This window comes from Petromyzon marinus, chromosome 83 (assembly GCF_048934315.1).
Source record: "Petromyzon marinus isolate PM22_M1 ecotype Great Lakes invasive population chromosome 83, UKy_Petmar_22M1.pri1.0, whole genome shotgun sequence".
In the NCBI taxonomy this organism is placed as follows: Eukaryota; Metazoa; Chordata; class Hyperoartia; order Petromyzontiformes; family Petromyzontidae; genus Petromyzon; species Petromyzon marinus.
In genome coordinates this window covers 5,222,540-5,350,501 of record NC_133748.1, presented here as the reverse complement: position 1 = coordinate 5,350,501, position 127,962 = coordinate 5,222,540, and the positions used below count along the sequence as shown (strand labels likewise).

Below are 127,962 nucleotides of genomic sequence, written 5' to 3'. Positions count from 1 at the left end.
GGTCAATAAACAAGCAATGTCGAACTCATCCAGAGAACTGTTACTTTGTGTTTGTGTAGGGATTAAAATGTGTGTATACAGAACAGTATTTAAGACAATAGTAAATGAATAACTTGTAAGACAAGACAGTACATACAAAGGGTAAATTGGACATTAAAAGAGAGAGCCAATTTAGATTGGCCATTCCCCTCATGGCGTTTGTAACCACGACAGCGGCCAAATAGGGGCTCTGGACGGGTGCGAAGGGCTGGTACCCCTCCACCTTCAATTAATTACCACTAAACCACGATTTAAAACTTAAATTAAGCTTGTGCCGGAGGCCACGGGGGGACAGGCGTCTATGACATCTCCTGGCCAAATGCCATTTGGCAAAGCCAGACGACTGAATCCTTACTCTCTGGGCTCGTCCAGAATCAACAAAAAACCACTACTGGTGAGTCAGATGCCTTCTATAACCTCCTGTCACAGGTGCTAGCTAAAGTTGCCCCTCGGGATAAAGTCATCTTGTTGGGTGACTTCAATGCCCAAAAGTCGGTCATGATGCTGGCACCTGGTATGGAGTGATTGGAAGTAATGGGCCAGATCAGCTCAATAACAATGGCAGGAGACTGCTAGATTTTTGTGCAGTCCATGAGCTTGTAATTACCAACACGCTGTTCCGGCATCAGCCCATCCACACAACATCATGGATGCATGCCAAGTCCAAGCAAGAACATCTGCTGGACTACATAGTGACGGAACAGCAGATGCAGGCCCATGTCCTTGACACCAGGACCTACCGTGGAGCTAATCTGCCCACTGACCATCGACTTGTCATCTGTAAGATGTGTCTGCCATTCTTCTACTCCGGTGGTAGGTGTACACCCAGGAGCCCATTCAAACCCATAGTGGCATAATCTCAGCTAGCTGATGAAAGTTGCAAGCGAGAATTTCATCATCACTTGCGGCTGGGGTTGGCATCATCCCCCACTCCTCCTGATGTCGAGGGGAAATGGACGAGGTTAAGGACCGTGGCTCATGCAGCTGCAATGGCTGCTTGTGGTACACGGTCCAGACCTCCACAGAGACCCTGGCTGACAGAGGAGGTGTTCAGGCTGGCTGCAAAAAAAGCGACAGGCCCACACTCATCGTCTACAGCATCCCACGTCAGGGAATGAGGAGGCTTTCCACAGCCTTCGCTTGGAGGTTTGGAGAGCTACGAGGCACTGCAAGGATGGGTGGTGGTCGCAGGTTGCTGAGAATATGGAGTCTGCCTCAATGGCCCGCGATCACAAATCACTCTTTAACTCCATCAAAAAAGTAACTTGCAGCACCACACCTATTACCATCATTAGAGGGAAGGACGGTGATCCAATCTCCGACCCCCAGGAACAGATTTTCAGATTTCCTGAACTTTTCTGTGAGGTCCTGGGGGAGGGGAAATCCCTCATCCTGTAAAACATCGTGGGACAAATTGGGGATGACCTTGCTGAGGCTGGGGTGCCTCAAATATTGGAAGTCACCGCATGTGAGTGGCTGGCTGAGGTGCCATCTGTTGAGGAAGTACTGAAGGTGATCCAGAGTCTGAGACCAGGAAAGGCACTGGGCAGAGATGATCTCCCAAGTGAAATGCTAAGGGAGGGTGGCGTTTGTGCACAGGCGGTCCTATATGGCATCGTTACACAAGTCTGGACCACTGGACGGATTCCGCAGGATGGCAAGGATTGCCCCGGTGGTCTCCATCTTTAAGAAGGGGGACCGCACAGAATGTACCAACTACAGGGGCATATCACTCCTCAGTGTGCCATCAAAGGTCCTGGCAATGATTATTCAACATCGCCTTGCCAGGCACACTGAGGAGAAGGTTGCGGAGCCCAAATGCAGTTTCAGATGCCATATTTTATGTCCGTCTGCTACAGCAGAGGTGTAGGGAATTTCAAGAAGACTTATATCTCTGCTTTATTGACCTGGCCAAGGCCTATGATACCATCAATAGGTCTGAGATCTGGGTTGTCCTTCGTGCTTTTGGAGTTCCTGACCCTCTGTTCACGATCATTAAGGACCTTCATGATGGTGAGCGGGCCCGTGTAAAACTACGTAACCACGAATTGGAGCCATTCCCTTTTCACCTTTGGGTGCGACAGTGATGTCCTCCGGCTCCCACGTTATTTAACATCTATTTCGACCACGCAGTTCATGAAGCCTTCAATAGCTGTACCGGAGGAATTTCCATCTGGTACAGATACAATGGGAGGCTGATTGATGCCCGGGTGTGGTCAAGGGATGGCTCGCTATTGCTCAACCACGTCAGGTATGCCGGTGATCTGGTAATTGCTGCTCACTCAAAGGAATTGGAGGCGATGCTGCTGAACCTGGAGCTTGCCACAAAGAGGTGGGGCCTTACGGTCAGCACCACCAAAACTAAGCACCTTCCTGGGTATTTTGTACCATCGGACACTCCACCCCCACAACTTCCAATTGGTGATGGGCTGTTGTGGAGAGAGTGGAGAGTTTCCCATACCTGGGCAGTGTGCTTATGACCGGCTCTGGTTTGGCAGCAGAGATCTCACTCCGAATCAGTCGAGTGGCATTATATTTTAATCGGTTGCATAATGCTGTGTGAAAGCTACCTGGTCTGTCGCTCCACACGAAGCTTCAGGCCTTCTCGGTCACAGTCATTCCCTTCCTTCTCTACGCTTGCGAAACGTGAACCCCCCCTAACGGAACATCTTCGCCGGTTAGAAACATTTAGGCTGGCCTGCCTACGATCTGTCCTGGATTTAATCAGGCTGGATTGTGTGAGGAGCTCACAAATCCTTGAAAGATCTGGACAAAGTCTCATCGGTGAGCTACTCTGGCAGGCAAGGCTGCGTTGGCTAGGTAATGTAGCCCGCATGCCCAGCCACCGCATGCCTAAACAGCTTTTGTTTGACCAGATCGAGGGGGCTAAACGGGTGCGGCATGGGATAGAGAAGAGATTAAGTGATGTGGTACAGGAGGATGTGGAGCTGAGTGGACTTGCCGATGACTGGTACCAGCGGTGTCAAGATCTGCCTCTGTGGAGGAGGCTCGTGAAGGAGGCTACTGGGCAGTTGGAGGCAGTCGCCCTGCAACAACAATGTAGGGCGGAGGAGCGACGCTCACAACAACGAGCGGAGCGCCGGGTGGCTAAAGCACAGCAAGTTGGCACAGAAGGGGGCACAAGTTGTGCATGATCCAGTCGTCTCATTCAGTCGACCCGTGGCACCTGGGTCTGCCCCATGTCCTCGTGCCAGCGGGCGTTCAACACTTCACGTGGCCTCAATGTGCACATCGCCTGGCACAAGCATCATGGTGACGTCACCGCCACTTAGTGGCGAATGGCGGTTGTTGTTGAAGGTGTAGATGTTCGCGGTGACCCGGTTTTTGGTGCATGTAATGGGTGGTCTTGCGGGTGGAGTACTACGTCCATGGTAGGCCTCGACCGTTCCAGCTTTACACGGGTGGGATGTAGATATCAGTGCCGGCATCCCAATTGGACCCACACACATTGGGGCCTTTACAGGGCTTGCCATGGACGGTGCAGTTTGGGCGAGGTCCCCAAGGGGACCTGTGGGCAGTGCTGCCTGCGACAGATGGGCCACGTACATTCGGGGCAGGCAGTGCCCCCACGTCCAGCCCTGGGAAAGCAGATGGTGCTCGGGCCATGAGTGAGCTTCTGTAGGCCTAAAGCTGATTCTCCTTCCTCCCGCCAACGGTTCTGGAATCATCTTTTAGCACTGGATAGTGGGTCAAAAATCACTCCATCTCTCGGTAAGCTGCTTGCAGGGTGTTGTTTTTTCTCCGCCGGTATGGAGGAGTATATTATAATTAAAGCATCGTCATTAAGGGCCATGGGAAGAGCCTTCGGTGCCTCGTGCTCCATCCATTCTAAAAACAAGCACTAATATAGACTGTAGCCTGGTTCTTTATCGTAGTGAGTGTACTGTCAGTCTATGATGTAGACTTTAGCAATGGTTATTAAGCTGGCCTCAAATCGGCGAACAAATGCTCTCCAGTCCCCTCGTTTAGCCACAAACTTCTGACCATTGCCTAACTTGCGTGGTCGATTGGCGCCCTCCCCTCGTCACTGTTCTGATCCCCCGGGTTGAATAAATTCCGCGCCTGGGCTACGGATGCCTTGCACCTCTGACCATTGTACCAGCACCTTCCCACATGGCTCCAATGCTCCACCCCTAAAGCTTGTAGCGGTCATTACCGCTGGGCCAAGGGGGTGTTTTGTCGCCGCTCCTCCAATGGCAGCTAGCGGTGTCAGCCCCACTAAGATTGACTTTAAATCCTCCTGAGGTAACTCTTCAACATCTCTCAGTGGTTCCGACGCTGCCAATTTAAATCGTGGAGCCTCCGATGGACCTGCTGGCCCCGTGAGAATGGAGCCCATTGGTCGTGGTGCCATGCTCTCACCCATCCCCAGTATTGTCGTCTCCAGCGGTCTGTCTTGGGCGGTGACCAACCCCACCGTCGCTGTTGCCCACGGCGTCCCCACAGTAGGTTTTCCCGGTCGGACCCCATGGGTGGCGTCGGCGCCGCCGGGCTAGCAGTCACCTTGTCCTCCCTCAACTGTTACAGGAGTAGCATGACTGCCTCTGTGAGCTGATCAACCCAGTCCACCCAGGGCTCCCTTCCGTCATGGGGTCGAGGGCTCTCGGATATGTCGTTCCTCGCTCACCACCATCTTCTCACGGTTCGGGGGGCCATTCCGACCACACCTACAGATTGTGCTGTCTTTGGTTCACGGCCGTCCGGGGCGCTTGGAGTAGAGACAAGTTCCTCCCCTTCTTCACTGGGGTCTCTGTTGGGGTCCTTCCTGTTACCGCGTCGAGGCATCATATGATCCCACCGCTGCCAACAGTTTTAGTGAGTCCACCAATCGAAGTCAGAGGGGCCACACTATATTTTATTTCTCACGAGCTCACAGCATACGTGTCCACCCTGCTCCGATTCCCACCAAGAAGTGCCCCGTTGACCCCGCCTTTTCCGGTGACATCTCCTTCTCTCTCTGGGTGTTCTCTCTCCCTCTCTTGCCCCTCCATCTCTCTCTTTTCCCTAGTGACGTCATCCTCCCACCCTAACCTTGGATCATGTAAGTATTTATATTCTCGGATCACGTAAGTATATGCGAATCCGGGGACGGATATGTGAACTAGGGGCTTAGGGATTAGGACTGTATTATAATTATTAGAATCACATTGTGGTTGTATTAGAATCACACTGTGCTGGTATATGAATGGTATAAGTATATGCGTTTGTCACTCTTTGGTTCCAGCTTAGATGCATTATCATTCTTTAGCAATATATTTCGGGTGTCAATATCCTATCTCTGCCAATCTGTTTTAATGTCCAAATCTCGCAGGCATACAAAGGTGTACTGAATACACAAATTCTTAAGATGTTCAGTTTGGTTTTGTAGCTGATTTGCTTGCTGATTGTTATTGAATTCTCCCATTAGTCATTTTATTCCATCTTCACAGACACCAGAGAACACACACGGGTGATAAGCCGTTCAATCGTTCTGTGCGTTCGAAGGCATTAGCACCGTCATTGCATCTTCACATGTATCATACGGTACAGAATGATAGGGATGTTAAATCAAAATAGTAAATTCAAAGTGCTGTAATGACTGCTGAAGAAATTCCACTTTTGATCCCATGCATTTGGATCCCAAGAGATGGCTGGATGTAATGCAGTGGCTGAAAAGTCAAATATAAAGTATGGGGGAACTGGAACAAATAATGTTGCGTGTGGTTATACCTATTAAGCCATATTGAGTGGATATGTTAACAGTTGAATTTATAGAATGTGTATGTTCGTGTCTGTTAGATCAAGTAATATGTAACAATTATGTCCAAGCAAGAGTGATTTTTTGACTGCTGTACACCGTGTTGACATCGTCATTTTTCTTTTGACTTCTGCGGGGGCTGTCTTTAGGGAAAACTAAGAGTTACCTCTGCTTAGTGCGTTAGTTGGTTAATTGGGGCTGTATATTGTGTGGTGTGTATGATGGAAAGTACTAAGTTTTGTCTTCATCGCACAACTACCAAAGTGGGTGTCCTGCCTTGTTTTAAGATGTTTATTCTTGTCATTAGTTTTATTGTGGTGGTTTGTATCAAGATCTGACACTTCAATGTTGTAGTTTTTGTGGAGACATCGCCACATAAACGTGATCATCTTATCGGACTAATTGTTGAAGTGGTATGATGCGCAGTGGTTGAGGGTTCAATTCCTGATTTTACCATAGTGGTTTATTGGTCCTTTGAGCTAAAGTTGGAAAGCATCTGTGATCAGAATATTTGACATTTTCTGTTATGTTTAAGTTTACTTCAGATGATCAATTTCAGGATGTACATGGATGTCACATTTGTGGGGGCTACCGTCCCCCGCCATCACTGAATTGTCGGGGCCGTTGCCCACCGACTCCCCATTCCATTCATACCGCTAACCCCCGAATAAGCAGGTGCGGCGTGCCGCCGTGGGATTCCCTACCACCCACGCTCCACGCGCTTAAGCAAAAACAAACACGCCGCGATTACTTTGCTTTACACAGCTGCGTATCCGCGCACGCCAGGCGCTTAATTCGCTACCTCGCTATTAGACAATCGCGCGGGTGCGCGACCGCCACCCCGTCACACAGGCACGCGAGCGCTAAACACCACCGAAACCAGTCGCTTAGGCACGCGCACGCTGAACAGCCCACCTCGTGTTAACCAACCGCGCACGCACGTGAACACCAAGCACGCTCGTAAACAGCCGCGTAGGCTAAGCGCTCCACCTCGATGTAAACAACCGTGCGTGCGCGTGATCACCAAACGCTACACTCCCGTATTCGCAGCAAACAGCCGCGTATGCGCGCGAGCACAAAAACACTCCGCCTCCCTCGTACTCACAGCGACCACGACACAGTTTCATCCTCTATTAGCGGTTTTATTCCCCGCGAGTATCCCGCTAACTACGTGTGTCTGTGCGAGTCGGCCGGCCCTCCTAGCCTATCCCATGAGGATCCCAGATTCAGCTTATCCTGCCTATCGCTCCGCTTTCTACCCTCGATTAAATAGCCCAAACTTACCTCTCCTCTACTTACGATTACTTCCACTCTGCTGCGCTGAACGCTGTAGAAAGGCGATCCTGTGAGTCGTCTCCGTAGCAGATCGTGCCTGGCTGCGCTCAAACTCGTCACACAGACGATCCGAACGGCCGGCTCCAAGGCTCCGTGGGCCGCGATGATGTTGAAGAAGAACTATCTCTTGCTACACTAAGCCTCCGTATTTTATACACCCTAAAGGCATTCCGTTGCTCTGGCGCCTGCCCACCCGTGCTCCTTCATATTCAGATCTGTAATATTACTTATGACAAAGGCGTACCGTGGTTCCCACACTCCGTACTGCCCTGTCCATTCAGAGGCTGAGTTATTTTCGTCCTTTTTCACATGCTGATCCGTGACCTTTTCTAGAACAAAAGTCATTCAGATGCTTCCGCCCCGCGCCGCCCTGTCTATACAGAGGCCTGAATGCTCCTATCCTGTTGTTATTTGGACCCGGGAGCTCACCAATAATCAAGGGCATTTAGTTCCTAATTCCATCTATGACAACAGGCATTCAGTTCTTAATCCCATCTATAACCATAGGCATATCGCGGTTCACACGCCCCGTGCCGTGTGTGTGCGGTTTCGCTCGCGGTGGCGCAACGGCCTCCGCCGTGACCACGCAACTTTAATGTCAGGTCACGGTGCCGTGGTGCGTGTCAGTCTCTGGGGTAGATCGCCCAATTTCCCGGCCGCGGGAAACCATGAAGCTTGATCCCATTCGGGGCTTCTGGATAAAAACCCGTCGGCCAGGTGACCTTCCCTCCTGGCCCTACGTGGGGTGTGTGTGTGTATAGATGTGGGGGGGGGGGGGGGCGAGGGGCACTCCGCATCGGCGTCGTCACTCCCCGGTGGCGGTGTCACAGTGGTGAATAGGCCTCCGATGGAGCTGCTCCGCCGCGGTGGTACCACACATTCGTTGGTTACAAACTGAGTTGTACCTGCGGTGGCAGTTACATTGAGGAAATGAAACGACATGTCTCCGACCGTGTTCACGAACACAAAACAGATCTGAAACACGGCAGAACCAATACCTCTGCCGTGGCTGACCATTGTTATAATGCTGTGGGCTCGCATGATATTGTTGTTTCTGAGACCAAGGTACTCTGCAAACCTACGGGCTACTATAAAAGGTTTGTTCATGAAGCCATACAGATATATAAACATAGACAAAACTTCAACCGAGAAGATGGATACAAATTGAGCAATCATTGGAAGGGTGTTAGTAACCAGGTAAAACCTTAACTGTTTATGGTTGTTCCATCATATCTGCTGGGTACTAGTCTGTTTTTCCGAGTTAATTCCCCCCCCCCCCCCCAGCATCCCCAGCGTTTGGCATTGCTGCCGCATTAGCATTGTTGCTGCATTGGCATTGTTGCTGCATTGGCATTGTTGCTGCATTGGCACTTGTGCACCGCCCGTGCATCTGCTGTTGTTGTTGGTGCACTTGGGCTACGCCCATCCCCAAACCCTTATAAACAGTTTGCCTTTAGAGGCTGACTCCTTTGTCTGATGACGACCGCTTGTGTTGTGATCGAAAAATAGTTTTTTGTTTTATTTTCTTTTATTTCTAACTAAGTGACTTTACCAAAAGAACCAAAGAGCATGGATTACTGCAGTTACGAAAGCTTTAAATCAAGGGTGAATTGGTTCTACATTGGAAAATTGTCAAGGAGGGGGGGGAGTCAAAATAAGTCTTAGTCCAATGAAGCATGAAACGCTTCAGTGCATGACAACTGTATAATTAAAAACTCAAATTCAGGATACCATATCAAGGTTTATTCATCTATTGATATAAGATATTGTTGATAAACTCCAATGCATATTAGTGTTGCCCACGTTATATCTTATTTAGTCATATCGAATGCTTTCTGTAAATCTCTGAAACAGATGTAAACGAACCTATTTTTCTCTTTGCTTTCTCTGCTATAAGCCTTAAACCAATAATTGCTGGACAGTAAAGGGTATAAGGATAAGGCACTGCTATATATAAACCTTTAAAAGCTATAATAAGGCGGTGATATATGTAAATATATAAACGATCTGAGAATAAGGCACTGCTATATATCAATCTATATAAGATATGCGAATAAGGCTCTGCTGTATATAAATCTATATAAAATATAACAATAAGGCACTGACATATATAGAGGATATAAGAAAAAGGTGCTGCTATATAAGTTACTGGAATACCACAATTTATGTATAGCAGCCCCTTATTCTTATAGTTTATATTAATGACTACATAGCAGCGCCTTAATCTAAGGTGTTTTACAGCAGTTATTAAATTGTACATGAGATGATAGTGGTTGAGATAATAAATACGGGGGATTAAAAGTGGTGGTTGTGTAGTTATGGTGACAGGAGAACAGGCGGGAGTGGTTAAGGAGCAGTTGGGGTAGTGATAGGGGTTGGGGTAGTGTTAGTAGGGGTAGTTATAGGGGTTGGGGTAGTGTTAGTAGGGGTAGTGATAGGGGTTGGGGTAGTGTTAGTAGGGGTAGTAATAGGGGTTTGGGTAGTGTTGGTAGGGGTAGTTAATAGGGGTTGGGGTAGTGTTAGTAGGGGTAGTGATAGGGGTTTGGGTAGTGTTAGTAGGGGTAGTGATAGGGGTTGGGGTAGTGTTAGTAGGGGTTCTGATAGGGGTTTGGGTAGTGTCAGTAGGGGTAGTGATAGGGGTTTGGGTAGTGATAGGGGTAGTGATAGGGGTTGGGGTAGTGATCGGGGTTGAGGTAGTGATAGTGGTTGGCGTAGTTATAGGGTGTGTGATAAGAGTAGGGGTAATCATAGAGAGTGTGGTAGGGGTAGTGATAGGGGTTGGAGTAGGCCTGTTCATAGATGGGAGCCGGGGGCAGAGAGTGGCAGTAGCAGCAGGAGGACGATGATGATGATGGACTAGGGGAGAAAAGAAAGGTATTCAAGGGAGGACCGGATTCGACACCGGTATAAACCGGCTGGGTCGTGCCAGAGTGGGGATCCAGGATAAGCATCTGCAGGAAAGGTGGCGTTCCAGTAGCTCCCAAAAACTTCCAGTGCCCCGTGGCATGCAGTCGACAGCCGGCTTGATACAAACGCGTGCCAGGCAACTTTTTAGCTCCTCATGTGGTGCAGCAAGGAGACTTCAACCAATGTAGCCATTACGACTGCGCAGGTTTCAGTGGCTGTGCTGTGCAGCTCTCCAGTATGAGTTTGTGAATTGCACGATGTCCAACGTTTTGACTGATATGCCTTCCATCACGTGTGAATGAACATTGAGTGGGAGCGGAGTCGCCTCTTCTGAGCTAATTGAAGAAAGCCTTCATGGTTTCCTGCGGCCGGGCAATTGGGCGATCTACCCCCGAGGCTGACATGCACCGCAGTGCCGTGACCTGATATTAAAGTTACGTGGTCACGGCAGAGGCCGTTGAGCCACCGTGAGTGAAAGCACACACACACAAGCACGAGTCAGGAGGCCAAGGGGGGTACAGATCAGAATGCCTTTGATAGGATTTGGGATCTAGACAACAAAGGGACAAGAATAGCCAGGCCTCTGAATGGACAGGCGGCATGGGTGCAGAAGCATCTGAATGCCTTTTGTTATAGGTGAGATTACGGATCCAAATAACAACGGGACAGGAGCATTCCGACATCTGAATGGACAGGGCGGCACGGGGTGTGGGAACAGCGGAACGCCTTTGTTATAGGCAGAATTGGGGATCTAGATAACAAAGGGACAAGAATAGCCAAGCCTCTGAATGGACAGGTGGCACGGGTGCAGAAGCATCTGAATGCCTTTTGTTATAGGTGAGATTACGGATCCAAATACCAACGGGACAGGAGCATTCCGACATCTGAATGGACAGGGCGGCACGGGTTCTGGGAACAGCGGAACGCCTTTGTTATAGGCAGAATTAGAGATCTAGATAACAAAGGGACAAGAATAGCCAAGCCTCTGAATGGACAATGTGGCACGGGTGCGGAAGCATCTGAATTCCTTTTGTTATAGGTGAGATTTTGGATCCAAATAACAACGGGACAGGACCATTCCGACATCTGAATGGATAGGGCGGCACGGGGTGTGGGAACAGCGGAACGCCTTTGTTATAGGCAGAATTAGGGATCTAGATAACAAAGGGACAAGAATAGCCAAGCCTCTAAATGGACAGGGTGGGAAGGGTGCAGAAGCATCTGAATGCCTTTTGTCATAGGTGGGATTATAGACCCGAATATGAAAGGGCACGGGTGGGCGAGTACGAGCACCACGGAATGCCTTCGTGATAGGGTGGATAAAATGCGGAGGCTTAGGGTAGCGAGGCAGAGTTTTTCAAATCATCACGGGCCTTGGAGCAGGAGAGTCAGCCGTTCGAGACGTCCGTGTGACGAGCTTCAGCGCAGCCAGGCTCAACCCCCTACGGAGATGACCCACAGCCTCGCCCGTCTACAGCTTTCAGCGCAGCAGAGTGGAAGTAAGCATAAGTAAGAGAGAGGTGAGTGTGAATGATTTAATCGAGGGTAAAGAGCGGAGCGATAGGCAAGATAAATTGAGCCTAGGATTCCCGAAGGATAGGCTAGGAGGGCCTGCTGACTCACACAATCACGCATAGTTTAACGGGTTACTCGCGGTAAATAAAATAACTAGTAGGGGGATAAACTGTGTCGTGTGGTCTTTGGGAGTGTGAAGAGGAGGGTAGAGCGTGCTTGGTGTTCGCGTGCATGTGCGGTTGTTTACCACGAGGCGGAGTGTTCAGCGTGCGCATGCCTACGCGAATGTTTTCGGTAGTATTTAGTGCTCGCATACCTGTGTGATTGTTTACAGTAGTGCTTAGCGCTCGCCTCCCTACGCAACTGTTTTCGGTGGTATTTATCGCTGGCGTACCTGTCGGGTTTTTAACAGTAGCACTTAGCGCTCGCGTGCCTGTGTGACTGTGTTGCGGTCGCGAGCCTGCGCAATTGTCTATAGCGAGGTAGCGAGCTAAGCGCCTGGCGTGTGCGTATTCGCGCGGCTGTTGAAACGGCCCTTTAAATCGGAGCAAAGTGACCCCCTCCAATCAGCAGCACGCGCACGGCAGACACCCGTGGCCTCCCACCCACGACTCCCCACTCCCTCGCGTGTGATTGGTGCACGGGACTCGGCAGGTAGCAGCGTCGTGTTTGTTATTGCCTGAGCGCGTAGAGCGTGTGTGTGAGGGAATCAAGCGTCGGCGAGCCATACTTGTTTGTTCACATGCGGGACGGGGTTTTACTTTGCGAGCGCGCTCACCACGGCACGCCGCCACTGAACAGCGTAGCGCGTTGTAAGCGTAGAGCAGGCGGTCTCACCGATTGAAACATGCCGACGCGGTCAGCAACCAAGTTGGGGGTACAGGGGGGCGAGGAAGTGGAGGCCAGTAGCCCGGACCTCACAGAACAGCCGGGGGGTAGTGGGACGAATGTAGCGGGGGAGTCGGGAGACAACGGCCCCGACAATTCGATGATGGCGGGGGACGGTAGCCCCCACAAATCTCGCGGTCAACCGTCAATGGTCGAGCCGCCACAGGGGGTGCAATTGGCCGACCTCTGTACCTCGATAAACTTGGCACGAAACCGCGAGAGTATTCAGCACTAAATTCACAATGGGAACAAATAACTCCAGCCATTTTAAATAAATCAATTGATCGTGTATTATAGCAAAGAAACACAACCTCTTCAATCAAACTGTATCACTCATCCCTCAATGATAATCCTCAAAACAATTATTAAATTAACCCTATTAATAACCAATTAACACTAAACTAAAGTCATACTGGCATTAAAACGTCAGCTTTATAACACACAATACACTTCAATATAATCACAAACCACTAACCTAACCTGCCAATCACAACCAATCAGCCAGCAATCAACTCTGATTATTGTTCATTATTTCAGTAAGTTTTTGAGCCAGATGGCCAGGATTGGGCAACACTTTTCACCAAGGAAACTGGAGAGCAGAACAGACTAACTCCGTGTTACTAACCTAACATCAAAACTTAGAAAACATGTTTAAGAATGACAGTTCAGAGAGAATAAACAGCAAATACGGTTGAACATCAAAAATAAAATAGCTTTTTGTTAAATCTCATTAATGGTCCTCAAAATCTATCCGGGCCACTGTTGTTGCAGTGCCTAAGTTGGCTATTATTGTTAGTTAATTTTAAAAGCACCGCGAGGCACCAACTGAATACCATAAAGAAAATGGTTGCACTTTAAAAGCAGTAACCTTGAACGCCATTGATGATGGGAAAGACAAATGGAAGGTAAATTTTCCCTCCAGATGACAACAAAATATTGATCATATTCAATATTGTGTAGAGAGGATAGAGTTCCTTTTTCTCCGATCTGCTGAAGGAAATTTTATTTTAGTGAGCTCATCACGGTGCTTCGTGGAATGAGGTAGCCTGGCATCTGAGATAAAACGGAGGATAATAATAATTAAAGTTACATCATGATTATTCAAGGCCCTGACTTGTGACGCATTGATAAAAATAGATCAGAATGTACCACATGGCTGTCATTGTGACATCATGGCACATACTGACTGACGTGGATCTGGAAGCTGTTTCACGCGAAAAAGAGCTGCTGTGTTTGTCTCATTATACCGTGTGTAATCTCCAACGAAACGTGGGGAATAAAAAAAAAACATCCCAGTTGGGGCGCCGCGGTGGCAAGGTAGATGATATCTCCCTCGCCTGGTATGCAGGAGGTCGTGGGCTCAATCCCGTCCCTGAAGCCTGTTGTATATGTCGAGTTTGCGAGTGTGTCTCTCTCTGTCCCTGTTGTGGTTGGGTGAATTTTTCTCCGGTTTTTCCCTCCACATTTAGAATCAAAATTACACGTTCAGAGTATTTGGCTGCTATAAACTTCCACGTGATGATAAGCCACTTGGTTGAGCTATCATTTGTGGTCAGGTAGCTTCTAAAAACGACCTACATAGCTCAGTGTCCCTTAGCTGGGAAAATAGTTTTTTGTTACTGGCAAAGGAGGTCTCATAATGTACATGCTCACCCCGAGCCCTCAATACTCTGATAGTGTGCTGTTTTTTTTTAGTTGTACGCCTTTTGGCGTCTTCTGGTCCAACACCAATGGAGACTAGGCTCTAAGAAAAGCTGTCTCGGGTGTGGACCAATCAAATTCAAGGACAATGCATATTATTATCAGAGTTGTCTTTTTTGTTTGCATTTTGACTGCTTGTCTTGTGGTTATTGCAAACATGATGCCTTGAATAAAGGTGTCAGTTTTTGTGCCAGTTAAAAGGGTAAAACCTATTACTAAAATAGTTTTAGTTTAGTTTATAGTTGGCCAACAACTTCCTTGATTTGATCACCTCTACTGCCGGGTGGCGATGGAGGGTTATAGTTTAACTTATTTTTGTACTTTATATCTACACAAGAAGATCTCATCCACAATAAACTGGTTAAGCTGGAATCACAATACAGCACTGGTCGTGAGAGTATAATCTTGGAATTAAAACCAAAATTGAACATCGTGCTTAAAAAATGAGTGAAAAACAAAACAAAAACTCTTCGGAGAGCTTGAATGCAGCGGTTGTATCACAGGTAGTTAGTCCATTACAAAGACAAATAGACCCCATGTAGCCTTCAACAGACTGTTGGGATAAGTGGTGTTGGTGAGTAGCACGTATGAGGACCAGCATGAGGACCAGCACGGCACATGAAGGGGTGGGTGAGCACCACATCAGCCGCCTTTGTCTCCCTGGTGGAAGTATTTATACACCACACCAGGTACTCAACTGAGACTGCGTCAACCTAGGGGAGGCCGAGAACCAGTTCAAATAATCATCACTGATGGTGGCCTTGAGCGGGAATCGAACCTTGGTCGCCGGGGTCGTAATTTAGGTCGTTAACCGCTACAATACCGCTCCCCACAGTTTGTTATACTATTACCAATACCCGCCATTCGCCACAAACTGATGGTGATGTCACCATGGCGCCTGTTCCAGGCCAGGTGCACTGTAAGGCCACGTGAAGTGTTGAAGGCTCGCAGGTGCCATGGGTTGAATGACTGAGATAATTGGAAGATGTATACTGTGCCAACTTGCTGCATTTAAGCCACCCGGCGCTCTGCTTGTTGTTGTGAGCATTGCTCCTCTGTCCTCCGTTGTTGTTTGAGGGCAACTGCCTCCAACTGCCCAATAGCATCCTTCACTAGCCTCTTCTATCGAGGCCGATCTTAACACTGCTGGCACCAGTCTTTGGCAAGTCCAATCAGTGCAACATCATCCCGAACCGCATTAGTGCATCTCTTCTCCAGGCCGTGAAATGCTCGTTGAACCTCCTCTATCTGGTCAAACAGAAGTTGCTTGGCCATGCGGTGGCTGGGCATTTGGACTACGTAAGTCAACACAACCTTACCTGCCAGAGGAGCTCACTGATGAGAATGTGTCCAGATCTTTCGAGGATTTGTGAGCCCCTCACACAATCCAGCCTGGTTAAACCCAGGATGGATCGTTGGCAGGAAAGTTGAATGTTTCTAACCAGCACATATATTCCAATAAAGGGGTCCACTTTCAAAAGCGTAGAGAAGAGAGGGCATGACTGTGGCCGAGAAGACTCGAAGCTTTGTGTGGAGCGACAGAACAAGTAGCTTCCCCACAGCATTATGCAGCTGATGAAAAGATAGTGCCGCCCGGCTAATTCAGAGTGAGACCTCAGCTGTCAAACCGAAGCTGGTCATAAGCACACTGCCCAAGTAGAGAAAACTCTGCACTCTCTCCACAACTGCCCCATCAACAATGGGAAGCTGAGGAAGTGGAATGTTTGATGGCACAAAATACCCAGAACCAAAGAGTATAGGTGCCTAGTGTTTTCTGGGGCTGATAGTAAGGCTCCACCTTTTAGCAGCACACTTAGTAGCACACTCCAGGTCAAGCATCAGGGCCTCCAATTCCTCCTCTGAATGATCAGCAATTACCAAATCATCGGCATACATAACATGGTTGACCAATAGGGAGCCATCCCTCGACCACACCTGAGCATCAATCAGCCTCCCATTGTATCTGTACCAGATTGAAATTTCTTTGGTACAGCCATATAAAGCTTCTCAAACCGGGCATCGATCAGCCTCCCATTATATCTGTACCAAATGGAAATTCCCCCGGTACAGCTATTGAAGGCTTTACGAACTACGTGGTCAAAATAGATGTTAAATAATGTGGGAGCCAGAGGACATCCCTGTCGCACCCCAAGGTGTACTGGGAACAGCTCTGACTCCCGGCCATGCAGCTTTACCTGGGCCTGCACACCATCATGAAGTCTCTTAATGATTGTGAGCAGAGAGTCAGGGACTCCGAAAGCACGAACAGCCCAGAGTCCAGGCCTCTTAATGGTGTCATAGGCCTTGACCAGGGCAATAAAGCAGAGATGTAGGTCTTGTGGGAATTCCCTACACCTCTGCTGCAGCAGACGGACAGAAAATATGGCATCTGTGCAGGACCACCCTTTTCTGAAACCACATTGGGCTCTGCAAGCATCTCCTCAGCGTGCATGGGAAGATGTTGATTAATAATCCTTCCCAGAGGGGGGCAACTAGAGCATCCTGTGGTCCAGACATTTGTGATGATGTCATGTAGGGCAGTTGCACACAGATGACACCCTCCCTCAGCGTTTCACTTGGGAGATCGTCTCTGCCCGGCGCTTTTCCTGTTCTCAGACTCCGGATCACTCCTCGTACTTCCTCCACAGATGACACTTCAGCTAACCACTCAGAAGGGGTGGCTAATTTGGCCAATATTTTAGGCACCGCAACTCTATCAGGGTCATCTCCACCTCGTCCCATGATGTTGTCTGGGCTGAGGGACTTACTCTCTCCCAAGACCACACAGGAATGCTCTCCAAACCTACAGACCTGTTCAAAGGGGTCAGAGATTGGATCGCCGTTCTTTCTCGTAAGGATAGTAATAGGTGAGGTGCTGCAAATTAATTTATTGATGGATTTAGTTATTCGTGATTCGGACTACTGAGGCAGATTCCATCTTGTCAGCAACCCGCAGCCACCACTCATCCTTACAGCACTGCATGTCTCTTCAAATCTCCGAGCTAAGGCTGCGGTAAACCTCCTCATTCTCTGATATTGGATGTTGTAGACAACGGGAGTCAGCCTGTCGTTTTCTCTCAACCAGCTGGAACACTTCCTTCTTAAGCTGGGGTCTCTGGGGAGGTGTTGACTGCATACCCAATGCAGCTATTGCAGCTGCATGAGCCACAGTCATGAACCTCACCCATTTCCCCTCCGCATTAGGATGGGAGATGCTGCCAACCCCAGCTGCAAGCGATGTTGAAATTGCCACTTGCAACTATCCTCAGCTAGCTGATACCAGGCCACTGTGTGACTGGCAGGCACATCTTACAGATGAGAAACCAATGGTCAGTGGGCAGATCAGCTCCACGGTAGCCCCTATATAGTCCAGCAGATGTTCTTGCTTGGACCCGGCGTGCATCCATAATGTTGTGTGGATGCGCCGATTCCAGAACAGGGTGTTGGTAATTACAAGCCCATCAGCTGCGCAGATGTCTAGCAGCCTCTTAGTGTTAATATTGAGCTGATCTGGCCCATGCCTTCCGATCACTCCAATCTAGGTGTCTGCATCATGACCCACTCGGGCATGAAAGTCACCCAACAGGAAGACTCCATCCTGAGGGGGAAATTTAGCTAGCACCTGGGACAGGAGGTTTTAGAAGGCATCTGACTCATCAGCCTTGTCTGCATCTCTCTACTGATGCTCATTTTTGGTGGGGGCATAAGTAACCATTACCATTTCTCACCTCGTGTTGACAGGGAGGCGAGTCCACAGTAGCCTGTTGTTGTATATGCGGATCTTAAAAATTTGAAAATAATCCAAAAATAAAAATGAAGTTGGGGAAATGCGTAATTATCTGAATTTATACTAATTTATGTAATTATGTGCATAAATAATGCTAATCAAGAATGTATCATCGTATTACGTTTGCGATTATGCTAATGCACACCGTTATGATCATTATGCCCTTCCTCGTTGCCGAGGGTAGTATTATCAATCGGGATCATACAATTAATTGTATGCAGTTTTTCAGGTGTGCTGTAAGTATGCGAGATTATGCTTGGCTTCGTTGTCTAGGTTCGTATTATCAATCTGTATAATACAATTATTCTCGCTTAACATTTACTGATTATGTCTTAGTGTTTTTATGTCAGGTCTCCAAATTCAAATCTCACCGCAGGATACAGTTCTTATAATTAAGATTATTATGCATGAACTTAGGAAGGCACCACGCAGACACTTCTGTGTTAAGCAATTTTAATTTCTAAACAAAACCTTAACACTCTAATATGTGAACTCTTATGCTTGGAATTGTCAACACAGTACTCCTGGAGATGTTCTCTTAATTTGATCCATACATTTAACCCTCAATGATCACGTTTGTTAACTGGGTAACAGCACAATCGATTATTCCTCGATTGTACTGTTAGCGAGCATACACGGTGAGAGGAAAAAGTCCTTTAAAAAAATCATGCAACGATATTCATACGAAGGCAATAAAGAAACATGTCCCAAAGGCAAAACATATACGGCAATGAATTCATGGGGAAGATTACATAATTAACGAAATATTTGGAACAATGGTGTGCGGCAGTATGCCTGCTCCAGCAAATACTTATCAATTGGCTAAGGCTTCAATAAATTCGCGGGCAGATTCTGTGCTCAAAAGAAAGATTTCAACACAATATTCTCCCTGTGAGTGTGTAGATTCGTAACCTAGGTTTCTAAACGTTTAGTTTTCATCGATGAATTCATTGATAATATTTATGCAAATCAAAAGAAAAATAACTACTAAAATACTTCTAAGTGACCGTTTCCCCGTAACCCAATGGCAGCCGTGTTCTTCGTTATCAGTTGATACTTGACGCACTTATCATGAGTCTTCTTACTATTAGTCCGGGTATGTGTTATGTGCGGTTGGTTTGTCTTCTTGATCAATTCTTTGCGTTGTAATGTGTGGGTGTGTGTGTATCATACGGGCAGCTTGGCTCTCCCTCTTCCTCAGGTCTACAGTAGTTCTGTCCACAGCTGGGTAGAAGAGTTGGCACGACGCTCGCCATCGGTGCGCGATGATCCTGTCGTCAGGTAGCACCCGCAGCTCGTCCGCTGGCAGCTGACACCCTTGCTTGGTGGCGCTGGTGACGCTGCGGCGTGCTCTCTCCTGCTCCGTCTCTCTGGCGGTGTCGATTGCGCGTGCAGCTGGTTCTCTGCGATGCTGGCTTGGTCGATGCCTGGCGCTTTCCGCCCTTTCTCGACGTTGATTGCTTGACGTTTCCCGCCGTCACAGAACTCTTCGGTGACTGATCGCCCTCGGTGGCTGGCTGTTATCTTCTGTGGTTGGTCATCTTCTGTAGTTGATCGCCGTCTTCTGCCACTGGTAGCTGTGATAGCGATGTATGGCTCGTGTCTGTTTTTTATGCCAAAATTTCTTCCTCTGGCTCGCCTTCTCACAAAGGACCGGAACTTCCTTTGATTTCACTCTATGCTGCGGGGGGGGGGGGGGGTAGGATTGTACGTGTGTCCATGTGTGTGTGTTCTCATTTATTAAGCCATCTGTTAAGTCTCACCCTGGCTTGATTCTCGTCCCCCTCCTCAGCTATCCCACCATCAAAGGGAAACAGATGCTCCAGATTGCTCCCGAGTGCGTCCTTCTTCTCCACCCTCTGCAATAATTAATCTGGAAGGAGGGGGGGTTCCCCTGTCTGGTGGAGTTCCCTCCCCCCTTTTCTCTTCCCTCCAGGTGTGACATTCATTTGCCTCTCACAAAGGGGTGTGTTGAGGCTTTTGAAGTTAAACATTTTATTTGACCTCCTATAGCTTGATACCGTACCACTTTATAGTTATGATCTGTACGTGACTCAAGGTATGTTTGTGGCAGTGTTTACAGTGCTTCCATCGTGGCATTTGATTTTTATTTATAAGAGATGCCCTCTGCCTGCGTATGCAATTCTATCATGTGCTGCTCGAAGACAAAGGTGGTTGGGAGACTCTTCCTCTATGGAATACATTTATCTTGGTCACGTAATCGACTCCCCTCGCCCCATCTCTCCTGGATGACCCCCGGCTTAACTCTTCATAATTATTTGGTTTGTTTTCCACAATTCGTGTTTTAAGATTGTATTACCACGTACGTTCCTAGGGTTTTATTAATTTCCGTTCCCCCGTCTGTATCCAGGGATCCGTGCTGTTATACTAGAGTTATATTTTGATGTCCTGAGGTTAAGAGGTATAACTAAGTTTTAGTTAAGCTTCTTGACTGCTGGAATTGATATTCCTTGTTTTTTGTAAAGTCATGTAGACGGCAATATGTAAGAGAATTTAAGGTGAATAACATTAGTATTTTGATTTAAAGCTTTCGTGAATGCAGGGATTCATATTCTTGGTTCTTTCGGTAAAGTCACGTAGAAGGGAAACAATAAAATAATAAAAATATAAAACAATAAAATCTCACGACGTTTCGATTGCAACACAAGCAATCATCATGAGGTGTGAAAACCACAGCAAGAAAATTTGAAAAAAGTGGAGTTTTTTAACGTTAGCAGCACGGAGAGCGATTTGACAGTTTGTTCAGATGGACAAGTCCATCTATGTTCGGAAAAGAGGGGGGAGACGAAAATAATGGATGCGGTCTGAAAGCCACCATAAGCATGAACAATCAATTAAGACCCGAAATGGTTTATCAAATTCTTCCAATGATTGCTAAGCCATAATCCATCTTCTCGGTTGAAATTGTCTCTGTGTTTGTATATGTGGATAGCCTCATGAACGAATCTCTCATGGTAGCCAGATGGCTTGCAAAGAACCTCTGTCTTGGAGAAGTCAATGTCATGTGAGCCTACTGAATTATAACAGTGATCTGCCACGGCCGAGGTGTTGGTCCTACTGTGTTTTAGGTCTGCTTTGTGTTCACGAATGCGGTCTGAGACATGTCGTTTGGTTTCTCCAATGTAACTACTACCACAGAGGCAACTTAGTTTGTAGACGCCAGGGATTCCGGACATACAGTTTTATTATGTTATTGTTTCCCTTCTACGTGAAAGAAAGAACCAAGTATAACATTAGTATTAATATGTTTTAGAATAACCCACTGTGTAGATTTTAGTCTGGTTTTTAATCGGAGTGAGTGTTTTGGCAGTCTATAATGTTTGCATATTCTTGTTGCTGAGTTTTTGTCATCCCTCGTCTGGGTATTTATGTGTTTGTTCTACTTATTGGGGTGATAAGTTGTTTCCTCAAGGCCTGGCTCCTTCCTTCGCGGTCGGGTGTCACCTTTGTCTATCTCAATGGGGGTCGTGGTCTCTCCCTTTGTGGTTTTATTGCTGCCCCATGCTGCTAGGAGACAAGGCGGCCGGGAGGCTTCATCTATGGAATCCTTTTCTCTTGGTCACGTGATCGACCCACCTCGCCCCATCTCCCCTGGATGACCCCTGGCTTAACTCTTTATAATCATTATTTGGTTTATGTTTTCCACGTTCGTGATTTAACATTGTCATTTCACGTGTGTTCATAGGGTTTATTAACGTTTGTTCCCCCGTGTGTATCCAGGGATCTGTGCTGTTAAACTCGAGTTATATTTTGATGTCCTGAGGTTAGAGGTATAGCTAAGTTTCAGTTAAGCTTCTTGACTGCTGGAATAAATATCCCTTGGTTTTTGTAAAGTCATGTAGACGGCAAAAGGTAATAGAATTAAAGGTGAATAACATTAGTATTAAATTGATATGTATGAGAAGTAATAATCCACTATGTAGACTGTAGTCTTGTTTTTAATCGGAGTGATTGTGTTGTCAGTCTATGTCGACTCATTTTGTCGCTAAGTTCTGAACATTAACCGTTGTATTAAGAGAAACGAAAAGGCAAATTATTGTAGAATTTGCCTGTTCCTTCGTGGCACCTGGTTGTCTGTGCTCTTAAAACGGGGGCCTTTGAGGCTACGTATATTTCCCCCGTGTCTCATTAGTAATTCCCCCCCTTCTCTTTTCTTTTGGGTTTTATTATATTTTATGGCTTATCTCCGGCTGCCTGGTTCCAGTGTGAGAGGCAGCTGCTGTGAGGGGAGGGGGGGTTTATCTCACCCCCTTTCGCCCCCAAGCGACACCATCAATGATTAATAAAATATATATTGGCAAAATCATTCTTAATATCAATTTTGCAAAAAGGCCTATATATACAACACTGTAACTTACAGCTTCTTAGACATCACCGCCACGCTCCCACACCCCCTTCATTATTTTGTTCAAAAGAAGTGGCAATCCCTGTTGTTTGGCAGTTTCCTACGCCGAGTGGAGAGCTGTCGACCCCTCATAATTATTGAAGCCAGAACCGGTTCACCGGTCCGCCTGTATTTCAGAGGTCCAGGCAGTACTGGTCCATCTCATGACAGAGGAGAGGGAGCCTCTCATCCACAACGAAACATTCCATTAGGTCCACAAACACACGTAATATAATTGTCCCTGGGAACCGAGATTCCAACCATATAAGCACAACTTCCCACGTAGGTATATGAGGCTCTGTATGACGCCATGAGTTTATATTGTTTTCTATGTGAGTATATGGGTATCTATGCGAGTCTATGGGTATCTATATGAATATATCGGTATCTATGTATGTCCATTGATTTCTACATGAACCTGTGGTTATTTATGTGAGAATATGGGTCTATATTTGAGTCTATTAATTTATATGTGATTTTGTGGGTATCTATGTGAGTATATGGGTTCATCTAAATATCTGGTTATCTATATTAGACTGTAGATTTGTACGTGAATCTGTGGGTACGTATACAAGTCTATAAGTATATATGTGAGTCTATGCGTATCTATTTGCATCTGTGGGTATCAATAGGTCGATATTTGAGTCTATTTGTGTTGAACTAAGTCTGTGGATAGTTATGCGAGTCTATAGAAATCTATCTCAACGGTGACGTGAACAGTGCACATCTATGACAGTAATCAACCAGGGGAGCAACAGTGCCAGAACGGCTAACCTAAACAGCAATGCTCACAGAGTGCTCTGATGCTGGGTCCACGTCACCTCTCCTGAGAAGCCTAGCAGAGGCCAGCGCAGGAGCGTGGACACGTGGCTATTTTGATGCTGCCGTCTAGCACTTTGAACGCAGGGAAGAGTGGACCATCATATTGCACAAAGTAGTAGGTGTGCAAGTGGACCCGTGCCTGTGAAACATCATAGAATGACAGTCGGTCCATGTCACAGTCCAGCAGAATGCCCACCCTGTCGATGTGGCAGCCACTACGGCCACCATCGCAGCTGATTTCAATGTCGGTTTGCTCTGCATCGTGAAAGGCACTCAGATTTCCATCGTCGTCGTCGTCATCATCGTCTCTGTATTTGATGCACCACGACTCGGCATTTTCACCCAGCTCCGCATCGCTGGTATTGCCGCTCCGCTCCATCGACCCGTAGCAGACGCCCACACACCACTCGTCGCACTCGCTGACGTCCACCTCCCAGTAGTGCAACCCGGAGGTGTAGCCCTCCTCGCACAGCGCTTGCCTCCAGTAGGAGAACGCCTCACAGCCCTCCGTCACGTCCCGCCGCCTCCTGAGGGGCCGAGACAGGCTCAGGGCCTTGCCACAGTCGTCGGCGTCCAGTTGGTAGTGCAGCGTATCTTCATCAAGGGTTGGGCTCCTGAAATCTTCTCGGTCATAGAACGCACACGGAAAGGACAGCGGTTAGTCATCGGCTCCCTTAGCTGGTGGACTGCTTCTGCTGTTGTTGATACAATGACAAACAACGGTGCTGGAGAATCCCAAACAGCTACGCTGCCACCTTTCAGATCTTGGGTTTAAGTAGAGGTTTCACCTGCCCGTGGTTACACCGGGTACTCGGGGGGTGTACGAAGAGTGCGATCGCCAAAAAACAAAACCGTTGGGTTGTCTCTTAACTATATACACAAGGACAGCGTGTACATCATCAAAGCGTGTTTGTTTGCATGTTTTACCACCAACAGGATGTGTGAGTCATGCAGACTTGATGATTCCTTGCAAAAGGTGTGTCTATTTGGTGTTTGAACATCTTAACACCTCCTGTAGTATTATTATTTTTTTACAGAAAGGGTAATAATGCATATAATTTTTTTCATCACACAAACTGATAACTTATCACTCTATCTCCATGGGAGAGTGTCCTTTTAGGTGCATTTCCACCTTGGGCTGCCATTCTGTCTCTTAGTCTGCAACATCACCCATCGGTCCTGCTAGTCGACGTAAACTGCCCAAAGCCCAAACCCCCTAAAAGTTTCCCTGCCAAGTCAAGGTGATGCCACTAACCTTTGCACTTTTTCTCTGTAATGCTTACGGCACCCTTTCTGTCTCTCAGTGCAATTCTATGCATGCGACCTCTCCACGCTCATTTGCGCCCCATTCGAGTGTCCATTCGGGTTGTCTACCAGCGTCCCCCACCACCCCCGCTTGTGATTCGGTGTGTTCCACAGCAGGTCGTTTGCGTGCTGACGGAACACCCCTCTCCCTCCTGTAGCTCGCCTGGACCGCTGCCGCCCGTTCTCTTGCGCCTCTTCACGTCGTCGCAGTCATTCGTTCACAAACTCTGAATTCATAGGCGGCAGAAGCTTTCCTTTGTTTTTGGATGGCGTGGTCACATAGACGTAGTCACATTAATGTGAGATTCGTGTTTGACGCATCTGGTAACTCCCTTCATTTATATATTTCCATTTGCGAAATAGCTGCTTGCACCTGTCGTGTTCAGTCAGCACGCGATCTGGGCATCCCACTTCCCCCACATGGCAGTGAGCCTCCGGATAGCAGGAGGGTGGTTAGAGCCTCAACACCTCTTCTCCATTACCCATTCTCGTCCTCTTCCCTCCTCCTCACCCCTCCACTCCTTCCCTCCCCTGTAGTCCCTTTCGTGATCCCCTGAGTAGAACCACCTGGCAGCCCGCTACTACACGATTCCATTCTGTGTCACCGTGTTGTAAGCCATGTTCATCAAGTGCCTGGAGTGAAGGGCTATATAAATATACGTGTTTAATTAGATTCGATCATCAGATGTACCACTTATTAGCGTTTTCATCGTTATCAAAATAGATAACAGGAACGGTGGGTGAGTGATTCGGTGAGTGGGTGAGTGAGTAATTTAGTGGGTGAGTGAATGAGTGGGTGAGTGAGTGGGTGGGTAGGTGAACGAGTGGGTGGGTAAGTGAGTGTGTGGGTGGGTGAGTGAGTAAATGAGTGGGTGAGTGAGTGAGGTGTGGTGAGCGAGTGGGTGGGTGAGTGGGTGGGTGGGTGAGTGAGTGAGGTGGGTGAGTGAATGGGTAAATTGGCCTTTACCATCTGCCTAGTTATGGCCTTTTGCCCTCTGCAGGTTCTGTTTATTTCCTGGCTTTCCATACACAGGGGCGCATTGGTGGATCTACGGATTAAATGCAGAACTTTACAAATGTAAATTATTATTCATTATATTATTATTAAGTGTGTTCTCTATTCCACAACTTTGATGCCAAATAAAAAATATCCCCTGTATAGCCTGTAGCAGTCTGCAGGGGCAAGTGTTGTTATCGAGCAGCGCTGAGGGGGTGGTTGGCTATCACCAGACCTGGGCACATTTGTCTCCCCAGTGGCGATGTATACTACACACCACACCAGGTACTCATTTGAGGATGAGTTGAGCTGGGGTGGGGGCTGGGGGCCCAGGACCGGTTCATATAATCATCACTGGTGTTGGTGGCCATGAGCGGGAATTGAACTTGGGTCGCCTGGTTCGCAACGCAGCCACTCGTTAACCACTGTGCCACCGCACGCACGCACACAAACTTACTTCTGAGCATCGCGTTTTCTGTCTTCCAATTGGAGATTCTGGGGGAGAGACTCTGCAGCAGGCCATGCAAGGATGAAAATAGGTCTCTAGTCACGATGTTGTCATTTGGCGGGTTCTTCATCATCACGGCCATTATCCTGAACGTGGAAGAAACAAATAAGGAATAAGAATATCGTGGATCTATGGGAAAACCTTTGTTGGCCAGTATCAAGATGATTACAAAGAATAGGCTTGCAATACCCTTCCCGGTAAGAATAAGAATCATAATACAGGAGTTGTGTTAAGATGTTCAAACACTAAATAGACACACCCCTTATTGCAAGGCATCATCACGTCTGGGTGAACCACACATCATGCGTGTTGTAAAACATGAAAACAAACGTTCACTGATAATAATAATAATGTATGCATTGTCTTCAAAATTGATTGGCCTGCACCAGAGCAACAGCCTCCTGGAGGAATCCGATGAGGTATAAAGCTCTTTTTCACAGATGTCCAGTAGGCACGGGTAACAACGTTAAAACAAACAATACAAAAAAACATGATCGCAGTGAAAAGTACAAGAAAGGTAAAAAAACAAATGACCCAAACACATACAAATAAAACAAAACCAACCCGATTTTACCAGGCAAAGCCCACTGAGGTAATAACTTTTTTTTAAAGCTACCTGGACACACATGATAACTCAACAAAGAGGCTTAGAAATTTGACGGTTACAGCAGCAAAAAAAAAAATCTAAATAGTCTAGATGCATGTTTCTAAATGTGGAGGGAAAACCCGGAGAAAAAATCCACGCAACCACCAGGACAGAGAGAGACATGCAGACTCCTAATATGCAGCAGCAGGCGTCAGGGTCGGTACTATCATGATGATGATAAAATAAAAGTATGGCAATAATACAGCTTCCTTCATGACAAGGCCATAAAGGAGACTGTAGCTCTGGTGTAGGCCAATCATTTCCAAGGACAATGCATAGATTATTATGATGGAAGTGTGTTTGCACATTTCACTACAAGCATGATGTGCGGGTGAACACAACTTGATGATGGCCTTGTGATCGTAGGTGTCTCGACATATTAATACAACTCCGGTGTTATCATTGCGGGGAAGGGTAAAGTGAGCATATTATTTATTCACCATCGTGGTACCAGTAAAACATGGATCTTGAATGTTCAATTAAACTGGGATTGGGGAGTTGAGTGGCGGTGGAGTGACGTGAAGGTGTGCGACCTACCTTCTCTCCAAATCACCGCTCACCTGCGACAGAGGGACAGGGGTGCACGCGTGAGACATCCATTGGTAAGCTGGTCACCATCTCAGGGTAACCTCATCTCATGTTGATATACGGAGTGTACAAAAATGAATACTACACCAAAAAAAAGTTGAATATCTGTATTGTCTTGATTTAAAGCTTTCGTGACTGCAGGGATTCATATTCTTGGTTCTTTCGGTAAAGTCACGTAGAAGGTTTTCACACCTGATGATGATTGCTTGTGTCGCAGTCAAAATGTCGTGAGAATTTATTGTTTTATATTTTTATTATTTAATTGTTTCCCTACTACATGACTTTACCGAAAGAACCAAGAATATCTGTATTGTCATTCGAGATGCTGATATGAATTTAATATGAATGCTGCACGTAATAGACATTTACGTTTTAGTTTATTTAATGTTATGGTATTGATTAGATATGCTCGAATTATTAATAAACTTGTATATGTTGCCCATCGTTCAGAAAAAAAAAAAACATTTTAAAACACAGCTGTAGGCATGCATGATGACTCAGCATTCACAATACCATGTTTTAGTTCTTCCAGGTCAGTTGGTTTGCGAGCCTAAGACTTTACTTAAAAAATTGAAATACAAATTTAATGGTTTTAAGTCAAAAATAGGGTTTCTCTTTCAACAAAAAAAGCCTACGTGTTAAACTAAAGAAATGGGTTTGTCAATCTAGATGATGTAAAGGTGCATCGTAGCTCTCAGTGGCTTCCTAATATCAGAAGGAAACATTTTCCCAGATGGCCGCAGAAGCAGCGTGTTTGAAAATGCCACGAAATGAAGAGTTGACCGCTTTTGTTCGACGGCTGAGCCAATAACCGCCGCTGCTGCTGCTGCTGCGAGGATGACAGGAGTTCGCGTGATGGTGGTATACAGCTCCTTGACGAGATCACCAAAAGCATTGTGTGGTTCATTCGTGGCAGGCTCTTTGTGTGTGTGTCATGAACGCGACCTTTTAACACTGTATTCGTTCAGCCAATGCAGCAGCAGTAGCAGAAGGTGCTATTGACGATTTCCACACTACTGGTGCCCTCTGTTCTCCACGTACCTGGATAGCCCGCACGTGATTCGTTTCCTGCAAAGCCGCCTGCACCTCTTTGGTGACAGCCACCATCTCAGCGACCATCTTCTCTCGGGGCGCCATCTGGCCATGGATTAGGCCCAATAGTTTACTCTGCTCTGCATGCGCCAACTGCTTGAGTGTGGCCCTTTCTTCCTCGAGGGACTTGATTGCAGCGTTAAAAGCGTCGTCTATGGATTTGTCAAAAGCTGCCGACGTTCCCTGAAATGGGACGAGAATATAATTTTCGCGTGAAAAGATTACAGTTTTAGCTACAAGTACCACCGCTGCATGGATGAGCATGACCCACGTGAGTTGCGAGCTGTCATTCGTCCAAAGTTCGCCACGTGGATGAGAGTGTGGGTTGGCGGAGGCGAAGGGGCATTGGACATTCTGTGGCGTGCGAGAAAGAACAATTGACGGAGCTGCCGCTCAATTCGCCAACAGTTAGCTGGTAGGAGCATCAGCAACACGCCACACCAGCATGACGGCAGCTTGCAAAAACCCAACCAATAGTAGATGTCTATTGCAATTTTTATTAATATATTAACCCCCCTCTTCTCTTCTGATTGGTTCACAATTGACATCACATTTATTTCTCCTATATTTAAGACCAAAACAGGGGGATTTCTCCACAATTATGGCTGTCACCTGATATGGCTGGTTGTTTATAATTACTGGCGAAACATCAGTATATGAATTGCAAATGTTGTGGGGGGTTTTACTCTCCAACAAATATCAAATTGGCACGTTTTATTGGCATGACAAACCACCATACTAATTGACTATGTCGGGTGGTGGCTGGTTTGATATCGGCATGAAGTGGAATCGGTATTAATGTGTTAAATCAAAGGGCAGCACGAAAATGAGCATGTGAGGTATTGATCTAAACAAAGGAATTCGTGGAGGAAGGACAAAATTACGTAAGAATAGGCTTTACTGTTTCTGATAAAAATACGAGGTGTTAAGATGTTCAAACATATTTTTTGATAGCTCAACCAAATAGCTTATTATCATCAGGTGGAAATTTAAAGCAGCAGTCAAATAATCTAAATGCCTGACAGTGATTATAAATGTGTACGGAAAAAACAGGGGACCTGGAGACAAATCCACACAACCATGAGGAGAGCGAGAGAGAGAACCAAACTCAAAAGATACAGCAGCAGGCATCTTCAGGGTCGGGATCGAACCCACAACCTCCTGCATACGAGGCATGGGAGATAACATTTCCTAGCCACGAGGGCACCCAAAAACCGAAATGGACAGCGACTATCACTACAAGGCCTCATCAAGTCTGCATTAACCACACACCATGCTTGTGGTAAAATATGCAAAAAAAACTGCTTTGATTATAAAGTAGGCATTCTCCTTGGAACTGATTGACCTGCAACCAGAATCAAGATTTTTCAAGATGACCATCAGATGTATCAAGGTGATCATCCTGATATTGGTGCACGACAATCAGTGATACTGGTAAAAAAATGGGTCCCGGTGTTATACCAAAGTATAACGCCAAAAGGCGAACACAGCACGATGACAATGCAAATATCAAAGTATCAATAGCTCGAGTTGGCCAATATAACTGCCTTTTTTCTGTTTCAAAGCTAGTGGGTATGTTACTATCAAAGCACGTTTGTTTTTACGTTTTACCACAAGTGTGATGTTGTGGTTGGTGCAGACTTGATCATGCCTTGTCGTGATAATTCACGATGTAACACGATTTTTGTTCCTGGGTAGTGTTATTTTCTAATTGCTTATGCCTCAAAAGTATAGAAAATGGCTATTATTCCCCACAAACTTTGCTTACTTACTACCCAGGAACAAAAAAACTAATTTTGTTACACAGTGAATTATATAATTGGTGTCATTTGCTGTTTGAACATCGTAAACACCAACTCTATAATTATTATTATTATTGCCAGGAAGGGTAATAAAATCGATTATTTGTATCATCAATCATCTTCATTTCATGGGAATTTGTGTTATTGTGTTATTGGGTCTCACCTCTACATTGGCTTCCGTGTTCTTCAGTATATTCAATCTTGCTGCAACTTTCCCATTATGTATCATAAGTTGTTGGAGTGAACGCGATAGGGATTCCTGTTTAAGAAGAAGAAAACAAACCAAACAAAAAAAGCCTATAGCAAAACGATTTAAATCATACACGATATTTACCCATTAAATGAAAAGGGTTGTTGTTGTTGTTCAGAAAAAATGTAAGGAACCAGAAAGAGAGGAAGACCAAACACAGAAAATTATGGCTTGAAGAAAGCGTCATCAGGGGATTGGTGCCAGAAAAATGTAGCCACTAACTTGAGCCATATTTGCACTTCAAGACAAAGGAGAAAGTGGAAACAACAAGTGAAGAAAAGTGCAGTGGGCACCTACTCCGGGCTATCTTGCCTCATGGATCGTGATGATGATATACTACACTACTATTCATGACACGACTATACGCTACACTATACACTACGCTATACACTACACCAGTGGTTCTAAACCTGGGGTGCACGCACCCCCTGGGGGTGCGAGATGCCCTTTCTGGGGGTGTGAGACATGCCAGATGTTTTTAGAAGCTAAATCGTTGAACACAAATTAAGCACAGGTATGCAAGTCCCACTACTATATTTCTTCAAACCTATGTATTTATTAACATTATTACAATAAAAAAAATGTTGTATCTGTCTTTGTGTCTATAGCCGTGTTCCCGCTGCCTTGTGGATAAGTCTGGGAAGACAAAAGCTAGGGGAGCACACCCTGAGATTAAAGCAACGTGCTGGTGGCGCGCGAAAGGCGGTCCTCCGATAGACTGGAGCTCCGGCAGCCTCCTGCAACTGTGGAAGAGGGCCAGTCATCCTGGGTTCTCCCTTTGCACTGGATTCCACCCTATTGCAGTGAAGAAGTGCTGTTGGGACTTACGCACCCTCAACCGCACTCTAAATATACTCTTTGCGCAGGTATCCACTTCTGCCTCTGTGAATCGAGCATTTGGAAAACTGGACAAAAGTCTGGCGGCGTTGAGTGGTGTGGCGACGGGAGTAGGTACGAACATATCCGAAGCTCCTAGTCAGACCCCTGCACGCCAGCGGCACAGGGCATTTGGTCACTAGCAGCTGGGGCTGAGTTGCAGCTGCTCTCAGCAGACCTCTGTGTGACTGAGTAGTCCTATATAGGATCCGCACTGATCACCCATGGGGAGGGGCCTTGAAAAGGTGGCCTAAACATTGCAAACTCAAACTTATGTGGATAGGTAACCGCACCTATAGGGCTGTTCCAGTCTGCAGTCGAAAACACAATAAGAATATAAATCTTGAATTAAAGTTTCCGTGACTGCTGGAATTCATATTCTTGGGTCTTTCGGTAAAGTCACGTAGATAGGTTATTTTCTTTGAACCTATCTAAGTGACTTTACTGAAAGACCCAATAATATAATAAGAAAATAATCTCCATTAAACTGGCAACGTGGAATGTAAAAACCCTATTGGATGCTGACCGGGACACTGAGAGACCCCATCGAAGAACTGCCGTAGTTCCAGCAGAACTTAAGCGATAAAACATTGATATTGCTGCACTTAGCCAAACAAGACTCCTGGATGAAGACTCCCTGAAGGAGGGCAGCCAGGGTTATACCTTCTTCTGGAACGGATACCTCCAAAGAGGACAACATCGACATAGTGTGGGATTTGAAATAAAAAAAACAGTCTCCTACTCAATCTCACAGAGAGTCTGATTGGCATGAGTAAGAGACTCATTACGGTATGCTTCTCGCTACCAAAGAAGCGCTATGCCACACTTATAAGTGGCTATGCACCGACTTTACCATCAGAGAGCGAGGTTAAGGATCGCTTCTACCAAGCACCAGATGAGGCCCACCGTCGCATCCTCAGCAATGATATATTTTTGCTGGGTGACTTCAACGCTAGAGTGGGAAAAAACAACCAGGTGTGGAGTGGAGTTATTGGTAGGCATGGCATTGCGCAAGCTTATGCAAAATGGCATGATGTTATTGACCCTTTGTGCTGAACATAGCTTCACCATCACGGACACCATATTTCAACTAAAAGACAAATATAAACATCCTGGAAGCACCCACGTTCCAAACATTGGCACTTAATGGATTACATCATTGTGAGACGTTCTGATATAAAATGTCTTATTCACCCGTGCAATGAGAGGTGCTTAGTGCTGGACTCATCACAGACTTATCACGACCAAACTACAGATGAGAGTGCGCTCTCCTGTCTCCAAAAGTCAGGAAAGAAGCAACTTGACTGTGCCCGGCTCTGAAATGCTGTGGTCCGGAACGACCTTGATCATCTCTGGCTGAGAAATTGGAAGACGTTGAGCCTCTCCTAAGCGCAGAGGATTCCATTGATGGAAAGTGGTCCTCTATCAGCTCAAGGCTATATGAGGCAGCAGCCGGCTCCCTCAGCCACAAGCGCATAAGACACAAGGATTGGTTCGATTAAAACTCTGCACCAATAACTTCCTTACTCAAAGATATGCACAAAGGTCACAGTGCTATAATCAACAACCCACATCAGACACATTTCGGCAGCGATGGCGAGCAATAATAAAGGAGGTGCAGTCTACAATGTGTGCCCTGCAGAACGAGTGCTGGGTATCGAAGGTGAACGAAATACAATCCTACACCGACAAAAATGATATGCACAACTTTTATGGTGCAGTGAAAACCATCTATGGCCCATGAAACTGCTCTGTCTCTACCCTGAAATCGGTTTATGGCCTGACCCTCATAAAGGACCAGAAAAAGATCACACAGAGATGGGCCGAACATTTCGAAGCCCTTCTCAACCAACCCTCCCCTGCAGACCACTCTGTTCTGGATGAACTACCTGACTGCCCCACTATTCAAGACCTGGATCTCCCACCGACCTTCACAGAGGTTCAGTCAGCAGTAAAGTTTTTGAAAACAAGACCCCAGGTCCTGACAGAATCACTGCGGAGATCTTCAAACAAGGAGGTTACCTTTGCATCCGAGCACTACACCTCTTCATCACTCAAGTTTGGGAGCATGCAATCATCCCCCAGCAATGGCGGGACGCAAACATCATCACCATCTACAAAGGCAAGGGTGATACGTCCATGTGTGGCAACAGCCGTGGCATTTCACAACTGGCTGTTGCTGGCAAGGTCCTTGCCAAAGTAACGCTCCACAGACTGTTGCAGAACGTCACAGAGGAGCTGTTGCCTGAGTCACAGTGTGGTTTCAGGCTAAACAGGAGCACTGTAGACAGTGCTCCTGTTAACACAGCATGGCAGCTCGAGGAGAAGTGTTGAGAGCAGCACCAGGACCTCTTCATGGCTTTTGTCAATCTGCCGAAGGCCTTCGACACAGTTAACAGGGAGTTTCTGGGGGACGTTTTGCTGAAGTTTGGCTGTCCAAGAAAATGTGTCAATATCCTGCGTCAATTTCATGAGGGGATGATGGCAGGGGTGACCATAGGAGGCCAGGAGTCCGAGCCCTTCAGGATGTGCACCAGCATATGCCAGGGATGAGTCCTTGCTCCGGTACTCTTCAACATTTTCCTCCTATGTGTCAACACGCTACTGCACAAGGAGATTGAGAAGAATAGTGGTGTTACAGTGGACTTCAGGCTGGATGGCAAACTTTTTAACATCAGGAGGCTCTGAGCTGTCAAAAAAATAACATCTGAACCTGTCATCGAGCTGCAGTATGCTGATGACTGCACGCTCGTGGCCAACACACCAGAGATCCTGCAAGCCACGCTTACAGCTGCTGCAAGTGCATATCATAGATTGGGTCTCTTGGTGAACATCATGAAGACTGAAGTAGTATGCCAGTGGGCATCTACTAATCCACCTTATCCGCCCACCATCACCGTCTTTGAGAAACCACTCATAATAGTGGTATCCTTTATGTACCTGTACAGCTTTCTGTCTGGCGTCTGCAGCATTGAAAGGGAAATACAAAACCGAGTAAAGCAGGTGTCATCCTCTTTTGGCTGGCTCAGCAAAAGGGTATTCCAGAACAAGGACCTCAGCCTATACACTAAAACATCTGCTTACCCGGAAATGGTCATCACAGCACTCCTTTACAGCTGTGAGACCAGGGCCTTGTACAGTCGCCACATCTGGATGGTTGAGGCCTTCCATATTCGGTGTCTTCAATGCATCATGGGGATAACCTGGCGTGACCGAGTGCCCCAAACTGAGATACTCTGAAAAATCAACTGCATCACTATGGAGGCTACCATCATCCAGCACACACTCCGCTGGCTCGGTCACGTCATCAGGATGCCAAAGGAGCATCTTGTATGTAAGGTCTTGTATGGCCAGCTGCACCTAGGCCACCGCTCTACAGGGGGCCAGAAAAGGCGCTACAAGGACCAACTGAAGACGGCCATGAAAAAGTGCAGCCTAAACCCTAGCCAGCTGGAGGACATGACTGCAGAATGCTCCATCTGGAGCCAGCTGTGCCAGCAAAGAGTGTCGAAGCTCGAAGAGGACCGAAGTGAGCTACGGAAAAGGAAGCGTCTCAAGAGACGTGAAGCCAGAACCATACCTACACCTCCAATCAGCGACTTTGCCTGCTCTGTCTGTAGCAGACGCTGTGGGTTGAGGATTGGACTTCACAGTCACACAAAATCCCACAAATAGAGGCAGAGGTGGAAGGTCATCATCGGATACAATGGACAACCCCGAAGAAGAGAGAAGAGATATTTTCACGATTTAAAACCAAAGGGGTGCAAGGCTGCAGTAAAGGTTAAAAACCACTGCACTACATTATACCTACATTACACTACCATACACTATGTTAAAATACACTACACTATATGCTACACTACTATATACTACACTATACACTACACTACTATACACTCTGCTATGCACTACACGATATACTACACGACCAAGATGTGCCAATAACGTGAGCCATATTGGCACTACAAGACAGAGAAACGAAAGTGAAAACAGCAATGAGTGATGTAACGTGCAGTGGACACCTACTACGGGCTATCTGTCCCATGGATCGTGATGATAATTTACCCATGGGAAGCCCTCCACTGATTTCCCAAGGCTTTCTCCCGAAGGTCTTGCGTTATGAGCGATCGACAAATCCCTCATTGAATGGTTCATTGAGGAGCGGGAGGAGACCAGGATTCATACAGCCTACTCACGAATGGCAAGGAAGTCTTATCTCCCTCGCCTGGTATACAGGAGGTAGGGGGTTTGATCCCAACCCTGACGTCTTCTGTATATGTGGAGTTTGCGTGTCTCTCCCTCTTTCTCTTCCCACAGTCGTGTGGATTTGAATCTGGGTCCTCCAGTTTTCCATCCACATGTAGAATAAACATCACTTGTTTAGAGTGTGTCACTGCTACTATAAATATCCAAATGATATGCAATTTGCTTCAGCTATGATTTGTGATGGCCAGGTAGATTCTGAAAAATAGCTGTATAAGCTAAGTGGGCCTTTCCTGGTAAAATAAAAAAAAGCTTGTAGTTTTTGTTAGATTATCGTTTACTAAATGCACACAGTCCTGAAACATCGCGAGGAGTGTTCAAAGCAACACTGTCGATTTTGGCAAGGTTATTTATTTTGATTTAAAGCTTTCGTGACTGCAGTAATTCATATTCTTAGTTTTTTCGGTAAAGTCACGTTGAAGGGAAACAACAAAATAATAAAATATATATAAAACAATAAAAAATTCTCACGACGTTTCGACCATAACTCAAACGGTCGTCTTCAGGTGTGTTGGTTTGCATAAATTTATTTTTAAACGGCGCATTTATTTATTTATAATAAAAAAAACGTTAGCGCCACGCGCAACGATTTGCCAGTTTATTTAGGACTAGTCCATCTAAATTCTGAAAAGAGGAGGGGGGAGACGAAATTTTTATAATGTATGCTGTCTGAAAGCCACTGTAAGCGTGAACAATCAATTAAGACCTGAAATGGTTTATCAAATCTTTCCAATGATTGCTAAGATAGAATCCATCTTCTCAGTTGAAATTGTCTCTGTGCTTGTATATGTGGATAGCCTCATGAACGAATCTCTCATGGAAGCCAGATGGCTTACAAAGAACCTCTGTCTTGGAAAAGTCAATGGCATGTGAGTCTACTGAATTAGAACAATGATCTGCCACGGCTGAGGTGTTGGTCCTACCGTGTTTAAGGTCTGCTTTGTGTTCACGAATGCGGTCCGAGACATGGCGTTTGGTTTCTCCAATGTAACTACTACCACAGAGGCAACTTAGTTTGTAGACACCAGGGTATTGTATGTCCGGAATCACATCTTTTACAGACGGAACCAGATCACGGATTTTATGTAATGTGTTGAAACGGACCTGGATCTTGTGTTTATTCAAGATTTTGGAGATCTTTTTTTGTGATCCCCGCAATGTAGGGTAAAGTGATGGTTTTGAAAGGCTCCTCAAGAGGGTTCTTCTTCATGGTTTGAGTGATAGCTTTGCGGATTGTATAGTCAGAGTAACCATTAGCCCTAAGAGCTTGGTGTACGTGCTTGAGTTCACTGCTTATGTGTTCCTGGTCGGATATGCATTGGGCTCTATGATACAGAGTCTTGATGAGAGAATTCTTCTGTGATGGATGGTGGTGGGAATCCGGTGTCAGATAAGCATCCGTATGGGTAGCTTTCCTGTAGACAGAGTGGCTCATTGAACCATCAGGTCTCTTTTTAATTAGGACATCCAAAAAAGGTATCTTGCCATCTATTTCGATGGTAAATCTGATGGCTGGGTGTATGGAATTGATGTGGTCGAAGAATTGGTCTAGAGCAGGCCGGCCATGTGGCCAGATGGCAAAAGTGTCATCCACGTACCTCTTCCATAAGGTTGGGCGCATAAGGTTGTGGTAGTAGTTACATTGGAGAAACCAAACGCCATGTCTCGGACAGCATTCGTGAACACAAAGCAGACCTTAAACACGGTAGGACCAACACCTCGGCCGTGGCAGATCATTGTTCTAATTCAGTAGGCTCACATGCCATTGATTTTTCTAAGACAGAGGTTCTTTGTAAGCCATCTGGCTTCCATGAGAGATTCGTTCATGAGGCTATCCACATATACAAGCACAGAGACAATTTCAACCGAGAAGATGGATTCTATCTTAGCAATCATTGGAAAGATTTGATAAACCATTTCAGGTCTTAATTGATTGTTCACGCTTACAGTGGCTTTCAGACAGCATACATTATAAAAATTTCGTCTCCCCCCTCCTCTTTTCAGAATATAGATGGACTAGTCCTAAATAAACTGCCAAATCGTTGCGCGTGGCGCTAACGTTTTTTTTTATAAATAAATAAATGCGCCGTTTAAAAATAAATTTATGCAAACCAACACACCTGAAGACGACCGTTTGAGTTATGGTCGAAACGTCGTGAGAATTTTTAATTGTTTTATATATATTTTATTATTTTGTTGTTTCCCTTCAACGTGACTTTACCGAAAAAACTAAGAATAAGGTTATTTATTTTCAACGTGGATTTTTTTTGTTTTAGTTTTGCGTGTACTAGTGGGCATTCACAAGTCGAGTTTAAAACAAAGTTCGAGTGCAAAACTCCAACGTTTTATTGCTTCGCGACCACATTCATCCCACGAAGTCGCATCAATTGAGGAGGCCAGTCACAACCATGCTTGGCCCAAACCCAGATTCCAATCTGACCTCTGAGCCACACCACGGCCATCACTACTACCACCACCATCATCATCACCACCACCACCACCAACAACAACAACCGCCATTTCCCACTAAGTGGCAGTGACATCACCACGGCACTCGTGCCAGGCTATGTGCATGTTAAGGCTATGTGAAGTGTCAAACACCCGCCAGCAGTAGGTCACGTGGCAGACCCAGGTGCTATGGGTCGACTGACTGAGATAACTGGCCGATGCACCACCTGTGCCCCCTACTATGCCAAGTTGCTATGTTTTAGCCACCCGACATTCTGCTCATTGTTGTGAGCGTCACTCCTCTGCCCTCCGTTGTTGCTGGAGGGCGACTGCCTCCAACTGCCCAGTAGCGTCCTTAACGAGCCTCCACCACAGAGGCCGATCTTGACACCGCTTGTACCAGTCATTGGCATGTCCAATCAGCTCTACATCCTCTTGTACCACATCACTCCATCTCTTCTCTATCCCGTGCGGTGCCCGTTTAGCTGGCCTAACCAAAAGCATGCGGTGGCTTTTGGTTAGGCCAGCCAACACAGCCTTGCCTGCCGGAGGAGCTCACCATTGGGACATTGTCCAAAATTTTCAAAGATTTGTGAGCTCCTTACACAATCCAACCTGGTTAAACCCAGGATAGATCGTAGGCAGGCCAGCTTAAATGTTTCCAACTGGCAAAGATGTTTCATTAGGGGGGTCCACGTTTTGCAAGCATAGAGAAGGGAGGGCATGACAGTGGCAGAGAAGACGCAAAGCTTTGTGTGGAGCAACAGACCAGGTAGCTTCCACAGTGTTACGCAGCCGATGAAAAGTTAATGCCGCTTGACTGATCTGGAGTAAGACCTCTGCTGTCAAACCAGAACCGGACAAGAGCACACTGTTCAGGTATGGGAAACACTCCACTATCTCCACAACTGCCCCATCACCAATTGAGAGTTGTGGGGGTGGAGTATTTGATGGTACAAAATGCCCAGGCAGGTTCTTAGTTTTGGTGGGACTGATGATAAGGCCCCACCTCTTAGTTGCACGCTCCAGGTTCAGCAGCAGTGCCTCCAACTCCTCCTCTGAGTGAGCAGCAATCACCAGATCATCGGCATACGTAACATGGTTGACCAATAGGGAGCCATCCCTTGACCGAACGCAGGCATTGATCAGCCTCCCATTATATCTGTACCAAATGGAAATTCCTCCAGTACAGCTACTAAAGGCTTCACGAACTACATAGTCGAAATAGATGTTAAGTAATGTGGGAGCCAGAGGACATCCCTGTCGCACCCCAAGGTGAAAAGGGAATGGCTCCGACTCCCGGCCACGTAGTTTAACCCGGGGCTCGCTCACCATCATTAAGGTCCTTAATGATTGTGAGCAGAGACTAAGGGATTCCTAAAGCACGAAGAACAGCCCAGAGCCCTAGCCTTTTAATGATTACATAGGCCTTGAAACCACATTGGGGCTCCGCAAGCCTCTCCTCAGCATGACTTGCAAGGCGATGTTGAATAATCCTTGCCAGAACCTTTCCCAGCACAGAGGAGTGAGATGCCCCTGTAGTTGTTACATTCTGTGTGGTCCTCCTTCTTAAAGAGAGGGACCACCAGGGCATCCTTCCAATCCTGTAGAACCTGTCCAGTGATCCCGTTTGTTATTATGATGTCATGAAGGGCAGTCTGTGCCCAAACGCAACCCTCCCTCAGCATATTCCTTGGGAGATCATCTCTGCCTGCGTGTGTTTTCCGGTCTCAGACTCTGGATTGCCTTCTGTTCTTCTTTAACAGATGGCACCTCAGCCAGCCACTCACAGGGGGTGACTACGTCTTCCAATATTTAAGACACTGCAGCCTGAGCAGGGTCATCCCCACTTTGCCCCATTATGTTTTCCAGGCTGAGGGATTTCCTCTCCCCCAAGACCTCACAGAAATGTTCAGCAAATCTGAAAACCTGTTCCTGGGGGTCGGAATTTGATCACCGTTTTTTCCCCTAATGATGGTGATAGTTGTGGCACTGCAAATGACGTTTTTGATGGCATTAGAGTGATTTGTGGTCACGAGCAACTGAGGCAGACTCCATCTCCTCAGCAACCCGCGACCACCACCCGTCCTTGCAGCTCCTCACGGCTCTCCGAACCTCTGAGTGAAAGCTGCGGTAAGCCTCCTCATTCTCGGATGTGGGATGCTATAGATGGTGAGAGTGGGCCTGGCGCTTTTTATCAGCCAGCCTGAATACCTTCTCTGTCCACCAGAGTCTCTGGAAGGTTTGGACCGTGTATCTAAAGCAGCCATTGCAGCTGCATGAGCCACAGTCCTAAATCTCACCCATTTCCTCTCAGCATCATGAGGAGTCCGGGATGAGGTCAACCTCAGCTGCAAACAATGATGAAATTCTCGCTTGCAACTTTCATCAGCTAGCTCAGATCAGGCCATTGTGTGTTTGAATGGGGTCCTGGGTATCCACCCAAAAGCGGAGTGGAAGAATGGCAGGTGCATCTTACAGATGATAAGTCGATGGTCAGATCAGCTTCACAGTGGGTCCTGGTGCCAAGGATATGGATCTGCATCCACTGTTTTGTCACTATATAGTCCAGCAGAAGTTCTTGCTTTGACCAGGTGTGCATCAATGATGTTGGGTGGATGTGCCGATGCCGGAGAAGCGTCTTGGTAATTACAAGATCATGGGCTGCACAAAAGCCAGCAGCCTCCTACCAATGTTATTGAGCTGATCCGGCCCATGCCTTCCCATCACTTCAGACCAGGTGCCAGCATCATGACCAACTCGGGCATTAAAGTCACCCAACAGGATGACTATCCTGAGGGGCCACTTGTGACCGGAGGTCATAAAAGGCATCTGACTCATCGGCCTTGCCTGCATCCCTCCACTGATGTTCATCTTCGGTGGGGGCATAAGTAACCACGACCACCACTCCTCGCCTCTGGTTGATAGGAAGGGGAGCCCAAAGTAGCCTGGGGCTTACAGCTTCCCACACCTCACCGCCACGCTCCTTCATTATTTTATTCAGAAAAAGAGCCACTGCCTGTTGTTTGGCAGTCTCCTGCCCCGAGTAGAGGACTGTCTACCCCTCATGGTGGCAGGACCCAGAGCCGGTCCACCGGACCTCCTGAATACCAGAGATACAGGTGGTACTGGTCGAGCTCCCGACAGAGGAGTGACAGCCTCTCCTCCGCAGTGAGCATTCGAACATTCCACGTGGCTACCCGTAGTGGCTTTTTGCTGTTTCTGGAGTAACCCCGAGGGTAAGGATTCAATCTCCTGGCTCCGCCAAATGTCGTTTGGCCAGGAGACATCATTGATGACTATTCCCCCGGGGCCTCCGGCACAAGCTTAGCTGTATATTTTTTTCGTGGATTAGTGATAATTGAAGGTGGAGGGGTTACCAGCCCCTCGCACCTGTCTAGAGCACACTTTGGATGCTGTGGTGGCTACAAACGCGATGAGGGGAATGGCCAATGTAAATTCGCCCTGCCCACATGGCACTGCTCACCATAGCTTTACCGTCCGGCACCAACATCACCACCACTACCACCATCACCATTGCTACCACCACCATCACCACAACCACCATCATCACCACAACCACCACCATCACCACGCGGTTGCCGCGCTCAGAGCACCTCACCTTTGCCTGCCGACCAACTTCCTCTGCTGACATCAGCTTGTGGCCCTGGTGCGCACCGCTCGTGACGCAGTCAGCGCACACAAACGCACCGTGCTCCCGGCAGAACATGTCGAGTGCCTTGCCATGCTGAGCACAGAGGTCCAGATTCAGGAGCCTCACTCGTGCCAAGCTCGGGTTGAGCTCCTTCAGCGGCCGTTCCCCTTCCGTGCTGAGACTTGAGAACCTATGGGTACAAACCGTCTTCACTAAGCGACCGTGAATAGTGGCCGGATCTCCCGTAGTTCACTTGTCCACATTGGGGCACCACGGTGGCAAGATGTTAACTACCTTGGCTGGTGCACAGGAGGTCGTGGGTTCGATCCCGACCCCGATATCTGCTATACATTTAGAGTGTGGGTGTTCATTCTCCCTGTGATCTAATGGATGTTTCCCTTGTTGTCAAGTTTTTTTCCTCTGCATTTATAATAAACACTGGGGTACCGCGGTGCTGAGATGTTAAATACCTCGCCTGGTATGCAGGAGGTCGTGTTCGATCCCATACCCTGACAATGGCTGCTTCTGTATATTTGGAGTCTGCCTCCCTCTCCCATGGTGATTTCATGGATTTTTCTCCGGGTCCTCCATTTTTCTATTTCGAATTAACATATGATAGGAAATAATGTTGTTTAATTTTAACTCTTATTCTGAAATGTTGTCAGTTTTAATGTAAGGTGAGTAACACTTAGTATGTGCGGCTCTTCAGATTTCTGGGTGAAAAGTGGGATGGGGTTTTGCCAAATCCTGGCTAGCTGGCTCAGCAAACTTAATAAACTAATGAACAAACAGACTCATAGAGATACATCGAGATTCAGAGCCACAGAGATACATACTCATAGAGATACGTAGTGATACGTATAGATTCGTAGAGATCAAGATATTTAGATACTCATAGACATACACAGAAACTCACAGGGATACATAGAGATGTATAGAGATACATAGAGACTCATTGAGTAAATACATAAATATGTCGTTAAACCCGTCACCACCCGACACAGCCAATTAGTAAGGTTTGTCAATTAAAAATAACATGCCAATTTGTTACTAATACAGCACACCGGTGTGTTGGAGAGCAAAACCACAACATTGACAATCTGAGTACTCAGCTTGTAAATGCTGTGTGCTGTACTAGTAACGAATTGGCATGTTCTGTCTACGTGAAAAACCTTACTAAATTGGCTGTGTCAGGTGGTGGCGGGTTTAATGACACATTTATATATTTACATGATCTAACCCAAAAAACATGTATTATGGAGGATATTGCTGGCGAAAGCCTACGTGTTAAACAGACTCATAGAGATGAGATACGTATAGACTCATAGACATATAGACTCATTAGGGACACATAGGAGATTTATAGAGATACAGAGACTAAGAGATACATAGAGACTAAAAGCGATATATAGGTGGAGAAGATGGCAATCTTCCCATGGTCTGCACTGTTACGTGCTTGTCACAAACTAATGTTATCATCCCAGCGATTGAATGCCAAAATGGCCCTCCTGATCAGGATTACAACACCAAAGATACTTTTCATGGCCAAACTTACCGCAGAATAGGGCCGTCACTACGTGTTTGCCATCTAAACGTAGAGGCACCTATCAAGGCCCAAGTGCGACTTGCTGGGACGTTTCCTCGTAATCCAGATGATTCGATGCGCTCCTGCTCCAATAATTTCCTGTACAGCCGACGACGAGAGCCAGCTACCACCATCCTAAGCAGGGACTACCAACGTCACGTGAAATTCCATTTCAAGGACCTCACCACAATGAACGCAGAAAACAACATACTGACAGGCATCATCATCGTCAAAATCAATTATGTATCTGTGATAAATGTATATAAACCTCCAAGAACCACATGGAGCCCAAACATGCTGCCTGCTGTGACCAATCCCGCGGTTTTCGCCAGTGAATAGGTCATCGACTGGGCAGCAACTAGTTACCTGTTCATTCTGTTTGACGCTAAAGATGAAGGCACCATCCATTCCGCACGATGGAGGAAGAATTCAAACCTTTACCTGTGCTTTGTGTCGTGTTCAAGTTCGGGTGAACTACCGTGTGCTTCCAGAATGGTTCTGGACAATTCCCGAACAGTTAGCACAGGCCAGGCTCGGTGCATATCAGGGTCAAAATTCTGATGATCACGTCCACCCCTGTGCCATGATGCAACTTAAGAAAGTGCAACTGGGAACCTTTTATTGAAGCCATCGTGTGCACTGTCTACCAGAATCCACCAAAGTCAGAAAACTATGAACGTTTCACCAAGATTTTCCTCAAGCAGCCCGCTCACAAATTCCATGGAGTTACTGGGCAGAATACACTCCATGCTGGAAAGGAAAAAGCGAGTTCCTGCTCCAGAAATACAGTCAGGAAGCCCAGAGTGTGGAAAAGCTCTCCTGGACTCCCTAAATGAATCCAGGAGCCAAAGGTGGACAGAAGCGATGCAGTCATTAGATTTCAAGCCATAAAGCCTGGTGCCTCCTGAGATACCAAGGAGCGGCACCACCACCGAGAAACAAGACCGCCAATGTACCCATCAATGCCATCGCCACACAGATGCTATTGAATGGAAAGATCTCTACAGATCGGCAAACAAGACAGCGAGTGAAATGAAAACTCCACCAATTAATAGCGGAATGTGCACCGACAACAGCCTTGTTATCCCCCTTCAATGAAGAAGAGGTCATTGATGCCATGAAAGCCACCAGATCAGGAAAGGCCACAGGATTAAATGGGATTTATCCCGAGTTCCTTAAACACCTTGGCCAAAAAGGATGCCACTGGCTGGCCAGATTGTTTTCAGACATTATGTCCTTAGGCAAGTTCCCCAAAAATGGCGACAAATGAAGGTCATTGCCATTCTGGAAATCAACCGCAAACCCAAATAAGTTCTGCCCCATATCTCTGCTTTTTACAGTGTACAGACTTCTATAGAGGATGCTACTGACCTGTATGTCACCGATCCTTCGAGGAAACTATATCAACTGAACAGGCTGGCTTCAGCCCTGGCCACAGCATTTGCTATCAAGTGTTGTAACTCACCACACACATTAAAGCTGGCTACAAGTGCAAAAACATCACAGGGGCCGCTTTCATCGACCAATCACTGGCCTATGACACAGTATGGTGGGAAGGCTTCATGCTAAAGCTAAGGTCATCAGATCCCAGCAAACCCTCAGACTTCTATCATCGCTACTGTCCAACCGGCCATACCGTGTCCACCTAGAGAACACTGTCAGCAGAGCCCACTTCCTCAGTAACGGGCTCCCACAAGGATCAGTGCTTGCTGTGGCACTTTAAACATATAGATATAAGTGACCTCCCTGTCACCGTCGGCCGAAAATTTGGCTACGCCGATGAACTAGCACTTGCCGTCCAAAGAACGACTCAAAATGGAGGTGCAAAATGACCTGTGCGAAGACCTCAAGAAACTTGAAACGTACTTCAAGTACTGGAGGCTCCGCCCAAACCCAAGGAAAACTGTTGTAACGTTATTCCACCTGAACAATGCAAGCGCCGACCAGAAACTGGCCGTCACTTTCTGTGGCGAAAAGGTCCAGCACGACAAGTACATCAAATACCTCGGTGTAACGCTTGCCAGCAGCCTCACCTTCCACAAAACCTGCAGAATACTGCTGTAAAAACAAAATTGCGAGTTAATCTCGTTCATAAACTGGCCGGAACAACATGGGGAGCAAATTGCAACAACCCTCCGGACGGCCCCCACAGCACTAGTCTTCTCTGCGGCAGGATATTGTGCCTGAGCCTGGAACAAAAGCGTGCACACAAAGGTGGTGGACACAAAGGTAAATGCATCCATGAGGATCATCTCAGGGATGCTAAAGAGCACACCGTTGCAGTGGCTTTCGGTCCTCGCAAATATCGATCCTACGCAGCTCTGTCGCGATGCTGCATCTATGACGGAGTACTGCAAGGCCATTGTAAATCCAAACCTCCCAATAAACAAAGACATCTCCATGCCCCCACCACACAGGCTCAAAATCCAGAAAACTTTTCTGGCAATATGCAAGGAACATACATGATGATGACAAGACCACCAAAGCACGATGAGAGGAAACCTGGGCAAACACCAAAATCTTGCAGAAATCCATCATCAGCGACCCTGAAATCCTCCAAACAGGATCTCATCTACCGAAGAAGATCTGGTCCTCCTTGAATCAGATCCGGACACTCCGTGGAAGATGTGGACACTTGTGACTGTGGTGCAAGATCTCAGACCGTGCAACATATCAGATCATTCAACGGCGATCTGAAACAAATCCATGCGGCTACTCCTGGAGAAGTCAAATCAATTTCAAATCTCGAAATCAATTTATCTGTTGCTGTCCCCAAAAATGCCATACAAAAGAATAAGAAAGGGATACATAGACTCATAGAGCTATATTGCGACTCATAGAGATACATATAGACACATGGGAGACTCACAGAGTTACATAGAGACACATAGAGATAGACAGAGACTTTGTGAAAAGTGGGCTAAATTTTTCCCAATCCGAGCCAGCTGGCTCAACAAATGTAATTCACTAAACCAATGGACTAACCGACCAACTAACCAACTAACTATCTTTTCCCGGGAACAGAACCTGTCCACGATGCTGGCCAGCTTGAAGTTTTTCTCGAGCTGCTTCCGCATCTCCTCCTTGGAGCCAAAGGGCAAGACCCTGCGGCACTCGGGGTAGGCGCAGGCACCGTCGCGCCACACGCTCACGATGCACTCTCTGCAGAAGGTGTGTGGGCAGCCCAGCAGCACGGGGTCGACGTAGAGGTGCAGGCAGATGGAGCAAGTCAGCTCCTCCTCCAGGCCCCGGTCCCGGCCACCTGCTGCTGCCGCCGCTGCCATGCTGAGTGGAGCCGATCCGGTCTGCTGTCCCTCTGCTCCCGCAAATCCTAACGAGGTGGGACAGGTGGCCGAAATAGACAACAACAACAACAAAATCATAAAGTTTGGAGACAATTTTGAGTAGGTGTATCTCTGCGTTGTGTTCTGTCCTCCGGAAAAGTGGGGCGACTCGACAACAGCTGAGCACGAGGGTGTTTGCGGAATGGCTGAACTTTAGATCAAACTTGTTCTTCCGAAGGGCAATTGCGTATCTGCAATAGCGACATCCAAAACGTGTCGAGCATCGCGCTCAATAATCGTGCTCTGTGCAAGACGCACCTGGTCAGACTCGTCTACCCTGTATCTGCTTCTTTATTTATTTCATTTCCCGTTTAAAAATTATTTCAACTAAACTATCTTTTTTCGTTATTTCAACAGGTAAGGCTCACCGAGCTATGTAGTTATTTTTTAGAAGCAACCAGGCCACAAATTATAGCTCAAAGAAGTAGCTTATCATCACGTCCAAATTTACAGTGATCAAAATGCCTAGGGATTCATAGAGACGCACAGATAGGCAATGAGAACCATACAGGTTTATATGCATGTTTATTAAACTTATTTCACACCGTAAATAGCCAACCATGCTACATGGAGGTGCGGGGAAATCTGCACTGGTGCCTGCTTGAGGGCGAGATTAGCAAATAAAACAAAGACTGATTAATTGATCGATGTCACCCTGGAACAGGTCCAGGTTATGAAAATGCTGGGGCCCTAAGCTACGTCGAGCTTAAGAGGCCCCATCATATCGGAATTAAAATACAGTACACAGATACCCATAGAGACACCACAGAGATGCATAGAAAAGCAGAGATACATATAGACTAATCTATGTTAATTTTACCAGGTAAGGTCCACTGAGCTGTGTAGATCTTTTTCAGAAGCGACCTGGCCACCACAAATTATAGCTCAACGAAGTGGCTCATTATCATCACCATTATGTGGAGATTTAAAGCTGCAGCCAAATACTCTAAACGCATCACGTTGATTCTGAAGGTGAGGGAACAACCGGAGAACCCGGAGAAAAATCCACGCAGTGACAACCACGGGGAGAGACAAAAATTACAAATAAACAGCAGCAGGCATCGTCAGGGTCGGGATGGAACCCACGACCTCCTGTATCCCGGGCGAGGTAGTCAACATCTACGTAGCTACCATGAAGTGGAGATACGCAGAGCCCCAAGCATGGGCGATTTATGACAATGCTGGGGCCCTAAGATATCTCTATTTTTCAACGGGCCATGTAAAAAAAGTAGAACGTGTGTACGATTGTAAGTTTTGTTCACACTTAAGAGGGCCCCCGTCGTTAATGAATGCTAGGCTGACTTATCTGTAGCTCACTTAGCCGAGGCCGAAATCTGACCCTGCCACAGAACGAAGAAGCCGTCAAAGCCACCACCCCCCTCAAGGCCACGTAATTGTTGGCCAGGTTATGATTCCTTGGGTTTACTGGTTAACGCGACCAATCGGGTTGGCGCCGCTGTTATAGACAATGTGAGGATCTGTATTTATCAACTGAAGGAGTAATCCGGATGGAGCTATGAAGCTCTTTGTTTCAGATGTCCAGTAAAGAGTTATGGATCAGAGAATTAAATCAACAACAATACAAAACAACAATACACACAGAATATATACTGTTAGTATGCCACACTCAGTCAGTACACACAGTCAGTACACACACGCAGATTACACCACACAGTATACAGTGTACTTACAGTCAGTTCACACAATAATAAACCAGTCTACACAGTGTAAACACAGTCAATGCACACAGAGTACACCACACAGTGTACACACAGTACACACAGAGTACACCACACAGTCTACACAGTGTAAACACAGTCAATACACACAGACTACACCACACAGTCTACACAGTGTAAACACAGTCAATACACATAGAGTACACCACACAGTCTACACAGTGTAAACACAGTCAATGCACACAGAGTACACCACCACACAGTATGCAGTGTGCACACATTAGTCCACACACACAATACACCACACAGTATACACAAAGTACACTCAGCCAGCACATACACAGAGTACACCACGCTGTATACACAGTGTACACATTGTCAGTGCACACACAGTATACACAGTGTAAACACAGTATATACACTCATACAGTCCACCATGTAACATAAATAGTGTACAGTCAGTACACACAGATTACACCACCCAGTATACACAGTGTACACACAAACACAGCACACCACACAGTATACACAGTGTACACACAAACACAGCACACCACACAGTATAAACAGTGTACACATAGTATGCACACGATGCAGAGACAGAGTACACCACACAGTACACAGTGTACACACAGTCTACACCACACAGTATACACAGACTACACCACACAGTATACAGTGTACACACAGTCTACACCACACAGTATACACAGACTACACCACACAGTACACAGTGTACACACAGTACACAAAGACTACACCACAGTATACACAGTGTACATACAGACTACACCACACAGTACACACAGTGTACACACAGTACACACAGACTACACCACACAGTATACACAGTGTATACACAGTGTACACACAGACTACACCACACAGTACACACAGTGTACACACAGACTACACCACACAGTACACAGTGTACACACAGACTACACCACACAGTATACACAGTGTACACCCAGTGTACACACAGACTACACCACACAGTATACACAGTGTACACACAGTGTACACACAGACTACACCACACAGTATACACAGTGTACACACAGTACACACAGACTACACCACACGGTATACACAGTGTACACACAGACTACACCACACAGTATACACAGTGTACACACAGTACACCCAGACTACACCACACAGTATACACAGTGTACACACAGACTACACCACAGTATACACAGTGTACACACAGTGTACACACAGACTACACCACACAGTATACACAGTGTACACACAGTGTACACACAGACTACACCACAGTATACACAGTGTACACACAGTGTACACACAGACTACACCACACAGTATACACAGTGTGCACACAGTACACACAGACTAAACCACACAGTACACACAGACTACACCACACAGTATACACAGACTACACAGAGTGTGTACGGTACACACACAGTAGACCACACAGTATATAGAGTCCACAGTCAGTACACACAGAGCACAGTACACATGCACACAGAGTACAGTACACAGAGTACAATAGACATACATACACAGAGTACAGTGCACATACACACAGAGTACAGTACACCCACAGAGTACAGTACACACAGAGTACAGTGCACCCACAGAGTACAGTACACACAGAGTACAGTACAAACACAGAGTACAGTACACCCACAGAGTACAGTACACACCTAGTACAGTACACCCAGAGTACAGTACACCCACAGAGTACAGTACACCCACAGAGTACAGTACACCCACAGAGTACAGTACACCCACATAGTACAGTACACCCACAGAGTACAGTACACCCACATAGTACAGTACACCCACAGAGTACAGTACACCCACAGAGTACAGTACACCCACAGATTACAGTACACCACAGAGTACAGTACACCCACAGAGTACACCACTCATGCAGTGCCACCTCAGCACGATCCTCGCAGTCAGGACGGTGCTGAAACGTTCAACTATTTAGGCTGTCAACTAAAACACAACCGTGGGCCCGTGGGCCCGTGTCTGGGCATCTACACTATGATCATCATCATCATGGAAATGTCGTCCCATGTCCGTGCACCGAAGAGGGAGAACGCCACCCACCTGAGTCCCCTGCTCGCTACGCGCGGTCTCTCAGAACTCTGCTCTGGGGAGTCAACTTCCTTAGAGGTGGCGGAATTATTTTACCTCAACACCTCCACTCCCACCTCTACACCCTACCCCACCTCCACTCCCACCTCTACACCCTACCCCACCTCCACTCCCACCTCTACACCCTACCCCACCTCCACTCCCACCTTTACACCCTACCCCACCTCCACTCCCCACCTCTACACCCTACCCCACCTCCACTCCCACCTCTACACCCTACCCCACCTCCACTCCCACCTCTACACCCTACCCCACCTCCACTCCCACCTCTACACCCTACCCCACCTCCACTCCCACCTTTACACCCTACCCCACCTCCACTCCCACCTCTACACTCTACCCCACGTCCACTCCCACCTCTACACCCTACCCCACGTCCACTCCCACCTCTACACCCTACCCCACCTCCACTCCCACCTTTACACCCTACCCCACCTCCACTCCCACCTCTACACCCTACCCCACCTCCACTCCCACCTCTACACCCTACCCCACCTCCACTCCCACCTCTACACCCTACCCCACCTCCACTCCCCACCTCTACACCCTACCCCACCTCCACTCCCAACTCTACACCCTACCCCACCTCCACTCCCCACCTCTACACCCTACCCCACCTCCACTCCCAAATTTACACCCTACCCCACCTCCACTCCCACCTTTACACCCTACCCCACCTCCACTCCCACCTCTACACCCTACCCCACCTCCACTCCCACCTTTACACCCTACCCCACCTCCACTCCCACCTCTACACCCTACCCCACCTTCACTCCCACCTCTACACCCTACCCCACCTCCACTCCCACCTTTACACCCTACCCCACCTCCACTCCCACCTCTACACCCTACCCCACCTCCACTCCCACCTCTACACCCTACCCCACCTCCACTCCCAAATTTACACCCTACCCCACCTCCACTCCCACCTCTACACCCTACCAACCTCCACTCCCACCTTTACACCCTACCCCACGTGCACTCCCACCTCTACACCCTACCCCACCTCCACTCCCACCTCTACACCCTACCCCACCTCCACTCCCACCTTTACACGCTACCCCACCATCTAAGCAACCTGTAGCAGACGTCTAAACACTTGCTCGTTAGTGTGTTAAGTTTCGTTGAGCCGGCTGGGTGAGAATTTGGTAGAAACCCAGCCCACTTTTCAAGCAGTCTCTAAGTATCTCTAGGAGTCTCTCTGTGTATCTCTATGAGTCTCTCTATGTATCTCTATGAGTCTCTCTATGTATCTCTATGATTCCCTCTGTGTATCTCTATGAGTCTCTCTATGTACAGTGAGGGAAAAAAAGTATTTGATCCCCTGCTGATTTTGTACATTTGCCCACTGACAAAGAAATGATCAGTATATAATTTTAATGGTAGGTTTATTTGAACAGTGAGTGACAGAATAACAACAACAAAATCCAGAAAAACGCATGTCAAAAATTTTATAAATTGATTTGCATTTTAATGAGGGAAATAATTATTTGACCCCCTCTCAATCAGAAAGATTTCTGGCTCCCAGGTATCTTTTATACAGGTAATGAGCTGAGATTAGGAGCACACTCTTAAAGGGAGTGCTCCTAATCTCAGCTTGTTACCTGTGTAAAATACACCTGTCCACAGAAACAATCAATCAGATTACAAACTCTCCACCATGGCCAAGACCAAAGAGCTCTCCAAGGATGTCAGGGACAAGATTGTAGACCTACACATAACTGGAATGGGCAACAAGACCATTGACAAGTAGCTTGGTGAGGTGTCAACAGTTGGTGCGATTATTCGCAAATGGAAGAAACACAAAAGAACTGTCAATCTCCCTCGGCCTGGGGCTTCATGCAAGATCTCACCTCGTGGAGTTGCAATGATCATGAGAATGGTGAGGAATCAGGCCAGAACTACACGGGAGGATCTTGTCAATGATCTCAAAGCAGCTGGGACCATAGTCACCAAGAAAACAATTGGTAACACACTATGCCGTGAAGGACTGAAATCCTTTCTAGATTTGAAGCGTTCGTGACTGCAAGGATCCATACTCTTTGGTTCTATTCGGTAAAGTCACGTAGTTAAAAAATAAAACAACCAAAATCACGACGTTTCGGCCACAACACAAAAGGACACTTGTGTTGTGGCCGAAAAGTCGTGATTTTTGTTGTTTTATTTTTTACCCACGTGACTTTACCGAATAGAACCAAAGAGTATGGATCCTTGCAGTCACAAACGCTTCAAATCTAGAATTGATAGCCTCTACGGGGAGGGTTTTCACCTATCTGTTAGAGCTTTTAACAGACGAGACAAGAAGTCACAGCTCATCGAGACGCTAACCTTCCTCAAAAGATGCCGCGACCACAAGGTAATACCCATCGCCGTCACACTCACTTCTGCTGCTGTGTCCTCACCGAATTCTAAACAGATTCACACAGCTTAAAGGACGCGACCTGGGCTTGGCTGTCTTCACTCCAACGCTGTCCTCTGGACAGTACAGTCCCTTCACCTGATGAAGGCCACTTGTGTTGTGGCCGAAACATCGTGATTTTTGTTGTTTTATTTTTTACCTACGTGACTTTACCGAATAGGACTGAAATCCTGCAGCGCCCGCAAGGTCCCCCTGCTCAAGAAAGCACATATACATGCCCGTCTGAAGTTTGCCAATGAACATCTGAATGATTCAGAGGACAACTGGGTGAAAGTGTTGTGGTCAGATGAGACCAAAATGGAGCTATTTGGCATCAACTCAACTCGCCGTGTTTGGAGGAGGAGGAATGCTGCCTATGACCCCAAGAACACCATCCCCACCGTCAAACATGGAGGTGGAAACATTATGCTTTGGGGGTGTTTTTCTGCTAAGGGGACAGGACAACTTCACCGCATCAAAGGGACGATGGACGGGGCCATGTACCGTCAAATCTTGGGTGAGAACCTCCTTCCCTCAGCCAGGGCATTGAAAATGGGTCGTGGATGGGTATTCCAGCATGACAATGACCCAACACACACGGCCAAGGCAACAAAGGAGTGGCTCAAGAAGAAGCACATTAAGGTCCTGGAGTGGCCTAGCCAGTCTCCAGACCTTAATTTCATAGAAAATCTGTGGAGGGAGCTGAAGGTTCGAGTTGCCAAACGTCAGCCTCGAAACCTTAATGACTTGGAGATCTGCAAAGAGGAGTGGGAACAAAATCCCTCCTGAGATGTGTGCAAACCTGGTGGCCAACTACAAGAAACGTCTGACCTCTGTGATTGCCAACAAGCGTTTTGCCACCAAGTACTAAGTCATGTTTTGCAGAGGGGTCAAATACTTATTTCCCTGATTAAAATGCAAATCAATTTATAACATTTTTACATGCGTTTTTCTGGATTTTTGTTGTTGTTATTCTGTCTCTCACTGTTCAAATAAACCTACCATTAAAATTATAGACTGATCATTTATTTGTCAGTCAGCAAACGTACAAAATCAGCAGGGGATCAAATACTTGTTCCCTCACTGTATCTCTGTGAGTCTCTATACATCGCTATGTATCTCTATGAGTCTCTCTATGTATCTCTATGAGTCTCCATACATCGCTATGTATCTCTATGAGTCTCTCTATGTATCTGTATGAGTCTCTATATATCTCTGTACATCGCTATGTATCTCTATGCGTCTCTCTATGTATCTCTATGAGTCTCTCTGTATCTCTATGCGTCTCTCTATGTATATGAGTCTCTCTGTATCTCTATGAGTCTCTCTATGTATCTGTATGAGTCTCTATGTATCTCTGTACATCGCTATGTATCTCTATGCGTCTCTCTATGTATCTCTGAGTCTCTCTGTGTATCTCTGAGTCTCTCTATGTATATGTATGAGTCTCTATGTATCTCTGTACATCGCTATGTATCTCTATGCGTCTCTCTATGTATCTCTGCGTCTCTCTGTGTATCTCTATGAGTCTCTCTGTGTATCTCTGAGACTCTCTGTGTATCTCTATGAGTCTATGTATCTCTGAATCTCTATACATCGCTATGTATCTCTATGCGTCTCTCTATGTATCTCTATGAGTCTCTCTGTGTATCTCTGAGTCTCTCTATGTATCTCTGAATCTCTATACATCGCTATGTATCTCTATACATCGCTATGTATCTCTGAGTCTGTGTATCTCTATGAGTCTCTCTATGTATCTCTATGAGTCTCTCTGTGTATCTCTATGAGTCTCTCTATGTATCTCTATGAGTCTCTATACATCGCTATGTATCTCTATGAGTCTCTCTATGTTAGTTAATTTACTTATTAAGTTTGTTGATAGAACTGGGCCAGGACTGGGAAAAAACTAGCCCACTTTTCACAAATCCTCTATGCATAGCTGGGTGTCTCTATGAGTCTATCTCTGTGTGTTACTTCATTTATTTGATGTGTTGAGCCAACTGGGCATAATTGGTAAATAAACCTAACCCATTTTAACCCAGGCAACCGTGAAATATTTACCTTACGGACCCGGTCGGACCAGTTTGGGAATGTAAAATCCACGGACGTCAGAACTCGGCACACAAACACGAACTCGCGTGCATTTCATGGGAGGTGCTCTAAATAGACTGCAATGTACTGGGTGTGTCCGAAAATGAATACTGTATACCGAGAAACGGAACGTTAAATAGTTTGTTATTCAATTAAACACGCAGTAGCAGTACTAATCAGGATTATAAGTTGTTTTCATTTTTTATTTTTATTTTTCTACCTACGTGACTTTACCGATAGGCTGCAAATACATACACGTCAGCATTGTATGTAATGGTACAGATTCGGGATTAATAAAGTACAACCATAACCACAATCATATAAACAGAAATCTATTTTATAGCAATATACTGGGGGGGACATTTTGAGCATATTTAATTATGGGGGGTATGTGTCCCCACCAATATATATTATTATTATTATTACTACGGCTTTGTGTCAGGGGATCTTTGACGTCCACTCTGAATCAAACGGAGCGTATAATTGCACACACCCACAGTAATGACCAGGACGGCCTGCCGGATTCAAACTGCCAACCTCCCCAACAAGTGGTGAACGCGCTGCTGCTGGGCCCAGTCACGTTCACGATGATCTCCTGTGACATCCCTTGATTGATGTTTACGTGGCCATTACTTTATGCCACATGCGCCAAGCCAGTGTTCCTAACCCTTGCTTCAATCAGTAGGGAAAGCAAACTCAGACAAATATTATACACAATTACCTTTTTAGTCTGAAGAACTCGATCTACAGTCGACCCTTCTGCATCGCGACTTTCCCCATGGCGGTTTCGATAATTTGCGGGGTCGGCATAAGAAATAAAATGGGAATTATTTGGGAGTTTTGCGAAAGCCGCAGACGACATGCGAAGGCCAGCAGACGACACGCAAAAAGTTTAGTAACTCATACATGAATAAAATATATGTACAGTACTGTATAATATTAATGCAGGAGGTGCTCACTTTGTTCGCCAAGGAGACCAAGGGGCCATCGCAGGGGGCCTGTGCCCCTAACCCCCGCTATGTGGAAGGGTCGACCGTACATTGAAATTATTAATGCACTTTACTCCAAAGCAAATATTTTAATAAAGTTAGGTATTGAACAATCAAACTATATTAAAGCAGCAGCACAGTGTTTGACACAATATCGAGTGAAATGCAATTCATGGTAAATTAAACAGGTGATATTTTCCAATTTAAGTTTATTTTAATATATATGAGGTATTGGGAACAGGATTCTCTGACAAGCTGAAAATGATGCAAAAAAACGTGGAAAGGTGTCACATTGACAATTACACTGGGAGACAGACAGGGACACGTAGAGAACACACACAGGGTAGATTCATCACGTTTATCTCCATCCACCAGCGGATAAGACCATGATTATGATTAAATTGAAAGACGTAAACACGTGGATTTGATTATATTTGCAGGGTAGAGACACCATCCTCACGTTGATCTCCATCCAGGAGTGGATATACCACGATGATGATGACATAGAGAGATGCATGCATGGGATCACAGCGAGGAACACGTGGATTAGACGACTCACAGAGGCAGTGCCGAAATAAAGTAACGAGTGGGCTCAGGCTGATAGGAGGGTTACAGCCTAAATATGCATTACATACAGGACAAAAAAACGAAGTAGTGAAATACATGTATTTGCCAATGTTAAAATTAACACATTTATTCGACTCAAGGTCAATTCACATCCATTCTTTCAAACAAAAAAACAAGTTTAGCTCATAGCTGTAGCAAAGTCGTGCGTGAGTGATGCCATCATAATGCAGAGATCCTGGGCCCACAGCAACGCGAGAGGGCCTCACGAGCCTCTGGACTAACCCGGCCCTGCACGCAGCTTAGAGACAACATCACCACCATCACCGCACTGACTGCTGAACATAAATAATCAAATTATATTGTCGAACTTTACAATGCACTAATCCACGACCAGCGCGGTGAAGTATGGCCAAGGCGCGGGTGGTGGCACCCGCCACGAAGACGACGACGATGCCGCCCACAGAGAGCTCCGTGGGGCACTCACGGCTCGGTGCGGCACTCACGGCCACAGCTGCACGGGGCGGCCGAGACGTCGGCTCCGTGAGGTGAACCACGACGCACTGCTGCCTCGCCCTCAGCAGAGCTCCTCACTCGCCAGCCGTGGACTTCACCCTCAGCAGGGCCCCTCACTCGCCAGCCGTGGACTTCACCCTCGCGAAAGACCCCCCCTCCAACCATGCAGCCTCTAACACACGAAATGTTATTTTTATAGCTTTATTTTGGTGATTTCTAAAACATATGGTTAAGCCATGTTTCTTGCGGAAGTGCAGATTTGGCCTGATAACTTGAATCTAAATTGTCTTACGGTTGTTATTGTTTGTGTTGCATCACACTGGGGTTTTTGCACACAGCGTTGTAATACGGTGTTTTTTTCTTGAAGATTTGCTGGTTTATCCAGGACGTTTCTGTTGCGCGTCGTCGCTTTAAGATGTTCTCTGTTCATATTGTGTTTGTTGCGGTTGCACCCGACTCAAGAGCCGAATGGCTCACAGGGCTATACCTAATAAATGAAACTTGAAAACTTGAAACTAACAAACTCGAGGTGAGCGATGTTCGTAGCGAGCGGCTGTGGAGGCCACGGCACGCCCGGTCGCCTTTGTCTCCCTCGTGGCGATGTTTGTCCACCACAAACAAGTACACCAGGTACTTGTTTGTGGCCGAGTCGACCTAGGGGAGGACCAGGCCCGGCTCAGATAATCGTCACTGGGTCGCCGGGTTCGTATCGCAGCGCGCTAACTGCTGCACCACCGTTCCCCATTAATCACCAGCAGCAGCCATGCTCAGTCTACTGCTGGAGGGAAGCTTCGCCAATCGTTGCCTCACGTGGATTCAGGCTCCGTCTGAGGGGGCCGAGTTCAGTTAAAACTTTGAGCTCTAAATCGCTCCCAAAGCAACGGAAATGTTTAATACGACAGAAAATTCACGCGAAATGTCGTTTGCAATGAAGCGTTCCCAGATGTGAAGTGATAATAATACGTAAACAACTTTCTCTATCTATATATGATGAATATGATGACCGCTTGAGAGAGGGAACGAGGCCCTCACCACCGATGATGACGACGATTTCCCATTCTCTCCGCATTCGCTATCACAATCAACAGGTCGCAGGGACAGACGTTCCATTACGTTGGTAAGTGCACAACTTGTTATTAAACCAATCGAGGGGTTTAATAACAAATGGAGGGGTTATCCATCGCGTTACCGTGACTCGAGCCGCTTGATGGACGTCAATGCGAGGAGAGTAGTCATTCTGACGGTCGAGGCGTGAGGGCAGGAAAACTGCAACGACGACGGCGCCCATTGAACCGACTGGGCGTGAGACCAGTTTCAGTTTCTTTATTTTGGTATAGCCCTGTGAGCCATTCGGCTCTTGAATCGGGTGCAACCACAACAAACAAAAAAAACCTAAAACACGAACAAGAAAAAACATCTTAAAGTGACTATATGCCTGTGCAAACAGAAAATCCATGAAAATATTCCTGAAAAAAGCACCGTACACCAACGCTGTGTGCAAAAGATCCCAGTGGGATGCAAGTCAAACAACAAAAACAACCACAAGAAAACTGATGTAGTGGAGTAGAAAATACATATGGGTAAATTGGCCATATACAGTACATACAAACAGTGTGGGTCATGTAAGGTCAGGCAGGTGATGAAGTCACCGGTGGCGTAAACAAGCCAAAGTAATTAAGGGAGTCAAGGGATGAGGGCTGTCATTGGTCGAGAGGCTGTTAGCGTTAAGTGGCGGCGTCACGGAGTCTGGGCCATTGGACAGGTGCGGAGCTGGCGGGAAAATGCCAGCGAGGCACGTGGCAATTAATTAAGGCTGATTGGAAAGGGGATAAAAACGCTAGGTGATTTGGACGGCAGGGGAATTGGCGAGAAGTGGAGACAGCAGCGGGTAGAGAGAGATGCGAAGAGTGGAAGCCGGTAAGTGTTAGTGGGAAATAGATTGAGAGCTGAACCCAGAGGACAATAAATAGCGATAGCGAGAGTTAGCGTTAGCAGAGTGGAGATTACGGTATAGGTAGGTACAGGGAGAGTTATCGATAGACAGGTCACTGTGTGTGAAGAGATAGACAAGTCACTGTGTGAGGAGATAGACAGGTCACTGCATGTGAAGAGATAGACGAGTCCCTGTGTGTGAGGAGATAGAGATAGAACCACTGTGTGTGCGGTGAGAGAAGAAGAGACTGTGTGGGGAGACAAGGAGTATGAGCGGACAGTGCTGAGGGGAATTCGAGTGTTCGAGTTGGCGGAGCGCGGAGAGGAGAAATTATATAGTGTGTGTGTGTGCGGAACGATGGAAATAAAAGTGACGGTGGAAGAAAGGCGATTGTCGTACGAGTGACTCCAAGGCATTACATTTGGTGTCAGAAAAACTACGGAACACGCCACGATGTCAAAAAAAGCAGCAAAGAAAACAAATGTGCCAGTGGACTCGGGCAGTGACAGCAACAACGACGATGTACAGCCTGGCCAGATGGCCAGCAGTACTCCTGACCGGGACAGCGGTTCGGGTGGTGCTGAGGGCTGGGATCGCCAGAGGATTGGCGAGTCCTCATGAACCAGTGGGAGGCCAGGATGGAGAAGTTGTCGGAGGAGTTCCGGAACTTTTTGACGGAGAACCGCATTCAACAACCAGTACCGGGTCTACCGCCGGAGGTTGCCGTTCAGCCGGAGCGGGTGGAGGACTCTGACGTCGAAGACGACCGGTCGGCGGGACCGCCACGACGGCTACACGTACAACGATTTGAGGCCAAAGTGGGAGATTGGACGGCGTTCATACGAAGATTCCGTGCGGCTTATGAGTCTCTGAAATGGACGGAGAGTGCCGCGTTACGCTCACTGCCGACGGCATTGGATGATGACTCCTTGGTGACTTTTAATGGACTCCCTGCCGCTGTCAGAACAACATTGGATGGTGCTATTGCGGCAATGAGGAAAGTCTACGAGCCGCGTTCGGTCGCCAAACATCGATTTCAACAGAGGAAACGGGAGGCCACGGAGTCCCCCCTGGCATTCCGCAGCGCCTTGCTGGCCCTCGCCCAGGTTGCGTACCCGGCGATGGACGAGGAGGGCTGGGACTCCCTGCTGCAGGAGAAGATGCTACAGCTGGCGAAGGAGCTGAAGTCGTCTTGTCACTCCCGGACAACGACGATGACAACGACGTGTCGTCGTTGCTGATCGCCAGGAACATACAAGTAAACCTTGACATACGAGACGGACCAGCGGCGGCGGTGGCGCAGCCGTCGCTGACGACCCCTGCCGGGGCCGGGAGCATGGTGGCGGTGGACGAGACGCCGCCGATGGCAGCGGCGGCCGGGGTGTCGACCGGAGAACGACGGCGTCGTCCCGGGGTGTATGGAGACGGCGTGCATCGGACATCCTATGAGTGCGGGCGGAGGGGTCATCTCGCCCGCGACTGCTGGAGACGGAGAGGTGGTCCTCCAAGGGCGCTGAACAACTACAGTCGGCGGTTTCCCCAAGACCAAGGATCCCGGGTGAGTCGAGATGCATTCAATACAGGGCCGCCCTATCCACATCACTCATCCGCGTTATCTCACCCGTATTCATCGAGTTCGGATAGTACGCATGGCCGGGATACGTGAGGCGCGTTGGTACATCGTGTGTTGGGGGCCGTGCCGGGATCATCGGATGTGATGGCATGCATTCAAGGTGTTATGGTATGGGTTATTGTAGATACCGGGGCGTCGGCAACTCTCATTTTGTTGCAAATTTTTCGGTCGCTGCCGACGTCGCCTGGATCGTTGGGGCCGGTGGGAGGGCCATGCGTAGCGGCAAACGGGGGTAGTTTGGGCATTATGGGCTGCGTGGTTGCGACAATTCAAATTGGGGAGGTGATTGTGACGGGAAGTGTTTTGATTTTTAACGGCCTTGGCGGTACCGTGTTTGTTGGGCACGGATTTTTTGCGAAAGATGCCGATTAAGATTTCAGTGGAAAAAGGTTGTTTGGAATTACCGTCGGGGAGATGTATGAAATTTTTGGGGACGCCTTCAAAATTTGCGGTGGCGAACACTGTGGTGCAGGCCGTGGTGAGCCGCACCGTGCGCGTCCCACCTGCATCGCAAATATTGGTGCCGCTATGGTTAAAGAAAGAATTGCCTTGGGATGAGCTGCAGGAGGGAGTGCTGTTAACACCCTCAAACGCTGTATCGAGAATGCCCACCGTGGTAGGGGCTTTGACCATAATAACAACATATTTCGATCCTTTCATTCAAATTGTAAACGCGGGACACGAAGAGGTTGTTATTCAAGAGGGCACTATGTTGGCGCACGCAATGGGTGCGCCGGGTCCAGAAACGAAAACGTGTTTTGCTATGGGACAGAATTAAATGTTGTCAAGGGAGGAAGACGATCCGGAATGGTTAAGCGATCTTTACAAACAAAACCCAGAGTTATCGCCTGTGCAACGGTCGAGTTTGCATGCGTTGCTAATGGAATTTAAAGATGTGTTCAGGTCAGGGAAATACGACGTGGGTCGGACGACGTTGTTGTGGCATCGTATTGACACAGGAAACGCACCTCCGATCAGGTTAAATTCGCATTGTGTAGGTCCGCTTGAGAAATAATGTATTCGGCGATCTGTTGATGAAATGCTAGAGCAAGATATTATTGCCCCATCGTCCAGCCCGTGGGGAGCCCCTATTGTCCTCGTTAAACAACGTGATCGAACCATGCGATTTTGTGTTGACTATCAGAAATTGAATAAAGTTTTGGTGGCGGAATCGTACCCGCTTCCACGAATTGATGATTCACTGGACGCCCTGTCCAGCGCCAGAATCTTTTCGACCCTCGATCTGTTGTCGGGCTTTTGGCAATTGCCCCTGGATGAGGAGTCAAGACCTAAAACGGCATTTCGGACATCACAAGGGTTGTATAAATTTAACGTGCTCCCGATGGGACTCCACTCCGCACCGGCGACCTTCCAGCGATTAATGGAACTCGTGTTGTCGGGCCTACAGTGGGAGTCATGCTTGATATATCTAGATGATGTGATTGTTTTCAGTAGGAATTTCGATTAACATTTGCAACGACTGCGCGCCGTTTTTGGCAGAGTGCGGCGTGCCGGATTGAAATTTAAACCAAAGAAGTGCCAATTGTTAACAACATCGGTGAAGTATTTGGGGCACGTTGTTAGCGCGTCAGGAGTGGCCACTGATCCGGAAAAGATGAGTTGTGTGCGAACATGGCCAGTGCCGAGAACAGCAGGGGAAGTACGTAGCTTTGTGGGCTTTACGTCATATTATCGGCGGTTCGTTAAGGATTTTGCCACCATTGCTCGACCATTGCATACGCTGACCAGGAAAGGTGTGAAGTTTCAATGGGGGATTGCAGAACAAAAATCGTTCGAAGCATTGCGGGCCGCATTGGCGGACGCACCGCCGTTGGGATACCCAGATTTTACGAAGCAATTTATACTTGACACGGATGCCAGTGATACGGGCATCGGTGCGTTTTTGTCACAGATGGTTGAGGGCGTCGAGACAGTGGTGGCATATGGCAGCCGGGTGTTATCGCCGGCGGAGCAAAAATACTGTGTGACGCGTAGAGAATTGTTGGCGATTGTCCATTTTGTTCGGCAGTACCGACCGTATCTGTACGGCAGGGAATTTTTGATCCGCACTGATCACGCGGCACTACAGTACTCGCTGCGCGTGGATCAGCCATCGGGGCAGATGGCTCGCTGGCTTGAGACCCTCCAGGAGTACTCTTTCACGATCCAACATAGGAAAGGAACGCGCCATGTAAACGCGGATGCTTTGTCGAGGTTGCCGCGACCGGCTGAGACGTGTCGGTGCGCAGAGGGCTCACTGCGTTGTGGCCCGCCGCTGCAGGAGGGTCCGCAAACGGTCGCTGCAGCAGGTTCGGGATTGCCAGGGATAAGTCCTGGAGCAGAAATTGGATTGTTGGGGTTGTCATTGAAACAGTGGAAGCAACTGCAGGTAGAGGATTCCTCGCTGACCAGGATGAGGCTGCGTGCCTCTCGTTCAAGGGGATCAGAGGATCGCCAATTTTTGATGTTGACGGAGGGGTTGCTTGTTCGCTGGGATGTGGAAGCACAAAAAATATGTATTGTTGTCCCGAGGGTGTTGCGGGGGAAACTCATTAACGAGATACATGAGAAATTGATGCATTTTGGGGAGAAGAAGACCGCGTTGACAGTGGGGAATGAATTTTACTGGCCGGGAATGTTTAATGATGTGAAACAGCATGTAAAAGCGTGCCAAGAATGTGCGCGGAGGAAAGCGCCGGCACGGCCATATCGTGTCCCATTGCAATCGATTCAAGTTTCGAGAGTGAACGAAATTGTGGCACTAGATATTTCGGGTCCGTTCCCCGTCACCCCCCGAGGGCATAAATATTTGCTCGTCAGGGTAGAATACTTAACTCGTTGGCCGATGGCATGGCCGCTAATAGACCAGTCAGCGATGTCGATCGCTGAGGCTTTCTTGAAAGGGTACGTCTTAGATAAGGGGGCCCCGGAACATTTGCTTACTGACCAAGGCAGAAAATTTTCATCGAAATTGATTAAAGATGTGTGTGACTCGCTGGGGACCAAAAAAATCCGGACGTCCCCGTACCACCCGCAGACTGACGGGATGGTCGAGCGGCTGCATAGGACACTGACGTCCATGCTTTGTCACCAAGTAAACACCGCTCAAGATGATTGGGACCTGCATGTTGCAGCGACGCTGGCCGCGTATAGATTGGCCCCGCATGCCTCAACGAGGGTACTCGCCATTTTTTCTAATGTATTGACGGGAACCAGAAGCGCCGGCTATTGTTAAATTGGGAATTCGGAAGCGAGAGAAATCTACGACGGTGCCTGCTCCAATGCAGGTGGCTTTAGACCGTCTGAGGGAAGCCCGGGAGGCTGCATTGAAAAATACGGCACGACAACAAGCCGCTAACGAAAGATTGTACGGCAGGCAGCGGCCACGAGAGCCGTGGAGTGTTGGAGATAAAGCCTGGTTGCACTGCCCCATGGTGCCGGTGGGAACGTCCCCAAAGTTTCACCGCCCCTGGTAGGGGCACGTTGATATTGTGGAGGTTTTACGGAATCAGAGTGTGCGAATAAAATTCGGTCGTCGGACATGGTTTGTTCACCCGTCGCGCCTGAAGAAATTTGTGTTACCATATGACACGTCATCCCCCATCCGAGAGCGGCCTGTATTGGATGTGTCTGACGAACCTGTGGAGAGGTCACAAGTGCGCGCATCCCAGAGATCTGCCCCCCGTGTGCCTGCAGGATCGCCCCTTTTGGGCAGAGTTGCTGACCGGACGCCGACTGAACGGCCACAGATCCGGACCAATGTCCGTCCCGACCGGGAACGACGGACAGCCCCGCCAGCAGTGTCGCTGGGACAGGGAGGGGTGCAGGGTGGAGCCGAGGAGCGCCCCTCGTTGGCGAGACGAGCGAGGCCCTCCCTTACCGTTCCAGGAGAAGTACACTACGTTGACTTTGGGGGGTTTGGGGATTCTGTATAAAGGTGTTATGTGAGTGTCGTTGTGTTGTGCGTGTCGGGTGGTTGTACAAAATGGTTATGTGTTGCGAGTGCGTTCTGTATATATGTTATCATCATTCCGTCCACTTCACTCCACTACTCCAATTCGAGTATAGCGTAGCCGGGGACGGCTAGGTTCTTTCATCACGGGGGGGGGGGGGGGGGGTGATATAGTGGAGTAGAAAATACACGTGTGTAAATTGGCCATATACAGTACATACAAACAGTGTGGGTCATGTAAGGTCGGGAGGGTAATGAAGTCACGGGTGGCATAAACAAGCCAAAGTAATTAAGGGAGTCAAGGGATGAGGGCTGTGATTGGTCGAGAGGCTGTTAGCGTTAAGTGGCGGCATCACGGAGTCTGGGCCGTTGGACAGGTGCGGAGCTGGCGGGAAAATGCCAGCGAGGCACGTGGCAATTAATTAAGGCTGATTGGAAAGGGGATAAAAACGCTAGGTGATTTGGACGGCGGGGGAGTTGGCGAGAAGTTGAGACAGCAGCGTGTTGTATATATAGGTGTTATGAAAATTGATGAAAATAATGAAAATTAAATGAAATTAGAGATTTGCAGAATTTATCCGAAATTATGTTAATTAGTGTAATTATGCGCATAAATTATGCTGATTCGAGAGATAATCGTATTAATTTATGCGAGTGGGCGTGGTTATGATAATGCAGGTCGTTATGGATTATCAGGTCGAGCCTCGGTGACGAGGATTGTGTTATGAATTGGAATAACGCAATTAATCGTATGCAGTGACGCAGGCGTTGTGAGCGTGAATGAGAGAGAGACGATTCGACTCTGCTCTTTAATTCCGTATTATCGATAAGGATACGATTACTCTCGATTGAACATTACGGATTATGTGTGTTATGGATTATGTGGTGATAGTGTGCTTATGATAGGTCCCCAGGATTCAGATCTCATACGCAGAACAATATTATGCAGAATTTCAGGAAGAATCACACACAAACCTTCTGCTTTAATCAATTTTATTTCTAGCTAACTTTAATTTTTGGATAATATGAAAAACTCAATCTCGGGATTTTGGAATTTCAACACAGCGTTAACATGATACCATCACGATTGCGTTGTTTCACCTCGATAGCGGCACCTGTGGTTAATTCCCGACGCGTAACGCAATCGATCGGTTGTTGAGAGAGAGATTAAAACATGCGAACTATTCTATCAAACCTTAACTTTATAATATGCAAACTCGTATGCTTGAATTGTTACACAACACGGCACTTGGTCTTTGATTCGTATCCAATCCTTAATACATTCTGATATGCGAAGTTATTATGCTTGAAATCGTCAGCACAGTACCACGTTGATGTTCGTTCATTGATTCATAACGATTATGAATTTAAAGCGTTCGACTGGAATACTTCTAATTGCCTTATCAACACCACTCGATGGCCGCAATGCTTCGTTACTTGAATTGTCACACAAAACAGCATTCGGTCACTGATCATGCGCGGCCCTTAATGCAATTATTGTCACGTTGTTAACAATAGGATGACTGATTATTATGCAATGCTACTCGTTGACAGGGCACTCCAACCAGTATTATTCTTGGAGGCACAAATATGCGTTTGAATTCGTTATTTCATTCGTGGATACCGGCAAGATTATGCAGAAAGACAAATATTAACGAACGACTCAAGTATTCCTAATCAACTTCTCAATGCGACTCAATGGGTGGTGATGTTTCCTTTTGAGATCCTTATCTCGGGCCAATCTTTTAATTGATTGTGGCCAGACCCCTGACAGGGAACCGGTTGAACCCGCTCTTCAACCCCGCGAGCGGCGCTCCGTGGTGAGGTGCCAAGAATGAATCCTTGTTAATGGGTCAGTTGGTAATTTATGCGGTTAGAAGTACAGCCCCAGCACAACATTACAGAGAAAATTATGAACACTCTTAAAAACGATAGATTATTCACTCGGTCGTTGCGATGTTTCCACAATCACGGATGGTTCAATGGCTTGAGGTTTTTAGGCTTTGTTAATGACCCGTGTGTGTGTGTGTTGAATGGTGTGAGTGGTGAAAGAGTAGGCCAATGTTCGGAATCGATTCTTTGCGTCAAGCAGACGTCTGGTTTGTGTGTAGTGGGGGGCAGTGTATCATACGTATCAGTTGATTCTTCTTTCAGTAGTTGGTTCGGACTCGACGGACGTTGGTCAACGAGTAGATGCGTTGTTGTAGCTGAGATGACCGTCTGGTAGACGGCGTTAGAAGCACGCCCGCAGCGGCGCGCTGGTGCTGATGCTGGTGCTGATGGCACGCTGGTGGCGCGCGCTTCCTCTCCTTGAAGACGCGCGAACGCGCCCGTGCTGGTTCGCTGATAGCAGTTTCTCTCCACTGTTGGCTGAGCTGCTGCACGCTCTTGCTTGGCGTTGCTGGCCGCGCTCTTTCTCCTTGAAGATGCGCGAACGCGCCCGTGCTGATTCGCTGACAGCAGTTTCCTCCACTGCTGGATGAGCTACGCCGGCGCGCGCTCTTTCCGCTGCTGTAGTAGCTGACGCTGCGCTCGCGAGCGACAGGTCAAGTTTTTCTTCTGCTGAGTTGAGTTGAGATGAGTCTTCTTCTGTTGAGCTGAGTTGAGATGAGTCTTCTTCTGTTGAGCTGAGTTGAGATGAGTCTTCTTCTGTTGAGCTGCCCCCGAGGGCTGATGAGTTGGCCCCGAGGGCTGATGAGCTGGCCCCGAGGGCTGATGAGCTGGTTTCAATGCTGAAACGGCTCCTTTTTATGCCAAAAATCTCTCCCCTTCTCGGCTCCCCCTCACGAGGTGGAGCTATCTTTGATCTGATCGTATGTCGGTGGGGGGGGGTTCGTGTGTCGGTGGTGGGGGGGGTTCGTGTGTCAGTGTGTATGTTTGTGTGTGTGTCATTTATGACATGGCCCTGTTCGGGTCTTTCCTCAAGCCATAAACATCAAGACAACAGACACCTCGATTCATCTTGGTGGCGTCTGGTTGTCTAATCCCTCCACCCAGAGAGAGGGGCGGGTTCCCCCCCCCCCTTTTCCGTACGCGTTCCGACGCACAAAGAAATGGTTAAGATTTTTTTTTAAGTTTAACATTTCACATCACAGTTGGTATCTTATCATACACAGTTATGATCCTGCTTGTGATTCATAGTATTTGATTTATTTCCAAGTGAAGATGCTCTTCCGAGCGTATGCATTTTATCACGTGCTGCAGGGAAAGACAAAGGTGGCCGGGAGCACCTCTTTATACTTTTGACTTATATTGCTCAAATACCATTTGGTCCCATGTTCGCCAAGACTCGTGTTTGTAACTACGTCCTCCCGACACCTCTCGGTTTTACCGAGGTTCGAATTGTTATGATGGAATTATTAAAAAGAAAAATAATTATCATCCTGAGTTTAAGAGGTCCATTTCTTGATTGTTGGAATCCATATCCCTTGGTTCTGTAAGGTTCTATAATGGAATGTCGTGTAAGGTTAACACGTTGTTATTATTAATATTATTTTGCAATTTTCTTTAAAACTTTCTTTGCCTGGTTGCCGTGTGTGGGGTGGGTGTGTCTCCTCATCAAACCCGGCTGGCTTTTCCAGATGGCCCCTTGTGATAAGGTGTAATTCCTGCTTCTCCGCGCTGTGAGAGAGACAAATGTGGTCGGGGTTGCTTGGAATATTGTTTAAACTCTTTCGCAAGTTTGCTCGTTGTCTCATTCCTTCTCGATAACCTTTGATGTGACTCGGTATTCTTGCTCCAATCTTTGTTTTAACAGTAAAAGTATTAAAGGTGAAAATCATTTGATAGCGAATTAATCATTGGATAATAATTCACTGATGTGTCTGGTGGCCTGTTCTTAATTGGAGTGAGCGTTAGGCTCGCTACTTTTATCTTATTCTTGTTGTTGCCTTTTAATTTTTTTGTTGTTGTTTTACTGGAAAATAAGGAAAAGAATATGTATACGATTTACCCTGTTGGCGTCTGGTGTCTGCTCTCTTGGTGTTCTGACCTCGGGGGGACCTTTCCTAAGGGGCCCATCAAACTCTTGTTCATCTGGAGATTTTCGCCGATAGCTGTTACATCCTCGCCTCGAGAGTTTTATTATTTCTTTATTTCTTAATGGTCTGTTTATGACCGACATCTGGTTTTTCGTGTTTCTGGCTTATGGGTTTGATTCATTATGGGTTTGATTCATTCATTCTCTCTCTCACTAACTCACTAACTCACTGTCTCACTAACTCACTCTCTCTCACTAACTCACTATCTTTCACTAGCTCACTGTCTCTCACTAACTCACTGTCTCTCACTAACTCACTCTCTCACTAACTCTCTCTCTCTCTCACTAACTCACTGTCCCACTAACTCACTCTCTCTAACTCAATGTCTCTCACTAACTCACTGTCTCACTAACTCACTCTCTCACTAACGCACTCACACTAACTCACTCTCTCACTAACTCACTCTCTCACTAACTCACTGTCTCTCACTAACTCACTGTCTCTCACTAACTCACTCTCTCCCTAACTCACTCCCTCACTTACTCACTATTTCTCACTATCTCACTGTCTCTCACTAACTCACTGTCTCACTAACTCTCTCTCTCTCTCTCACTAACTCACTGTCTCTCACTAACTCACTGTCTCTCCCTAACTCACTCCCTCACTTACTGACTATCTCTCACTAAATCAGTCTCTCACTAACTCACTGTCTCTCATTCTATCACACTCACTGACTCACTCTGCCACACTCACTCCAGCTCTAACCCACTCAATCACTCACTCACACCCACTCACTCAATCTCTCAACGATTCACCCACCCACTCAATCTCACACCCACTCACTCTGCCACATTCTCTCTCACTAACTCACTGTCTCTCACTAACTCACTGTCTCACTAACTCTCTCTCACTAACTCACTCTCTCACTAACTCACTAACTCACTCTCTCACTAACTCACTCTCTCACTAACTCACTGTCTCTCACTAACTCACTGTCTCTCACTAACTCACTGTCTCACTAACTCACTATCTCACTGTCTCTCACTAACTCACTGTCTCACTAACTCTCTCTCTCAATAACTCTCACTAATTCTCTCTCACTAACTCACTATCTCACTAACTCACTGTCTCAATAAATCACTCTCTCTCTCTCACTAACTCACTCTCTCTTAATAGCTCACTGTCTCTCACTAACTCACTGTCTCTCACTAACTCACTAACTCACTGTCTCTCACTAACTCACTGTCTCTCACTAACTCACTAACTCACTGTCTCTCACTAACTCACTGTCTCACTATCTCACTAACTCACTGTCTCTCACTAACTTACTGTCTCACTAACTCACTAACTCACTGTCTCTCACTAATTCACTGTCTCTCGCTAACTCACTGTCTATCACTAATTCTTTGTCTCTCACTAACTCACTGTCTCTCACTAATTCACTGTCTCTGACTAACTCACTGTCTCACTAACTCACTGTCTCACTGTGTCTCACTAACTCACTGTCTCACTAACTCTCTCTCTCAATAACTCTCTCTCACTAACTCTCTCTCACTAACTCACTAACTCACTGTCTCACTAACTCACTCTCTCTCACTAACTCACTATCTTCACTAGCTCACTGTCTCTCACTAACTCACTGTCTCTCACTAACTCACTCTCTCACTAACTCTCTCTCTCTCACTAACTCACTGTCCTACTAACTCACTCTCTCTAACTCAATGTCTCTCACTAACTCACTGTCTCACTAACTCACTCTCTCACTAACGCACTCTCACTAACTCACTGTCTCACTAACTCACTCTCTCACTAACTCACTGTCTCTCACTAACTCACTGTCTCTCACTAACTCACTGTCTCACTAACTCACTATCTCACTGTCTCTCACTAACTCACTGTCGCACTAACTCTCTCTCTCAATAACTCTCACTAACTCTCTCTCACTAACTCACTATCTCACTAACTCACTGTCTCAATAACTGACTCTCTCACTCTCACTAACTCACTCTCTCTTACTAGCTCACTGTCTCTCACTAACTCACTGTCTCTCACTAACTCACTGTCTCTCACTAACTTACTGTCTCACTAACTCACTAACTCACTGTCTCTCACTAACTTACTGTCTCACTAACTCACTAACTCACTGTCTCTCACTAATTCACTGTCTCTCGCTAACTCACTGTCTATCACTAATTCACTGTCTCTCGCTAACTCACTGTCTATCACTAATTCACTGTCTCTCAGTAACTCACTGTCTATCACTAATTAACTGTCTCTCACGAACTCACTGTCTCACTAACTCACTGTCTCACTGTCTCTCACTAACTCACTGACTCTCTCTCTCAATAACTCTCTCTCACTAACTCTCTCTCAATTTCGATTTAAAGCTTTCGTGACTGCAATGATTCATCTTCTTTGGTTCTTTCGGTAAAGTCACGTAGAATGAGAATACGTGACTTTACCGAAAGAACCAAAGAAGATGAACTCTCTCTCACTAACTCACTATCTCACTAACTCACTATCTCACTAACTCACTGTCTCTCACTAACTCACTATCTCACTAACTCACTATCTCACTAACTCACTCTCTCACTAATTCACTGTCTCTCACTAATTCACTGTCTCTCGCTAACTCACTGTCTCTCCCTAACTCACTGTCTCTCGCTAACCCACTGTCTCTCACTAACTCACTGTCTCTCACTAACTCACTCTCTCATTAACTCACTGTCTCTCACTAAGTCACTCTCTCTCACTAACTCACTCTCGCTCTCACTAACTCACTGTCTCACTAACTCACGCTCTCTCACTAACTCACTGTCTCTCCCTAACTCACTGTCTCACTAACTCACTGCCTCTCCCTAACTCACTGTCTCTCACAAACTCACTGTCTCTCACTAACTCACTGTGTCTCACTAATTCACTGTCTCTCACTAACTCACTCTCTCACTAACTCAATATCTCCCTAACTCACTCCCTCACTCACTATCTCTGACTAACTCACTGTCTCTCACTAACTCACTATCTTACTAACTCACTGTCTCTCACTAACTCACTCTCTCTCACTAACTCACTATCTCACTAACTCACTGTCTTTCACTAACTCACTCTCACTAACTCACTGTCTCTCAATAACTCACTGTCTCTCACTTACTCACTGTCTCACTAACTCACTATCTCACTGTCTCTCACTAACTCACTGTCTCACTAACTCTCTCTCACTAACTCTCTCTCACTAACTCACTATCTCACTAACTCACTGTCTCTCACTAACTCACTGTCTCTCACTAACTCACTATCTCACTAACTCACTATCTCACTAACTCACTCTCTCACTAATTCACTGTCTCTCACTAATTCACTGTCTCTCACTAATTCACTGTCTCTCGCTAACTCACTGTCTCTCCCTAACTCACTGTCTCTCGCTAACCCACTGTCTCTCACTAACTCACTGTCTCTCACTAACTCACTCTCTCATTAACTCACTGTCTCTCACTAAGTCACTCTCTCTCACTAACTCACTCTCGCTCTCACTAACTCACTGTCTCACTAACTCACGCTCTCTCACTAACTCACTGTCTCTCCCTAACTCACTGTCTCACTAACTCACTGCCTCTCCCTAACTCACTGTCTCTCACAAACTCACTGTCTTTCAGTAACTCACTATCTCACTAACTCACTGTCTCTCACTAACTCACTGTCTCTCATTAACTCACTGTCTCTCACTAACTCACTGTGTCTCACTAATTCACTGTCTCTCACTAACTCACTCTCTCACTAACTCACTATCTCCCTAACTCACTCCCTCACTCACTATCTCTGACTAACTCACTGTCTCTCACTAACTCACTATCTTACTAACTCACTGTCTCTCACTAACTCACTCTCTCTCACTAACTCACTATCTCACTAACTCACTGTCTTTCACTAACTCACTCTCACTAACTCACTGTCTCTCAATAACTCACTGTCTCTCACTTACTCACTGTCTCACTAACTCACTATCTCACTGTCTCTCACTAACTCACTGTCTCACTAACTCACTGTCTCTCACTAACTCACTATCTCACTAACTCACTGTCTTTCACTAACTCACTCTCACTAACTCACTGTCTCTCAATAACTCACTGTCTCTCACTTACTCACTGTCTCACTAACTCACTATCTCACTGTCTCTCACTAACTCACTATCTCACTAACTCACTGTCTCTCACTAACTCACTGTCTCACTAACTCACTCTCTCTCTCACTAACTCACTGTCTCTCACTAACTCACTGTCTCACTAATTATCTCTCACTAACTTACTCTCTCTCACTAACTCACTCTCTCTCACTAACTCACTCTCTCCCTAACTCACTCCCTCACTTACTCACTATTTCTCACTAACTCACTGTCTCTCACTAACTCACTGTCTCTCACTAAGTCACTGTCTCTCACTTACTCTCTCTCACTAACTCACTGTCTCTCACTAACTCACTGTTTCACTAACTCTCTCACTAACTCACTGTCTCTCACTAACTCACTCTCACTAACTCACTGTCTCTTACTAACTCACTGTCTCTCACTTACCCTCTCTCTCACTAACTCACTGTCTCTTACTAACTCACTGTCTCTCACTTACCCTCTCTCTCACTAACTCACTGTCTCTCACTAACTCACTGTCTCTTACTAACTCACTGTCTCTCCCTAACTCACTCCCTCACTTACTCACTATCTCTCACTAAATCAGTCTCTCACTACCTCACTGTCTCTCATTCTATCACACTCACTGACTCACTCTGCCACACTCACTCCAGCTCTAACCCACTCAATCACTCACTCACACCCACTCACTCAATCTCTCAACGATTCACCCACTCAATCTCACACCCACTCACTCTGCCACATTCTCTCTCACTAACTCACTGTCTCTCACTAACTCACTGTCTCACTAACTCTCTCTCACTAACTCACTCTCTCACTAACTCACTAACTCACTCTCTCACTAACTCACTCTCTCAGTAACTCACTGTCTATCACTAATTCACTGTCTCTCACGAACTCACTGTCTCACTAACTCACTGTCTCACTGTCTCTCACTAACTCACTGTCTCACTGACTCTCTCTCTCAATAACTCTCTCTCACTAACTTTCTCTCACTAACTCACTATCTCACTAACTCACTATCTCACTAACTCACTCTCTCACTAATTCACTGTCTCTCACTAATTCACTGTCTCTCGCTAACTCACTGTCTCTCCCTAACTCACTGTCTCTCGCTAACCCACTGTCTCTCACTAACTCACTGTATCTCACTAACTCACTCTCTCATTAACTCACTGTCTCTCACTAAGTCACTCTCTCTCACTAACTCACTCTCTCTCTCACTAACTCACTGTCTCACTATCTCACTAACTCACGCTCTCTCACTAACTCACTGTCTCTCCCTAACTCACTGTCTCACTAACTCACTGCCTCTCCCTAACTCACTGTCTCTCACAAACTCACTGTCTTTCAGTAACTCACTATCTCACTAACTCACTATCTCACTAACTCACTCTCTCACTAATTCACTGTCTCTCACTAATTCACTGTCTCTCGCTAACTCACTGTCTCTCCCTAACTCACTGTCTCTCGCTAACCCACTGTCTCTCACTAACTCACTGTATCTCACTAACTCACTCTCTCATTAACTCACTGTCTCTCACTAAGTCACTCTCTCTCACTAACTCGCTCTCTCTCTCACTAACTCACTGTCTCACTATCTCACTAACTCACGCTCTCTCACTAACTCACTGTCTCTCCCTAACTCACTGTCTCACTAACTCACTGCCTCTCCCTAACTCACTGTCTCTCACAAACTCACTGTCTTTCAGTAACTCACTATCTCACTAACTCACTGTCTCTCACTAACTCACTGTCTCTCATTAACTCACTGTCTCTCACTAACTCACTGTGTCTCACTAATTCACTGTCTCTCGCTAACTCACTCTCTCTCACTAACTCACTATCTCCCTAACTCACTCCCTCACTCACTATCTCTGACTAACTCACTGTCTCTCACTAACTCACTATCTTACTAACTCACTGTCTCTCACTAACTCACTCTCTCTCACTAACTCACTATCTCACTAACTCACTGTCTTTCACTAACTCACTCTCACTAACTCACTGTCCCTCAATAACTCACTGTCTCTCACTTACTCACTGTCTCACTAACTCACTATCTCACTGTCTCTCACTAACTCACTGTCTCACTAACTCTCTCTCACTAACTCTCTCTCACTAACTCACTATCTCACTAACTCACTGTCTCTCACTAACTCACTGTCTCACTAACTCACTCTCTCTCTCACTAACTCACTGTCTCTCACTAACTCACTGTCTCACTAACTCTCTCTCTCTCTCACTAACTCACTCTCTCTCACTAACTCTCTCTCACTAACTCACTCTCTCACTAACTCACTCTCACTAACTCACTGTCTCTCCCTAACCAACTCCCTCACTCACTATATCTCACTAACTCACTGTCTCTCACTAACTCACTGTTTCTCACTAACTCACTGTCTCACTAATTATCTCTCTCACTAACTTACTCTCTCTCACTAACTCACTCTCTCTCACTAACTCACTCTCTCCCTAACTCACTCCCTCACTTACTCACTATTTCTCACTAACTCACTGTCTCTCACTAACTCACTGTCTCTCACTAAGTCACTGTCTCTCACTTACTCTCTCTCTCTCACTAACTCACTGTCTCTCACTAACTCACTGTCTCACTAACTCTCTCACTAACTCACTGTCTCTCACTAACTCACTCTCACTAACTCACTGTCTCTTACTAACTCACTGTCTCTCACTTACCCTCTCTGTCACTAACTCACTGTCTCTTACTAACTCACTGTCTCTCACTAACTCACTGTCTCTCACTAACTCACTGTCTCTTACTAACTCACTGTCTCTCCCTAACTCACTCCCTCACTTACTCACTATCTCTCACTAAATCAGTCTCTCACTACCTCACTGTCTCTCATTCTATCACACTCACTGACTCACTCTGCCACACTCACTCCAGCTCTAACCCACTCAATCACTCACTCACACCCACTCACTCAATCTCTAAAAGATTCACCCACCCACTCAATCTCACACCCGCTCACTCTGCCACACTCTCTCTCACTAACTCACTGGCTCTCACTAACTCACTGTCTCACTAACTCTCTCTCACTAACTCACTCTCTCTCACTAACTCACTCTCTCCCTAACTCACTCCCTCACTTACTCACTATCTCTCACTAACTCACTGTATCTCACGAACTCACTGTCTCTCACTTACTCACTCTCTCTCTCTCACTAACTCACTGTCTCTCACTAACTCACTGTCTCACTAGCTCACTCTCTCTCACCAACTCACTCTCTCTCACTAACTCATTGTCTCACTCTCTCTCTCTCACTAACTCAATCTCTCTCACTAACTCACTGTCTCTTACTAACTCACCGTCTCTCCCTAACTCACTCCCTCATTTACTCACTATCTCTCACTAACTCACTGTCTCACTAACTCACTTTGTATTGAACCGGACCAGGATCTTGTGTTTGTTTAGAATTTTGGAAATCTTTTTAGTAAACAAACACAAGATCCAGGTCCGGTTCAATACAGTACACAAAATTCGTGATCTGATCCCATCCGTGAAGGATGTCATTCCTGATTTACAGTACCCCGGGGTTTACAAATTGAGTTGTACCTGCGGCGATTGCTATATCGGGGAGACTAAGGGACATGTCTCTGACCGAATTCGCGAGCACAAATCAGATTTGAAACACGGCAGAACGAATTCTTCTGCCGTAGCTGATCACTGTTACAACGCTGTGGGTGATCACGATATAATTTTCTCCGATACCAAGGTTCTTTGCAAACCCACGGGTTTTTATCAGAGATTTGTTGACGATGCAATTCAGATTTACAAATACAGACACAATTTCAACCGAGAAGATGGTTTCAAATTAAGCAACCATTGGAAAGATGTTCTAAATCGAACCAAACATTAAACTAATTTTCAATGGTACAGTATATTTTTTTTCAAGTAGTGGTACCCCAAACATTCGCAGCTCTTAAAATTCCCTTTTCACACCATCGAAGTGTATACCCAGTTGCTGTTAATAGCTCAGCTTATTGAAGAATATATTGAGTACATTTATTATATTGATGTAATTTAGACTTAGTTTTTTCACATCGGTTTACTGTATGATAGTTGGGTAGCGCAGCCCCTTTGGCGCCCATGTACTAGGTGCTTCTGTGGATGTGTAAACTTTGACTTGAACATAGCTATTTCTGTAACCAGTCACAAGCTAATCCCTCAGGTATTTCAATGCTAAATTCTCATGTTTGATATGTAAACTCCTTTAACAAAGTGCCTCACTTCTCTCACCCAGCTTAAAAAGACGCCACGAATCTTAGCAGCGTTCATTGAAGCTCTGTCGTCCCGACAGTTCTGTTCCTTCACCTGAAGAAGGCTACTTGTGTTGTGGCTGAAACGTCGTGATTTTTGTTGTTTTATTTTTTACCTACGTGACTTTACCGAAGAGAACCAAAGAGTATGGATCCTTGCAGTCACGAAAGCTTCAAATCTAGAACCTGTGTAATATTTACACAACCCATCGGCACTCGCCCACACCCTCATGAAATGTGGGGAAAAATCCCACAGAACCGGTTTGGCCGTTGAAAGGGAGAGGTGTCAGTCGTTTCTCGACGCCTCTCTACACAGCAGCAGCAGCGTTCTGCAATGCGAGGCTCTTTTGAGTGTCGCAGCGCCGTACAACTCCAAAGTACGTGAGGCAACCAAGAACAAAATAAGTCTGAGAGGAGATGGAGCGATGAAATCATCCCGTGTGCAGGTACTGGGAGGATTCTCGCGTCGCAGATCCGTGAGAGATGGTTATGGCTCGGGGAAGTCTTCATCCAGCAGTTGATCGCTCATGGCATGTGATGGTTAATGTTACGTCTCATGTTCTTAGCACGACACGTGTTGGAGTGACATGGGGCAGCACGTTTTAACACGTAGTCTTTCGCGACCAATATCATCCATAATAGAGGTTTTTTGGGGTTAGATGGCATAACTATATAAATGTGTCGTTAAAACTTGCCACCACCCGACACATCCAACTAGTAAGGTTTGTCACGGAAACAAAACGTGGCCAATTCGTCACTAGTACAGCACACCGGTGTGTTGGAGTACTCAGATTAGATAGTTGTAATTACTGGCGAAACGTTGTACTTAGATTGTAAATGTTGTGGCTTGGCTCTCCAACACACCGGTGTGTGGTACTATTGACGAATTGCCATGTTTACGTAACAACCCTTACAAGTTGGCTGTGTTGGGTGGTGGCGGGTTTTAACAACACATTTATATATTTATGCGATCTAACCAAAAAAACCTCTTATTGTTTAAAGCTTCCGTGACTGTGAGGATTCATCTTCTTTGGTTCTTTCGGTAAAGTCACGTAGAATGAGAATAAAATAATAAATTGATAAAATAAAATAACACAATGATATTCTCACGACGTTTCAGCCACAACACAAGCGGCCTTCATCAGGTGAAGGGGACGAGACTGTCTGGAGGACACCACTCCAGCGCTGTCCTCCAGACAGTCTCGTCTCCTTCACCTGATGAAGGCCGCTTGTGTTGTGGCCGAAACGTCGTGAGAATATTATTGTGTTATTTTATTTTATCAATTTATTATTTTATTTTCATTCTACGTGACGTTACCGAAAGAACCAAAGAAGATGAACCTCTTATGGGTCAGCACGTTATTTATTTGGGTATAAGCACATTTCAGGGGTTGAATAAAGGATGCGTGCATATGCATTTTAACTATATATTTTATACTGCTGTGAAGAAGGTGCAGTGGTACAGCAATGGAGAAGGTCTAGTGGTACAGCAGAAGAGAATGTGTTGTGGTACAGCAGTAGAGAATGTGTAGTGTTACAGCAGTAGAGACCGTGTAGTGGTACAGCAGTGTAAAAGGTGAAGTGGTACAGCAGTAGAGAAGGTGTAGTGGTACAGCAGTAGAGAAGGTGTAGTGGCACAGCAGTGGAGAAGGTGTAGTGGTACAGCAGTAGAGAAGGGGTAGTGGTACAGCAGTAGAGACCGTGTAGTGGTACAGCAGTGTAGAAGGTGAAGTGGTACAGCAGTAGAGAAGGTGTACTGGTACATCAGTAGAGAAGGTGTAGTGGTACAGCAGTAGAGAAGGTGTAGTGGTACAGCAGTAGAGAAGGTGTAGTGGTACAGCAGTGGAGAAGGTGTAGTTGTACAGCAGTGGAGAAGGTGTAGTGGTAAAGCAGTAGAGAAGGTGTAGTGGTACAGCAGTGGAGAAGGTGTAGTGGTACAGCAGTAGAGAAGATGTAGTGGTACAGCAGGAGAGAAGGTGTAGTGGTACAGCAGTAGAGATGGTGTAGTGGTACAGCAGTGGAGAAGGTGTAGTGGTACAGCAGTGGAGAAGGTGTAGTGGTACAGCAGGAGAGAAGGTGTAGTGGTACAGCAGTAGAGCAGGTGTAGTGGTACAGCAGTGGAGAAGGTGTAGTGGTACAGCAGTAGAGAAGATGTAGTGGTACAGCAGGAGAGAAGGTGTAGTGGTACAGCAGTAGAGATGGTGTAGTGGTACAGCATTAGAGAAGGTGTAGCGTTACAGCAGTAGAGAAGGTGTAGTGGTACAACAGTAGAGAAGGTGTAGTGGTACAGCAGTAGAGAAGGTGTAGTGGTACAGCAGTAGAGAAGGTGTACTGGTACAGCAGTAGAGAAGGTGTAGTGGTACAGCAGTAGAGACCGTTCAGTGGTACAGCAGTGTAGAAGGTGTAGTGGTACAGCAGTAGAGAAGGTGTACTGGTACAGCAGTGGAGAAGGTGTAGTGGTACAACAGCAGAGAAGGTGTAGTGGTACAGCAGTAGAGAAGGTGTACTGGTACAGCAGTAGAGAAGGTGTACTGGTACAGCAGTAGAGAAGGTGAAGTGGTACAGCAGTAGAGAAGGTGTAGTGGTACAGCAGTGGAGAAGGTGTAGTGGTACAGCAGTAGAGAAGGTGTAGTGGTACAGCAGTAGAGAAGGTGTAGTAGTACAACAGAAGAGAAGGTGTAGTGGTACAGCAGTAAAGAAGGTGTAGTGGTACAGCAGTAGAGAAGGTGTAGTGGTACAGCAGTAGAGAAGGTGTAGTGGTACAGCAGTAGAGAAGGTGTAGTAGTACAACAGAAGAGAAGGTGTAGTGGTACAGCAGTAGAGAAGGTGTAGTGGTACAGCAGTGGAGAAGGTGTGGTGGTATTGCAGTGTAGAAGGTGTAGTGGTACAGCAGTAGAGAAGGTGTAGTGGTACAGCAGTGGAGAAGGTGTAGTGGTACAGCAAAGGTGTAGTGGTATTGCAGTAGAGAAGGTGTAGTGGTACAGCAGTGGAGAAGGCGTAGTGGTACAGCAGTGGAGTAGGTGCAGTGGTACAGCAGTGTAGAAGATGCAGTGGTACAGCAGTAGAGACGATGTAGTGGTACAGCAGTAGAGAAGGTGTGGTGGTACAGCAGTAGAGAAGGTGTAGTGGTACAGCAGTAGAGAAGGTGTAGTGGTACAGCAGTAGAGAAGGTGTAGTGGTACAGCAGTAGAGAAGGTGTAGTAGTACAACAGAAGAGAAGGTGTAGTGGTACAGCAGTAGAGAAGGTGTAGTGGTACAGCAGTGGAGAAGGTGTGGTGGTATTGCAGTGTAGAAGGTGTAGTGGTACAGCAGTAGAGAAGGTGTAGTGGTACAGCAGTGGAGAAGGTGTAGTGGTACAGCAAAGGTGTAGTGGTATTGCAGTAGAGAAGGTGTAGTGGTACAGCAGTGGAGAAGGCGTAGTGGTACAGCAGTGGAGTAGGTGCAGTGGTACAGCAGTGTAGAAGATGCAGTGGTACAGCAGTAGAGACGATGTAGTGGTACAGCAGTAGAGAAGGTGTGGTGGTACAGCAGTAGAGAAGGTGTAGTGGTACAGCAGTAGAGAAGGTATAGTGTGTGTGACAGTCCATATGTGTGCGCGTCGATATGTGTCTGTGTACGTCCATGTGTGTGTGTAGATCCATGTGTCTGTGTGTGAGTCAATGTGTATGTGTCAGTTCATGTGTGTGTGTAAGTCCATGTGTCTTTTAGTCGATATGTGTGTCTTTGTAAGTCCATATGTGTGTGGAGGTCAATGTGTGTGTCAGTCTATGTATGTGTGTTTGTGAGTCCATATGTGTGTGTAAGTCGACGTGTGTGTGTGTGAGTCGATTTGTGTGTGTAACTAAATGTGTGTCTCTTAAGTCGATGTCTGTGTGTGTGAGTCCATATGTGTGTGTGTGTGTGCGTGTAAGTCGATGGGTTTCTATGTGTGTGTGTAGATGTCTGTGTGTAAGTCAATGTGTGTGTGTGTGCCTTTTTCGCCCGGGCAACGCCGGGTACTTACCGCTAGTTTCATATAAATGGCAACAATATCAAGTAAAGTCAATGATATAATGCAATACTCGCATCCATCATGTTTAACAATAATATATATTTTATTATTTTATTGTTTCCCTTCAACGTGACTTTACCGAAAGAGCTAAGAATAATAATATTCATATCCACTAATATGGTTGACACAACAATCCTACTTCCGATTGAGCACGGTTGGCTACATACGATGCAAAACAATTTCAACATACTCATATACGAGGCAACAAAGCCTTTATTTTCCGTGCCACATTCTTTTTGTAAATCGGAAACAATGATTACTGTACAAAGTACAAATTCGGCCAAATTTGGAATTGTCACATTTGGGTTGGAGCTCTCAGTTCCTGCTTTACTCGTCAGTCACCTCCGTATCACTCTTCTATCGCTACCACTATCATTTTTAGTGTTCCCGTGAACTTCACTCATCGATCCTTCCATCCATGTTGAGGTCTCGGTCTACCAGAATGCCCCTGTTGTCTCATCCGTTCCCTCTTCAATCACCACACTGCAGGTCACACTCACTCAACGACCCACTCAAGGCAGATGTCATGACCATAGATGAAACATCTGTTACATCGTGTTCACGATGTAATTTTGAAATATATTAACCATCATTACGAGCATTGAGTCTTTGCTAGCCCGTTCATCTGGGCCCTCTGGCTACTTGATTCCATACTCTTTGGTTCTATTCGGTAAAGTCACGTAACTTTACCGAATAGAACCAAAGAGTATGGATCCTTGCAGTCACGAAAGCTTCAAATCTAGACTTGATTCCATGTACCTATAGACTTGCCAATGATCTATAGTCGCCTCATCGGATGAACTTTCCTTCTATTACTCTTTTTCATGATTTTATTGGGCGTTCTGCTACCCAACCATGATTCCTTGACCTGAGGAGGCATGGTTTATCCCCCTTTAGTTATCAACAAATTACAGTCTCACTATGGTATTGTTGGCAACCTATTGGGATATTGGGCATGTGCTCAACAACACAATCATTTAAAACTACTTTATTTGCAACCACCATCAAGCATTGTCTTGACCTGATCCAATAATTCGAAATAATAATCCAGAGTGATTTTCTTTTCAACAGATGCTTGCAAAGAATGCAGCAAAACGTCGAGGCCGGTAAATTAAGGTCGCACTGTCTGGATTCACGTTTTGAGCTGGACACGAGCTGGACAAGCGACGGAGGAGTTTGAGCATCTGCGGCGTGGAGAGCGGAGTATCATGACCTCGCGGAGAAACCCAACGGGGCTCACGATGGGAGTAAAACTTCTCCTCATGGTGAGGACGACCACTCACATTGTCTCAGTCATTTGTCAGTTAAATGGTTCACGTGTCGCTGAGGTCCTGGGTTCATATCAAGGTTTCAGCCACCTGCGGTTTAACCGGATACTCAAGCCCTGTCACCAACGACTTATATCGAAATCTGTATTTCTATATTGAGATCCATATATTCGCACAGAGACACAAAGATTCACAACAAAATGCTTGGGCTCACACAAAGATGCATACTCGCACGGATACCTATGCCCTTCTATGGAGACCCATAGAGTGACATAGAGTCACATAAACTCAGAGAGTGACACAGAGGAATACAATTATACAGAGGCACCGACTCGCATAGAGACAAATATAGGCTGAACTGTGACTAAACCAGGTTTTCAACTCACCTCCATACATGACCACTCCCTTCCACACAGCACCAATCACCTCTACACCCCATCACTCATCAGCATACAGCAACACCCTCTTCCACACCCCACCAGTCACATACACTCACCACCACAGCACCACTGACCTCCCATACGGTCCCCAAATGTCTCCATACCCACCCTACATCAACTTGTAGCACCACTACCCTATCAACGCGTTGTACATTGCAATTGAGAGTTGACTGCATGTTATTAAAATTTATGGCACCACACAGCCGCCTGTGAATGGCCAATAAGTTTCCACTACACCACGGTAGCTCCTTCAATTGTCGGTTATAAAAGTAAAACTGTTTTGATTATTTTTCAAGACATTTATGCGTTTGGTAATCCAGTAACTTTTTTATTCATCCATTTACTGGTAATGGAAAAATAACTGATTTTAATTAGGCTAATATAGAGAGAGCTGACGTACATCTAGGAGACGGTCTACTGAGATGTAATACCTATTGGCTTGTTCTTGTACCATATGGCAAGACAGTAAATTATACGTTCAGTGTTAAGTTTGTGAACTTCAGGAAGAGAGATGGGAGTGCAGAGGTAGGAGAGTGGTTTGATGGGAGGTAGGAGACTGCATGGAGGGGAGAAATGGTGAGATGAGTAGGGACGAGTTGGAGAGTGCGTGGCGATGAACATAGTGAGATGAGAGGGAAGAGGTAAGAGACAGGGGCAAGATCATGACGAATAGAACAACAGTCACTGCAATATTTCAGTGAATCTGAGATTTGGCAGAAAGCCAGTGGAGAGAATGCAGTGTTGGCGTGATGCGACCACGTTTGTGTCTATGGTTGAGGAGCTTTAGAGAATCATTCTGAATCATCTGTAACCTGGACCATGGAAGAATGAGTCACAGTAGTCCAAGCAAGAATAACGGCATGGATGAGAGTCTCAGCAGGCAGTGGATCTAGACAATGCTGCATGAGTGCAATGTTCAGTGGTCAGAAAATAATGTGGCTCCTCAGAGCGCAGCAAGTTTGTCTCTCTGCACACAACAATCTCTGTGTAATCCACCAATCATAATTGGTATGGAAAGCCAATAGGCCAATAGACTAAACCGTTACAATAGTTTTACATCAATGTGAAAAGAGATTGTAGCTTTGTGTATCGTTGCGTTTATCTTTAATGTTTCATGCCAATTCATGATGAGGGTATACACTTCATTAGTTATTGTGTTGACCAGGGCCCAATAGTTTATATGTAGTATATTGCTCCATTTGTTAAAAAGCCTGCCTGCTTATGTTAACCAGAAGTTCAAAACCGCTCCACAGTGTTCTTGCTTTAACAAATACAACTGGGTAGAATTTATCTTCTTTGGTTCTTTCGGTAAAGTCACGTAGAATGAGAATAAAATAATAAAATAAAACAATAAAATTCTCACGACGTTTCGGCCACAACACAAGTGGCCTTCTTCAAGTGAAAGGAGCAAACCTGTCGGGACGACAGAGCTACAATGGGTTTGCTCCTTTCACCTGAAGATGGCCACTTGTGTTGTGGCCGAAACGTCGTGATAATTTTATTTTTTATCTTATTATTTTATTCTCATTCTACGTGACTTTACTGAAAGAACCAAATAAGATGAATCCTTGCAGTCAAGCTTTAAAAGGATATAATTTGTCTGAAGAGCCAACAGGCTGATGGATCTTAATATATTTGCTGAATTTGTGAGGGAAATTAGGGTATTTGTTGCATTCCTGGTAACTGCTAAAACATAAAATAACTGATTGTCACTTTGCAACAAATATATAAATGTCAAGGGCACGAAGATTTGTACTTTTTTAACTGATAAAATAAGGGGGCTGTCATGGTGTAGTCGTGAGCACACTGAACATTCCATACAGTGGTCTGTGGCTCAATTTAAATCTACACCACCACCTCTGTCCACCCAGCAGTGTAAATGAGTTCATCGCAGTTAAGTCTGATCGTCAGGTCTCAAGTTATTCATAAGACGATATATACACATCCTTGATAGGAAAAAGATGATGTGATGGGTTGAATTGGGAATTCCCCTACCTCTTCCAAGACGTTTGGTGAGCATGGAAGAGTCGACAAATACCCCCTGGAGCTCCCAGTAGTTGAGGCCCTTCCACCAGCCGTGACAAGGACAGGCGTGAAATTGCAAGATATAGAAAAACATGACAGGAGTGCAAATTATAGGCAACATAAACACATCACAAGGTAACTCAGCACCTGGCCTACAAATGGGCATTAGTTTGTCAGTCGGGGGCAATGATTGGTGCTTTCCCCAATTGAGTATAGCAGGTAATTTACATTTGGTAAATTTAGATTGTGGCACGTCATACAATGGCCGGCTCCTTTCAAATTACGTATGTTGGTTGAACTTCTTTTACACCCTACGCATCCAACCGTGCTAATTGAAGGTGCGAATGTCAGGGCATCTTTAATATGAGTGAAGCAGACGGCGCATATTTATGATTCATTTAGCTGGATCGTATTGCTGTTCAGTTCCTCCGCCTGATTGCCCAACCATTCTGTATGGATCCGTTCTGCAGATCTCTTTACTGCACAAATTGTCTCTTGCCAAGGAGTGCGGTGATGGATTCTACAAATCACAACGAGGCATCTGTTGTGAGCTGTGCCCTGCAGGTAAAGCAACACAGACGTGGCCATCCAGGGTCATAACACTTCCCTCCCCTTGACATTCGATTGTCACGATAACATTGAAAACAGCAGAAGTCCGTGGAGAACTTTTCATGACTTTGCAGACAGGTTGAGAACCGTTGCCCTACCCCTACTGCTGTGTGAAACAAAAAGCATGGCACTCAGGTGCCTGTTTGGTGGCCAGGTTGACGCACTACAGATGTGTGAAGGAACTCCAATTGGTAGTGCCATTCCAGTGGCCCCACCAGACGGGTTAATTTGTAATAAATAAAAAAAACACAACAATATGCATCGAGTTGATGCATTGTTCCTAAAAGGAGCGTGCTTAAAGTTTGTCCACTTTGTCTCCCAAAGAATCAGTTCCTGCTTGGACGTTTAGTCCAGCACCAATACAAAAGTGAAGTATTTTGTCTTGGCCTGCTCACGCTGCGTTGTCCTCCAGGGACATACAAGATGTTCGACTGTGCAGCTAATAAAAGGAACGCGGGGTGTGATCTATGCCCTGAGGGCAGCTTCATGAGCAGAGTCAACCATGAGGAGAAGTGTGCACCGTGCAGCAGTTGCGGACAAGGTAAATGACAGCACAGCAAGTAGGTTACTGCCATATCTGCATTGTGTGTTTTTGAGATTTATCTCTTTGTATGCATTATATTTCAATAGTGCCATCAGCATCTTGTAATAAGGCAGATAAGTTATATTTGGGGTGTACAGTGAAGAAACAAAACAGGATATCAAACAGACCAAGATACCAGCAGTGCTGATATCCTGGTTTGTGAATCTGTAGCAATTAATAATGTCCTGCCAATGACACATTCTCGGGTATGTAACTGATCTCATCAGATATCAGAAGCTAAACAAGTTTCAGGCTGGAAAGTGCTTAAGTGGGGGTCAACCATGCATATAACTCGTGATATAGACCGCTACAGGGCTACGTACTGAGGAGTGCAGCAAAATCAATTGGACTGTATTATTTTCTGTAGTATTTTCCTACATCTATGTTCCTCACCTTTACCAACCTGCTCTGTGTGGTGAAGTATGAACAAACAACCTCAACAGGGGACAAAGAGGACTATATTTCTTGGATATTTTCTCAGGTACATATTGGATAACATGAATATAACCTCTGAAAATGGTCAAATCACAGTCGTCTGCATTCCGCCAAGGGTTGTCAAATCAAAACTGGTAACTATTTTAGCAATTAATTACCAGATATGTGGCCTACTCTTCCAAGAAGACCAGCTATCTTGGAAGAGGTTAGCATACTATTTTGTTATTGCCCACGACAGCCCCTCTAGAGGGTATTTGGCCGACTGCCACACTGCCCAGACGTCTTGGAAGAGGTATTCCACCTCTCAATGGTAACTCCAAGGGTGTTAGCATGAAACACCAGCCTATCAGTTTAACTATTTTACGTTTTGTATTTTTAATAAGTAATTTTTCTTAAGTTGAATAGTCAATGTGAGAATATATTGATGTCTCACGATACATGGCATTGTGCGGGGTGGACAGAGGCATTTTGTTTTTACATTTGTAATAAACCACTATCACGACAACTGTTGATTGGCGTCTTTTTAGTTATAGAATCTCTGCACATCTCCACTCTCTCTTCCTCTCTCCTTTCCCTTTCTCTCTCTACTGCTGTTGACGAGCCGTTCTATGTCCACCGTCGTGGCACGCCTCCCTCTCTCTCCGATACTGCCGCTGGCTGTCGGCGTGCCGGGAGGAGCGGCTGCTTCGCTGGGAGTTCGCCACATGGTCGTCGGCGAGGAGAGGTTGAGCAGCGATGCAGTCCTGACCCGACGCTTCCCACACCGACCCCGAGTCCTCTCCTGCCTCCGCTTATATCCCTCTTGGCGGAGCTAAGCTCCACCTTCAGCCACGCCCCCTCGTGGAACCCTCCCGATGGTTCCCGTTTATTCTCTCCAACTCTGCCCGTTACCTTTGGCCCAGATGGAATCCCCGCTTAGGATTGGATACCGGTTACCCAGCGGTGGCCATGCAGGAACCCCTTGTAACCTCCTAGATGGCGCTCTCTAATTCCACAATGATAATTATTAATGTAACCAGTGACCTCTGGCTTACAAGTTCAGTGTGCTAACCTTACACAGCAGTGGTTACTTTTCTTTCCCAGTCTTAAATGGTATGCTTATTGTTATAGATATTTCTATATGTGCAGCAAACTGGCAACCATTGTTTTCTCTCATTCAGTGACTGATGATGCAAAAACAAAACTATTAAATTGACTTTGGTTTGAATGGAGAGGTTAGTGGTTTGATGTGATGCTTCTCATTGCAGATGAGGAGGTGGCTCACACCTGCTCCGTGGCCCAGGACACCGTGTGTCAGTGCATTTAGGGGCTCAAGAGAGACCCTGGCTCAGGGATTTGTCTCCATGAAAATCCCCACACAGGTGAGCTAACCAGCCACTGGAACCGGTGCCATCAGTTATGCAGTAGAGACGTTGATTTGTTATCTTGACAGTCAAAGCAACAACAGTCTGGTAACTGAAATAGCAGACGCTCGCTGCATAGGAATGAAGGCAAAATACAGACTCGTGTTTGAATGTAAATATGACCAAGAGTAACTGTAAAATTATCTTTCTTGAAAGGTGAAATCCAAAACAGGATTCATTGTGCACGTTTCATTTACAACTCACAACTTTGAGACAGCATCATCATCATACCTAGCATCGTCTTTATCACTATCAGTAGCAGAATCAGTGGAACCAAAATGCAGCGACCTCAGGCATACGCTGGGTATTGAATGCCTTATTTAAATCAGGTGAGCATTGCTATTATTTAACTATTAGGAACCCGCAGAATGTCTATGGTAAGAAGATGGCAAATATGTACAGACTCTGATGATTTCGTAAACTGATTATTTCATGCAGAAATATGATTTGTATCTCTGCTAACAGTATGCGGAAAAGAAATGACAATTATTCACCCCCTCTCCCTGCTGCACCCAAATCCCGCGTGGCATCATAAACCCTTCTACTCACCACCCCGACGTCTCATGACATTACCGCCTCTCCTCACCAACTCACGCCAATCTTAATTTGAATGGCTAAGTGGTAATGCGTCGTTGCAGAAGTTCAGGGTTCGAATCCAGCAACCACATTAATTAATATTACGGGTATATTATCCATAAATACTACATTGCATATTGTTCACACTGAACATTAGAGATCCCGTGATATTGTTCCTAAAAGAGTGTGCCAAGTGTGTTGGCTTCCAATTACGCAAAATTTGAGGTACACAGAAAAACCCTCTCTCTATTCACGAGGGATTTGTTCTTGAAAATGCACACGATTGCAGAATTCGCTCATGAGGAAACCTAGTTCCAATTGGAAAAATGGGGTGACGTTCATTGTACGAGTGGTCACCCCAGTGGTTCCTTGCCTGGTATACGTAACGTCGGGGGTTCGATCCCAACCCAGACACCTGTATATTTGGAGTTTGGATGTTCTCCCTGTGGTCAGATGGATTTTTCTCTGGGTACTCAGGTTTTTCGCCTCCACATTTAGAAACATGCATTTAGATGATTTGGCTGCGTTAAATTACCCCTCGATAAGCCACTTCATTGAGCTATCATTTGTGGCCAAGTCATATCTGACAAGTGGGCCTTATCTGGAAAAAAAAAATCGTTATAAACAACCATGTGTTTTTTGTAACTACCTTGGATGATGATTTTACTCTGATGGAGGGTAGTGGTGATGTTGATGAGCTTAGGAGGTTGACTCAGTAGATGCAGGTGTTTGATAGCAATGCACAGTTATCATTTTGGAGAACACGAGCCATAACACTTTCCTGCATTTTATGCAACTCAGTCGACTTGTTCATACCTAAATGTATAAACGAGTGGATTGTAAGTATAAAGTAAACCTGCACAATAGCGAGTTCCTAGTGGGATCACTGCATGACTTGAGGACTAAGTGGGTAGCCGAGGAGGTATTGGTGGTCTGGCACGATGTACACTCACAAATACTGAAGTCCAGTGGGTCACGAATAGGGAATTAGTATACATTTGTAGTGACATTACTGGATGTCTGAATGCTGCGGGTGCAGTACCGGCCCTAGAGGAGCACGGTGTGTGCTGCATAAGAGCCCTGGATGGCACCACGCTTTAAGTGCAATGCCAACCCTGCAGGATAGGGTGTGTGGGTGCCGACTGAAGGATAAGGTTGTGTGAGGCCATAGCATTTTGGTTGACCCCGGAGGACACGTGACCGGCTAAGTTGACAGAGGGGCCCAAAGAGGGGCCTAGGGGGGGTCACGTGGTTGGGACCCAGAACCTCCCAATAATTGTGGAAGGTGGACCTGGCCAAGGGCGAAATTGGCCATGACACAGAGAATATAAGCCGGGTCCCAAGAGGGATCAGGGTTGTTGTTCATCCAGGAAAAAAACCCTTCATCTACACTCTCCGCCCAACGAGTCTCCAACACGTGGACCCGGGCCGAAGTCGTTGGTCCCGGTCCATAGTAGCAGTTACGTAATCATGAGTGTAGTTAGCCAGGTGGTCACCACATAAGGTTGTTATTCTGTTAAGGGGAAGTTATTCCATGTGTTGGAACTAAATAAATGTATTGCCTCCAAAGTCTACATCTGCGACTCAGTTGAACCCATTACACATTTGTAATGACGACTTGGCACACTTCTCTTGAGATGGGACTTTATTCAAGACACGTTCACTTGACATCAGGCAACAGCCCCGAGTCTCCTGAGCATCTCCTTTATATACCAACCGAGGCCACGCCCCCCTTCTCGATCATTCTCGCTCACTCTGGATGCTAGCTCCACAGCAGACTCTACTGACCTCTTTCGTGATCTGACCATGCTCCCTTCTCAATCATTCCCGTAGCCACCAGTCCCTTCACACTCAACTGATACCCCTGTCATTACCTCCCGTGGCCGCCAGTGCATTCACACTGTAGGCTGATTCTCCTGTCATTATCTCCCATGGCCAATAGTCCACTCACACCGCATGCAGGCTTTATTGTCATTATACATTTAGTTACTCGCGAAACCCACGGATTCAGAACTCGCGAATAGTGAGTGTTTACTGTACCCACAATTGAGTTAAGTGCATGAAGCCACATAGCAGCTTCGCTCCCTATTGAGAACGTATTGCAGACAGTGTCTATGAAACACCGCACCTTCCTTCATGAGAGTCTTGCACCATACGAATGGTGCGAATAATAAATATACACATAATGTGATCTGATATGTGTTATCAGCAGGTGTGGATTAGACTTCAAATGTTCTGGTTTTGACAGATGTTTGTTTCTCATCCTTTAGGAAACTACACTGCACCTGCAGCAGCTATAGTTTTGGGGTCTGTCCTTGGACTGGTACTGTCTGCATTTAGTCTCTTTCTACTCAAGATAAAATGGAAATGGCTGACTTTGAAAAAAACATCGGAGCATTATGGTAAGTATAGTGTTCCATTATTATATCCAAAACGGGATGAATCCATTAAAATGTATTCTTATGCTACCATGGCGACACCGCTTGAGATCTTACAGGTGCATGCTGTAAGTAATTATATTCAGAGACTAACTGTTACATATTAAGATAATTGTTAAGTCATTTCTCACCATACATATTTTGACACAAAAGAGTAAGATGTTCTCTATATTTGATTGTTAAAATACACCATACCCATGTACTTTACTATCTCATTATGCGAGACCAGAACTTAATGAGCCATCTTGCATCAGTTTAATTGTTGTATATTTGCAGCCACTGCAACATTAATCTCAATTTCGTGCCACAAAACAAGACTCCAAATCCTGAGTTCTCAATGCATGCATATTCACAATCAGTAGTTTAGTCAACGACATGAATCTCATATTCTTGGTTCTTTCGGTAAAGTCACGTAGAAGGGAAACAATAAAATAATAAAAAATAAAACAATAAAATTTTCACGACGTTTCGACTGCAACACAAGCAAGCATCATCAGGTGTGAAAACCACAGCAAAATGATTGCTTGTGTTGCAGTCGAAACGTCGTGAGAATTGTATTGTTTATTTTTTATTATTATTTTATTGTTTCCCTTCTTCGTGACTTTACGGAAAGAACCAAGAATATGAATCCCTGCATTCACGAAAGCTTTAAATCAAAATACATTAATCTCACTCAATACTCTGCCAATGAAATTACCATATTTTTTTCCGATGTTAAACGCTTTCAAAACAAATGCAGTTAACTCTTGATCAACGTCTAGTTAATCGCAGCTCACCTTGAGGGAACTGTTCATCACTCCAATAGACAAGCGCACCTCTACCAAACAGGCTCAGTGATAGTGTTGAACAAGAGAAAGTATAAATAGTAACATCATGCAGAATCTGCTGAAGAATCAGATACAAACTGACTCCAATAATGACTAAGGATATGTAGGTGAGAGAGCACTTCATGTATTGGAGACTGGTAGGACTCTAATAAGGCCTAGAATGTTAGATGAGATTACAATTTGACTAATGTTTCCATCATAAAAGTTTCCTTTAAAATGTTACTAACTTGCAAATCCAGATATTATGAAAATTGTAATTGTCTATCTTTCTGCCACTATGACATGTGTGTTCCGGAATTACAATGTCTGTGCCTCCAATATATTTGGAAATTTTTCTTCAATAAATAATATTTGTTTTCATAGGAAATGAATGCCTTAACCCTCAATATAAACATTTTAGCAGCACGTAGGCTTTCCCGATCAATATGAATAATCTCAGATCTAATGTATCCTAATCATAGGTTTCGGGGAGGGACAACAACGTGAACATAAAATCATCCACTATGTTACCTGTGAATAACCCAACTAATAATTGGTACTGCATATTCTCAGGTTAACATGATCCATTGTAATTTATATTACTACATTAAACCCCCTATAGTCTTGGCACCTGATATGCTCACAATGATGGCTTCACATTTACTCTCTTTACGACTGAAACAGGAAGACTTCTTCACAATGTTTGATGATCACCTGACAAAGCTGGTTGTAATCACCAGCGAAACGTCATATTCAAATTGTAAACATTGTGGGTTTAAGGTCCAACACAGCAGTGTGCTGAATTAGTAACAAATTGGCATATTTTGTGAACTTAACAAACCTTGCTAATTGGCTGTGTCAGGTGTCGGGTTTAACGACACATTTATAGGAATAGGTTTTACCCTTTTAACTGGCACAAAAACTGACACCTTTATTCAAGGCATCATATTTGCAATAACCACAACACAAGCAGTCAAAATGCAAACAAAAAGACAACTCTGATAATAATATGCACTGTCCTTGAATTTGATTGGTCCACACCCGAGACAGCTTTTCTTAGAAACGACACATTTATATCAATCTAACCCAAAATTAATTTTATGGCCAGCTATGTTTGTTGACTATGAGCTGATATTTTTGGTGGCCATCGAAAATTTTCCTACCTTTGACAACATGTTAGAGGTTCCCAAATCCATATTTTTCAACAGGCTTTGTTCTTTTAAAAACCACCTTTAAACATTTGCTCAGATAAAATGGTTAGACTTATTATATGAGGTTATATTTATTACTTGTCCTTTACTAAGAGATCATGGAATTGCGGTAGAAAAGAAGATGGTTATATGATGCTTGCAATAACGTGAGATTAATATTTGTTTTGGAAGATACAAGGAATATAATATTCGGAAGAACTGTTCAGCAGTGGCAGGTGTAGAGATAAGCCAGAAGGCTACTACAGGGGATGATGAACGTAGATCATTGCTGAGGAGTCGAGTGGAAACGGCAAGGCAACGGGAGAAAATCAATTTGTGGTGGAGACACTGAAAATGCTTTTTAACACAGGGACACTGATTAGCGGCCATCAGCACAATGTGGGGAACGACTTTGCTGCTTCCTTAGTCTGCAGTTTCACAGCACTCCGCTACACTTCTATTTTAGTTGCTTCCTACTGATTACTTCTGATTGGACACTAACGTTCAATACTACTTTTCATTCGGCAACACTGCAGCCACTTATTTGTGACATTTTCAAAACAGTATTAAAATATTCGTAGTATAAATGACCTCTTTGAATTGAATATGGGTTCCAATAATTGAATGTTTTGCTCTGCTACCAGAAGGAAATTATCAACCATATCAAGTATTAAGTGAATCGTTTGTAACTTAATTTTACGGCATTTATTTCACAGGCACTACTTATAGAAAGAATAATGATGAAGGCGAAGAACTTGTTGATCTTGTGTTCATTGAAGTTCAGGTACAATCAACGCAGCATTTTTACACATTCACTCCAACATTAATTATTCATTGTGTAGGCTTACTCACAAGGACAGCTGTGGGCTTCATCCCTCATTAATCAGATCCCGTGTTCTCCCCTACAGGGGAGCCAGGAGAGTGAGACAATGAAACTCATCCGAGAGAACCAAGAGAATCTCAAGGCCTGGATCGGAGTTGATCCCTCACACCTCCTGGAGCATCTCAAGGACTATGAGTGGATTCCTCACCACGTTTACAACGCAGCCAGGAAGAGGCATGGAGAGGAGTGTGTGGAGCACATACTGGACCACTTCTTAAAAAAAGGAGACACAGGCTGTAAGGAACTGTGGGAAGCACTCTACTTTGTGAGGAAGCACTATTTGCAGCTGTGGAGGTGGCTTCATAACCAAGGTATGACCCACGTTCATTATAACAAGAGTTGCGTACTGGCAGTGAATTGATTTTGTATGGCTTTTGTTACAATTGTAGTGAATCATTTCAGAGACGCGATTTATGATGCAAAAACGTTAATTCTACACTTCGTGCAACACCGTTACACACGAGACTAAATACACCTATCTCTCTTGTTACACATAGGACCACAATACACCTATTTCTCTCGCATACAGGATAACTATAATCGGGTCAGAGCAACCAACGTGCTGCCTGACCCACGATGTCGAAGACAAAGACGTAGATATATCACTTGGGTTCCACTTTACCTGCAGACAGCCCCAATATACGATCGGAGCTCCCCTTTTATCCTTCCCAGCGCGGCCTGGCTCCACCCTCGGCCCCGCCTACCTCTGGAATTACACCACACCTGTTCCCTCTCTGGCTCTGCTCTTAACCACGCCCCCTTTGGGAACTCTCTAGACGTTTCTCAGCTCCTCTTTCCGTGTCCCGTCGTTCACCCTTGGCCCACATTCCTCACCCCAGCCCATCACGTGCTTAACCCGGTGCTGGGGTGACTCGTCCTCGCATGCCCTCCCCCTGCCGCCAGCCACCCCCACCACACTCCCCCAGTGACCGACTCTGTGGCGATTACCTGCGGCGCTGGCAGAGGCTGTTATCCCCTACTCTGTCGGTAGTACTCATCTGGCTTCCTTCTGCTAGCACCCAGTACCATGCCCCTAGTGGCGCATTGAGTGGTACTGCATGGTGTGTGAGGCTCTGTGCCCATTTCTGCAGCACTCGGCGCTACGCGCCATAGTGATCCATTTAACGTCACTACACAATGAACAAGGAATAAAAGTCATTCATATGCTTGGATTCCGTACAACTTTGCAGCTTGTGCTTGCCCTTTCAAATAATTAATCAGTTATGTTCCGTGCCACAAAACAAGATGGCACTCACCAAGTGGCATGTGACTGAACAGCTTCATGTTAAACGCCGTAATGCTTGAGTACAATTATGAACCCATCTCTGCTTCGCCTCTTGATTCTTTTAGCACACTTGTGGTAAAAGTCAAGAGCAATGAAAAAAATACCCGTGACATTTATTCAACGCTGTCAATCACAGGTGACGCAATGCAGTGCATTCGAGAGAATAAGTCAGCTCTGAAGCTGTGGATCAGTAGGGACCCACACCATCTTCTAGAGCATCTGAAGAGTCAAACATTCATCTCTAATGCCGTCTTCGCTAAAGCCAAGGGCATGAATGGCGGCGAGAAGTGTGCAGAGCTACTTCTAAATTACTTCATCAAGAGAGGCAATGATGATTGCCTCCAGCTGCTGATTTCTCTGCAAGCCGTGCAAGATGAGTATCCTGAAGTCAAACAGTGGCTGGGCTCTCTTGGTAAGTTATTATTTAATTTAAAATGCCTTACACCTCTTTCATGTAAACAACGGGAAAGATGATAATTTGGAGGACAAGCAGACAATCGTAACTCTGCCACAGCAGCCCTGTAATATTAACACGTAGGTTTTTGCAACATCATGATTCATAATTCATTTTTGGGTTGGGACACGGAATAATAGCACCAAATCTGTGTCGTTAGATCTGTGTACTAGCGATTAATATGCCAATTATTATTGATTCATCTCACTGATAAGTTGTAGAGCAATCCTCAAGACCAAACTCATCAATTCGATTTAACATTATTAAAAACAGCAAACATCATCAAGACAATGTTCGGGAAGTCATACACGCAATGTCACCTTATCCAGCTAGGTATCATGACCATAAGAGGTTTTTGGGTTAGATCATCTAGATATAAATGTGCCGTTAAACCTGCCACCACCCGATGCAGCCAATTTAGTAAGGTTTGTCACATTTACAAAACATGCCAATTCGTTACAACTTCAGCACACCGGTGTGTTGGAGAGTAAACCCACATTATACTTATGCAGGACAACTACTCATGAAGTTTGTGGATGTTTGGTCATTCATAGATCCTATAAAGTTTTGATTCTTTGGTTTAATCATGGATGAATGACACAAAGTTGACTTTAAGAACGTGGTAGTTTTATCCAAACATTTTTTTTTACTTGCAAAAATGATCTAATGCACACATTGAGATTGATAAAATGTACATAATACATATTTGAGCTGATAAGTTAAGTGTGGCTTGGCATATATACGTGAAAATCCCGTGTAATATTCAACAAATCTATTATACCAATTGTAACACTTAGTTTAAAGCTTTAGTGACCATATAACGCTATCCTTCTGCAGGCTAAATCTTGGCTTAAAGCTTTCGTGACGGCAGGAATTCATATTATTTGGGTATTTTGGTCAAGTCACGTAGATATGGTCAAAGAAAATAATAAAAATAACAAAAAACTACGACGTTTCGATCACAACACAAGCGATTGTCATCAGGAGGAAAAAAAAGATGACGATCGCTTGTGTTGTGATCGCAACGTCGTAGTATCTTGTATTTTTGTTGTTATCTTCTTTGAACCTACTGTATCTACGTGACTTTACCGAGAGACCCAAATAATATACTTCTGCAGGCTAGCATATTCTTGAGTATCTTTTAACCTGTTGAGACAGTGCTTAGCTACACTTCTATTTTAGTTATGTTTAACTTGGGTTTAGCACTGTCTAGAAGTGAGATTTCCTTGGTCGTTGAGAATGCTCTGCTCTCCAGAAAAACAACTCCATGTCCTTGTTGTGGAAGATGGGCAACATCATGAGTGACCTTTCTGGAAGTGATGGCTACAGAGATCGGTTTCATGAGTGTGGGACATTTTGTGTAGTCTTAACTCTACCTTCATACAGATAATGATCACGAGAGACAATGTTGTCCACAACAGGGCACTGGGAGCCTTGGTAATGTGGGTTACTAGAGGCAGATGAGATTCAGATGCCAATGGAACGTGCACACAATGGAAAAGGAGCAATTACCACGTGATGCCATGTCCCAGCAACCACACCATGATAGTGACGACAAACATTACTTCCAGTTTGAAAATAAGATTATGTTGCAATTTGATCACAAATGTACGAGTGATTCTAGAAAGGTATTGGCAAGATAGCATAAGCAATGCATTAGTTGGCAAGAGAACATGATCTGTAAGCGGTTTAGATATCGTTAGATAAACACGTTTGCGCTGGGTGGGACGTGTGTACACAATGGGTCATGGCCAATCGTTGAGACAGGCATTGGCGTGGTCTCCAGACGTGTAACAACAAAGGGAAGACCGACGTGTAGATAGTGAGATAAAGTTTAAGCAGATCTTGAGGTCGCTTATCAACTGTGTAGCAACTGCATGATTTGGCAGAGGGTTGAATGTACTGGGGATGCGTGGTAGCATCAAGAGACATCTTGATCTTTATTGCAATTGTTCAAACTCAATTCCTGTTCATGTCTGTAGAACATTTTATAAAGTTTGTAATGTAAATATGCTCCATCACTCTCATCTCAGTGTCTCACATTCTGTGTTTATCATCATTATTATTCAGTTCTAATAAGGTAATTTGCTGCTATGAAGTGAGAAAATATTTAACCACACCAACTGTCCACTTTAATCAATGGTAACCTAGTAGTATTGTATTTATTCACAGGTGGTACCAAAACAAAGAGCAATGGAATCAGTGTGCCACGTGTTGATGTGCTGTCAAATGGAATTCAGGTAAACTAGATGCAGTTTGCATGCACATTGAACACTCTTCATTTGTTTAGTATATATGCTTAGGATGAAGCATGCTTTGGAATCCATTGCACATATAAATAACAAACTTAACTCCCATGTTCTCTAATTCACGACCACAATCAGAGTGACACATTGAAACTCATCCAAGAAAACAAGGGGAATTTCAAGGAATGGATTGGAGCGGATACATCGCACTTCCTAAAATTTTTTGACGAATCACATTCTATTCCACACGAAGTTTACCAAGCAGCCAAGAACAAGCATGGAGAGGAGTGTGTGGATGTTATACTAGATCACTTCTTTGAACAAGAAGAGACGGCGTTGTGGGAACTGTGGAAAGGTCTCTATTATGTGAGGAGGAACTACGAGCCACTAAAGAGCTGGTTTCAGAAGCACGGTATGACCCACACTAATAATACATCGTGCATATGCACGGATACTGTACAACTGTACAATTTTCCAATGTTAATTTTCAAAATGGTTGAATACTGTAATAAAAAATGTTGCCTGCTCCTTTATTCTTTTGGCACATTTTGGAATAACAGGATAGTTAAATGAAAAGACAATGCATATGAAAAGATAAATGTAAAATGCATCCAAAGTTATGTTTGTCACAGGTGAGTCCGTGCGGTCCATTAAAGAGAAGAAGTTGGATCTGAAGTTTTGGATCGCTAAAGACCCCCGACATCTGCTGCAGCTGATGAGTCGAGGACAAATTCCCAATAAGATCTTGACTCAAGCCAAGTGCATGAATAATGGTGAGAAGTCTGCAGAGGCACTGCTCAACTACTTCATATCCAGAGGCAATGACGACTGCCTCCAGCTGCTGTTTGCTCTGCAAGCCGTGCAGGACAAGTATCCTGAAGTCACGCAGTGGCTGGGCTCTCTTGGTGAGAAATTACTACATTTCAAACGCCTTCCTGCTTTTTTATGTAAATAACGGCCAATTGAATACTGGGTGACCAAGTGGTCAGCACACTCACGAAGGAGTCGGTTGTCAACGAGTCGACAGTTTTAACCCTGCTTAATAGCCCTGTAATCGATTTCTATGAGGCATCCTCACCTATATTCTATCCACTGCTGAATGAATGCATCCCCAAGCCACTGTTAATCCACATAGTCATGTGATACATTCCATATAGCTCCAGAACCTTAGCCAATTCAACTCCAACTCAACGCTGTGCACACCCTTTGGTGCATTCCCTCCTCTGTCTGCCACTCCATCGCTAGTCTCCACCACCAGGCTCCCAATCCTCCTAGTGACCTGTCTCAACAAAGCCTAATTAATTTTCTCAGCAGTCTAAAACATTGCATCTTCTTCCAAATATATTCACTTACTCGAATGTGCAGGTATGTCCATGGTCAGGTGTAGTTATTAAAGGGGGATCAGGATCAAATTGAAAATGTTAAATTACAAGGTGAGAGTGTAGAATGGTGTGCAGTCTGCCCTTAACATGAAGATACGACGGCCCTCATTAACATGTTCCATGTAGGTGATCCAAGTATTCTATGAACATGTCTAACGTTTGTCCTCGGAAGTATTTCATTATAAAAAATAACATCACATTCCTATCTGCAGAATAAAAAAAAATTCACACGGCACATGATGGGTAACATTCTGAGATAACCTCACGCATGATGACGTCATTGGATCGCAAACGGGGAGGTGCCTTGTCAGCGAGGCCAGATGGAAAGTGAAGCCTTTTGGCACTAGCTGCCTCCAACTCTATGGTGACTTTTTAATCAATTTGGCCAACATCCTTCAAGACGAGTCCCTAATAGCAGCGAAACTTTATAATAAACTCCTGCTCACATTGATTTGTGCCCCCAGTTGGATAATTTTAACATCATCAACGGATTGTGTTGTCATCGATGCACAAGCATCAAACGAAGTCAAACCTTTGCCACTAGCACTGCCATTTAACTGAAACACACACAGAGTAGCCTGGCAGTGGATCTGAAAATTTACTAATGCCTGGAACATCGCCCTGTTCTAAGCAACACGCTTTGTGCCTGTGTCGGTGTAGGAAGCGAAAGAAACCGAGAAGTGGCAAGGCAGCAAAAAGGCGACTGAATACGTGCTGGAGCTGGTTGGCGTGAAAATACATGTCAAACAATTCTGGATGGTGCTGTGGAATCTCCGTGAAACCTACCCACAATTGAAGGACATTTTTGAGCAATTCTAACTGGGGTGCAGGAAAAATGTGGTGCAGTAGTTAGAGCACATCGTTACCCATGGAATTTTAAACCCAATGTTTAAATATTTTTTCCCTCACACTACCTGTCTGTGGAATACCCCACCATCTTCTTTTTACTCAAATTCTTGTAGAAACCGTTACCAATATGTAGTGACATCGGGTATGTCACTGTATGATGCTGGCCCAGAAGGGCCGTCCCATGCGATGTTCCTACATCATGGACCGTGTGGGTGGCTGTGTGAGGCCGGTTCTAGCAGAGCATGGCGTGCGATGCACCGTTATGGCGTACACCCCATAGGTGGGTGTAGTACCAGCCCTAGCGGGGCTTGGTGAGCGCTGGGATAGCGCAGACACCACGCAAAAATCACAAGGTGGAGCGGGAGAATGTCGGGACAGGGTTGCCCTGGGTCACGGCACTCTGGTTGACCGCGTAGACACGTGATCCGGAGTGTCCACAGAGAGGGTCCCAGATGGGGGGGCTTAAGGGTGATCACGTGTTTGGGGAGAGCTCTCGAGGGGGATTAAGAGCGAGCTAGAATGCTCGCAAAGGTAGATGGGCCGAGGGCGGAGCCGGCCCTGACCCGGGAGGATATAAGGTGGGTCCCTCGGAGGGACTGGGGTCGCTGCATTCTACAAGCTGGAAGCTCTACATCCTACAAGGCTTCAACACGTGGTCGGGGGCCCGAGTGAGGGTCCGACCCTTCGTAGCTGTAACTCCTATGTATAGTGTAGTTGCCTGGGTGGTCACCACCCTAGGCTGTATCTGGTAAAGGGGCAGTTACCCCTTTGTGTATACGTGTTACAGATAAATGTGGTGCCTCTATGGAACAAGGTCTGCGACTCAGGTGGACTCACTGCAAATCCATCATGAGACCTGATCTACGTAGTGTGTGGGCGACAGTGCCGAAGGTTGACGCGTCCAGCCTTGCTAGAAGACTGTGCCGTGAGCACAACTTTCTGGATACCTTAAGCTGTTGAAGGAATGCCAGACTCCTCTCCAACATAACTCCAAGGAAGAAAGGCTCTGCATCATACATTAGCAACCGGGCATTCAGATGCAGTTTGAGCTCGTAGTTGTCTTCAACGTTGTGTAGGTGAAACACACTGGAACTGTCTTGCTTGTGCTTGGCCGACGTGTCAATTTCTTGCAGTACTGTAGTCTGCTACCATGGCCAGGTGACTAATCAAGGTACATTCAAGGCTGCCAAAATCACAGGCTTGGGTTGTGATGCAGATGTAATCCACGTACATAAATCGTCATAACTTTGCAGAGGTAATCGATTATTTTGCATTGGCAAACTGCTGACCTTGTTGGTGGACACTCAGAAGCAGCCATCTTGAGAGGCTCAATGCTGCCCACTTCTGACCTTAGCAGGGCTGGGGACAATATTCTTTGGGTCTTTGGGTGAAGTCACGTAGATAGGTTAAAAAGAAAAATAACTAAAAACTACAACGTTTTGTCATTGCAACACAAGCGACACAAAGAATATGGATTCCTGCAGTCACGAAAGCTTTAAGTCAAGATTTGACTGGGGATAAGTTGAGCAGAAGTAATTTAGTACACTTGTCATGCACACATCACGGCTATCACAAAGGCACTAAGTTTCACAGATACAGGTTGCAATATTTTCACAGCAGGGGGTGATGTTACTGTGTAATTTTTTGGTAATTTTTTGGTAATTTTTAGACTTGGAATGTGAACAATACAGCCGGCACAGAGTGATCTGCTCCTGATTGATACCAGGGGATCTTTAATGTCCAGGGAAGCGGACGGCACAGAGTCGTATTTATGGTTTATAAACACTGCAGCTATAATGCTGGCAGGTCGCCCGGCTCAATCTGCAATTCTCTAACAAGGCCATGAACCGCGACTGCTGGGCCACATCACTGCCTGCTGGCAGTTCATCGCAGCTACATTGGGTAAATGAAGTTGCTGTCAAAATGTTACTGTTGTTGTGCAATGGTTCGTACACTAGACTTGCAATCCAAGGGGCATGGGTTCTATTCCATTCCTAGGTAAAATGGTAGCTTCAATTATCAGCAGTATAAACCAGGTGCACCACAGTCGATCAGCAAGTCGCGTGCAGCGGGATTAATATGGAAGAGTTTGTGAACAATGCACCCAAGTTGGAACTCTGAATATTTCCCTCGTGAGGGTTTTTTGACAATACATTGCAGAGCTGAAAATTACCTATTATTGTGGTAGGGCCCTTGAAATTCCCTCACTTCTACAGTCGACCCTTCCACATCGCGGGGGTTAGGGGCGCAGGCCCCCCGCGATCTAGAAAAAAACACGTAAAATGTGTTGGTCCCCCTGGTGAGTGGAGCGAGCACCTCCTGCCGGGGGGTTTAAGATATCTCTACATATCCAGCCTTTGCGTGTCGTCTACTGGCTTTTGCGTTCTTTTCGCAAACTTAAACTTTTACAAAATATTCCTTTAAAAAAATGTGGGTATATTTATGGAATTAAAAGATCAAATGCATTAATATTATACAGTACTGTACATATGTTTTATGCATTTATGAGTTACTAAACTTTTTGTGTGTCGTCTGCTGTTCTTCGCGTGTCGTCTGTGGCCTTCGCAAAACTCCCCAAAATTTCCCATAAACTGTTCTTATGCCGACCCCGCGATATATCGAAAACTTGATGGGAAAAGTCGCGATGCAGAAAGGTCGATTGTATTACATTGTCCTCGAATTACATGACACAATGGCTGGCTCGTTTCTAATGACGTCAGGGATATTCTTAGTTTTTTCGGTAAAGTCACGTTGAAGAGAAACAACAAAATATATATAAAACAATAAAAAATTCTCACGACGTTTCGACCATAACTCAAACGGTCATCATCAGGTGTGTCGGTTTGCATAAATTTATTTTGAAAACGGCATATTTATTTATTTATATTTAAAAAATAACGTTTGCGTCACGCGCAACGATTGGCTGTTTGCCAGGACTAGTCCATCTATTTTTTGAAAAGAGGAGGGGGGAGACGAAATTTGTTTTTATGTATGCTGTCTGAAAGCCACTGTAAGCGTGAACAATCAATCAAGAACTGAAATGATTTATCAAATCTTTCCAATGATTGCTAAGATAGAATCCATCTTCTCGGTTGAAATTGTCTCTGTGTTTGTATATGTGGATAGCCTCATGAACGAATCTCTCATGGAAGCCAGATGGCTTACAAAGGACCTCCGTCTTGGAAAAGTCAATGGCATGTGAGCCTACTGAATTAGAACAATGATCTGCTACGGCCGAGGTGTTGGTCCTACCGTGTTTAAGGTCTGCTTTATGTTCACGAATGCGGTCCGAGATATGGCGTTTGGTTTCTCCAATGTAACTACTACCACAGAGGCAACTTAGTTTGTAGACACCAGGGTATTGTATGTCCGGAATCACATCTTTTACAGACGGAACCAGATCACGGATTTTATGTAATGTGTTGAAACGGACCTGGATCTTGTGTTTATTCAAGATTTTGGAGATCTTTTTTGTGATCCCAGCAATGTAGGGTAAAGTGATGGTTTTGAAAGGCTCCTCAAGAGGGTTCTTCTTCATGGTTTGAGTGATAGCTTTGCGGATTGTATAGTCGGAGTAACCATTAGCCCTAAGAGCTTGGTGTACGTGCTTGAGTTCACTGCTTATGTGTTCCTGGTCGGATATGCATTGGGCTCTATGATACAGAGTCTTGATGAGAGAATTCTTCTGTGATGGATGGTGGTGGGAATCCGGTTTCAGATAAGCATCCGTATGGGTAGCTTTCCTGTAGACAGAGTGGCTCATTGAACCATCAGGTCTCTTTTTAATTAGGACATCCAAAAAAGGTATCTTGCCATCTATTTCGACTTCCATGGTAAATCTGATAGCTGGGTGTATGGAATTGATGTGGTCGAAGAATTGGTCTAGAGCAGGCCGGCCATGTGGCCAGATGACAAAAGTGTCATCCACGTACCTCTTCCATAAGGTTGGGCGCAGAGTGGCAGTCTGGATGGCGTCAGTCTCAAATTTCTCCATGAAAATGTTAGCTATAACTGGAGAAAGGGGGGAGCCCATTGGGGTGCCCTCAGTTTGTTTGTAGAAAGTTCCATTCCAAGTGAAGTATGTATTGGTTAAACAGTGTCTCACCAGGGGGGGTACCTCAGTGTTTAGTCCTTGATGAACCAAGTCTTCAATGATTGCAATGGTGTCAGGTACAGGAACCTTGGTGAATAAGGAAACTACATCAAAACTGACAAGCAGGTCGTCTGGGGACAGGGAAATACCCTTGATTGTTGATACCAGGTGAGTAGAATTTTGTACCGCAGAGGTGGTCTTTCCAGTGAAAGGACGCAGGATTTCAGACAAAAAACGAGCTAGTTTGTAGGTGGGGGAGCTGATAGTAGAGACTATGGGACGAAGAGGTGTATCAACTTTATGTATTTTTGGTAAACCGTATAATCTTGGTGGCCTGGCAGCAGAAGGTTTCAACGAAAACTGTTTAGATTGATCAATTAATGCGGTTGAATCAGAAATTATTTTGTTGGTTTGTGTGACGAGGCTGTTGGTGGGATCTCTTTTTTATTTTTGTATAACTACCATCGTCGAGTAATTCTTTAATTTTGTTGTTGTATTCTATTTTATCCATGATGACAGTAGCATTGCCTTTGTCAGCTGAGAGAACTACAATATCATTCCTCTTTTTTAATTTATATAATTCAAAACGCTCATCTTTGCTGAGGTTGCTAGCTGGCATCTTAGCGTTTTTGAGGGTTGCAGCGATTTCAGATCTTGCTACGTCTGCAGCGATGTGACCCAGGCCCCTGAGAGCAACGTCTACTTGGGCAATTATATCATTAACTGGTATGTGTTTAGGTGTGACTGCAAAGTTTAGACCTTTAGCTAAAACGGATTTCAGACCATCGGAAATAGAACTGTTACTGCGATTAATTACGACTTTATTAACGTCTAACTTTTTGGTGTGTGGGTCCGGTCTTTTGTTAAAGAGGAGGTTAAATTTGGAAATCAGGTTTTCCTTACATTTGGTCGACATAGTAGCAGCTGAAGAGGCAGTCATATTGTCTACATGTTCCCAATCCGATGTGGACATTATTGCCGTCAATGATAAGTGTGATTTGTAGAGTGTCTTGTCTAACTGATCTAGTTCTGTGCGTATAAGTCTGATTTTTTCTGAGATAAGAGCTAAGCTAGTTTTGAAAAGAATTCGTTTCGCATTAGAAGAAGTTACAGTAGCAGAGGTGAGTGTAAATGCGATTGGTATTACCCCAGAGTCGCGGCATCTCTTCAGGAAGGTGAGAGACTCGATCAGCTGAGCTTTCTTATCCCGGAGTTTGTTGAAGGATCTTAAAGTTATGTGAAAACCCTCCCCGTAGAGGCGATTAAATTTTGATTTAAAGCTTTCGTGACTGCAGTAATTCATATTCTTAGTTTTTTCGGTAAAGTCACGTTGAAGAGAAACAACAAAATATATATAAAACAATAAAAAATTCTCACGACGTTTCGACCATAACTCAAACGGTCATCATCAGGTGTGTCGGTTTGCATAAATTTATTTAGAAAACGGCATATTTATTTATTTATATATAAAAAAATAACGTTTGCGTCACGCGCAACGATTGGCTGTTTGCCAGGACTAGTCCATCTATTTTTTGAAAAGAGGAGGGGGGAGACGAAATTTGTTTTTATGTATGCTGTCTGAAAGCCACTGTAAGCGTGAACAATCAATCAAGAACTGAAATGATTTATCAAATCTTTCCAATGATTGCTAAGATAGAATCCATCTTCTCGGTTGAAATTGTCTCTGTGTTTGTATATGTGGATAGCCTCATGAACGAATCTCTCATGGAAGCCAGATGGCTTACAAAGGACCTCCGTCTTGGAAAAGTCAATGGCATGTGAGCCTACTGAATTAGAACAATGATCTGCTACGGCCGAGGTGTTGGTCCTACCGTGTTTAAGGTCTGCTTTATGTTCACGAATGCGGTCCGAGATATGGCGTTTGGTTTCTCCAATGTAACTACTACCACAGAGGCAACTTAGTTTGTAGACACCAGGGTATTGTATGTCCGGAATCACATCTTTTACAGACGGAACCAGATCACGGATTTTATGTAATGTGTTGAAACGGACCTGGATCTTGTGTTTATTCAAGATTTTGGAGATCTTTTTTGTGATCCCAGCAATGTAGGGTAAAGTGATGGTTTTGAAAGGCTCCTCAAGAGGGTTCTTCTTCATGGTTTGAGTGATAGCTTTGCGGATTGTATAGTCGGAGTAACCATTAGCCCTAAGAGCTTGGTGTACGTGCTTGAGTTCACTGCTTATATGTTCCTGGTCGGATATGCATTGGGCTCTATGATACAGAGTCTTGATGAGAGAATTCTTCTGTGATGGATGGTGGTGGGAATCCGGTTTCAGATAAGCATCCGTATGGGTAGCTTTCCTGTAGACAGAGTGGCTCATTGAACCATCAGGTCTCTTTTTAATTAGGACATCCAAAAAAGGTATCTTGCCATCTATTTCGACTTCCATGGTAAATCTGATAGCTGGGTGTATGGAATTGATGTGGTCGAAGAATTGGTCTAGAGCAGGCCGGCCATGTGGCCAGATGACAAAAGTGTCATCCACGTACCTCTTCCATAAGGTTGGGCGCAGAGTGGCAGTCTGGATGGCGTCAGTCTCAAATTTCTCCATGAAAATGTTAGCTATAACTGGAGAAAGGGGGGAGCCCATTGGGGTGCCCTCAGTTTGTTTGTAGAAAGTTCCATTCCAAGTGAAGTATGTATTGGTTAAACAGTGTCTCACCAGGGGGGGTACCTCAGTGTTTAGTCCTTGATGAACCAAGTCTTCAATGATTGCAATGGTGTCAGGTACAGGAACCTTGGTGAATAAGGAAACTACATCAAAACTGACAAGCAGGTCGTCTGGGGACAGGGAAATACCCTTGATTGTTGATACCAGGTGAGTAGAATTTTGTACCGCAGAGGTGGTCTTTCCAGTGAAAGGACGCAGGATTTCAGACAAAAAACGAGCTAGTTTGTAGGTGGGGGAGCTGATAGTAGAGACTATGGGACGAAGAGGTGTATCAACTTTATGTATTTTTGGTAATCCGTATAATCTTGGTGGCCTGGCAGCAGAAGGTTTCAACGAAAACTGTTTAGATTGATCAATTAATGCGGTTGAATCAGAAATTATTTTGTTGGTTTGTGTGACGAGGCTGTTGGTGGGATCTCTTTTTATTTTTGTATAACTACCATCGTCGAGTAATTCTTTAATTTTGTTGTTGTATTCTATTTTATCCATGATGACAGTAGCATTGCCTTTGTCAGCTGAGAGAACTACAATATCATTCCTCTTTTTTAATTTATATAATTCAAAACGCTCATCTTTGCTGAGGTTGCTAGCTGGCATCTTAGCGTTTTTGAGGGTTGCAGCGATTTCAGATCTTGCTACGTCTGCAGCGATGTGACCCAGGCCCCTGAGAGCAACGTCTACTTGGGCAATTATATCATTAACTGGTATGTGTTTAGGTGTGACTGCAAAGTTTAGACCTTTAGCTAAAACGGATTTCAGACCATCGGAAATAGAACTGTTACTGCGATTAATTACGACTTTATTAACGTCTAACTTTTTGGTGTGTGGGTCCGGTCTTTTGTTAAAGAGGAGGTTAAATTTGGAAATCAGGTTTTCCTTACATTTGGTCGACATAGTAGCAGCTGAAGAGGCAGTCATATTGTCTACATGTTCCCAATCCGATGTGGACATTATTGCCGTCAATGATAAGTGTGATTTGTAGAGTGTCTTGTCTAACTGATCTAGTTCTGTGCGTATAAGTCTGATTTTTTCTGAGATAAGAGCTAAGCTAGTTTTGAAAATAATTCGTTTCGCATTAGAAGAAGTTACAGTAGCAGAGGTGAGTGTAAATGCGATTGGTATTACCCCAGAGTCGCGGCATCTCTTCAGGAAGGTGAGAGACTCGATCAGCTGAGCTTTCTTATCCCGGAGTTTGTTGAAGGATCTTAAAGTTATGTGAAAACCCTCCCCGTAGAGGCGATTAAATTTTGATTTAAAGCTTTCGTGACTGCAGTAATTCATATTCTTAGTTTTTTCGGTAAAGTCACGTTGAAGAGAAACAACAAAATATATATAAAACAATAAAAAATTCTCACGACGTTTCGACCATAACTCAAACGGTCATCATCAGGTGTGTCGGTTTGCATAAATTTATTTTGAAAACGGCATATTTATTTATTTATATATAAAAAAATAACGTTTGCGTCACGCGCAACGATTGGCTGTTTGCCAGGACTAGTCCATCTATTTTTTGAAAAGAGGAGGGGGGAGACGAAATTTGTTTTTATGTATGCTGTCTGAAAGCCACTGTAAGCGTGAACAATCAATCAAGAACTGAAATGATTTATCAAATCTTTCCAATGATTGCTAAGATAGAATCCATCTTCTCGGTTGAAATTGTCTCTGTGTTTGTATATGTGGATAGCCTCATGAACGAATCTCTCATGGAAGCCAGATGGCTTACAAAGGACCTCCGTCTTGGAAAAGTCAATGGCATGTGAGCCTACTGAATTAGAACAATGATCTGCTACGGCCGAGGTGTTGGTCCTACCGTGTTTAAGGTCTGCTTTATGTTCACGAATGCGGTCCGAGATATGGCGTTTGGTTTCTCCAATGTAACTACTACCACAGAGGCAACTTAGTTTGTAGACACCAGGGTATTGTATGTCCGGAATCACATCTTTTACAGACGGAACCAGATCACGGATTTTATGTAATGTGTTGAAACGGACCTGGATCTTGTGTTTATTCAAGATTTTGGAGATCTTTTTTGTGATCCCAGCAATGTAGGGTAAAGTGATGGTTTTGAAAGGCTCCTCAAGAGGGTTCTTCTTCATGGTTTGAGTGATAGCTTTGCGGATTGTATAGTCGGAGTAACCATTAGCCCTAAGAGCTTGGTGTACGTGCTTGAGTTCACTGCTTATGTGTTCCTGGTCGGATATGCATTGGGCTCTATGATACAGAGTCTTGATGAGAGAATTCTTCTGTGATGGATGGTGGTGGGAATCCGGTTTCAGATAAGCATCCGTATGGGTAGCTTTCCTGTAGACAGAGTGGCTCATTGAACCATCAGGTCTCTTTTTAATTAGGACATCCAAAAAAGGTATCTTGCCATCTATTTCGACTTCCATGGTAAATCTGATAGCTGGGTGTATGGAATTGATGTGGTCGAAGAATTGGTCTAGAGCAGGCCGGCCATGTGGCCAGATGACAAAAGTGTCATCCACGTACCTCTTCCATAAGGTTGGGCGCAGAGTGGCAGTCTGGATGGCGTCAGTCTCAAATTTCTCCATGAAAATGTTAGCTATAACTGGAGAAAGGGGGGAGCCCATTGGGGTGCCCTCAGTTTGTTTGTAGAAAGTTCCATTCCAAGTGAAGTATGTATTGGTTAAACAGTGTCTCACCAGGGGGGGTACCTCAGTGTTTAGTCCTTGATGAACCAAGTCTTCAATGATTGCAATGGTGTCAGGTACAGGAACCTTGGTGAATAAGGAAACTACATCAAAACTGACAAGCAGGTCGTCTGGGGACAGGGAAATACCCTTGATTGTTGATACCAGGTGAGTAGAATTTTGTACCGCAGAGGTGGTCTTTCCAGTGAAAGGACGCAGGATTTCAGACAAAAAACGAGCTAGTTTGTAGGTGGGGGAGCTGATAGTAGAGACTATGGGACGAAGAGGTGTATCAACTTTATGTATTTTTGGTAAGCCGTATAATCTTGGTGGCCTGGCAGCAGAAGGTTTCAACGAAAACTGTTTAGATTGATCAATTAATGCGGTTGAATCAGAAATTATTTTGTTGGTTTGTGTGACGAGGCTGTTGGTGGGATCTCTTTTTTATTTTTGTATAACTACCATCGTCGAGTAATTCTTTAATTTTGTTGTTGTATTCTATTTTATCCATGATGACAGTAGCATTGCCTTTGTCAGCTGAGAGAACTACAATATCATTCCTCTTTTTTAATTTATATAATTCAAAACGCTCATCTTTGCTGAGGTTGCTAGCTGGCATCTTAGCGTTTTTGAGGGTTGCAGCGATTTCAGATCTTGCTACGTCTGCAGCGATGTGACCCAGGCCCCTGAGAGCAACGTCTACTTGGGCAATTATATCATTAACTGGTATGTGTTTAGGTGTGACTGCAAAGTTTAGACCTTTAGCTAAAACGGATTTCAGACCATCGGAAATAGAACTGTTACTGCGATTAATTACGACTTTATTAACGTCTAACTTTTTGGTGTGTGGGTCCGGTCTTTTGTTAAAGAGGAGGTTAAATTTGGAAATCAGGTTTTCCTTACATTTGGTCGACATAGTAGCAGCTGAAGAGGCAGTCATATTGTCTACATGTTCCCAATCCGATGTGGACATTATTGCCGTCAATGATAAGTGTGATTTGTAGAGTGTCTTGTCTAACTGATCTAGTTCTGTGCGTATACGTCTGATTTTTTCTGAGATAAGAGCTAAGCTAGTTTTGAAAAGAATTCGTTTCGCATTAGAAGAAGTTACAGTAGCAGAGGTGAGTGTAAATGCGATTGGTATTACCCCAGAGTCGCGGCATCTCTTCAGGAAGGTGAGAGACTCGATCAGCTGAGCTTTCTTATCCCGGAGTTTGTTGAAGGATCTTAAAGTTATGTGAAAACCCTCCCCGTAGAGGCGATTAAATTTTGATTTAAAGATAAATTTATGCAAACCGACACACCTGATGATGACCGTTTGAGTTATGGTCGAAACGTCGTGAGAATTTTTTATTGTTTTATATATATTTTGTTGTTTCTCTTCAACGTGACTTTACCGAAAAAACTAAGAATATGAATTACTGCAGTCACGAAAGCTTTAAATCAAAATTTAATCGCCTCTACTTAGAGGGTTTTCACATAACTTTAAGATCCTTCAACAAACTCCGGGATAAGAAAGCTCAGCTGATCGAGTCTCTCACCTTCCTGAAGAGATGCCGCGACTCTGGGGTAATACCAATCGCATTTACACTCACCTCTGCTACTGTAACTTCTTCTAATGCGAAACGAATTCTTTTCAAAACTAGCTTAGCTCTTATCTCAGAAAAAATCAGACTTATACGCACAGAACTAGATCAGTTAGACAAGACACTCTACAAATCACACTTATCATTGACGGCAATAATGTCCACATCGGATTGGGAACATGTAGACAATATGACTGCCTCTTCAGCTGCTACTATGTCGACCAAATGTAAGGAAAACCTGATTTCCAAATTTAACCTCCTCTTTAACAAAAGACCGGACCCACACACCAAAAAGTTAGACGTTAATAAAGTCGTAATTAATCGCAGTAACAGTTCTATTTCCGATGGTCTGAAATCCGTTTTAGCTAAAGGTCTAAACTTTGCAGTCACACCTAAACACATACCAGTTAATGATATAATTGCCCAAGTAGACGTTGCTCTCAGGGGCCTGGGTCACATCGCTGCAGACGTAGCAAGATCTGAAATCGCTGCAACCCTCAAAAACGCTAAGATGCCAGCTAGCAACCTCAGCAAAGATGAGCGTTTTGAATTATATAAATTAAAAAAGAGGAATGATATTGTAGTTCTCTCAGCTGACAAAGGCAATGCTACTGTCATCATGGATAAAATAGAATACAACAACAAAATTAAAGAATTACTCGACGATGGTAGTTATACAAAAATAAAAAGAGATCCCACCAACAGCCTCGTCACACAAACCAACAAAATAATTTCTGATTCAACCGCATTAATTGATCAGTCTAAACAGTTTTCGTTGAAACCTTCTGCTGCCAGGCCACCAAGATTATACGGCTTACCAAAAATACATAAAGTTGATACACCTCTTCGTCCCATAGTCTCTACTATCAGCTCCCCCACCTACAAACTAGCTCGTTTTTTGTCTGAAATCCTGCGTCCTTTCACTGGAAAGACCACCTCTGCGGTACAAAATTCTACTCACCTGGTATCAACAATCAAGGGTATTTCCCTGTCCCCAGACGACCTGCTTGTCAGTTTTGATGTAGTTTCCTTATTCACCAAGGTTCCTGTACCTGACACCATTGCAATCATTGAAGACTTGGTTCATCAAGGACTAAACACTGAGGTACCCCCCCTGGTGAGACACTGTTTAACCAATACATACTTCACTTGGAATGGAACTTTCTACAAACAAACTGAGGGCACCCCAATGGGCTCCCCCCTTTCTCCAGTTATAGCTAACATTTTCATGGAGAAATTTGAGACTGACGCCATCCAGACTGCCACTCTGCGCCCAACCTTATGGAAGAGGTACGTGGATGACACTTTTGTCATCTGGCCACATGGCCGGCCTGCTCTAGACAAATTCTTCGACCACATCAATTCCATACACCCAGCCATCAGATTTACCATGGAAGTCGAAATAGATGGCAAGATACCTTTTTTGGATGTCCTAATTAAAAAGAGACCTGATGGTTCAATGAGCCACTCTGTCTACAGGAAAGCTACCCATACGGATGCTTATCTGAAACCGGATTCCCACCACCATCCATCACAGAAGAATTCTCTCATCAAGACTCTGTATCATAGAGCCCAATGCATATCCGACCAGGAACACATAAGCAGTGAACTCAAGCACGTACACCAAGCTCTTAGGGCTAATGGTTACTCCGACTATACAATCCGCAAAGCTATCACTCAAACCATGAAGAAGAACCCTCTTGAGGAGCCTTTCAAAACCATCACTTTACCCTACATTGCTGGGATCACAAAAAAGATCTCCAAAATCTTGAATAAACACAAGATCCAGGTCCGTTTCAACACATTACATAAAATCCGTGATCTGGTTCCGTCTGTAAAAGATGTGATTCCGGACATACAATACCCTGGTGTCTACAAACTAAGTTGCCTCTGTGGTAGTAGTTACATTGGAGAAACCAAACGCCATATCTCGGACCGCATTCGTGAACATAAAGCAGACCTTAAACACGGTAGGACCAACACCTCGGCCGTAGCAGATCATTGTTCTAATTCAGTAGGCTCACATGCCATTGACTTTTCCAAGACGGAGGTCCTTTGTAAGCCATCTGTCTTCCATGAGAGATTCGTTCATGAGGCTATCCACATATACAAACACAGAGACAATTTCAACCGAGAAGATGGATTCTATCTTAGCAATCATTGGAAAGATTTGATAAATCATTTCAGTTCTTGATTGATTGTTCACGCTTACAGTGGCTTTCAGACAGCATACATAAAAACAAATTTCGTCTCCCCCCTCCTCTTTTCAAAAAATAGATGGACTAGTCCTGGCAAACAGCCAATCGTTGCGCGTGACGCAAACGTTATTTTTTAAATATATAAATAAATAAATATGCCGTTTTCAAAATAAATTTATGCAAACCGACACACCTGATGATGACCGTTTGAGTTATGGTCGAAACGTCGTGAGAATTTTTTATTGTTTTATATATATTTTGTTGTTTCTCTTCAACGTGACTTTACCGAAAAAACTAAGAATATGAATTACTGCAGTCACGAAAGCTTTAAATCAAAATTTAATCGCCTCTACGGGGAGGGTTTTCACATAACTTTAAGATCCTTCAACAAACTCCGGGATAAGAAAGCTCAGCTGATCGAGTCTCTCACCTTCCTGAAGAGATGCCGCGACTCTGGGGTAATACCAATCGCATTTACACTCACCTCTGCTACTGTAACTTCTTCTAATGCGAAACGAATTCTTTTCAAAACTAGCTTAGCTCTTATCTCAGAAAAAATCAGACTTATACGCACAGAACTAGATCAGTTAGACAAGACACTCTACAAATCACACTTATCATTGACGGCAATAATGTCCACATCGGATTGGGAACATGTAGACAATATGACTGCCTCTTCAGCTGCTACTATGTCGACCAAATGTAAGGAAAACCTGATTTCCAAATTTAACCTCCTCTTTAACAAAAGACCGGACCCACACACCAAAAAGTTAGACGTTAATAAAGTCGTAATTAATCGCAGTAACAGTTCTATTTCCGATGGTCTGAAATCCGTTTTAGCTAAAGGTCTAAACTTTGCAGTCACACCTAAACACATACCAGTTAATGATATAATTGCCCAAGTAGACGTTGCTCTCAGGGGCCTGGGTCACATCGCTGCAGACGTAGCAAGATCTGAAATCGCTGCAACCCTCAAAAACGCTAAGATGCCAGCTAGCAACCTCAGCAAAGATGAGCGTTTTGAATTATATAAATTAAAAAAGAGGAATGATATTGTAGTTCTCTCAGCTGACAAAGGCAATGCTACTGTCATCATGGATAAAATAGAATACAACAACAAAATTAAAGAATTACTCGACGATGGTAGTTATACAAAAATAAAAAGAGATCCCACCAACAGCCTCGTCACACAAACCAACAAAATAATTTCTGATTCAACCGCATTAATTGATCAGTCTAAACAGTTTTCGTTGAAACCTTCTGCTGCCAGGCCACCAAGATTATACGGCTTACCAAAAATACATAAAGTTGATACACCTCTTCGTCCCATAGTCTCTACTATCAGCTCCCCCACCTACAAACTAGCTCGTTTTTTGTCTGAAATCCTGCGTCCTTTCACTGGAAAGACCACCTCTGCGGTACAAAATTCTACTCACCTGGTATCAACAATCAAGGGTATTTCCCTGTCCCCAGACGACCTGCTTGTCAGTTTTGATGTAGTTTCCTTATTCACCAAGGTTCCTGTACCTGACACCATTGCAATCATTGAAGACTTGGTTCATCAAGGACTAAACACTGAGGTACCCCCCCTGGTGAGACACTGTTTAACCAATACATACTTCACTTGGAATGGAACTTTCTACAAACAAACTGAGGGCACCCCAATGGGCTCCCCCCTTTCTCCAGTTATAGCTAACATTTTCATGGAGAAATTTGAGACTGACGCCATCCAGACTGCCACTCTGCGCCCAACCTTATGGAAGAGGTACGTGGATGACACTTTTGTCATCTGGCCACATGGCCGGCCTGCTCTAGACCAATTCTTCGACCACATCAATTCCATACACCCAGCTATCAGATTTACCATGGAAGTCGAAATAGATGGCAAGATACCTTTTTTGGATGTCCTAATTAAAAAGAGACCTGATGGTTCAATGAGCCACTCTGTCTACAGGAAAGCTACCCATACGGATGCTTATCTGAAACCGGATTCCCACCACCATCCATCACAGAAGAATTCTCTCATCAAGACTCTGTATCATAGAGCCCAATGCATATCCGACCAGGAACACATAAGCAGTGAACTCAAGCACGTACACCAAGCTCTTAGGGCTAATGGTTACTCCGACTATACAATCCGCAAAGCTATCACTCAAACCATGAAGAAGAACCCTCTTGAGGAGCCTTTCAAAACCATCACTTTACCCTACATTGCTGGGATCACAAAAAAGATCTCCAAAATCTTGAATAAACACAAGATCCAGGTCCGTTTCAACACATTACATAAAATCCGTGATCTGGTTCCGTCTGTAAAAGATGTGATTCCGGACATACAATACCCTGGTGTCTACAAACTAAGTTGCCTCTGTGGTAGTAGTTACATTGGAGAAACCAAACGCCATATCTCGGACCGCATTCGTGAACATAAAGCAGACCTTAAACACGGTAGGACCAACACCTCGGCCGTAGCAGATCATTGTTCTAATTCAGTAGGCTCACATGCCATTGACTTTTCCAAGACGGAGGTCCTTTGTAAGCCATCTGGCTTCCATGAGAGATTCGTTCATGAGGCTATCCACATATACAAACACAGAGACAATTTCAACCGAGAAGATGGATTCTATCTTAGCAATCATTGGAAAGATTTGATAAATCATTTCAGTTCTTGATTGATTGTTCACGCTTACAGTGGCTTTCAGACAGCATACATAAAAACAAATTTCGTCTCCCCCCTCCTCTTTTCAAAAAATAGATGGACTAGTCCTGGCAAACAGCCAATCGTTGCACGTGACGCAAACGTTATTTTTTTATATATAAATAAATAAATATGCCGTTTTCAAAATAAATTTATGCAAACCGACACACCTGATGATGACCGTTTGAGTTATGGTCGAAACGTCGTGAGAATTTTTTATTGTTTTATATATATTTTGTTGTTTCTCTTCAACGTGACTTTACCGAAAAAACTAAGAATATGAATTACTGCAGTCACGAAAGCTTTAAATCAAAATTTAATCGCCTCTACGGGGAGGGTTTTCACATAACTTTAAGATCCTTCAACAAACTCCGGGATAAGAAAGCTCAGCTGATCGAGTCTCTCACCTTCCTGAAGAGATGCCGCGACTCTGGGGTAATACCAATCGCATTTACACTCACCTCTGCTACTGTAACTTCTTCTAATGCGAAACGAATTCTTTTCAAAACTAGCTTAGCTCTTATCTCAGAAAAAATCAGACTTATACGCACAGAACTAGATCAGTTAGACAAGACACTCTACAAATCACACTTATCATTGACGGCAATAATGTCCACATCGGATTGGGAACATGTAGACAATATGACTGCCTCTTCAGCTGCTACTATGTCGACCAAATGTAAGGAAAACCTGATTTCCAAATTTAACCTCCTCTTTAACAAAAGACCGGACCCACACACCAAAAAGTTAGACGTTAATAAAGTCGTAATTAATCGCAGTAACAGTTCTATTTCCGATGGTCTGAAATCCGTTTTAGCTAAAGGTCTAAACTTTGCAGTCACACCTAAACACATACCAGTTAATGATATAATTGCCCAAGTAGACGTTGCTCTCAGGGGCCTGGGTCACATCGCTGCAGACGTAGCAAGATCTGAAATCGCTGCAACCCTCAAAAACGCTAAGATGCCAGCTAGCAACCTCAGCAAAGATGAGCGTTTTGAATTATATAAATTAAAAAAGAGGAATGATATTGTAGTTCTCTCAGCTGACAAAGGCAATGCTACTGTCATCATGGATAAAATAGAATACAACAACAAAATAAAAGAATTACTCGACGATGGTAGTTATACAAAAATAAAAAGAGATCCCACCAACAGCCTCGTCACACAAACCAACAAAATAATTTCTGATTCAACCGCATTAATTGATCAGTCTAAACAGTTTTCGTTGAAACCTTCTGCTGCCAGGCCACCAAGATTATACGGCTTACCAAAAATACATAAAGTTGATACACCTCTTCGTCCCATAGTCTCTACTATCAGCTCCCCCACCTACAAACTAGCTCGTTTTTTGTCTGAAATCCTGCGTCCTTTCACTGGAAAGACCACCTCTGCGGTACAAAATTCTACTCACCTGGTATCAACAATCAAGGGTATTTCCCTGTCCCCAGACGACCTGCTTGTCAGTTTTGATGTAGTTTCCTTATTCACCAAGGTTCCTGTACCTGACACCATTGCAATCATTGAAGACTTGGTTCATCAAGGACTAAACACTGAGGTACCCCCCCTGGTGAGACACTGTTTAACCAATACATACTTCACTTGGAATGGAACTTTCTACAAACAAACTGAGGGCACTCCAATGGGCTCCCCCCTTTCTCCAGTTATAGCTAACATTTTCATGGAGAAATTTGAGACTGACGCCATCCAGACTGCCACTCTGCGCCCAACCTTATGGAAGAGGTACGTGGATGACACTTTTGTCATCTGGCCACATGGCCGGCCTGCTCTAGACCAATTCTTCGACCACATCAATTCCATACACCCAGCTATCAGATTTACCATGGAAGTCGAAATAGATGGCAAGATACCTTTTTTGGATGTCCTAATTAAAAAGAGACCTGATGGTTCAATGAGCCACTCTGTCTACAGGAAAGCTACCCATACGGATGCTTATCTGAAACCGGATTCCCACCACCATCCATCACAGAAGAATTCTCTCATCAAGACTCTGTATCATAGAGCCCAATGCATATCCGACCAGGAACACATAAGCAGTGAACTCAAGCACGTACACCAAGCTCTTAGGGCTAATGGTTACTCCGACTATACAATCCGCAAAGCTATCACTCAAACCATGAAGAAGAACCCTCTTGAGGAGCCTTTCAAAACCATCACTTTACCCTACATTGCTGGGATCACAAAAAAGATCTCCAAAATCTTGAATAAACACAAGATCCAGGTCCGTTTCAACACATTACATAAAATCTGTGATCTGGTTCCGTCTGTAAAAGATGTGATTCCGGACATACAATACCCTGGTGTCTACAAACTAAGTTGCCTCTGTGGTAGTAGTTACATTGGAGAAACCAAACGCCATATCTCGGACCGCATTCGTGAACATAAAGCAGACCTTAAACACGGTAGGACCAACACCTCGGCCGTAGCAGATCATTGTTCTAATTCAGTAGGCTCACATGCCATTGACTTTTCCAAGACGGAGGTCCTTTGTAAGCCATCTGTCTTCCATGAGAGATTCGTTCATGAGGCTATCCACATATACAAACACAGAGACAATTTCAACCGAGAAGATGGATTCTATCTTAGCAATCATTGGAAAGATTTGATAAATCATTTCAGTTCTTGATTGATTGTTCACGCTTACAGTGGCTTTCAGACAGCATACATAAAAACAAATTTCGTCTCCCCCCTCCTCTTTTCAAAAAATAGATGGACTAGTCCTGGCAAACAGCCAATCGTTGCGCGTGACGCAAACGTTATATTTTTTTATATATAAATAAATAAATATGCCGTTTTCAAAATAAATTTATGCAAACCGACACACCTGATGATGACCGTTTGAGTTATGGTCGAAACGTCGTGAGAATTTTTTATTGTTTTATATATATTTTGTTGTTTCTCTTCAACGTGACTTTACCGAAAAAACTAAGAATATGAATTACTGCAGTCACGAAAGCTTTAAATCAAAATTTAATCGCCTCTACGGGGAGGGTTTTCACATAACTTTAAGATCCTTCAACAAACTCCGGGATAAGAAAGCTCAGCTGATCGAGTCTCTCACCTTCCTGAAGAGATGCCGCGACTCTGGGGTAATACCAATCGCATTTACACTCACCTCTGCTACTGTAACTTCTTCTAATGCGAAACGAATTCTTTTCAAAACTAGCTTAGCTCTTATCTCAGAAAAAATCAGACTTATACGCACAGAACTAGATCAGTTAGACAAGACACTCTACAAATCACACTTATCATTGACGGCAATAATGTCCACATCGGATTGGGAACATGTAGACAATATGACTGCCTCTTCAGCTGCTACTATGTCGACCAAATGTAAGGAAAACCTGATTTCCAAATTTAACCTCCTCTTTAACAAAAGACCGGACCCACACACCAAAAAGTTAGACGTTAATAAAGTCGTAATTAATCGCAGTAACAGTTCTATTTCCGATGGTCTGAAATCCGTTTTAGCTAAAGGTCTAAACTTTGCAGTCACACCTAAACACATACCAGTTAATGATATAATTGCCCAAGTAGACGTTGCTCTCAGGGGCCTGGGTCACATCGCTGCAGACGTAGCAAGATCTGAAATCGCTGCAACCCTCAAAAACGCTAAGATGCCAGCTAGCAACCTCAGCAAAGATGAGCGTTTTGAATTATATAAATTAAAAAAGAGGAATGATATTGTAGTTCTCTCAGCTGACAAAGGCAATGCTACTGTCATCATGGATAAAATAGAATACAACAACAAAATTAAAGAATTACTCGACGATGGTAGTTATACAAAAATAAAAAGAGATCCCACCAACAGCCTCGTCACACAAACCAACAAAATAATTTCTGATTCAACCGCATTAATTGATCAATCTAAACAGTTTTCGTTGAAACCTTCTGCTGCCAGGCCACCAAGATTATACGGCTTACCAAAAATACATAAAGTTGATACACCTCTTCGTCCCATAGTCTCTACTATCAGCTCCCCCAACTACAAACTAGCTCGTTTTTTGTCTGAAATCCTGCGTCCTTTCACTGGAAAGACCACCTCTGCGGTACAAAATTCTACTCACCTGGTATCAACAATCAAGGGTATTTCCCTGTCCCCAGACGACCTGCTTGTCAGTTTTGATGTAGTTTCCTTATTCACCAAGGTTCCTGTACCTGACACCATTGCAATCATTGAAGACTTGGTTCATCAAGGACTAAACACTGAGGTACCCCCCCTGGTGAGACACTGTTTAACCAATACATACTTCACTTGGAATGGAACTTTCTACAAACAAACTGAGGGCACCCCAATGGGCTCCCCCCTTTCTCCAGTTATAGCTAACATTTTCATGGAGAAATTTGAGACTGACGCCATCCAGACTGCCACTCTGCGCCCAACCTTATGGAAGAGGTACGTGGATGACACTTTTGTCATCTGGCCACATGGCCGGCCTGCTCTAGACCAATTCTTCGACCACATCAATTCCATACACCCAGCTATCAGATTTACCATGGAAGTCGAAATAGATGGCAAGATACCTTTTTTGGATGTCCTAATTAAAAAGAGACCTGATGGTTCAATGAGCCACTCTGTCTACAGGAAAGCTACCCATACGGATGCTTATCTGAAACCGGATTCCCACCACCATCCATCACAGAAGAATTCTCTCATCAAGACTCTGTATCATAGAGCCCAATGCATATCCGACCAGGAACACATAAGCAGTGAACTCAAGCACGTACACCAAGCTCTTAGGGCTAATGGTTACTCCGACTATACAATCCGCAAAGCTATCACTCAAACCATGAAGAAGAACCCTCTTGAGGAGCCTTTCAAAACCATCACTTTACCCTACATTGCTGGGATCACAAAAAAGATCTCCAAAATCTTGAATAAACACAAGATCCAGGTCCGTTTCAACACATTACATAAAATCCGTGATCTGGTTCCGTCTGTAAAAGATGTGATTCCGGACATACAATACCCTGGTGTCTACAAACTAAGTTGCCTCTGTGGTAGTAGTTACATTGGAGAAACCAAACGCCATATCTCGGACCGCATTCGTGAACATAAAGCAGACCTTAAACACGGTAGGACCAACACCTCGGCCGTAGCAGATCATTGTTCTAATTCAGTAGGCTCACATGCCATTGACTTTTCCAAGACGGAGGTCCTTTGTAAGCCATCTGGCTTCCATGAGAGATTCGTTCATGAGGCTATCCACATATACAAACACAGAGACAATTTCAACCGAGAAGATGGATTCTATCTTAGCAATCATTGGAAAGATTTGATAAATCATTTCAGTTCTTGATTGATTGTTCACGCTTACAGTGGCTTTCAGACAGCATACATAAAAACAAATTTCGTCTCCCCCCTCCTCTTTTCAAAAAATAGATGGACTAGTCCTGGCAAACAGCCAATCGTTGCGCGTGACGCAAACGTTATTTTTTTATATATAAATAAATAAATATGCCGTTTTCAAAATAAATTTATGCAAACCGACACACCTGATGATGACCGTTTGAGTTATGGTCGAAACGTCGTGAGAATTTTTTATTGTTTTATATATATTTTGTTGTTTCTCTTCAACGTGACTTTACCGAAAAAAACTAAGAATATGAATTACTGCAGTCACGAAAGCTTTAAATCAAAATTTAATCGCCTCTACGGGGAGGGTTTTCACATAACTTTAAGATCCTTCAACAAACTCCGGGATAAGAAAGCTCAGCTGATCGAGTCTCTCACCTTCCTGAAGAGATGCCGCGACTCTGGGGTAATACCAATCGCATTTACACTCACCTCTGCTACTGTAACTTCTTCTAATGCGAAACGAATTCTTTTCAAAACTAGCTTAGCTCTTATCTCAGAAAAAATCAGACTTATACGCACAGAACTAGATCAGTTAGACAAGACACTCTACAAATCACACTTATCATTGACGGCAATAATGTCCACATCGGATTGGGAACATGTAGACAATATGACTGCCTCTTCAGCTGCTACTATGTCGACCAAATGTAAGGAAAACCTGATTTCCAAATTTAACCTCCTCTTTAACAAAAGACCGGACCCACACACCAAAAAGTTAGACGTTAATAAAGTCGTAATTAATCGCAGTAACAGTTCTATTTCCGATGGTCTGAAATCCGTTTTAGCTAAAGGTCTAAACTTTGCAGTCACACCTAAACACATACCAGTTAATGATATAATTGCCCAAGTAGACGTTGCTCTCAGGGGCCTGGGTCACATCGCTGCAGACGTAGCAAGATCTGAAATCGCTGCAACCCTCAAAAACGCTAAGATGCCAGCTAGCAACCTCAGCAAAGATGAGCGTTTTGAATTATATAAATTAAAAAAGAGGAATGATATTGTAGTTCTCTCAGCTGACAAAGGCAATGCTACTGTCATCATGGATAAAATAGAATACAACAACAAAATTAAAGAATTACTCGACGATGGTAGTTATACAAAAATAAAAAGAGATCCCACCAACAGCCTCGTCACACAAACCAACAAAATAATTTCTGATTCAACCGCATTAATTGATCAATCTAAACAGTTTTCGTTGAAACCTTCTGCTGCCAGGCCACCAAGATTATACGGCTTACCAAAAATACATAAAGTTGATACACCTCTTCGTCCCATAGTCTCTACTATCAGCTCCCCCACCTACAAACTAGCTCGTTTTTTGTCTGAAATCCTGCGTCCTTTCACTGGAAAGACCACCTCTGCGGTACAAAATTCTACTCACCTGGTATCAACAATCAAGGGTATTTCCCTGTCCCCAGACGACCTGCTTGTCAGTTTTGATGTAGTTTCCTTATTCACCAAGGTTCCTGTACCTGACACCATTGCAATCATTGAAGACTTGGTTCATCAAGGACTAAACACTGAGGTACCCCCCCTGGTGAGACACTGTTTAACCAATACATACTTCACTTGGAATGGAACATTCTACAAACAAACTGAGGGCACCCCAATGGGCTCCCCCCTTTCTCCAGTTATAGCTAACATTTTCATGGAGAAATTTGAGACTGACGCCATCCAGACTGCCACTCTGCGCCCAACCTTATGGAAGAGGTACGTGGATGACACTTTTGTCATCTGGCCACATGGCCGGCCTGCTCTAGACCAATTCTTCGACCACATCAATTCCATACACCCAGCTATCAGATTTACCATGGAAGTCGAAATAGATGGCAAGATACCTTTTTTGGATGTCCTAATTAAAAAGAGACCTGATGGTTCAATGAGCCACTCTGTCTACAGGAAAGCTACCCATACGGATGCTTATCTGAAACCGGATTCCCACCACCATCCATCACAGAAGAATTCTCTCATCAAGACTCTGTATCATAGAGCCCAATGCATATCCGACCAGGAACACATAAGCAGTGAACTCAAGCACGTACACCAAGCTCTTAGGGCTAATGGTTACTCCGACTATACAATCCGCAAAGCTATCACTCAAACCATGAAGAAGAACCCTCTTGAGGAGCCTTTCAAAACCATCACTTTACCCTACATTGCTGGGATCACAAAAAAGATCTCCAAAATCTTGAATAAACACAAGATCCAGGTCCGTTTCAACACATTACATAAAATCCGTGATCTGGTTCCGTCTGTAAAAGATGTGATTCCGGACATACAATACCCTGGTGTCTACAAACTAAGTTGCCTCTGTGGTAGTAGTTACATTGGAGAAACCAAACGCCATATCTCGGACCACATTCGTGAACATAAAGCAGACCTTAAACACGGTAGGACCAACACCTCGGCCGTAGCAGATCATTGTTCTAATTCAGTAGGCTCACATGCCATTGACTTTTCCAAGACGGAGGTCCTTTGTAAGCCATCTGGCTTCCATGAGAGATTCGTTCATGAGGCTATCCACATATACAAACACAGAGACAATTTCAACCGAGAAGATGGATTCTATCTTAGCAATCATTGGAAAGATTTGATAAATCATTTCAGTTCTTGATTGATTGTTCACGCTTACAGTGGCTTTCAGACAGCATACATAAAAACAAATTTCGTCTCCCCCCTCCTCTTTTCAAAAAATAGATGGACTAGTCCTGGCAAACAGCCAATCGTTGCGCGTGACGCAAACGTTATTTTTTTATATATAAATAAATAAATATGCCGTTTTCAAAATAAATTTATGCAAACCGACACACCTGATGATGACCGTTTGAGTTATGGTCGAAACGTCGTGAGAATTTTTTATTGTTTTATATATATTTTGTTGTTTCTCTTCAACGTGACTTTACCGAAAAAACTAAGAATATGAATTACTGCAGTCACGAAAGCTTTAAATCAAAATTTAATCGCCTCTACGGGGAGGGTTTTCACATAACTTTAAGATCCTTCAACAAACTCCGGGATAAGAAAGCTCAGCTGATCGAGTCTCTCACCTTCCTGAAGAGATGCCGCGACTCTGGGGTAATACCAATCGCATTTACACTCACCTCTGCTACTGTAACTTCTTCTAATGCGAAACGAATTCTTTTCAAAACTAGCTTAGCTCTTATCTCAGAAAAAATCAGACTTATACGCACAGAACTAGATCAGTTAGACAAGACACTCTACAAATCACACTTATCATTGACGGCAATAATGTCCACATCGGATTGGGAACATGTAGACAATATGACTGCCTCTTCAGCTGCTACTATGTCGACCAAATGTAAGGAAAACCTGATTTCCAAATTTAACCTCCTCTTTAACAAAAGACCGGACCCACACACCAAAAAGTTAGACGTTAATAAAGTCGTAATTAATCGCAGTAACAGTTCTATTTCCGATGGTCTGAAATCCGTTTTAGCTAAAGGTCTAAACTTTGCAGTCACACCTAAACACATACCAGTTAATGATATAATTGCCCAAGTAGACGTTGCTCTCAGGGCCTGGGTCACATCGCTGCAGACGTAGCAAGATCTGAAATCGCTGCAACCCTCAAAAACGCTAAGATGCCAGCTAGCAACCTCAGCAAAGATGAGCGTTTTGAATTATATAAATTAAAAAAGAGGAATGATATTGTAGTTCTCTCAGCTGACAAAGGCAATGCTACTGTCATCATGGATAAAATAGAATACAACAACAAAATTAAAGAATTACTCGACGATGGTAGTTATACAAAAATAAAAAGAGATCCCACCAACAGCCTCGTCACACAAACCAACAAAATAATTTCTGATTCAACCGCATTAATTGATCAATCTAAACAGTTTTCGTTGAAACCTTCTGCTGCCAGGCCACCAAGATTATACGGCTTACCAAAAATACATAAAGTTGATACACCTCTTCATCCCATAGTCTCTACTATCAGCTCCCCCACCTACAAACTAGCTCGTTTTTTGTCTGAAATCCTGCGTCCTTTCACTGGAAAGACCACCTCTGCGGTACAAAATTCTACTCACCTGGTATCAACAATCAAGGGTATTTCCCTGTCCCCAGACGACCTGCTTGTCAGTTTTGATGTAGTTTCCTTATTCACCAAGGTTCCTGTACCTGACACCATTGCAATCATTGAAGACTTGGTTCATCAAGGACTAAACACTGAGGTACCCCCCCTGGTGAGACACTGTTTAACCAATACATACTTCACTTGGAATGGAACTTTCTACAAACAAACTGAGGGCACCCCAATGGGCTCCCCCCTTTCTCCAGTTATAGCTAACATTTTCATGGAGAAATTTGAGACTGACGCCATCCAGACTGCCACTCTGCGCCCAACCTTATGGAAGAGGTACGTGGATGACACTTTTGTCATCTGGCCACATGGCCGGCCTGCTCTAGACCAATTCTTCGACCACATCAATTCCATACACCCAGCTATCAGATTTACCATGGAAGTCGAAATAGATGGCAAGATACCTTTTTTGGATGTCCTAATTAAAAAGAGACCTGATGGTTCAATGAGCCACTCTGTCTACAGGAAAGCTACCCATACGGATGCTTATCTGAAACCGGATTCCCACCACCATCCATCACAGAAGAATTCTCTCATCAAGACTCTGTATCATAGAGCCCAATGCATATCCGACCAGGAACACATAAGCAGTGAACTCAAGCACGTACACCAAGCTCTTAGGGCTAATGGTTACTCCGACTATACAATCCGCAAAGCTATCACTCAAACCATGAAGAAGAACCCTCTTGAGGAGCCTTTCAAAACCATCACTTTACCCTACATTGCTGGGATCACAAAAAAGATCTCCAAAATCTTGAATAAACACAAGATCCAGGTCCGTTTCAACACATTACATAAAATCCGTGATCTGGTTCCGTCTGTAAAAGATGTGATTCCGGACATACAATACCCTGGTGTCTACAAACTAAGTTGCCTCTGTGGTAGTAGTTACATTGGAGAAACCAAACGCCATATCTCGGACCGCATTCGTGAACATAAAGCAGACCTTAAACACGGTAGGACCAACACCTCGGCCGTAGCAGATCATTGTTCTAATTCAGTAGGCTCACATGCCATTGACTTTTCCAAGACGGAGGTTCTTTGTAAGCCATCTGGCTTCCATGAGAGATTCGTTCATGAGGCTATCCACATATACAAACACAGAGACAATTTCAACCGAGAAGATGGATTCTATCTTAGCAATCATTGGAAAGATTTGATAAATCATTTCAGTTCTTGATTGATTGTTCACGCTTACAGTGCCTTTCAGACAGCATACATAAAAACAAATTTCGTCTCCCCCCTCCTCTTTTCAAAAAATAGATGGACTAGTCCTGGCAAACTGCCATAGTTGCGCGTGACGCAAACGTTATTTTTTTATATAAATATAAATGAATAAATATGCCGTTTTCAAAATAAATTTATGCAAACCGACACACCTGATGATGACCGTTTGAGTTATGGTCGAAACGTCGTGAGAATTTGTTATTGTTTTATATATATTTTGTTATTTTGTTGTTTCTCTTCAACGTGACTTTACCGAAAAAACTAAGAATAAGATGGATTCTATCTTAGCAATCATTGGAAAGATTTGATAAATCATTTCAGTTCTTGATTGATTGTTCACGCTTACAGTGGCTTTCAGACAGCATACATAAAAACAAATTTCGTCTCCCCCCTCCTCTTTTCAAAAAATAGATGGACTAGTCCTGGCAAACAGCCAATCGTTGCGCGTGACGCAAACGTTTTTTTATATAAATAAATAAATAAATATGCCGTTTTAAAAATAAATTTATGCAAACCGACACACCTGATGATGACCGTTTGAGTTATGGTCGAAACGTCGTGAGAATTTTTTTTATTGTTTTATATATATTTTGTTGTTTCTCTTCAACGTGACTTTACCGAAAAAACTAAGAATATGAATTACTGCAGTCACGAAAGCTTTAAATCAAGACGTCAGGGATCTTTGACGTCCACTCTGAATCAGACGAGGCGTAATATTGCATACACCCGCAGTGATAAACAGGACGGCCTGCCGGATGCAAACCGGCAACCTCAACAAGTGGTGAACGCGCTGCTGCTGGGCCCAGTCACCTTCACGATGATCCCCTGTGACGTCCTTTGATTGATGTTTACGTGGCCATTACGTTATGCCACATGCGACAAGCCAGTGTTCCTAACCCGTGCTTCAATCAGTAGGGAAAGCAAACTCAGACGAATATTTTACACATTTACCTTTTTAGTCTGAGAAACTCGATGTACATTGAAATTATGAAGGCAATTTACGCTAACGCAAATATTTTAATAAAGCTAGGTATTGAACAATAAAACTATTATGAGACCTTTGCCAGGAGCAAGATATAATATGTTTTTACCATTTTATCTGGCAACAAAACTGATACCTTTTTACAAGGGATCATGCTTGCATTAACCGCAACACTTGCGGTCAAAATGCAAACAAAAAGACAACACTGATAATGTATGCACTGTCCTTGCAATTGATTGGTACACACCCGAGACAGCTTTTCTTAGTACCCAGTCTCACATGGTGTTGGACCAGATGACGCCAAAAGGCGCACACCTCAAAGACAATGCGCTATCAGTACTGAGAGCTCGGGGTAAGCTTGTGTGCAAGTATGTCAACGAAGGATCTGACATAGCTATCTTGGGCCTCACAACAGATGGCACAGTGCATCATGAGGTTCAACAACTTTGAATTGGTAGACACATCAGCACCAATGAAACTATATTGAGAATCCCCAACTTCCCCATTCACGAGCGACATCCCACTGTGTTTTGTCTCAGCGTGCACCTTGAGAATGGGAAAAGAGTCTTCTTCATGGACACATGCACATACGCGAGCCCAAGTTCCACAACACACA

The 127,962-nt window shown here is 44.9% G+C and overlaps 2 protein-coding genes across 3 annotated transcripts; one reads left to right on the top strand and one right to left on the bottom strand.

Annotated features, from left to right (window-relative positions):
* Positions 1-18,366: 18,366 nt before the first annotated feature.
* Positions 18,367-50,496, bottom strand: LOC142907784 (tripartite motif-containing protein 14-like). The gene is made up of 8 exons (XM_076057581.1): positions 50,284-50,496; positions 46,200-46,503; positions 41,555-41,777; positions 30,259-30,354; positions 28,243-28,476; positions 27,151-27,173; positions 25,917-26,053; positions 18,367-23,778 (listed from the first exon to the last, which is right to left on the bottom strand). The coding sequence occupies exons 2-8, from the start codon at positions 46,454-46,456 to the stop codon at positions 23,171-23,173; spliced, it is 1,578 nt and encodes a 525-aa protein (XP_075913696.1). The 5' UTR covers positions 46,457-46,503; positions 50,284-50,496; the 3' UTR covers positions 18,367-23,170.
* A 26,596-nt stretch (positions 50,497-77,092) lies between these two features.
* Positions 77,093-98,833, top strand: LOC142907783 (uncharacterized). 2 transcript variants are annotated; one of them, XM_076057580.1, is made up of 12 exons: positions 77,093-77,259; positions 81,936-82,129; positions 85,068-85,161; positions 85,619-85,747; positions 87,472-87,585; positions 90,495-90,605; positions 93,354-93,421; positions 93,546-93,831; positions 94,942-95,217; positions 97,432-97,499; positions 97,644-97,917; positions 98,138-98,833. In XM_076057580.1, exons 8-12 carry the CDS (start codon positions 93,567-93,569, stop codon positions 98,458-98,460), a joined length of 1,206 nt encoding a protein of 401 aa, XP_075913695.1. In that variant the 5' UTR covers positions 77,093-77,259; positions 81,936-82,129; positions 85,068-85,161; positions 85,619-85,747; positions 87,472-87,585; positions 90,495-90,605; positions 93,354-93,421; positions 93,546-93,566; the 3' UTR covers positions 98,461-98,833. The 2 variants fall into 2 exon arrangements, with proteins under 2 accessions (XP_075913695.1, XP_075913694.1); XM_076057579.1 differs by having other exon boundaries at positions 90,474-90,605.
* The last annotated feature ends 29,129 nt before the right edge of the window (positions 98,834-127,962 follow it).

Excerpts from the sequence above, each read along its gene's own strand:
- LOC142907784 (XM_076057581.1), bottom strand. The coding sequence starts at position 46,456 with ATGGCAGCGGCGGCAGCAGCAGGTGGCCGGGACCGGGGCCTGGAGGAG. Across the intron at positions 41,778-46,199 it reads CTGGCCAGCATCGTGGACAG|GTTCTCAAGTCTCAGCACGG; the intron begins GTTCTGTTCCCG and ends TTGTACCCATAG. Across the intron at positions 28,477-30,258 it reads ACACGGAAGCCAATGTAGAG|GGAACGTCGGCAGCTTTTGA; the intron begins GTGAGACCCAAT and ends GTCCCATTTCAG.
- LOC142907783 (XM_076057580.1), top strand. The coding sequence starts at position 93,567 with ATGAAACTCATCCGAGAGAACCAAGAGAATCTCAAGGCCTGGATCGGA. Across the intron at positions 97,500-97,643 it reads TGCTGTCAAATGGAATTCAG|AGTGACACATTGAAACTCAT; the intron begins GTAAACTAGATG and ends GACCACAATCAG. Across the intron at positions 97,918-98,137 it reads GAGCTGGTTTCAGAAGCACG|GTGAGTCCGTGCGGTCCATT; the intron begins GTATGACCCACA and ends TGTTTGTCACAG.